The sequence below is a fragment of the Chiloscyllium punctatum genome, chromosome 13, assembly GCF_047496795.1.
Source record: "Chiloscyllium punctatum isolate Juve2018m chromosome 13, sChiPun1.3, whole genome shotgun sequence".
Lineage (NCBI taxonomy): Eukaryota > Metazoa > Chordata > Chondrichthyes > Orectolobiformes > Hemiscylliidae > Chiloscyllium > Chiloscyllium punctatum.
In genome coordinates this window covers 84053498-84197676 of record NC_092751.1, presented here as the reverse complement: position 1 = coordinate 84197676, position 144179 = coordinate 84053498, and the positions used below count along the sequence as shown (strand labels likewise).

Here is a 144179-nt window from a genome sequence, read left to right as displayed (position 1 = left end):
CAACTCACAATCTCGGGGAATGTAAGTCGGTACTGTAGATCTCCCGTTCGTCTTAGTAACAATATTTATATTATTAATCTAATTAGTCCCCGATTCTGTCATGCAGTAAACGGTGTCATGTTTAAGATGAGGTCCTCTTCTCATTAAGAATAACTTGGTCACAGCAAACAACCGCAGGCATCCCAAACCAAACATAATATCTGTGGTGAAGATTGAAATTTGATTTAGTGGTTCCATGCAACAAACTGACAGTGAACGTTGTGGTAGCCCAAGGAGCAGTGGAGTCATAGAGATATACAGCATGGAAACAGATCCTTCGGTCCAACCCGTCCATGCCGACCAGATATCCCAACTCAATCTAATCCCACCTGCCACCACCCAGCCCATATCCCTCCAAACCCTTCCTATTCATATACCCATCCAAATGCCTTTTAAATGTTGCAGCTGTACCAGCCTCCACCACTTCCTCTGGCAGTTTATTCCATACACGTACCACCCTCTGCGTGAAAACACTGCCCCTTAGTTCCCCTTTTAAATCTTTTTCTTCTCACCGTAAACCTATGCCCTCTACTTCTGGACTCTCCTACTCTGGGGAAAAGACCTTGGCTATTCACCCTATCCATGCTCCTCATGTACTGGACTCGTACAGCATTATGGTTTTAAGATCCAGAACAATAAAGCAGTTGAAGAGTTTTTTTTAGATTAGATTACTTACAGTGTGGAAACAGGCCCTTTGGCCCAACAAGTCCACACCGACCCGCCGAAGCGCAACCCACCCATTCCCCTACTTTTACCCCTTTACCTAACACTACGGGCAATTTAGCATGACCAATTCACCTAACTTGCACATCTTTGGACTGTGGGAGGAAACCGGAGCACCCGGAGGAAACCCACGCAGACACAGGGAGAATGTGCAAACTCCACACAGTTACATTATCTACAGAGAAAATGTCCCAAAGGGGAAACAGCACTTTGTGGTAAAACCTTTCATTTAAGACAGGAAAGGAAGATCAGAAGAAAGCATGAGTGAGAAGCCTGGATTTACCAGAATCTGTAGGAGCAATCCCGATAAGATGTTCATTCAGGGCGTGAATGGACATTGGAGCTCCATAAGTAAAGCTAGAAATCCTATGGAGCAAAACCCAACTTGAAATTATTGGAGTGGAGTGGATGGGAAGGCTAGAAGGAGTACTTGCAGCACACAATGAGTGTGCCATCATAGTGATTAGATTACTTACAGTGTGGAAACAGGCCCTTTGGCCCAACAAGTCCACATCCACCCTCCGAAGAGCAACCCACCCAGACCCATTCCCCTACATTTACTCCTTCACCTAACACTACAGGCAATTTAGCATGGCCAATTCACCCAACCTGCATGTTTCTGGACTGTGGGAGGAAACCCATGCAGACATAGGGAGAATGTGCAAACCCCACACAGATAGTTGCTTGAGGCAGGAATTGAACCTGGGTCTCTAGCACTGTGACGCAGCAGTGCTAACCACTGTGCCACCATGAGCGAATATCACAGTGAATGGCTAGAGTAATGACATCAAGAGCCGATGACAAAGGGACATTCAAAAACCTGAAGAAGGCAAAATATATAAAAAGAACATAATGAGAGGTCTACTGAGGCTGCAATAAGAGCAAGAGGCATCAGATGTTGTTTGGGAAAAGACATTCTTTCATGGGCCATGATTGGTGGGAAACCATTGATAGCTGTACCACAAGAAAATGGAAAACTTTGCCTGCGAAATCAGGAAACCCCTACTCAGCAGTACAGAGATGCAGCCTTGTAAAATGACACAGTCTAAATGTATTTCGGAGAAGAGAAACAAAACAGCCTTACTGTAATGAAGAAGTCAGAATCTCGTTGGGAGAAAGAATAAAACAGCATTGGAGGTACGCTGAATTGAAAAACTTTAAATAAGAAAAAAATGTGTATTACATTAGAAAGACATGACAGGAGAAATAATATGATCTGGCAGATTTAATTTCCGAGACCTCCCAAGTAGAACACACGTTTTGACACCTTGGTAAAAAACAGTTCCTAGGATACAGAATTGCTTTCAAGCAAAACACTAAATGACAAGCTGAACAAGCTAATGCATTCAGTTGAATCTGCAACTGATGGCTTTATAATTTGTCAAAATGTGAAAGAATGTACAAATACTTTTGATGAAAATCAAAAGTGGGCGGCACGGTGGCACAGTGGTTAGCACTGCTGCCTCACAGCGCCGGAGACCCGGGTTCAATTCCCGCCTCAGGCGACTTACTGTGTGGAGTTTGCACGTTCTCCCCGTGTCTGCGTGGGTTTCCTCCGGGTGCTCCGGTTTCCTCCCACAGTCCAAAGATGTGCAGGTCAGGTGAATTGGCCATGCTAAATTGCCCGTAGTGTTAGGTAAGGGGTAGATGTAGATGTAGGGGTATGGGTGGGTTACGCTTCGGCGGGGCGGTGTGGACTTGTTGGGCCGAAGGGCCTGTTTCCACACTGTAAGTAATCTAAATCTAAAATCTACACGTTTTTAAAATTCCTTTAATCTGAAACAAACTAAATTCTTGACAGATTAAGATTGCAGTATATGTGGAAATCCATTGATCTATTAAATAATGATCTCTGCAGATTAGTATCTGTAAAGACTGTGGCATTTTGGAATTCAGAATTCACAAGTGACAGAATTGTTGTTGGAATTACCGAAGAGATTTTTAAATCAGGTTTAGACAGTCTAAAGAAGGTTTGGTTTTGAAGAAAGCCATTCATTATGTGATAGAAGAGTAGACCAGGGAGGAGAACAACAATGCTATCATAAAACTGCAACAGAATCCATTCAGTTTATGAAGTATAAAAACCCTAAAAACACGTCTGATAACACAAAAAGTGGACCAGGCAACAGTTAGTGAGTGTCAGTGTGAATGCTTTGGAAGGACGATTTTGGTTGGAAAAACAGCAAAATGGACTGTTATCTAAATGGTGAAAAATTGCAGCATGCTGCTGTGCAGAGGGACCTGGGTGACCTTGTGCATGAATCACAAAGAGTTGGTTTGCAGGTGCAGCAGGTAGTTAAGAAGGCAAACAGAAAATTGTCCTTCATTGCTAGAGAGATGGAATTTAAAAGCAGGGAGGTTATGTTGCAGTTGCACAGAGTGCTGGTGAGACCACACCTGTGTATAGTTTTGGTCTCCTTACTTAAGAAAGGACATACTGGCACTAGAGGGGGTGCAGAGGAGGTTCACTGGATCGACTTTGGAATTGAGAGGGTTGGCTTATGAGGAGAGATTGAGTAGAGTGAGACTATACTCATTGGAATTTAGAAGAATGAGGGGGGGATCTTATAGATATGTATAAATTAAGAATGAAATAGATTTGTTAGAAGCAGGGAGGTTGTTTTCAAAGGCAGGTAAAACTAGAACAAACGGGCATAATCTTAAAATAAGGGGTGGGGAAGGGGGGTAGATTTTGAACTGAATGAAAGGGTTGTGAATCTGTGGGATTCCCTGCCCAGTGAAGCAGTTGAGGCTACTTCATTAAATGCTTTTTAAAGCAAGGATAGCCAGACTTTTGAACAATTAAGGGTTATAGTGAGCGGGTGGGTAAGTGAAGTTGCATGCACAAACAGACTAGTCATGAATGGTGCAGCAGACTTAATGGGCCAGGTGGCTGACTCCTGCTCCTAGTTCTTATGCCTTATCACAATGTTTCAGAAACTGCACCCAAATTATTACAAACAGGAACCTGTCACAGGATGGGGAGAAACTCAACATGGATGTAATCTCTTCACCTGAAAGTACCATTGAGAAACCAGGATTTCACCGCCCACACTATTCAGCCATCCACACCACAGGCTAGCTACTCCTACAGGCTCCATAATATCCACAATCCACTGCACTTCTCCTCTCTCAACCCAAAGTCTCTAAGCAACTATATTTACGGCCTAGTTATTTTTGAGAAGTTTATGGCACTGCAATTAATGGCTGTTAGTTTCCTCAAGGTCCTCTTCTTCTCCAATAACTCTTAAAGAGAAATCAGTCTGTATTGCCATGGTAATACCAGTCTGTAATACCGTGATAATATCAATTTGTAATACCATGGTAATACCAGTCCATAATACCGTGGTAATACCAGTTTGTAATACTGTGGTAATACTGTGGTAATACCAGTCTATAATACCATGGCTATATCAGTCTATAATATCATGGTAATGCCAGTCTGTAATACATGTGGTAATGCCAGTCTGTAATACTGTGGTAATACCCGTCTGTAATACAGTGGTAATACCAGTCTATAATACCGTGGTAATACCAGTCTGCAATACTGTGGTAATAGCAGCCTATAATGCTGTGGTAATACTTGTCTGTAATACCGTGGTAATACCAAGCTGAATACCATGGTTATACTGGTCTGTAATACCGTGGTAATACCAGTCTGGAATACTGAGCTAATACCATGGCAATATAAGTCTGTAATGCCGTGATAATAGCATGGTAATATCATGGTAATACTAGTCTGTAACACAGTGGTAATACCATGGTAATACCAATCTGTAATACTGTGGTAATAACTGTCTGTAGTACCGTGGTAATACCAGTCTGTAATACAATGGTAATACCTGTCTGTCATGCCATGGTAATACCACTCTGTAATACCGAGGTAATAGCAGTCTGTAATTCAATGGTAATACCCGTCTGTAATGCCATGGTAATACCAGTCTGTAATGCCATGGTAATACCAGTCTGTAATACCGAGGTAATAGCAGTCTGTAATACAATGATAATAGCAGTCTGTAATACTGTGGTAATAACGGGTTGGGGGGAGTTGACTAGACAACATTTAAAAATATCACAGCATACAATGAAACAGGAAGCAGGCAGGAAATCAAAAACTCATAGTATTGGTAATGGAGAAACAGTGTTAGTGATACTTCCAGTGATAGGTGAACCTTTAAAAGCAAGTTTTAGTGGACCTTATCAAGTTGAAAGGAAATTGAGTGAGGTGAACTATTTGAAAAGGTCTCCAGACAGAAAGAAATCTCACAAAGTGTGTCATGTGAATATACTCCAAAGGCATTTTGACAGGGAAGGAAAGCAAAAAGAGAATGCGCCACTAGTTACAACACAGACTGAAGAACCAAGTTCAGAGGATACTGAATTGGACATTCCTCAAATGAAATTTGACAATGAGGATGTTGTCATTGGGATAAATTATTGAGTTACCTTCGAGGGAAATTGAAATAATCTGAAAGAGTTATTGCTACTGCATGGGGAGATATGTGGAAATAAACTGGGAGGTACAAATCTAATTATGCATGATGTAGATATAGGAAATGCTGTTCCAATTAAACAACAGTCATATAGACTTAACTCTCCAAAGTTGGCACAAGTTCAAAAGGAGGTTGAACGCCATGATGACATAATTGAAATGAGTTGCAGTGACTGGAGCTCACCCATAGTATTGGTGACAAAACCGGATGGTACCCAATTGTTATATGGTGTATTCTCATAAAGTCAACACAGTTACAAAGTTTGATTCATATCCAATTCCACATTTCGAAGACTGTATTGAAAATCTGGGACAAACTGCAGATATTTCTAAGTTGGACTTACTCAGGGGATACTAGTAGGTACCTTTATCCAAAAGACCAAAGACAATTTTGGCTTTTGTTATCCTGAATGGACTGCATCAATTTAAAGTCATGCCATTTGGTATGAAACATGTGGCAGCCACACTTCAAAGAATAATCAGTAAAGTCGTTTCCGGATGACCAAGTTGTGTGGTTTACATTAAGGACCTGGTGATTTTTAGTCACACATGGAAGGAAATTTATCAGAATTATTCGATTGGCTTCGGAAGGCAGGCTTGGTGATAAACCTGGCAAAGCCCAACTCACCTTCTTGGGCCATGCTATTGGACATGGACAGATGGCCCCACGGAATGCTAAAACAAAGGTAAATGGGGAGTTTCCCATAGCATTGATGAAGTGAGAGGTATTATGATTCCTGGAATTGAATGGATTTTATTGGAAATTCATATCCAATTTTAGCATTGTGGTTGCTCCACTCACTGTTTTACTAAAGAAAAGCAGGAGGTTTCAGTGGACAGTTGACTGTCAGAAGGCATTTGACAACCTGAAAGCTGTGTTAACCACTGCCCCAGTATTAGCCACATTTAATTATGCAAAGCCATTCGAGGTGGCTATTGATGCAAATGATGTGGGTGTTGGTGCTGTGCTCTTGCATGAAGATCTTGCGAGAAGATAAAAAAAGACCTATCAGGTATTTCTCCATGAAGTTTAACATTCATCAGCAGAAATATTTGACAAATGAGAAGGAGACTTTGAAATTGGTGTTGGCATTACAACATTTCAACATTTATCTTGCCAGTAATGTGTCTGAGACAATTGGGTAGATAAAAATGCATTCTTACCATAACCCATTGAAGTTTTTGGAGAAATTTAAGGGCATAAATTCTAGACTGTTTAGATGGACCTTATTATCAGTCATTCAATTTGGAAATTGTATATGTGGCAGGGCAGGATTGCCGACGTATTGTTGAGAAACAGAGGCATTCGATGGCGGGAGTAAAACAGACTCAAATAGAATATAATAGCGCATGTTTACATGGTTATAGTTAATGTAATATATACGTATTGTAGTGTACTAACAGTGTAAGACTAAGGGGTTTTAAAATGAAGCCATCTTTGTACATTGATGGTTCATTTCCTCTTAAGAGGGAAGGCATGACGATGCTGTCTCTTTAAGAAGGTTATGTTGTCCCTGGGGTTTTTTTCAATAGAGATTGTAAAGGCAGAGGTGCCGATTTGTCTGGAAATGGTCACTTTGAACAAAGACAGGGGAGTCGCCAGTTCTCCCAGTACAGGTTTTTTTCTAGCTTGGGTTTAGTTTTAGCAGGCAGTCAGAAACTGCTGGGGATCTAGAGGGGCAGCTACAGTGAAAAGAGGCTCCATGCTTCAACAAATGTTTCTTGCCCGGTCTTTCTCTCTGAAATCTCACTTGCCTGTAAGAACCTATGTTTGAATTTACCTTTTGTCAAGGGGTGCTCTATTGGGATGTTGCAGAGATTGAAGGAGCTCGTACATTAGGTCACGATGGGTTATCTGATAAATTAAGTTATTCTAAATTCTGCTTTCTTTTGTACGTGCTTAATCCATAGTGTTTAAATAAATTCTGTTTTATTTAAAGCCAAGTGATTTGACCAACTGCATCACACCAGGATTATCCACGCTACACCTGCCTTTAAAATAAGACAAAGTTAGGGTCTGGGCCACCTTCTTAAGATGTTTTGAGGGGGTCTGGCCGGGTCCACAACAAAACACACACTCACACACCCACACATACAAACATTAATAAATTTGATTAGTAAGGTTGCAGATAACAATAAAATCATGGACTGAGGAAGGTTATCATAAATTGCAGCAGGACCTTTATTATAAAGTTGAAGGTACCTTTAAGACAGTGTGAATGTATTTTGCACTGAGAGTTTACAAGCACTATTAGGCTCAGAGTGTACTGGAAAATTGAAAATATGTAACATTTGACTGTGAAATAGATACCTGAGTTGGTTGCTGTTTTGACGATTCAAATTTAACCAATCAGTTTAAATTATGCCCCAGGATACTAAAACCCAATTGAGTTTGAATTTATTGTTTTACAAACTTCGAGCCAATGAGATGATCAGATGTTGGGGGTATAAAAAAGGCAGGCATTATGAAAATCAGATGGAGCAACTGCCATCAGGAGAACAACAGCCACCTGAAACACTCTCTATCAAAGGTACCTTTCCATATGAAACATATTCACAGTAAAAAGAAAGAAGATGACCCAGGGAGATCCTCAGCCGGAAGAAGACAGTCGCTGTATGGTTTTGTAATTTTAATAAGTGTTTATTGGAACAGCATATTGTTATAGAGTTGGAGGCAGGTAATAAGCAGTTAAGAGAAAGGGGGGGCTTAGAGTTGTGAATAGTTGTTGTTTAATGTTCATTTTATGAATTAAAGAATACATTTACATTATTTTCTTTAAATGGTGGAATTTGGCAAGTTATCTGTCACTCATATTGATTATGAGGTGAGGTGAACTTTTGATTTAATTAACAGAGTGGTTCACCACTGAGTCATAACACCTTGAGCAGCGGGGGAAGTGGGCTAAGAAATGGCAAATGGAGCTTAACATAGATAAGTGTGAGGTCTTGCATTTTGGAAAGTCAAATCAAGGTAGGAATTTCATGGTGAATGATAGGGCCTTAAGGAGGGGTAGTGGTACAGAGGGATCTTGGAGTTCAGGTGCACGCTTCTCTGAAAGTGGAGTCACAGGGCAATGAAGGCGGCTTTTGGCACAATGGCCTTCATCAGTCAGGGCATTGAGGATAGAAGTTGGGATGTTATGTTGCAGTTATGCAGGACATTGGTGAGGCTGCACTTGGAATATTATGTTCAGTTTGGTCACCTTGTTATAGGAAGGATGTTATTAAACTGGAAAGAGTGCAGAAGAAATTTACAAGGATGCTGCCTGGACTCAATGGTCTGAGTTAAAGGGAGAGGCTGGACAAGCTAGGATGTTTTTCTTTTGAGTGGAGGAGACTGAGGGGGGTATCTTACAGAAGTATATGCGATCATGAGAGGTATGGATAGGGTGAATGCACTCAGTCTTTTTCCCAGATTTGGGGAATTGAGGGCTAGAGGGTGTCAGTTTAAGGTCAGAGGGGAAAAAATAAAAGGGAACCTGAGGGGCAACTTTTCTACAGAGAGGGTGGTACGCATATGGAATGAGCTGCCAGTGGAAGTGGTTGCCGGGTACATTAACAAGATTTCAAAGGCATTTGGACAAATATATGGATAGGAAAGGTTCAGAAGGATATGGGCCAAGTGCAGCGGAATCGGGTTAGCGTGGATGGACATTTTGGTCAGTATGGGCCAGGTTGGGCCAAAGGGCCTATCTCCGTGCTATGACATACACACACACACAAACATGCACGTACACACACTGAACCATACTCAACACCCACTCACATAAATGCACATGCACATGCGAACGCACACATACACACACACACTCTCACGGATTCTCACACACACACATATACACTCACATATACACCGATACACATGCACACTCTGAGAAACACACATACACATACTGAGACACAGACATGTGCACAAACACTCACACACACACATGCTCACACACTCACAACATAGAGATACATGCACACTCACACAAAGGCACGGACATATGCCCACTCAAGCACACTCACAGAAACATGTATACACACAAACACATGCACACTCATACACACACACATTGTGTATACACACACGTGCACACACATAGATGCACACATACAGACACATACACATTCACACACAAAATACGTGCACACAGACACATGCAAACAGACACATGCACTGTCACACTTACACACACGCACACATAAACTCACACTGACATATACAGATACACCCATGCACACAACAACATGCACACAGGCAAATGCACACACACACACACATGCACACTCACATATACACAGACACACATGCACACTCTGATAAACACATACATGCACATGCTGTGACACACACATGTGCACAAACACATGCACACAGACATACACACAATATGCACACATAGACACATGCACACTTATACACATATGCACACACACACAGGCACACACATGTACACAGATGCACACACAAACACATATACACAAGCACACACACACACTCATGCAGACACATGCACACAAATGCACAGACACACAGACACACACTTACACACATATGCATGCAGACTCACACGCACGCGCACACATCTTACGACACTGTAACAGAAAGACGTACTTGAGCAGACAGCCAACCTATTCCCTCCAATGTACTGTGTGTTCCAGGTATAGCCATTGTCATCCCCGCACTCTTCATACAGTCGTGACTTTCTCAGGAAAGCAAAATCGTAACCCTGTAAAACACAGTGAGAACATGTCAGCACGGGTTTGACTTCCACTTTAGGGAGAAATATCTTTTACAATGTGAATCAAATAGACCTGTGAAATTTTCCAGCCTGCAGGCCTGAACACAAGTGGATGTCACAATATAACACATCTGTCTGCATTGCAAAGTACAATGGGAATGCACTTCTGTTCCTCCGAAACCATTCAGGGATAAAGGGCCACCTGGCATAGTGGCACAATGGCTCGGTGGTGTTACCTCACAGCACCAGGGGCCCTGCTTCAATTCCACCCTCAAGCAACTGTCTGTGTGGAACTCGTACATTCTCCCTGTGTCTGTGTGGGGGAGAGAGAGAGGGGAGAGCGGGGAGAGAGAGAGGGAGAGATGGAGCGAGAGAGAGAGGTGGAGAGAGAGAGGGAGCGAGAGAGAGAGAGGGCAGAGAGAGAGAGGGGACGAGAGAGAAAGAGGGGGCGAGAGAGAGAGAGCGGAAGAGAGAGGGAGAGAGAGAGAGAAGGGGAGAGAGAGAGATGGGGCAATAGAGAGGGGTAGACTCTCTCCAGAGTCCAAAGATATCCAGGTTAGGTGGATTGGCCATGCTAAATTACCCATAGTGCTCAAGGATGTGTACGTTAGGTGGACTGGCCATGCTAAATTACACATAGTGTCCAGGGATGTGCAAGTTAGGTGGATTGGCCAAGCTAAATTACCCATAGTGTCCAGGGATGTGTAGGTTAGGTGGATTGGCCATTCTAAATTACCCATAGTGCCCAGGGATGTGCAGGTTAGGTGGATTGGCCATGCTAAATTACCCATAGTGTCCAGGGATGTGCAGGTTAGGTGGATTGGCCATGCTAAATTACCCATAGTGTCCAGGGATGTGCAGGTTAGGCCGATTGGCCATGCTAAATAACCGATAGTGTCCAGGGATGTGCAGGTTAAGTGGATTGGCCAAGCTAAATTACCCATAGTGTCCAGGGATGTGTAGGTTAGGTGGATTGGCCATTCTAAATTACCCATAGTGCCCAGGGATGTGTAGGTTAGGTGGATTAGCCATGCTAAATTACCCATAGTGTCCAAGGATATCCAGGTTAGGTGGATTGGCCAAGCTAAATTACCCATAGTGTCCAGGGATGTGTAGATTAGGTGGATTGGCCATGCTAAATTACCCATAGTGTCCAGGGATGTGCAGGTCAGGTGGATTGGCCAAGCTAAATTACCCATAGTGTCCAGGGATGTGCAGGTTAGGCCGATTGGCCATGCTAAATAACCGATAGTGTCCAGGGATGTGCAGGTTAAGTGGATTGGCCAAGCTAAATTACCCATAGTGTCCAGGGATGTGTAGGTTAGGTGGATTGGCCATTCTAAATTACCCATAGTGCCCAGGGATGTGTAGGTTAGGTGGATTAGCCATGCTAAATTACTCATAGTGTCCAAGGATATCCAGGTTAGGTGGATTGGCCAAGCTAAATTACCCATAGTGTCCAGGGATGTGTAGATTAGGTGGATTGGCCATGCTAAATTACTCATAGTGTCCAGGGATGTGCAGGTTAGGTGGATTGGCCATGCTAAATTACCCATAGTGTCCAGGGATGTGTAGGTTTGGTGGGAAATATGTAAGTTAGTCGTGGGAAATGCAGGGATGTGGGTCTGTGTGCGTTGCTCTTTGGAGGTCTGGTGCAGACCTGAAGGGCTGAATGGCCTGCTTTCACACCGTAGGGAATCTATGAGCATCATTTTAAAATAGTCTCTCCTGGGTTGCTGTTAAGAAAGCAGTTCCAGGATTTTGACCCAATGGCACTGAGGAAAGGGCAATATATTTCCAACTCAGGATGGAGAGAGGCTTGGAGGGAAACTCACAGGGGGTGGTGTTCCCATGTATCTGATGCCATTGCCCTACTGGATGGTAGAGGTTGTCGGTCTGGAAGATGATACTGAAGGTCGTGTCTTGGTGAGCTACTGCACCTCACCTTGTAAATTGGTATACACAGCTGCTACTCAGTGACACAGCAAGTGAATATTGAAAATGATGGGTGAGGTGCCAATCGAATGGGCTGCTTTGTCCTCAGTGGTACTGAGCTTTGTGAGTGTTGTTGGAGCTGCACTTGTCCAAGAGTGTGGGGAGTGTTCCATTATGCTCTTGACTTACGTCTTGGAGATGGTGGACAGGCTTTGGGAGTTAGGAGCTAAGTTATTTGCTGCCAGATTCTTAGTCTCTGACCAACTGTAGGAGCCTCAGTGTATATATGGCTAATCTAGATCAGTTTTTGGTCCGCGGTAACTCCTAGACTGTTGAGTGGTGGAAACGTTGTTGAACGTCAAAGAGTGGTGTTTGGATTCCTTTTTGTGGAAGATGATTGTTGCCTGGCATTTGTGTGGGTGGTTATATTAATTACCATGATCCAAGCTGATAATGTGTGGACTGTCTCTGTACAGATCTGTGTCTTTATGTGTGTGTATCCCAGGCTATTGTATACAAGGTTACATTTTAAAAAAAAATTCATTCATGGGGTATGGACATTGCTGGCTGGCTATTATTGGGTAATTATTATTGTCTAATTACCCAAAGGGCAGTTGGGTAATGATTATTGACTAATTACCTAGAGGGCAGTTGGGTAATTATTCTTGACTAATTAGACAGAGGGCAGTTGGGTAATTATTATTATTAACTAATTACCCAGAGGGCAGTTGGATAATTATTATTGCTTAATTACCCAGTAGGCACTTGGGTAATTTTATTGCGTAATTACCCAGAGGGCAGTTGGGTGATTATTATTACCTAATTATCCAGAGGGCAGTTGGGTAATTATTATTTCCTAATTACCCAGAGGGCAGTTGGGTAATTATTATTTCCTAATTACCCAGAGGGCAGTTGAGTAATTTAATTGCCTAATTACCCAGAGGGCATTTGGGCAATTATTATTTTGCCTAATTACCTAGATGGCAGTTGGGTAATTATTATCGCCTAATTACCCAGGGGGCAGCTGGGTAATGATTATTGCCTAATTACCCAGAGGGCAGTTGGGTAATGATTATTGCCTATTTACCCAGAGGGCAGCTGGGTAATTATTATTTTGTCTTATTACCCAGAGGGCAGTTAAGAGTCAGCCACATTGTTGTGACTCTGGAGCCCAGACACATCAATAAACTTCCGTTTTTCAAGGACTCCAGTGAACTAGATGTATTTTTCCTGACAATTAACGATGGTTACTTGAATCACAAAAAGTTGGTTTGCAGGTGCAGCAGGTTATTAAAAAGGCAAGTGGAATATTGTCCTTCATTACTCGAGGAATGGAGATTAAAAGCAGGAGGCAATGTTGCAGCTGTATAGGGTGCTGGGGGGACCACACCTGGAGTACTGTGTACAGTTTTGGTCTCCTTACTTGAGAAAGGAAATACTGGCACTGGAGGGGGTGCAGAGGAGGTTCACAGGGTTGATTCAGAGGGTTGGCTTATGAAAAGCGATTGAGTAGACTGGGATTATATTCAGTGGAATTTAGAAGAATGAGGGGGTTTCTTATAGAAGCAAATAGATAAGATAAAAACAGGGAGGTTGTTTCCACAGGCAGGTGAAACCAGAACTAGGGGGCGTCACCTCAAAATAAGGGGGGAGCAGATTTCAGGCTGAGTTGAGGAGGAACTTCTGCAGCCAAAGGATCATGAATCTGTGGAATTCCCTGTCCAGTGAAGTAGCTGAGGCTACCCCGTTGAAGGTTTTTAAGGCAAAGATAGACAGATTTTTGAACAATTAAGGGTTGTGGTGAGTGGGAGGGTAAGTGGAGTGATTAAATTAGATTACTTACAGTGTGGAAACAGGCCCTTCGGCCCAACAAGTCCACACCGCCCCGCTGAAGCGCAACCCACCCATACCCCTACATCTACCCCTTACCTAACTCTACGGGCAATTTAACATGGCCAATTCACCTGACCTGTACATCTTTGGACTGTGGGAGGAAACCGGAGCACCCGGAGGAAACCCACGCAGACACGGGGAGAACGTGCAAACTCCACACAGTCAGTCGCCTGAGGCGGGAATTGAACCCAGGTCTCTGGCGCTGTGAGGCAACATGAAAGATTCAGCCATGATCTTATTGAAGGTTGGAGCAGGCTTGAGGGACCAGATGGTCTGCACCTGCTCCTCGTTCCTATGTGCAGGAAAATCTGATGATTCGGGCAAAAGCCCTTCATCAGGAAAAGCATTCCTGATGAAGGGCTTTTGCCCGAAATGTTGGATTTTCCTTCTCCTTGGATGCTGCTTGAACTGCTGTGCTTTTTCAGCACCACTCTACTCCAGAATCTGATCTTCAGCATCTGCAGTCATTGTTTTCACCCAGTTCCTATGTAACTATTGGGACCACAGATTTTTTTTTAAATTCCAGATTTCTATTCAAATCTGTCATAGTGGGATTCGAATCCCAGACTATTAGCCTTTTATTTTGAATTAAACGTTTAGTACAATGACCATGTCCACCAGTGCTGATACCCTGCTCTTCACTCGCTCCTGTTACCATCTTGATACTGTACATCTGTTTAACTAGCTGCATACCTTCAATGGACACCATTTAACATTCGCTCTGGGAAACTCTGCACCAGCAAATGCCAAGTGATTTGACAGCAATTGATTTAACATTCATTTTACTGTGATTGGAAGCAAGTGGACGAATCTTGATCTGACCAAACTCACTAAATGACTATTTGCTTGCTCCATAGATTGCTATATCTTTAGTGAGAGATTATCCCAGAACCATCAATGTTAATATTTGCTTCTGTGTACTGGATCAGACATGAACATTGGAGTGAGCTACCTATTGTGGTGGTTGCTACTGATACCTTTGGAAAGGTCATTGGGTCAACAAGTCCAAGGAAGATGAGGAATGAAGAAGGTTGGTAACATTTTTGAGGAGTGCGAGATTGTTGTTGCAATGCTGTGAGTTCCCACCTGGTTACACATCGGCTTGCAATAGCGGGTTTTATTATGGGTCAGACATATCAGGCCTCCATTAGCAGGGATCTGTGGAAAGCTGCAGTTCTTGGGAGGAACATTCTTGCAGGCTGTAACGGAAAGAGATGCAAGAGAACGTTACACATTCACCAGCATAGAAAGAAAGCAGCAACTCAAGTTTTTCAGCAACCATTCAGATATTAGCAATTTTCTGAAAAAACATTTGCAGTCCAGTCACCATTGTAAAGGAGCAAACACAGCCAATTTTCACATAGCAAGATCCCACAGTCAGTAAAGTGATTGTGACCATTAAATCTGTTTTAATGATATTAGTTGAGGGATACGCGTTGACTCAGACCACTGAGGAGACCTGTCCTCCTTGTTTCTGAAGTGTGAAGTGATCTTTAACATTCATGCGAAGATTACCTTTAATATGAACAGAAAACATTTCAATCTCTCTGCAGTGCAAAGACTGCTCTTCTCATTTTTCTTGAGGTAAAACTGTATTATCCTGCCTGTCTACTCTTCATCTCAACTGTATTGAATTCAAAACACTGCACCTTCGCTTGACTGACCTGCTGCGCTTTTCCAGCAACACATTTTCAGCTCTGATCTCCGGCATCTGCAGTCCTCACTTTCCCCTCATAGAATCACAGAGTCATACAACACAGAAACAGACCTTATTGTCCAACCCATCTGCACTGACTAGACATCCCAGTGTGATCTCATCCCATTTGCAAACATTTGGCCCATATCCCTGTAAACTGGCACAGTAGTTAGCACTGCTGCCTCACAGTGCCAGGGACCTGGATTTGATTCCAGCCTCAGGCGACTGTGTGGAGTTTGCACATTCTCCCTGTGTCTGCATGGGTTTCCTCTGGGTTTCCTCCCACAATCCAAAGATGTGCAGGTTATGTGGATTAGCTGTGCTAAATTTCCCATAGTGTTGCAGAACTGTGTAGATTAGGTGCATTAGTCAGGGGTAAATGTACAACAACAGGGTAGGGGAATGGGTTTGGGTGGGTTACTTTTCAAAGGGTCAGTGTGGACTTGTTGGGCCGAAAGGCCTGTTTCCACACTGTAGGAATTCCATGATTCTAAACACTTCCTATACATATTCACATCCAGGTGTCTTTTAAATGTTGTAATTGTATCAGCCTCCACCACTTCCTCTGGCAGCTCATTCCATCATGAGAAAGATGCCCCTTAAGTCCCTTTTAAAACTTTCCCATCTCACCTTAAACTTATGCCCTCTAGTTCTGAACTTCCCCAACTCAGGGAGAAGACCTTATCTATTTATCCTATCCATGTCCCACATGATTTTATCAACCTCTATAAGGTCATCTCTCAGTCTCCAACACCCCAGCCTATTCAGCCTCTCCCTATAGCTCAAACACTCCAATCTGGGCAACATCCTTGTAAATCTTTTCTAAACCCTTTCAAGTTTAATAACATCTATCCTACAGATGGGTGATCAGAATTGTACGCAGTTTTTTAAAATTGACCTAACCAATGTCCTGTATAGCTGTAATATGACATCCCAATTCTTATACTCAATGTTCTGACAAATGCTAAATGCTTTCTTCACCACCCTGTCTAACTGTGACTCCACTTTCATGGAACTATACACCTGCAACCCTAGGTCTCTCTGTACGACAACACTCCCCAGGACCTTACCATTAAGCATACAAGTCCTGCCCTGGTTTGTCTTTCCATAATGCAATAACTCCCATTTATCCAAATTAAACTCTAGCTGCCACTTCTCGGCCCATTGGCCCATCTGATCAAAGTCCTGTTGTATTCTGAAATTACCTTCTTCACTGTCCACTATGCCACCTATTTCGGTGCCATCTGCAAACTTACTAACCATGCCTCCTCTATTCATATCCAAATTATTTATATAAATGAATAAAAGCAGTGGCACTCAGCCCCAATCGTTAAGGCACACTGCTGGTCACAGTCCTCCACCTTCTGTCTCCTACCTTTAAGCATAGAAACATAGGAGCAGGAGTAGGCCATTCTGCCCCTCTAGCATGTACTATTCAATGAGATCAGGGCTGATGTGTGGCCTAACTCCATACACCTGTCTTTGGCTCGTATCCCTTAATACCTTTGCTGAACAAAAATGTGTCTCTCTCAGATTTAAAATTACCAACGGATCCAACATCCACTGCTGTTTGTGGAAGCAAGATCCAAACAGCTATCATCGTTTGTGTGTAGGAGTGCTTCAGAGCATCTCCCCATGGACAGCCTGGTTCTAATTCTTGGACTATGCTTTTGGGTTCTAGAATCCTCAACCAGTGGAAATAGTTCATCTTTATCTATCCTGTCTTTCCCTGTCAATATCTAGAAGACTTCAATCAGATCGCCCCTTAACCTTCTAAAATCTCAAGAAAATAGGTCTAATTTAAACAAATTTATTTGTATAAACTCTCCTCATGGCTCCTGAAATCTAGGATTCATTCTTGTAAACTCACATTGCCCTCCCTTCGAGGCCAGTATATCCTTCCTAAGGTGTGGTGCCCAGATCTGCTCACAGTGCTCCAAGTGAGTTGTAACCATGGGGTTTTGTGTAATTTCAGCATGACGTCTACATTCTTGTACTCCAATTCTCTAGACATAACCGGCCAGAATCCCATTTAGCTTCCTGATTATTTTCTCCACCTGTTTGTGACAATTTAAAGATCTGTGCAACCGAACCCTCAAGTCTCTTTGGACATCTACTGTATTTGACTTCATAATTTCCAGAAAGTCCCCTTATCTATGCTTTCTCAGTTTGGAATGGATAATCTCACACTTGTTTACTTTGAACTCCATTTGCCACTGTTTTGCCAATTCACTTGGTCTATCAATATCCTTTTGTACTTTCAGATACACTATATACAATGCAAAGTCTCTCCTTCAAGATTTCAATCCACAGGTTAATCAGATTTCGAATTATCTGACTGGGTTTGTCAAGGTTTCATTTCTCCTAGACTCAGACGTGAGTTTAAAAGCAGAAACAGTACGACAAAGTTCTCCATGCCGATACCCAGTGGATTTAACATCCTCCCACTCCTTATGTGCTAACAAACAAATTCATTACCTATCGCCTTCGGACCCTTTGGAGGGTCGGTGTGGACTTGTTGGGCCAAAGGGCTTGTTTCCACACTGTAGGGACTCTAATCTAATCTGATCTAAATTTCTCAACCCCATTTTCCCATATTTTCCCCATAACCCTTGATCACATTGACGAGCAAGAACCTATCTATCTCCATCTTAAATATACTCAATAATCTGGCCTTCGCAACTTCCTGTGGCAATGAATTCAATAGATTCACCATTTTCTGGCTAAAGAGGTTTCTCTTTATCTCCATTCGAAAAGGTCTTCCCTTTACTCTAAGGCTATGCCCTCGGGTCTAGTCTCTCCTACCAATGGAAATATCTTGCCAACATCTAACGTTTTAATTAGATCACCCCATCTCCTTTCAAAACTCCATCAAGTATAGACCCAGAGTCCTCAAAAATTCCTCATATGTTAAGCTTTTCATTCCTGGGACCATCCCTGTGAACCTCCTCTGAACATGCTCCAGGGCCAGTAAATTCTTCCTGAGATATGGGGCCTAACACTGTGCACAATTCTCCAAATGTGGTCTGACCAGAGCCTTATAGAGCCTTAGAAGTGCATCTCTGCTTTTATATTCAAGTCCTCTCAAAACAAATTCCATCATTGTATTTGCCTTCCTAACCACTGACTCACCCTGCAAGTTTACCATAAAAGAATCCTGGACTAGAACTCCCAAGTCTCTTTGTGCTTCAGACTTCTGATTTGTCTCCCCATTTAGAAAACAGTCCATGCCTCTATTCTTCCTGCTAAAGTGCATGACCTCACACTTTCCAAGGTTGTATTCCATCTGCCACATCTTTGCCCACTCTCCTAACCTGTCCAAACCCTTCTGCAGCCTCCCTGCCTCCTCAATGCTACCTGTTTCTCAACCCATCTTTGTATCATCTGCAAACTTAACCAGAATGCCCTTAGTTCTTTCATCGAGATTGTTAATGTATAAAGTGAAAAGTTGTGGTCCCAACACTCAGCCTTGTGGAACACCATGTGTCTTGGCTGCCATTCTGAGAAGGACCCTTTTATCCCCACTCTCTGCTTTCTGCCAGACAGCCAAGCCTCTAACTGTGCTAGCAACTTGCCTCTAACATCATGGGCCCTTATCTGGTTCAGCAGCCTCCTGTGTGGCACCTTATCAAAGGCCTTCTTGAAGTCCAGGTGGATAACTGCCATTGGCTCTCCTTCATCTAACCTGCGCGTTACTTCCTCAAAGAATTCTAGCTGATTTGTCAGGCATGACGTCTCCTTGATGAAACCATGCACTTCCAAGTATTCAGAAATCTCATCCTTCACAATGGACTCCAAAATCATACCCACGACCAAGGTTAGGCTAACCAGTCTGTAACTTTCCATGTTTTGCTTTACTCCCTTTTTAAATGGGGGTGTCACGTTAGTGATTTTCCAGTCCTCTGGGACCCTCCCTCCCTGGCCCTAGTAATTCCTGAAAGATCACCACTAAGGCCTCCACTATCTCTTCAGCTATCTCTATTAGAACCCTGGTGTGTAGTCCATTTGGTCCAGGCAATTTATCCACCTTCAGGCCATTCAGTTTTTCTAGCACCTTCTCCTTGGTGATGGCCACTCTACTCAGCTCTGCCCCCTCACTCTCTTGGACCTTTGGGATACTTCCACCATGAAGATTGATGCAAAGTAATTATTCAGTTCCTCAGCCATTTCCTTATTCCCCATTACTATCTCTCTACTTTGCCTCTCTGTTGCCCTTTATATATCTGAAGAAACTCTTGCAGTCTTCCTTTATATTACAGGTGAGCTTACCCTCATACTTAATCTTCTCCCTCCTTATTTCTCTTTTTGTTGCCCTCTGTTGGTCTCTGTAAGCTTCCCAATCCTGTGGTTTCCTCCTGCCCTTCAACATTTTATATGCTTTCTCTTGTGTTTTTATGCTATCCCTGACTTCCCTAGTCAGCCATGGTTGCCTCATCCTTCCTATATAAGCTGCTTTTCCCTCGGGATGAATCTCTGCTGTGTCTCCTGAATTACTCCCAGAAACTCCTGCCATCGCTGTTCCACTGTCTTTCCTGATAGGCTTCTCTCCCAGTCAATTCTACCAGCTCCTCCCTCATGCCTCTGTTGTTATGTGCCTTTGTTTGGTTGTAATACCGTTACCTCGGATTCTATCTTCTCCCTCTCAAATTGCAGAGCAAATTCAATCAGATTATGATCACTGCCTCCTGAGGGTTCCCTCACCTTAGGCTCCCTTTTCAAGTCTGCCTCATTGCACAACACTAAATCTCGTATTGCATGTTCCCTATTGGGCTCCACCACAAGCTGCCTCCAAAGAACCATCTCATAGCCATTCCACAAATTTCTTTTCCAGTAATCCACTACCAACCTAATTTTACAGTCCACCAGCATATTGAAATCCCTGTAATCACTGTAACTTTGCCTTTCCCACGCATCTCTTCTATCTCCAGGTATATCTTGTGACCCAGCTCCTGATTACCATTTGGAGGCCTGTACAACTTTTACCTTTGCGGTTTCTCAATTCTTCCCACACAGCTTCTACACTATCTGACCCTACTTTGTTTCTTCCTATTGATTTAATTTCATTTCTTACTAATAAGGCAACCCCACCCTCTCTGCCTATCTTTTCGATAGGATGGATATCCTTGAATATTCAGCTCCCAATCCTGATCCCCTTACAGCCACCTCTCTGTGATGCCCACTATGTCATACCTGCCTGAGGATCTAAAATTTGAATTTAGGTTATTATTAGAAGCAACAGGTATATGTAGATTTTTACGAGTCACAAAATGGCTATTCAATTTAAAAGAATACAACAAAATGGCTGAGCATATGATTAAATCCTGTGAACCTGTACTGCTGTTTTATAGAATTAAGCTTAAATCCAAAGATATGAGGACAATGGAGTTTTCATAAAATGATTCTGACACATTAATTGACCATTTGAACTAACCTTGAAACGCTACCACGGCATGATGATTAAGTAAATTGAGACCCCTTTCCCAGAGAATATCACTGGAATAGTCTGTTGTCAATCTTTTTTTTAGATTACTTACAGTGTGGAAACAGGCCCTTTGGCCCAACAAGTCCACACCGACGCAGACCCATTCCCCCACATTTACCCCTGCCCCTAACACTACAGGCAATTTAGGATGGCCAATTCACCTAACCTGCACATTTTTGGACTGTGGGAGGAAACCGGAGCACCCGGAGGAAACCCACACAGACACAGGGAGAATGTGCAAACTCCACACAGTCAGTCGCATGAGGCGGGAATTGAACCCGGGTCTCTGGCACTGTGAGGCACTGTGCCACCGTGCCGCCCATGTCACCTTATGATTTCTCTTGTAATTAAGAACCCTTTCCCAGGAAATATCTATGGATTAACTTGCTGTAAATCATGTCACCTTTGTATATGTGATTGGTCTTTTCTTGTAATTAAGGCTGTACTATCTCTTAAAAAACATATAAATAATGTGTAATTTTCGAATGTAACTGCGCAACTTCACCATGGAACACAGAAGCTTTAACCTTTGTGTTGCTGGACAGAATTGCGTCAAGGTGCCTTAATTCAATAAACTGATGACCCTTGCTTTTGTACAGACGCATTCCATTGATTCTTTTGACCGATCTTGAGGGGTCTAGATCTTCATTTCGGCTTGGACAGATTTTGAACAGCAGTGTAAGAGTTAAATGTCCTTCACTATTGAGTGTTGAGGAATTTGGCTAACCAGTCGTGAGTATTTTAAGAGCGTTTGGTTTTCCTCTCATTCAAGTGGTGTCTGACATGATCCCTCGCTGTTTATTTTCCAGTCCAGCCCGAAAGGATCAGTCTTAGTAAGGGTTGGGTCTGGGGGACTTTATATATAAGGAGGGTGGGGGGAGAGGTTAACTAAGGTTGGGGGTGCTTTTGTTCTTATGGGACAGTGGTTTCTGAAAATTGCTGAACTATGAGGGGAGTGTTGAACCCTGAATCTTTCGAACTTAGTTAATTTCCACGTTTTTAAAAAAAACTTCGATCTCCTGAGCTTCATTAATTTCCAGGTTTTAAAAAAGACTCCAATCTTTGGATCTTCGGCAGCTTTCGGAGGCTGGTGGCCTCAACAGTTTTAATGCAGGCAGTTAAATTTTAGGGAGGCAGGTGGGCCCTAATATTTGTGACTATTACGGGGGCAGTTGACCCCAATATTACATACAGTTGGTTGATGGTAATTTAAAGTTTATTGAATAAGATTTATCTGCTTATACTAGATAGAAAGGAGGCCTGGAACTTAATAATAAACTCAATAACAAAAAAAATCAACATTTAAATTGATCAATAAAAGAAAATATCATGATATTTTAAAACTAAGTCAATTTTTTTAAAAAAACGGTTTGTGAAATTAATTAGGGTTTGTGAAAGTCTGATTAGTGAGTAATATTTTTAAAAAAAATTTGTTGCTATAAAACTGAAGTAATTTTAAAATGGGTAATTACACAGACAAAACAGATGATCCATCCTCAACATTCGTGAAATTATGTGAAAAAGCTCGAGATCCAGGAATGTTTTGAATCTGATTTGCATTTTGGAAATTTAACATGATTTCTTTTAAGGTAAGGGTTCAGAGATTATGAAATAAAATATTAACTCCTGTTCTTTTTTACAGTTTATGACTGCCTTACTGTCAGTTTCTAACTAATCTATTTTATCCTTACATGAAAGCCAACCTTATTTGATTTCAAATCAGTTTAATACAGAGGAGGTCAACATTATAACCTTTTTTTGTTTCAGACTTCTTTGTTTCCACTTAATTTTAAGACTGCTGTATTTTATTGGTGATTATTGATAAGGGCAGTTGTAATCTTATTGAGGGAGTCCCCTCCCTCAATAACAGTTGAAGTTTCAGTTCAACATTAGGTTGTGATAAATAACCTAGAAAATTAATATCCTATGGTTAATATCTGTGTCTTTGGATTTGGCCATTATTTGTGCATTAGAAGTTGTTTTTTCATTTGAGTAGACAAAACCTTTTAAGGCAGCTCCAGTTATTTCATGACCTATAGCATTGTAAATGAGCAATGACTGGTCAGGACTACTTAAGAAACCTAATCTTGGATTTAAATTAAGGGACTAAAACTGAGTAATTATTGTGGATTTCAAAGTTGGGAACTGTATACATTTTACATTTTAAATATTAAATACTGAATAAATGAATTTCCAATTTATACTGATGACTGTAAGAAAGTAATATGTTGCATGTTACTCATATATGTTATAAAAATAATGACCATTGATATATTACCACAGAGGAGTTCTGCTCTCAAAACAAGACAAAGAGAACTAAGTTCTGTTGATCCACCAGTGTCCACAATAGTAAATGAAAACTTATTTTCTGGACTCTTCTTCAGCTGGATCCCCACTCAGTAATACATAAAGTATGCTTGGTATCATTCCACTCAGTGCTCTCTCCAAAATCCAAAGTGAATTCTATCCATATCATTAGGTGTCCCTAACAAATGAGAAAGGACTACTGCCTGATTTAAGCAGGCATTGCTGTCACCCAGCGTTCCACCCTTTCGACAATAGGGATGGCCAAACATATCGAGGAACAGGGTGGTAAATCAATCACTATTTCTTTTATCGTATCACTGCCCCCAATGCCATGGAGTTAGCGGGCTCCATAATGTCGCAGCCATGTGATTCAGTGACCAGGACAAGTGAACGAGACACATCACCTATTTAGTTATTCTCCTCTTGCAATTTTTGATTAGCTGAAAATTCAAATCCTAAAACGAGCTTTCGGATTATGACAATCAAGTTTCCAAAATGTATAGTTAGGAACAGGCTTTAAAGTTAGACAAACATAAATTGATAGATTGGTTCAATAAGGTTACAATGAAAATAGAGGCAAGGAGATTAACCACAGAAGGGGAGAGAATGATGCAATAAGAAAGATAAAGCAGCAGAGTACAGTTTTCAAAAATGTTTTAGTCATTTGTTGGGTTTTCACCCTGAATTACCGATAATGATTATTTTCTTTATTATCTTATATCAATATTGTATAATATTTATAATAGCTGAAAATGTGTTGCTGGAAAAGCGCAGCAGGTCAGGCAGCATCCAAGGAACAGGAGAATCGACATTTCGGGCATAAGCCTTTCTTCAGGAAGGGCTTATGCCCTAAATGTCGATTTTCCTGTTCCTTGGATGCTGCCTGACCTGCTGTGCTTTTCCAGCAACACATTTTCAGCTCTGATCTCCAGCATCTGCAGTCCTCACTTTCTCCTCTAATATTTATAATAATCAATTGTATTAGCCCAAAACAAAATTAATTGGCAGGATTGCTTGTTTTTAATTCCTTTACATGTTGTCAGTGGCCTGACTTACTACCTCATGGTTAATTTAAAACATGGCTGCATTAATTCATTGTTAATTAAAGAATGGAAAGCTACCTTACTGGCCAGTTGAAGAAATTCTGCTTATGATTGTGGGATAGGGATAGATATATATGGCAGATGGAACTCCCAAAATCTGGGGAGGTGATACAGAAGGGACATGAGAAAACAATGTAAGGCCACTAAGGTTGAGGAATATATAAATAAGATTAAAGCAACAATACTATAAAATAAAGAACTTGGATTCTATTCGGAATCCCGAGCCTATGTCTGGCATACCGACCCTTTTTGAGGATTGGGATTTTGTTCCTGTATACCTGCTGAGCCCCTAACATCTCCTGATTGTCCCAGCCTTAATTTAAACCACCCACTTGTTACAAACCTTTCCTTCTTTTGAAAATGAAGTGTCCAGTCTTCATAGCCGATATCATATGGATGAGTGACCTGCGCCATACTAAACCAGGTCGCCTCCCGGGAATTAGAATTATGTTAATGAAGCATGCCCCTAACTGCAAGACTAAACCGGCCAAATTTGCTCAATATGTCCAAGGGTGATACAAATGTAAATGCGGTAAAATTCTGGGAGTAGCCTAAATATGAATGGCTTGTGTTACAAGACTGAAAGATGTGCCTATCTGTCTGATGGAGGTGACAAACAATTGAACAATAATCAAGAAGCTCAATTACCTTTATTTAACCCCATGTTTTTGCAATGTTTCCGCCTGGAGTCACTGTCAGGATCCAGACCAACAGGACAAACCAGTCCAGGAATTTTCAGTCACAAAGGAGGTGAGCCGTGGTTTTCTATTGGGATGGCCAGAACTGGACTGAACCATGATGCAAGTTACAGGTAAAACCAATTATATCCACCGCCCTCGCGATCCCAAATGGCGTACGCCAGCCCTGATAGGGTTGTTTGGAGCCAGGATACCCACTGGGGGCGGACCCTACCTCATGTACCTACCCGATGACTACTGTTTGTCAATCTTTTCCCAAGGGGATGCTGAAAATGGGGACAGGCCGGCCCCAGCACTTCACCTTTGAGACTGGCAAAAACCCCAGGGGCAAATGCTTGGTCCTCACTTTAACTGTTGAAATTTGGCCAATGGGGAGCAATGTATCTTTAATGTGACCTCGGAGCTGGTGATTGGAAGTCGACATGCTTTCATCCTATTAGAAGGAAAATCTACTAATATACACTGTCTCTTCATTGTGCTTTTAATATGACCCACGATTTTGGAGCCTTGTGGGAACATTGAAGATTTTCAACTCCCTAAGGGCCAGCATTATAGTAATACTATTTTGTCCAATCAATCTAACAATTATCAAGATGCTTGACTCATGCTGATCAAACTGATAATGTTTCTAAAGTAGTGGGTAAGTGTATGCAGCGGCCAAGCAGGCAGCCTTATACTCCAAACTTCTGATCCCTTTGGGTCCCCAGCAAATCCCGGTTAGACACAGTATAAGGACGGGTATGGCAGACCTGGGTAATGTGCAAAACAAATCACCTTGAGACTGTTCAGTGCCAATTCACAATGTAGAAGTTGATTTCTTTATTGCTTACTGACTGTAATCATATGGGTTTAGTGTTTGGATTGTTCTCCATATTGTTTAGAAATTTGGAAGTAATTTGCAAATTTACATTTCTGAAATAATTACAGGCACTTTATATTACAATATGCCACTGACTGAATTATCAAGTGGTTTGATTTCATACATAGACGCTAAGCCTAAATTGTCTTTGCTTTGTGTATGAAGCTTATAAGAATACACACTGGTTGATTTGATTTATTTTTGGATTGGGCTGTTAGATCTAAGAAGGAGTATCTACCTGAGCTATTATCTTCATTTAGATATTTAATACTGAACAGTGATGGTTTATAATTCTAAGACTGTACCAACATCTAAATTCTATGGTTAGCTCAATATTAGAAAAATTTCAGTGTGGTTTGAAAGCTTTGCATCATGTTACCATAATCTGGGGACAGCATTGCCCTCCAGCCAATATTCATCACCAACGTTTCTGCTGAAAATCACCATCTGGTTTCTACACTCAATTCTAAATACTACAACTGTAGATCAGGCCATTTGATTGGGCACAAGGTTAATGTATGTTTAAAGAATACAATACGTTGCAGAACTAATCCAAATTTTAGATAAAATTGATGTTTTTAGTAGCAAAACTTCAAAGAGTATTACATCCTAGCAAAGCTGGATTTATAAAAATAGGTTTGCTTAATTCGCCCATACCTGGGCTTTTCCGGATAAAGTAAGAAAATAATGGGTCGGAAGGGAATCTCTAGTGCAGAGTTTAAAATGAATGAGCTTTTTTTTACCAGTATGGGCAATATATTAGCACTAATTATGGCCTCAAATCGGGTGCTCCTCTGACACTCAAACGAGAATAGATTAGTTTGTGTTACTTCTTTGCTGCTGCCTATTTTAATTGATTATGTGTATATTGTATATACTTATATACAAATAGGAAATGATTTACACTTTATCACAATGAAACGGGTATTGAAACGGGTAAAGGTGGATAAATCCCCAGGACCTGATCAGGTGTACCCGAGAACTCTGTGGGAAGCTAGAAAAGTGATTGCTGGGCCTCTTGCTGAGGTATTTGTATCATCGATAGTCACTGGTGAGGTGCCGGAAGACTGGAGGTTGGCTAATGTGGTGCCACTGTTTCAGAAGGGTGGTAAGGACAAGCCAGGGAACTATAGACCAGTGAGCCTGACCTCAGTGGTGGGCAAGTTGTTGGAGGGAATCCTGAGGGACAGGATGTACCTGTATTTGGAAAGGTAAGAACTGATTAGGGATAGTCAACATGGCTTTGTGTGTGGGAAATCATGTCTCACAAACTTGATTGAGGTTTTTGACAAAGTAACAAAGGATTGATGAGGGCAGAGCGGTAGATGTGATCTATATGGACTTCAGTAAGGCGTTCGACAAGGTTCCCCATGGGAAACTGGTTAGCAAGGTTAGATCTCATGGAATACAGGGAGAACTAGCCATTTGGATACAGAACTGGCTCAAAGGTAGAAAACAGAGGGTGGTGTTGAAGGGTTGTTTTTCAGACTGGAGGCCTATGAACAGTAGAGTGCCACAAGGAACGGTGCTGGGCCCTCTCCTTTTTGTCATTTACATAAATGATTTGGATGCGAGGGTAAGAGATACAGTTAGTAAGTTTGCAGATGACACCAAAATTGGAGGTGTAGTGGACAGCGAAGAGGGTTACCTCAGATTACAACAGGATCTGGACCAGATGGACCAATAGGCTGAGAAGTGGCAGGAGGAATTTAATTCAGATAAATACGAGGTGCTGCATTTTGGGAAAGCAAATCTTAGCAGGACTTATACACTTAATGGTAAGGTCCTAGGGAGTGTTGCTAAACAAAGAGACCTTGGAGTGCAGGTTCATAGCTCCTTGAAAGTGGAGTTGCAAGTAGATAGGATAGTGAAGAAGACATTTGGTATGCTTTCCTTTATTGGTCAGAGTATTGAGTACGGGAGCTGGGAGGTCATGTTGCGGCTGCACAGGACCTTGGTTAGGCCACTGTTGGAATATTGCATGCAATTCTGGTCTCCTTCCTATCGGAAAGATGTTGTGAAACTTGAATGGGTTCAGAAAAGATTTACAAGGATGTTGCGAGAGTTGGAGGATTTGAGCTATTGGGAGAGACTGAATAGGCTGGGGCTGTTTTCCCTGGAGCATTGGAGGCTGAGGGGTGACCTTATTTAGATTTACAAAATTATGAGGGGCACGGATAGGGTAAATAGGCAAAGTCTTTTCCCTGGGTTTGGGGAGTCCAGAACTAGAGGGGCATCGGTTTAGGGTGAGAGGGGAAAGATATAAAAGACACTTAAGAGGCAACTTTCTCACGGAGAGGGTGGTACGTGTATGAAATGAGCTGCCAGAAGATGTGGTGGAGGCTGGTACACTTGCAATATTTAAGAGGCATTTGGATGGGTATATGAATAGGAAGGGTTTGGAGGGATATGGGCCGGGTGCTGGCAGGTGGGACTAGATTGGGTGAGATATCTGGTCTGCATGGACGGGTTGGACCGAAGGGTCTGTTTCCATGCTGTACATCTTTATGACACTATGTCTCTATGACAATGGACACTCCGTGGCCTCTAATCTTGCAAGGGGGAAGATGACAAAGATCGAAGTTGCCCTGCTGTGTGGACTTGCCATTGCCAGCATTGGTGCACAAGAAGAAACAGTTTACCTGTGTGATCCTGAGCAAACAGAGGCTGTGTACCAACTATGCCAGGAAGATGTCTTTGTGTGCCAAAAGATTGAATGCCACCAAGAATGACTATTGCAGTGGTCAACTGCATCAAAAAGATCCAACAGTTCATTTACAGAACAAGTCGAAATGTTCCTTACCCTGCAAAGGTGTTGTGTGCCAGTTTGATTACATACGTACCCCTGGTAAGGCTTGTCCTCATTCAGATAGAACACGTAATAAAAGAGACAAAGGGGAGATGTTTTCTTTAACTAACAATTTGTTTTTAGAAACCCATAATAAAATATTTGGAGAGGATGAGGTAGTTTGCTACAATCCTACTTTGACGAGAGACTCTTTCAACCCCTTTTTTCCTTCCAAAACCTAACATGGGGCTATGGAATAGTGCTAAAGTATTTACAGGGTGTAATATCTCTTTTAGTTATTACCTATCTCCACCTGCTTTTGGACTTCCTCCAATAAATCCGCAATATCCTATCCAAATTGCTACAATGGCAAAGGATGGGGGTGCGCTTATGTAAGAGTATCTAGAATTAACCCCTGTGCTATGATTAAGCGTCTTAGTCATCACTGTTTCTCTGAAGGACCTCGCATCTCATGTGTATGCCTTAACGAGAAATATATCTCTATTACCACTGGAATTCAACCCCTATGTGGAGAGGGTAGCAACACCCACCTTCATTATGATACCCCGAACGGGGCTAATATTTTCCCAATTATTGGATAGGTAGAACCATGTTGGGATGTCGACATGTTTCTTATCAAGAAACCCACCTCATTAGATGAGATGATTTTCACCCTCAGGACCAAATTAGGTAGTTGTGGGCTATCTACATACTCCAGGAAGTCACAAATATAGGCCTGCTTCTTACTGGGAAGGTCCCTCCATTATCTATACTAAACCTGGATATTATTTTTTCAGTTATGATAAGGCATCTAACTAGCTTGTCCTAAATTGAGCAAATACTCTTCATGCCGTGACTGTAGGAACACTTTTCAATTACTGTTCCCTGTCCAATTACCTGGCAACGAGATCATAATTCCCCTTTCAGTTTCTTCTGACTACTGTGCAGAATGGAAGAATCCAAAGGCCATATCAAGACGTAAAGCACACTCATTGGCACATGCAGCTCTTAGCATTCTTTCACTAGGCGGGTCTTCAGGAATTATTAGTCATCAAAACAGTAATTATCTCATTTGCGGACTCATGATTTTGGGAAATGAGACAACTGCTGCCTTAATAGAAATTAGAGACATGCTTTCAGAATTGCACCTATTTGCCCAACAAAGTCGCTATGCCTTTGATTATATACTTGCGAAGGAAGGTGGAGTTCGTGCTATAATGAAAGGAAAATGCATTATGGGGGTCACTGATCTTATCGAAAACATTACTAGACATATTGATAATATACGTACTCTTGTCAACCAAACAAATGAAGGTACGGGGTGGGGAGATTGGGGTTTTGGCTCATGGTACAACTGGCTAATTAATATGGTTAAGTATGGTGCTATTGTTTTAATGTTGGTGTTGCTATAGTTAAGTGTATTATTGCTAAAATATTAACTTTTATTGACAATATTGGTTCCACCAAGAAAAAGCTTCTTCTCCACTTAGATGAAGTTGAGGAAACACCATTGCCTGCCCTTGGTTCCTCTTCGGAGGAAGAGGAAGAATGGCAGTCTTTGGCTGCCACTGAATTGGAATAATTTGATCAATGCCTTTATGGTATGGTCATGGGAGGTGATGAGGATCTAAAATTTGAATTTGAATTTAGGTTATTATTAGAAACAACAGGTATATGTAGATTTTTACTAACCACAAAATGGCTTTTCAATTTAAAAGAATACAAGAAAATAGCTGAGAATAGTGATTGAACCCTGTGAACTTGTACTGCTGTTTTGCTGAATTAAGCTGAAATCCAAAGATATGAGGACAATGGAGCCTTCATAAAATGATACTGACACATTAATTGACCATTCAAACTAACCTTGAACCACGACCAGGGCATTATGATTTATGTAAATTAAGACCCCTTTCCCAGGAAATATCATTGGATTAGCCTGTTGTCAATCATGTCACCTTATTACAGTTGATTGGACTTATCTTGTAATTAAGAACCCTTTCCCAGGAAATATCATTAGATTACCTTGCTGTAAATCACTCTTACAGATGTTAACCTGCTGCTTTGTGTTTCACTGGGGGAAGTTTTATGCCTCCCTCCCCCACCTCCCCCCAACCCCCCCCCACCCCACACTCTAATTTAAAGTCTGACGAACTCCTATATTGCTCCAGTTCAAACCTGGAATACTCCTCCTCTTGAATGCTGTGCCAATGGGGAATACATATCTCATGATGTCACTGTCCTCCAGTAAATCTTGTGACTACAATATCATGTGAGAGTTTTGCTTGGATTGACAAATACCACAGGGTCCTTCTGAACACTCATCTTCGACCTTAATCCCAAAAAAGTTGCTGTTGTTCAAAGATGTCGGATATTCTGATTTGGAATGTTTCATTGAGGGAACAGCTAAATGGATGCTCTACTATGAGTCTGTCTAAATCCAACAGGACAATGGTATACATGCAAACAGCGGCACGTTCCTTGGGCTCTGAGAGCCTGGTTACCAGGTTACCAAGGATGAGGACCAAGACTAAGAAGGGGGTTCCTTAGATTGAGAACATTATACCTTTTAAACGCAGAGATCTCAACTCATTGGCCGCAGTTTGCAACAGTCCAAAAAATTCACTCTGTTTTTCAACTGCCAAATGCTTGGTGAAATTGCCGGGACATTTGGCCAGTACCTGAAGACAAAAGTGGAAAAGATATTTGAAGAAGTGGTTGATGAACTACTACAGTATAGAAACTAACTTAGGTCTTTCTCTCTGACTAATTCTCTAAATATCAAGACATTTTTGTAGACAATTGTACAACAGATGTTTGAATGAGTTCAAGTTGGTAAGGGTGAACGATTGAAAGGTACTCACCCCCTCGACCCACCATTGTATACTGTTCAGTTCATTACACATCTAGTTGGTGGCATCTCTACATGTCACTGGACAATGGTGCAATAGTGCACAGTGAATAAGCTGACACAACGCCTCCACCTTTGATTTTGGGGATTGGGGATTGGTACTGATTATAAAGAGTTGATCCCCATGAGCTGGGTTTTCCCCTTTCAGCCAGGCTGTTCCGTGTTAATATGGAAACTTAACAAAAGGAGAAGGTTCATTAACCCCTTTCCTGCCTGCTTTGCCAGTCAATGAGATCATGGTCTAGATTAGAGTGGTGCTGGAAAAGCACAGCAGGTCAGGCAGCATCCGAGGAACAGATTTTCTAATCTTGACTCTGATCTCTAGCATCTGCAGTCCTCACTTTGGCCTAATGAGATTATGGTGATCACATTTCGAGTCCAGTTCTTCAAAGAGTTATCCTGAGACCAGCTGGGTTTCTTTAATTTTTTTTTCTTTTCTTTGATGACAGTCACGACTAGCTCGTAATTCCAGATTTATTGATTTGATTTAAGCTCCACTGGGTGCCATGATCGGATTTGTCCCCACATTCCATGGTATTAGCCTGTGCCACGGGGATTATTGGGCCAGAGATGTTATCACTATGCCAGCATCTCCTTTGACAATCAAAGATCTGTCCTCGGCCTGCTGCAGAGTCCCAGTGAATCCCAGAGCAGACTGGAGAAACAACATCTCACTTTAAACAAGACACTTTACAACCTTCTTGATTTAATATTGAGCTTAATACCTTCAAACCATTTCTTCCTTTTCTTTTCATAGTTCTATAGTTTTGTAGTAATAGAAACAGGAGTAGGCCATTTGGCCCATCGAGCCTGTTCCACCCTTCATTAAGCTCATGGCTGATCTATCCATCACCTCAGCTCCTCCTATCTTTATTATTCCCATAATCTTTAATTCACCCACCATGCAAAAACCCATCCAACTGGGTCTTGAGTGTATTTAATGAATCTACTGTTTCCTTGAGCAGAGAGTTCCATAGATTCACTACGCTCAGGGAATAGCAGTCCCTCCTCATCGCGATCCTAAATCTACTTCCCCACCTAATCTCCAGGCCATGTCCCCGAGTTCGAGTCTCACTTGTTACATTCTGTTATCATGTCCTTCACAGCAAGGCCGCCCCCCCCCCCCACCTCCCTCCCCCCCCCCCCCCCCCCCCCCCCCCAACAGCACCACCACCAATCCCTATTGGATTGTCTGTCCTTTCCGGTCTGGCAGGAGACACCCCATTGTTCTGCCTTTCTCACATTCTGAGCTTTCAATAGCATTTCTCCACTGGCGGTCTACACCCATTGCCCCTCCCCAAACTATCGCATAAATGCTGATACCTCCACACTTCAGCTCAGCTCTGATGAAGAGTCATCTAGACTCGAACGTTAGCTTGCTCTCTCTCCATGGATGCTGCCTGACTAGCTGTGATCTCCAGCATTTGTTGTTTTCTGTAAAGACCTGTCTAACTCAGCCTTGAATATATTTAATGACACAGTTTCCACTGCTGTCCGTGGGAAAGAATTGCTAACACGAGTGACCTCCCGGAGAAAACGTTTCTCTGCATCTCCATCTTAAATGGGCAATGTCTTACTTTGAAACTGAGGTTCTTTAGTTTTAGACGCCCCCACAGAACAGACATCTTTTCAGCATCTACTCTCTGAAGTCCTTCAGAGTTTGGCGTGTTTCTGTAAGATCACCTCACATTCTTCTCCACTCCATCACAAACAGACTCAACATGTTCTGTCTTTCCTCCTAAGGCACTTCTTTAGTCTCAGTAACCAGCCCAGTGAACTGTCTGAACTACCTTCAATGTAAGGATGTCCCTCCTTAAGTAAAGCTGGTGAAATTTGCCCACAGCTCTCCCATTGCAGATAAGAATATGGTACAACTTTGTGTTAAGGGAATGGGAAATAAAGCCTGAATTGTGAAAGGCCAGTATTGCTCATGTGTTTGCACTCATCACAGTCTGTTAACTGGGGAGCTCTGATGCTGTAGAAGTCTGGTTGACACACAAAGTCTAAAACACAGTTCCTGGTCTGAACAATATTCCCTCTCGGTGAGTTTTGAGAAGATTTGTAGCTCAGGTTGAGGTTCTGGATGTAGGTTTGCTCGCTGAGCTGTAATGTCCATTTCCAGACATTTTATCACCCTACTAGGTATTATCTTCAGTAGGCCTCTGGGTGAAGCACTGTTGATAATTCCTGCTTTCTATTTATATGTTTGGGTTTCTTTGGGTTGGTGATGTCATTTCCTGTGGTGATGTCATTTGCTGTAGTCATGTCATTTCCTGTTATTTTCCACAGGGAGGTGGTAGATGGGGTCTAACTCAAGTGTTTGTTGATAGAGTTCCAGTTGGAATGCCATGCTCTAGGAATTCTTGTGCATGTCTCTGTTTGACTTCTCCTCGGATAGATGTGTTGTCCCAGTTGAAGAAGAACAGGAAATTACACCACCACAGGAAATGATGTCACCACAGGAAATGACATCACCAACCCAAAGAAACCCAAACATATAAATAGAAAGCAAGAATTAGAAAGCTTTGCCCAGAGAATCACTGATGATGTTACCTAGTAGGGTGACAAAACGTCTGGAAATGAACCTTCCAGCTCAGCGAGCAAACCTACATCCAGAATATTCCCTCTATATGAGATTGAGTTGACAATCCTGATACTCACAGTGGAATTATAATACTCAGAGTTATGAAACTGTTACCTTTAACTTGTTGCTAAATTCCTGGTAGTTGGCATCATCAAACGTGGTCTGACAGGTTTCGGTCTCCTCAGTCAGGTATACCCCTAATGGGAAAGAGATAATTTAACTCAAAAACTACAAGCATATGCTCAAAAGTGCAACTAATCTGGTTTTTCTGATGTCTCTGCATTTTAGATTAGATTCCCTACAGTGTGGAAACAGTGCAGGAAGGCTTTTGGTGTTTAGAATTACAGAAGGAAAGATGTTAGTGCTTTGGAAACAGTCCAGCCTCACACCTGCAATGAGCAGATTGCCTTTCGAGGAAAGGCTAGAAGGACTAACCCCTGAATCTATGGGAGTTTAGAAGAGTCAGAGGTTTCATTCGAATCGTGAGTCAGGCAGGGGACTCTTCCAATGTCCTTTCGTTGCCCACCTTGTGCTGGGCTGTTTGACCTCCTTCACTGCTGTCAGATTCCTGAATTTTAGGGGCACCCTACCACCAAGGTGGGAGTCTCGGCTGGGATGAGGGTAGGGTGGTGGTGGTTGGGTTGATCTAAAAACGCTGACGCCAACCGGTTGGGACAACAGTCAACCAATGGCTGAGGTGTTTTGGAGGAGCGTTTGCACATATAAACGGGAGCTGGGTACCCAGTGCCAGGGCAATGTGTCCACCTCTTGTTCTGCCCCAACAAGCTCCTTCTGCCTACTGTGAGTGGAGGTGCAGCCAAAGGCCACTGTGGAAGGGGCACGCCCTTCCATTTTCTCCCACTGCGATGTCTTTACTGTTTGCGATGTTGCTTTTTGGTGCAAGTTTTTAAAAAGTGGGTGCGAGAACGACTTTCCCTTTTGAACCAAACTCTCAGTTACTTCCCAGTAACTGTAGTTGGGTGCTCCTCTGAAGTGGTAAGGCCCCAGATGGACCTCCATCTTCAAGTGGATGGTGGCCATGTTTAATTGGACAGGGATCCCATCTCCAGGCCCCCTGGAAGTATTTCTTATTACCCCACCAACTGAGGTCGATTCCTGACCCGAAAATAAACCCATTTCCTGATTCCCAATTCTGCAGGTCGATTTCAGGATTTGATCAAGTTTGGATTTTTCTTTCTGTCTAGGTCCCACTCAGACAAACACACAGAGTGGTCAGCACTTCCAACATGTAATGGTTAGATTCACTATCCCCAATCCTTATTCTTGGTATTAATCCTGTTAAAAATTGGGAAGGACATCCACACTATATATTTAACAGAAGAGTGGTTAAGTCTTGATTAAAGTTGTAAAAACGTATTACATTGTATTTATTAGTTTGTCACCTTACAGTTAAAGATACATGATTGTCTCTTATGAGATATTAGGCTCAACTTAAGAGAAAGCTGCTGTGACCAGTGGTAGTGTCCCTCCCTAAGAGCCAGAAGGGCCTGGGTTCAAATCTAATTTCTTCCAGAGATGTGTCGTAACATCTCTAAAACAGGGTGATTAAAACTACAACAGAGTATCTTAGCTCCATGCTGTTAATCACTGAGGCACTCGTTAGGACATACACAAATCCTCGCTCCTTCCAGGTTCGGGGGAAAATGAGGACTGCAGATGCTGGAGAGTCAGAGTCAGAAAGGGCTACGTTAGAAAAGCACAGCAGGTCAGGTAGCGTTGGAGGAGCAGGAGAGTCGACGTTTCGGGCATAAGCCTGCATTCCTGATGAAGGGCTTACACCTGAAACGTTGACGCTCCTGCTCCTCGGACGCTGCCTGACCGGCTGTGCTTTTCCAGCACCACACTCCTTCCAGGTTCAGTGCTCCATCTTCTTACCTTTTATTGTGAGTTAACCCTGTCAAGTACCACATTGTCCTTACTTAGCACTTTGTATAATGGCTCTCAGAGGAGAGAGTTGCGTCAAAGGCTGAAGAGGCTTGGGGAGCTGAGGCATTTCCCCAAATGCAGAGAAGATAGGAGCAGGAGGAAGCCATTCGGTCCGTCCAGCCTGTACTGCCATTCATATGTTTGTAATTATTACATCTTAGATACTATGATTGTCTCTGGTGAGATAAGACATAGAAAGGAAGACAGGCTTGGACTTTTCTTGTTTTTCAGCCTTGGGACATTCAGATTCACTACCCTGAGTCCTTTCAAGTCGCAAACTGACTGTTGTAGTGTAGGAAATGGTGAGCGGGAGTACACAGCACAATCGCAGCAGGCTAATTGGCAAAGTCAAACACAAATAGAACTTTGACTCACTGCATTCTTCCACCTGGGTCAATCTCACCTTTCTGATCACTCCCTTGAAATGATTCTGTGGACAATTATCAAATTATCTTCACTTAAGAAGATTACCTCAAGACATAACAGCCTTACATCTGTGGTAAGTTGGTCGTTATTTTACTCCTAAATACTTTGTTCTTTTCACCCCATTTTGACCCCTCTTTTCATGGGTCTTTTGTGCATGCTGCTGTTTGGAAAGATTCATCTGGAATGCACCTACCTGGGACCAGAATGCACATTACAGCGCTCAGTACAAGAAGTGTCTGCCGTCTGTGACCCATGTCTGCTTGTTTCAACTCTGCTCGGCAATGGCCAGTTTAACATGCCCTTGGAGTGTGGGTTTATATTGCAAACAGTGAGGGGGGAGAGAACGAGCAGGAATTACACTTGGTGAATCATTAAATAAACTGGAATGCCTCCTGATCTATCTGAATGCTTCCTGCAGGGAAATGCGGTTAGAAGTGCCAGCAAAAGCCCCTCAGCTGACCTGCTTTGACAAAGCTGACGTTTCCAGTCCTGAATGACCACACAGTCACACACAACGGCTTGTTCTGAAATGTATCCATGGAAACCAGTTTTTCTTATTAATTGGGTATGGGAAGGGAGGACAAGGGAGGATGACAACAGGGACGAGTACATGAAAAGGACTTTGTATTTTTGAAATGCAACATTGAATTCTACAAGAAAGAAAGGTTCAGGCAGAAAGGAACGTTTTAGATTTATAGAGGACCTTCTGTAAAATCAAGAAGCCTCAAAGGAGGATTTAGGACTTTTTGGATCAGCCCTCAGGCCTTCAGACATCCTGATGTAAATAATGCATGGAATAACTCCACAGAGGCTGGCATCCTGTCACCAAGTCACCCTTTATTTACACGTGCATGGTACCAAGACCCAAACCAGCCAACTCAGAGCCGGTCCCTAGAGTGAGGACGCTGTCTGAGTCTGCTGTTTATATCTGTCAACCAGGGCTCCCTGATTGGCCCAGGTTAACATCCCCCATTTGGGGATCTCATACTCAATGAGATCCACCTAGCCAACCTCACTCCGATCACTACAATGCAACATTGAATATTGTGTACAAGTGGCCATGTAACGAATTGGAAAATATCTGTTTGATCTTCCTCTCACCAGTCCGTGTATCATGGATGACAATGGTGATAGATAGACCATCACACCGTCCTTGTGATGTTGAAGTCCCGTCTTCACACTGAGGATAGCTTCTACCACTTTACCCTTATAACAACCGCGGTGCTGACTGGGGTAGATTAAGGGCATATCTAGCAGAGTGAAACTAGGCTTCCAGCCTGAGCTCAATATCAGCAGCAGAATTGTATTCAAGCACAAGGTGTGACCTCAGGGACCAATATTCTCCCATTTGCGTCAAGGTGGGAGATCTACCCGAGTTGAATGAAGAGTGTAGGAGGGCAGGAGCAGTACCAGTAATACCTGAAAATGAGCTGTCAGCTTGGTAAGGCTACAACTCAAGGTGAAAGTGAGCACTGCAGATGCTGGAGATTAGAGTCAAGATTGGATTGCATTTTCCAGATGCTGCCTGACCTGCTGTGCCTTTCCAGCACCACTCTAATCAAGGCTACAACACAGGCCTATCCTAATGTCAAGAAATAGTGTGCAATTGACAGAGCGAAATGATTCCACAGACAACAGATGAGATCTAAACTCTGCAGTCCTGCCACCAGTTGTGGATGGTGGTGGACAATGAAACAACTCGCTGGAGGAGGAGGCTCCACAAATATCCCCATCTTTAATGATGGGGGAGTCCAGCACATCAGTGCAAAACATAAGGCTGAAGCTTCCGCAGCAATCTTCAGCCAGAAGTGTTGTGGGTTGACGGTCTATCTCAGCCTTGCCCTGAGGTCTCTACAGATGCCAGTCTTCAGACATTTCAATTCACTCGGTGTGATATAAAGAAATGGCTGAAGGCATGAACGTTGCAAGGGCTAAGGTCCTGACAAAATCCCTGCTGTAGAACTGAAGACTTCTGTTCTAAGACTTGCCACATCCCTAGCCAAGTTATTCCAGCATAGATGCAGACACCAGCTGACAATGTGGAAAACCGCCCAAGTATGTCCTAAGTGCAAAACGCAGAACCCGATGTAACCTGGCTGATTACTGCCCCATCTGTCTACTCTTGACCATCAGCAAAGTGATGGAAAGGGTTAACAACATTCGTATCAAATGACACTTGCAAAGGATTAACCTGCTCACTAACACTCTGTGTGAGCTCCACATGGCCACCCAGTTTCTGGCCTCCTTTTGGTCTACCCCTTATTCTTAAACTGTTTCCTCTGGTTTGGGACTCACCGATCAGCAGAAACATGTTTCCTGCCTCCAGAGTGTCCAATTCTTTAATAATCTTATACGTCTCAATCATATCCCCTCTCAGCCTTCTAAACTCAAGGGTATACAAGCCCAGTCACTCCAATCTTTCAGCGTATGATAGTCCCGCCATTCCTGGAATTGACCTCGTGAACCTACGCTGCACTCCCTCAATAGCCAGAATGTCTTTCCTCAAATTTGGAGACCAAAACTGTGCACAATATTCCAGGTGCAGTCTCATCAGGGCTCTATACAGCTGCAGAAGGACCTCTTTGCTTCTATACTCAATTCCTCTTGTTACGAAGGCCAGCATGCTATTAGATTTCTCACTGCCTTCTGTACCTGAATGCTTGCTTTCATTGACTGGTATACAAGAACACCTAGATCTCTTTGTACTGCCCCTTTACCTAACTTGACTCCATTCAGGTAGTAATCTGCCTTCCTGTTCTTGCCACCAAAGTGGATAACCACACATTTATCCACATTAAACTGCATCTGCCAAACATCCGTCCACTCACCTAGCATGTCCAGGTCGCCCTGTATTCTCCTAACATCCTCCTCACATTTCACCCTGCCACCCAGCTTTGTGTCATCAGCAAATTTGCTAATAATACTTTTAATACCTTCATCTATATCATTAATGTACATTGTAAAAAGCTGCGGTCCCAGCACTGATCCCTGCGGCACACCACTGGTCACATTCCGAAAGGGAGCCGTTTATCACTACTCTTTGTTTCCTGTCAGCCAACCAATTTTCAAACCATGTCAGCATTTTGCCCATAATACCATGTGCCCTAATTTTGCTCACTAACCTCCTATGTGGGACTTTATCAAAGGCTTTCTGAAAGTCCAGGTATACTACATCTACTGGATCTCCCTTGTCCATCTTCAGAGTTACATCCTCAAAAAATTCCAGAAGATTATTCAAGCATGATTTCCCCTTCATAAATCCATGCTGACTCTGACCTATTCTGTTACTACTATCCAGCCGTGTTGTAATTTCGTCCTTTATAATTGACTCCAACAGTTTTCCCACCACTGAGGTCAGATTAACTGGTCTATAATTCTCTGTTTTCTCTCTCCCTCCTTTCTTAAAAAGTGGGACAACATTAGCCACCCTCCAATCCGCAGGAACTGATCCTGAATCTATAGAACATTGGAAAATGATCACCAACGCATCCACGATTTCTCGAACCACCTCCTTCAGTACCCTGGGATGTAGACCATCAGGTCTGGGGACTTATCAGCCTTCAAACCTAACAGTCTCTCCAACTCCATTTCCTGCCTAATATAAATTCCCTTCAGTTCAGGTCCTTTAACCACTATTACATCTGGGAGATTGCTCGTGTCTTCCCCAGTGAAGACAGATCTAAAGTACCAATTCAATTCTTCTGCCATTTCTTTGTTCCCCATAATAAATTCATCCGTTTCTTTCTTCAAGGGCCCAATTTTAGTCTTCACCATTTTTTTTCTTTTCACATACCTAAAAAAGCCTTTATTATCCTCCTTTATACTTTTGGCCAGTTTACCTTTGTACCTTATTTTTTCTTTGCATATTTCCTTTTTAGTTATCCTCTGTTGTTCTTTAAAAGCTTCCCAGTCCTCCGATTTCCCACTCATCTTTGCTATGTTATATTTTTCCCTTTTGACTTTATATGGTCCTTAACTTCCCTCGTCAGCCACGGCCACCCATGCCTCCCCTTAGGATCTTTTTTCCTTTTTGGAATGAACTGATCCTGCACCTTCTGCATTATACCCAGAAATATCTGCCATTGTTGTTCCACTACCATCCCCACTTGGGTATTGCACCATTAAACGTTGGCCAGCTCCTCCCTCATAGCTCCATAGTTCCCCTTATTCAACTGAAATATTGTCACTTCTGATTCTACCCTCTCCCTTTCAAACTGCAGATTAAAGCTGATTGTATTGTGGTCACTGCCTCCTCATGGCTCCTTTACTTCGAGGTCCCTGATCAAATCCAGTTCGTTGCACAACACCAGATCCAGAATTGCTTTCTCCCTGGTAGGCTCCAGCACAAGCTGTTCTAAGAATCCATCTTGGAGGCACTCCACAAAGTCTCTTTCTTGGGGTCCAGTACCATCCTGATTCTCCCAGTCTATCAGCATGTTGAAATCCCCCGTAACAACTGTAATAATATCTTTGCGACAGGCCAATTTCAGCTCCTTATTCAACTTACACACTACATCCAGGCTATTGTTTGGAGGCCTGTGGATAACTCCCATTAGGGTCCTTCTACCCTTAGAATTTCTCAGCTCTATCCATACTGATTCTACGTCCCCAGATTCTAGGTCCCCCCCGCGCAAGGGACCGAATATCATTCCTTACCAACAGGGCTACCCCACCCCCTCTGCCAGTCAGTCTGTCCTTACGATAGGATGTATAGGGATAGGAAGCTCATGTGGAGCATAAATATCAACAAAGCGGAGTTGGGCTGAGTGGCCCTGTCTGTGTGCAGACGCACAGTCACATATCGGGGTCAGTATGCAACTTGGAGATTGTTTGCCCATGAAAGTTCGTGGCACCTCAGGAGCAGTGCCTCATGATGCTGACACCATTTTCTTGAAGTGTTGGAAGCCCCAGAGACGTGCTTGGTCTAGTGAGGTAGAGATAATCCACTTCCTGTCTAAATAGAAGAGCCTTTTGTAGTCTACACGATATAATTTACAATGCCATATTAACAACTAGTTAAAAAAATGGTACTGGATCCACTTTTGTTTGTCTTTTATATAAATGATCTGGTTGAGAACAAGGGAGGCATGGTTAGTAAGTTTGTGGATAACACCTAAATTGATGGCATTGTGGACAGCGAAGAAGCTAATTTAAGACTACAAAGAGATCTTGACCAATGGGCCAATGGGTTGAGGAGTAGCAGATAGAGTTTAATTTGGATAAATGCGAGGTATTGCATTTTGGTAAACCAAACAAGGGCAGGACATCTACAATTTATGGTAGGGCCCGTTTAAAATGTCGTAGAACAGAGTGATCTTGAGGTTCAGGTACACAATTCCTTGAACTTTGTGTCACTCGTAGACAATGGTTAAGAAGACATTTGGTACGCTTACTTTCATTGCTCAGACCTTTGAGTAGAGGAGTTGGGATGTCATGTTAAGTTGCATAGGATGCTGATCAGGCCACTTTTGGAGTACTGGTCACCCTGTTTTGAAAGGATATTATTAAATTGGAGAGGGTCCAGAAAAGGTTTACAAGGATGTTGCCAGAAATGGAAAGTTTGAGATATAAAGATAGACTGGATAGGCTGGGATTTCTTCATTGGAGTGGTGGAGGTTGAGGGGTGACCTTACAGAATCTTGAGGGACATAGTTAAGATGAATAGCAATGGTCTTTTCTCTAGGGTGGAGGAGTTTCAAAACCAAGGGGCATATTCTTGAGGTGAATGGAGAAAGATTTATAAAGGATATGAGGGGCAACATTTTTACACACATGGTCGGAATGAACTGCTAGAAGAAGTGGTGGATCCAGGTACAATTACAACATTTAGAAGATATTTGGGTAGGTTCATGAATAAAAAAGGTTTGGAGGGATATGGGCCAAGCGCAGGCAAGTGGGACTAGTTTAGTTTGAGAGTATGGTCAGGGTGGGCTAGTTGGACTGAAGGGTCTGTTTCCGTGCTGTATGACTCTATGACTAATCACACCGATACTGAAACTCCTTCCTGATTCTAAACCATTCTGTCTGCAGATCTGTACCACATCATCACAGTGGGCAGTTCTGCTGGAGCTCCTTGTATTGACCCTCTCCGGCTCACATACAATTAAATGATGATAAAACAGCTTGAATGCCAATTAAAGAAACACAAGAGTTGAAGGTATTCAGTCACCTTGAAGTGACGGTATTGGCCTTTACTACGGTGAATCTTTTATCTGCATTGTCATCATTTTGAAGTCACTGACCAACAATTCCTAACGTGTATCAATGATTAGACAGATAATATGGTAATGGTCACAGAGAGCAACTTATGGAACCTTCCCTGTTGCTAAATATTTGTGTATTTTAGAGGCATATGAATCGAAGGACACAGTGTACACAGGAATCAGCACTGGTTCAGTGATAACACTACCAACTTGGGTTGGGTGGGGTGTGGTGGGAGGTTAGGAGGCCCTGTGTTCAATCTTTACTTTAGCACAGCACAGAGGGAGTGCCGATGAGGACACTGTTACTCCAAGGTCCTGTCTGCCTTCACAGGACAGTCTAAAAGATCCCATACCTCGATTGACAATTATAATCGGACTAACTGGTTAATTGTCTCGGGACTTTCTTGTGTGTAGGTTAACCTGCTGTGTCAGACGACACACCAACTATGCTGGGGTTAACATACAGAATGATGATTATAAAAGCAAATGCTATCAGGGTTGCATGATTAAGTGGAGTGAGCTGGAGGGAGCAGAAGCTCTTACCCCATGTAGTGATGATGTGTATGCAGCAGCATGACGGGGACGGATTAAAACTCTAAAGCACTTATGGAGATACCAAACGTTTAATTCCAATATGTTTTTTTTTAAAAGACATGACAAGAGCTGACTGTGGATGTACCTTCAGTGACCTTGAGGTTTATAAAATCATAAGGTGACTAGATAAGGTCTTTTCCCCAGGGTAGGGGAATTCAAAGCTAGGGGGCATTTTGTAAGGTGTGAGGAGAAACATTTAAAAAGGGTATGAGGGGCAACATTTGCACACAGAGAGTGTATTTGTGTGTGGACTGAACTGCCAGAGGAAATGGTGGATGTGAGTACAGGTACAACATTTAAAAGACATTTGGGTAAGTACGTGAATAGGAGAGGTTAGAGGCATATGGGTCAAATGTGGGTTCTGGCGGTGTTCTGTGTAGATAGATGAAAGGTCCCTGTTAACAGAGTCAAACAGAAAGAGTAATAAGGAGGAGATAGTGAGAGGCTGACTGCCCATATCCCCTTCTCAGGAGGAAGTCATCTCCTGAAGTTATGTTTGTTTTCTACTCTCCCACTGACATCCAGAAACGGACGGTTAAAATTGACCACAGCTGTTGGTCTCTGTGTTGTTAGTGATGTGGTGTAGTAGTGATTGGATTAGAATGCTGCAAAGGAGACAGATTAGGAATGGCCATTAAACACTCCTGCACTGCAAGTAAAGGAGATAACTATCTCTCGCTCTAAGTGTTGTCAGCCAGCTACCATCGAAAGGAACAATGACAAATTAATTTCAATTAACCGGCATCTCAAAATTGACTGCTCAACCGCCAACATCACACACCACTAACAACATCCAGTGTAATGGCTGCAATATGTTAATATCGACTTTTCACAAGTGTGTCAGTGACTGATATCCATTTTAAACATGGTTTTGACGCATGTCTTATTCCTAATCTGTGTGTATGTGCTACATTATTATTTCTTCTTTTGGTTAGTAACCAATAAGCTCTCTCTTTTGATAACTCAAGGAAGTCTGGTTAAATTGGCCCCTTTTAAAACATAAATTCATGCATAAGGTATCCACAAGGGAAAGGATCTTTGCAAAATTAATCTGGTTGTGATTAACTGAGGGGCCTGGTGATCACAGAAGATGAATCAGTTCATCCTTCCTCACCCAGGAACTTAACAATTTGGGGCATCCTCTTGGAATTGAAACATATGAGAGGAGACTTGCTTGGGGACTGATCATCAATAGATCAAGCTGCAAATAAAACATTTGATAGATAATTCCATAGACTCCAGCAGCATTACTTCGCGAGACTAAATATAGTTAAACATCACAGAAACACAGAGAATGATGGAGAAACTCAGCAGATCTGACAGCATCTGCAGAGAGAGAAAGTAGAGTTAACGTTCCAAATCCAGTGTGACTCTGCTTCAGAATGGAACAAGTTTTGAACTGAATTTGAAATGTTAACTCTGTTCCTCTCTCCACCGGTACTGCCAGACTTGCTGAGCTTCTCCAGCATTCTCTTTGTTTATTTTAGATCTCCAGCATCTGCATTGTTTTCATTGAAGAGCACAACAAAATGCACAACAAAACATGAATCATGTGGAAAATCCTGAGGATGTGAAAGGTAAAATCCATAAATTGTTACAGTTGGATCCCCAGATATCTTCTGTTTAAATAGATACACCAAATGTCCTTCATTTTCCTCAACGTGACTCATTCAATTCCTGAACAAAAGGTTTACTAATCAGTTCTGCAAACAGTTTTTAGATTAGATTAGATTAGATTAGATTACTTACAGTGTGGAAAACAGGCCCTTCTGCCCAACAAGTCCACACCGCCCCGCCGAAGCGCAACCCACCCATACCCCTACATCTGCCCCTTACCTAACACTACGGACAATTTAGCATAGCCAATTCACCTGACCTGCACATCTTTGGAATGTGGGAGGAAACCGGAGCACCCGGAGGAAACCCACGCAGACATAGGGAGAATGTGCAAACTCCACACAGTCAGTCGCCTGAGGCGGGAATTGAACCCGGGTCTCTGTTCTGGCAGCTAATTTACTTATTTAACATTTGTAAATCTTTTTCTCACAGGAATTCACAGTTGATATGGCTCCGACCCACTCAGCAAACTGTCGTAAACGCAAAACCTAGTTTATGCTCAGTGTCACAGAGATGAGTTTGAAAGTATTTAATTCTGCGTTGTATATTGTAGGAAGAATGTTGCAGCCAGAGAAAGAGTGTGCAACTTGGAGTCACTGGGATCATTGGAAGATAGGAACAGAAGGAGTCTTTTTCCCAGGATGACGTACAAGGGGGCATAGCCACAAATTGAGGTGTGATAGATTTAAGGCAGATGTCAGAGGCAGGTTCTTTACTCAGAGAGTGGTAAGGGCGTGGAATGCCCTGCCTGCCAACGTAGTTAACTCAACCATATTAGGGGCATTTAAACAATCCTTGGATAAGCACATGGATGATGATGGGATAATGTAGGGGGATGGGCTTATATTAGTTCACAGGTTGGCGCAACATCGAGGGGTGAAGGGCCTGTTCTGCGCAGTATGTCCTATATCTAACGAACACGCAAACCCACGAGTCTGCTGTACTCTGAGTCAAAAGGTCACAGGTTCAAATCCCACCTCAGAGACATTATTTCAATGAAAAACCAAGGTGTTTCCCTGATGCCCTCAACAATAACTATCTCCTGCCAACACCAAAGCCTGGAATTCTGATCAATATTTCATTGCTTTTTTTTGGATCTTGCTGTACATTTGGCTGCCAAGTTTGCAATGTCATAACAGTGAACCACTAATAAAGCACTTAATTGGCTGAAGAGTGCTTCTTGAGGTCACAAAGACAGTACATGAATCTTCCTTGTGGTTCCCAACTTACTTCTCCCTCACCCCACAGATGGTGACAGATTTGGGCGTTACTACTGTGCAGAGACGCTTGGGATATTAGAGTTATTTCCATTACAAGCAGAGAAGACGAAAGAGATTTAACAAAGGGATAGTAACTCATGGAGTGCTTTGTTTTATTGATTGAGGAAAGATGAGTTGCTGAATTGGAGAAAGGTCATTGGAAGAGTGAGGACACAGATCAGGGAAACGTTGTTATACAGAAGGTCCTTGAAAGTTTCAATGTTTTGTGTCAAAGAACGTGAGGTAGAGACAATCACATCTTATAATTTCCTCAGTGGGTGCTGCGGAGTAAATGGTTAACTATACTGTTACCATAATCGAATTGAATTGGCTTTATTGTCACATGTTGTTTCTTTATTCATTTACAAGATGATGGCGCTGCCGGTTAGACCAGCATGTATTGCCCATCCCTAATTGCTCAGAGGGCAGTTAAGAGTCAGCCATATTGCTGTGGTCTGGAGTGACATGTAGGCCAGACCAACTAAGGATGGCAGATTGTCCTCCCAACAGAACGTGTGTGAAGCAAATGGTTTTTTTTTTTCCTGACAATTGACAGAGGTTTCACAATCATCATTGGACTCTTAATTCCAGATTTAAAAAAAAATCAAATTCCACCACCTGTCATGGTGGGTCCCCAGAACCTTACCTGGGGTCTCTGGATGAATAGTCCTGTGATAATACCACAAGGATAGTGCCTCCCCCTCTCACATGAGTGCAGTGAAAAGTTTACAAGTCACCACTTACAGCACCACTTTCGGTACAAGTTACCTAGGTGCAGATTCTTCAGGACAATTTCTTAGGAAAGAACAATTAGAAAAATAAGGAAATAAATAAGTCCAGCATTGTAGACTGTAGGAATAAATTAGAAAATAGAGAATTAAAAAGTTCAGAGCAACAGTCCTTCCAACCCAGCCCATGCCGGCACATTGCCTCCAGGCTGCACCAGGCCTTGACTCCAGGCTGCATTGGGCCTTGTATTCAGGCTGCACTGGGCCTTGACTGCAGTCTGGGCTGGGCCTTAACTCTAGGCTGCACTGGGCCTTGACTCCAGGATGCACTGACCTTTGACTCCAGGACACACTGAGCCTTGATTCTAGGACGTGCCAGGCCTTGACTCCAGGCTGCACTGGACCTTGACTCTAGGCTGCACTGGGCCGTGACTCCAGGATGCACTGAGCCTTGACTAGAGGACGCACTGAGCCTTGACTCCAGGATGTGCCAGGCCTTGACTCCAGGCTGCACTGGGCCTTGACACCATGACGCACTGAGCCTTGACTCCGGGATGCGCTGGGCCTTGAATCCAGGACGCACTAGGCCTTGACTCCAGGATGTACAGGGCCTTGATTCCAGGATGCGGCTAGGCCTTGACTCCAAGACGCGCCGAGCCTCGACTCCAGTACACACTGGGCCTTGACCCCAGGACACCCGCGCTGGGCCTTGATTCTAGGATGCGCTGGGCCTTGACTCCAGGATGTGCTGGGCCTTGACGCCAGACTGCGCTGGGCCTTGACTCCAGGATGCACAGGCCTTGACTCCAGGATGTGCTGGGCCTTGACTCCAGGATGCGCTAAGCCTTGCCTCCAGGTTGCGCTAAGCCTTGCCTCCAGGTTGCGCTTTGCCTTGACTCCAGGATGCACTGTGCATTGACTCCAGGATGTGCTGGGCCTTGCCTCCAGGTTGCGCTAAGCCTTGCCTCCAGGTTGCGCTTTGCCTTGACTCCAGGATGCACTGTGCATTGACTCCAGGATGTGCTGGGCCTTGCCTCCAGACTGCGCTGGGCCTTGACTCTAAGATGTACTGGGCCTTGACTCAAGGAAGTGGTAGGCCTTGACTCAAGGACATGCTAGGCCTTGATTCCAGGATGTGCTCAGCTTCACCTCGAGGATGATGTGAGACTGGTCTGGAATCCCCTTGAGCCCAGAGGTCCAATACGTACTGAGCATATGCATTAGGAACTATTTTGTAGTGATGCCAAATCACACAGAACTAGAAACCAACTTTTTATGTGTCCAGAAAGGTCTTCTATTCCCATAAAAACCAAAAGAACTGTAAATTAGAAACAAAAACAGAAGTTGCTAGAAAAGCTCAGCAGGTCTGGCAGCATCTGAGGAGAGAAAGGGTCACTGCACCCAAAATGTTAACTCTGATTTCTCTGCACAGATGCTGCCAGATCTGCTGAGCTTTTCCAGCAATCTCTGTTCTTTTATTACCACATCTATTAGATAGTTAAACTTCTTCAAGCCTATTAATGTTTACTGAGCAGAGTGCAGAGCTGACCTCGCGACAGGGTGACAGTGATAACTCGAGCTGCAGGACCAGAGGCAGCTGACAAGCGAACATCTGAGGAAAAACCCAACTCCAATGTGGTGGCAATAGCCCTGGTCGAATCATTGCTCAACTATCGATGCAGAAAACCAAGGAATGTTTTGATTAGATTAGATTCCCTACAGTGTGGAAACAGGCCCTTTGGCCCAACAAGTTCACACCAACCCACCCACCCAGACCCATTGCCCTACATTTCCCCTTGACTAATGCACCTAACACTACAGGCAACTTAGCATGGCTAATTCGCCTAACCTTTGGACTGTGGGAGGAAACCCATGCAGACACGGGGAGAATGTGCAAACTCCACACAGACAGTTGCCTGAGGTGGGAATTGAACCCGGGTCCCTGGTGCTGTGAGGCAGCAGTGCTAACCACTGAGCCACTGAGTCGTGTTCTGGGGGTTCTGAGGGTTCTGGGTTTGAATTCAACCACGGCCGATTAATGTTGAATTCAATTAAATCCAGAATTAAACATCTAATGATGACCACGAAATTAAGGCCAATTGATAGGAAAACCCCATCTAGTTCACTAATGACCTTTAGAAAAGGAAATCTGTCATCCTTACCTGGTCTGGCCTACATGTGACTTCAGACACACAGCAACTTGACACTCAATTGCACTTCCTCTGTGGGCAATCAGTGATGGGCAATAAATGCTGGTCCCGCCAGCCATTCCCAATCCCGGGGATGAATTGAATGAATCCAGTAGGTGAGTGATAGGGCCAATCTAGCTATATGACTATTAGTGAGAATAATCTTAAAACAGCGTACCATGGAGTGCGAAACCCTGTGTAATGCTGGCAAAGTGTGGGACAAGCCTGCAGCAGGGACACACTGAGTAATAGATTAACACAGAATCCCCAAAGTGTGGAAACAGGCCATTTAGCCCATTGATGGCACACTGACCCTCCAAAGAGCATCCCACCCAGACCTACCTCCCTACTCTATTCCTGTGACTGCATTTCCCATGGTTAACCCACCTAACCTGAATGCTCCCAGACACTATGTACAATTTAGCACGGCCAATCCACCTAACCTGCATGTCTTTGGATTGTGGGAGGAAACCCACGCAGATACGGGGAGAACTCCGCACAGTCGCCCAAGGGTGGAACCGAGCCCAGGTCCCTGGTGCTGTGAGGCAGCAGTGCTTACCACTGAGCCACTGTGCGGTCCCACAGATTGGAGGACAATGGGAAAAAAAAAGGGGGGACTCAGAAAATGCAGCAGCAAAGAGAGTGGGAACCATCTTTAATGGTTGATGCCATTAAAGATCCCTGCTGGTGGTGGTTCTGCCCAATTTGGGTCATGAGCGATGGGAGACAGAGATCATTTCAGACCAGACTCAGCAACACAGAACATTTTGATGAGACCAGAACATTCTCTCAGTGTCCAAGCATCACAGGATGCTGAGGAACTGGCTCAGCTGGCAGGATTCCAACTCCTCTGATGACACACAGCGACAAGATGAATTCTGGTAAGAAAAGGCAAGAAAGTTATCTTTTAAACTGGGCAGACATTTCTATTTTGTGATGGCTGCCACATTGTTGTTGAGGGCTCCGATTCTCCAATAGTCTTCCATTCAATGTTTAGATACAGGAGACGTGAAGGTTCAGAGTGAGGTAGTGTGTGTGGGCTATACTTTGTTATAATGAGAGAGAGAGAGATCATTGATACTTTGTGTGGGTCATCCCTAGATATTACCCTTCTTCATTAACAGAGAAGCTTGAATGACCTTGAATTTCAGTTATCAGGTTACAGGAGACATTGAAATCGGCTCAGTGCACAATGAATCAGTTTCTCCTGATGAAGGGCTTTTGCCCGAAACATTGATTTCGCTGCTCGTTGGATGCTGCCTGAACTGCTGTGCTCTTCCAGCACCACTAATCCAGTATTCTTCTGTCGAGTCTCAATCCTGAGGGCCATTGCAAGATAACAAAGATCTTTCACTTTCTTCAGAGGGGCGGCAGCAAACAGCAACTGAAGACACATCAAGAACTGTCGAGATTAGCCACAAGAGGCCATTCCAGACCTTTCAGGAACATTGACAGAGAATGGATCTGTTACTTGTATCAACTTTCATGGAAGCAGAGGTCTGGGATTGTACTATATCCTTGGACTCCAACAACAATATCTGTGAAGACTCTGTTGTGTCTTTTGAGAAGATTTTGAGGATCGGGGTGGTACAGTGGCTCCGTGGTTTAGCACCGCTGCCTTACAGTGCCAGCGACTCAGGTTTGATTCCAGCCTTGGGTGACTCTGTGTGCTGTTTGCACATTTTCCCCATGTCTGTGTGGGCTTTCCTCTGGGTGCTCTGGTTTCCTTCCATAGTCCAAAGATGTGCAGGTTAGGGTGGATTGGCTGAGCTAAATTGCCCATACTGTCCAGGGATGTGCAGGCTAGGTGTATTGGCCATGGAAGTACAGGGATATGGGGATGGGATGAGGTGGGATGCTCTTTGGAAGGTCAGTGTGGACTTGATGGGCTGAATGGTTTGATTCCACACTGTCGGGATCCTATGCAGAAGGCAACAAACAGGTAAATTTGTCTTCCCATTCTGCCAATGAAGTGCAGCAGCAATTGTGATATCAACAGTTACATACAGATATGCCTGGATAAGTCCAGCTCCACCACTCACAAAGTTTGACACCATCCAGGACAAAGAAGCTCGCTTCATTGGCATCACATCCACAAACATCCATTCCCTCCACCTCCCGACGCTCAGTAGTAGCAGTGTGTACTATTACTGCAAAACTCCTGAGACAGCACCTTCTGAACTCACAACATCTACCATCTAGAAGGACAGGAACAGCAGATACATGGGAGCACCACCAACTCCAAGTTCCCCTCCAAGCCACTCACCATCCTGACTTAGAAACATATCGCTGCTCCATCAGTGCTATTGGGTCAAAATCCTGCTACTCCCTTCCTAACAGTATTGGAGGTGTCCCTACACTAAGTGGACTGCAGCGGTTCAAGAAGGTGAATTCGCCATGGGGTATAGGCAATAAACGCTGGTCCAGCCAGTTCCCTGAAAGAATAAAAAAAAAACATCCTTCCCTGTGCTCGAGTCTGAAGTGAAGGTAAGGAGGAGATTATCTGACCTTCTGAAGTCCCAACGGTATTTCAACAGTCTCAGAAAACTCAGGTCAAAGCAAAGGAGCTGCCAATATTACAGGTTACATACACCAAACAACCTCACACCATCGAAGCTGAAGAGATGCTTACAGTAGTTTAAGATGAAGACTGTTAATAATTTGTGACTTACCAGTTTGTAGGAAGAGTGAATTCGGGGAGAAATGTGGACGAAAGGGTTAACTGTAATTTTATTCTAAGAATAGCATCAAAGCATGTGTGATTGATCACATAGACTAAGAACCATGTCTACACAGTTCCCTTCTGTATAGCTATACCTTATAAATCTTTTCTGGGGTGGCACGGTGGCTCAGTGTTTAGCACTGCTGCCTCACAGCACCAAAGTTCCAGGTTCGGGTGACTGTCTGTGTGGAGTTTGCACATTCTCCCCATGTCTGTGTGGGTTTCCTCCGGATGCTCCGGTTTCCTCCCACAGTCCAAAGATGTGCAGGTCAAGTGGATTGGTCATGCTAAATTGCCTGTAGTGTTAGGTGCGTTAGTCAGAGGGAAATGGGTCTGGGTGGGTTACTTTTCAGAGGGTCGGTGTGGGTTGGTTGGGCCGAAGGGCCTGTTTCCACACAGTAGGAAATTTAATCTAATAAAGCAAATTAATTTTCATGTATCAGAGTCCAAACCTGACCTTACAACAGAAGATACAGGACAATGAGGGGAACGAGGCAATGCAATTAATTCTGAATTTATTCTATAAAAAGTCAGCACCGATGTTGTAAGGAAAGGGTTAATCAAACTGACTGTAGATGTGCTAAATGCAATGCTGCTATTGATTAAGCTTCATAATGTGGTAATGTTAGCTTTGAGTGTTGGTTTGTTCGAATGAGACTATCATTCCATTCCGAGGGGCTAACCACTGAAACTTTGAACAGGGAATGACCTTTACAATCCTGGCAGGAACTGGGTTTGTCGTAACCACATGCTCAATAAGAGGAATTAGTTGATATTTGCAGATTGGCTCCTGAGTTCCAGATAGCCGCAAATACTGCTAATGGGGTAAAGGGTTAATAATTTGTCCTGTGAAAGAATACTACAGAGGGAAATATCCTCCCTTTCATGGGGGGTTTAAGGGGGTGCTAATTGGAACCAAGGCAGATTCATAATTAGTACTTTCATGAGATATAACAATTCCCCAGTGGCAGGCTGGTACAAAAGGTGAAGTTACTTGGCATCAGGGTTCAGTTCCCGCCTCAGGTGACTGACTGTGTGGAGTTTGCACATTCTCCCCGTGTCTGCGTGGGTTTCCTCCGGGTGCTCCGGTTTCCTCCCACAGTCCAAAGATGTGCAGGTCAGGTGAATTGGCTACGCTAAATTGCCCGTAGTGTTAGGTAAGGGGTAAATGTAGGGGTATGGGTGGGTTGCACTTTGGCGGGGCGGTGTGGACTTGTTGGGCCGAAGGGCCTGTTTCCACGTTGTAAGTAATCTAATCTAATGGATACAGAATTGGCTTAGTCATAGGAGTCAGCGGGAAGCAGTGGAAGGATGCTGTTTGGAATGGAGGGTTGTGACTACTGGTGTTCCACAAGGATCAGAGCTGGGACCACTGTTGTTTGTGGTCTATGTAAATGATTTGGAGGAAAACATAGCTGGTCTAATTAGTAAGTGTGCAGATAATACAAAAATTGGTGGAGGTGCAGATCATGAGGAGGATTGTCAGAAGACACAGTAGGATACAGATCAGTTGGAGGCATGGGCAGAAAAATGGCAGATAGAGTTTAATCTGGACAAATGTGAGGTGATGAAGGTCAAGTACAGGTGGAAATTATACAGTGAATCACAGAACCCTTCGGAGTAGTTGATATGCAGAGGGATCTGGGTGTGCATATCCACTGATCACTGAAGGTGGCAGTGCAGCTAGATAAAGTAATAAACCAAGCCTATGGCATGCTTGCCTTCATTGGAAGGGGCATTGAGTGTAAGGACAGACAAGTTATGCTGCAGCTTTATAGAACTTTAGTTAGGTCACACTTGGAATATTGCATACAGTTCTGCTCACTACACTGTATACAATGGCGAGCAGAATGCTTTGGAGAGGGTACAGAAAAGATTTACCAGGATGTTGCCTGGTATAGGGTTCTTATCTATGAAGACAGGTTGGATAGACTGGGTTTGTTTTCACTGGAATGCAGGAGGTTCAGGGGTGACCTGATAGACGTTTATAAGATTGTGAATGGTATGGATAGAATGGGGTGTATGAGGTTTGTCTTCAAGTTGGAAGGGTCAATTACTGGGTGCACAGGTTCAAGGGAGGTGGGGGTGGAGGCGAGTTTAAAAGAGCTGTCTGAGGCAAGTTTTTCACACAAAGGGTGGTGAGTGCATGGAACACACTGCCAGAGGAGGGGGTGGAAACAGACAGAATAGCAGCATTCAAAAAGCACCTGGATGAATACATGAATATGAAGGGAATAGAAGGATCCTGTAAGTGAAGACAGTTTTAGTATGGAAGGGCAAAGTGTGTCAGCACAGGCTTGATGGGCCGAAGGGCCTGTTCCTGTGCTGCATTGTTCTTTGTTCTAATTCCAAATGGAGCGAATGGTGTAAGGTGACAGTGAGTGAGCTAAAGCCACCACGTTAGTTTGACTGATTGATGACATTCTTATGAAGTAATTCAGCTTAGGAACTGCAGTCATTGATAAGACACAGATCCAAGTCAATTCGACCAATGACTGGGTTATATACTGGATGACAAGAGGCTCTGGAATCAGTTCCCCACCATCGTACTCTCAGACATCAGACATCAATATCGTCAGCCTGCCTGCATCCCCACATAATTCAGTACAAAGTTAAAAAATCACACAACACCAGGTTATAGTCCAACAGGTTTACTTGGAAGCCCTAGCTTTTGGAGCGCTGCTCCTTCATCAGGTGGTTGTCAGAAACAGCACTCCAAAAGCTAATGCTTCCAAATAAACCTGTTGGGCTATAACCTGGAGTTGTAAGATTTTCAACTTCATACACCCCAGTCCAACATCAGCTCCTCCAAATCATAACTCATTACAGATCTTGTCAATAACATTAAGATAATGCCCATGTCAAGTCAGCATGTGATGTGATGCAGCCCATTGTCTTTAAAAAAATGCTTCGAACAGGTTGGAAGGAACTGGGGCTTCCCACCTCTGGGCTGTCGGTGGCGCAGCCTCCAAAGGTAATGTCCCAAATTCTTTCCCACCCGCCTGCTCCATGATACCAAATCCTCATGCTCTTCCTCGATTTTCCCTAAGGTAGTCAAGCCTTCGTCTTCTCTCAGTTACCTCACTCTGGCACCCCCTGGCTGTCTTTGGAGAAATGGTTGCTATAGTAGACAGGACCAACAAAGGCACTTTAAGGAAGGCCATAAGGGCAGAAAGAGATCATTCAGCCTGTTGAGTCTATCCTGCCATTCAATGAGATCATGGCTGACCTGGCAATCCACAACTCCACTTTCCTGTCTGTTTCCCATAACCCTTGATGCCCTAAATTAAAGTCAGTCTGACTCAACCTTGAATTTAAGTTATGACCAGTCTTGACAGTCCTCTGTGGTAAAAAAATTCCCCTGATTCATAACTGTCTGAACAACAAATTCATCCTCATCCTCATTAAAGCCTTCTCCCATAATGGGAAACAACTGCTCCACATCTATCCTGTAAAGTTTTCTAAGAATCTTGTGTGTTTCAGCCAAGCTGCCTTTCATTCTCCGACACTTCAATGAGCACAGGTCCAATTTACAAAACCTCTGCCCGTAAGACAGTCCCTCCATACCCAGATCAGTCGAGTGAACCTTTTCTGGACTGAAACCGTGCATGTTACACGGAATGTTCAGGGAATCACAGAATCCCTACAGTGTGGAAGCAGGCCATTCAGCCCAATAAGCCCACATCGACCTTCCAAAGAGCATCTTCCACCCAGACCTACACCTTACACAGCATGGTTGGCTTGATTAGATTAGATTCCCTACAGTGTGGAAATAGGCCCTTCAGCCCAACAAGTTCATACTAACCCTCCAAAGAGTAACCCACCCAAACTCATTCCCCTACCACATATTTACCCCCGACTAAAACACCTAACATGAGGGGCAATTTCGCATGTCCAATTCACATGACGTGCACACCTTTGGACTCTGGGAGAAAACCGTTGCACCCAAAGGAAACCACGCAGACACGGGGAGAATGTGTAAACTCCACACAGACAGTCGCACTAGGCAGGAATCAAACCCGGGTTCCTGGAGCTCTGAGGCTGCAGTGCAGTCCACTGAGCCACCATGTTGTGGTGTACAGGAAGGTTAGTGTTGTGGTGTACATGATGGTTGGTGTTGTGGTGTACTGGGGGTTTGGTGTTGTGGTGTGCATGATGGTTGGTGTTGTGGTATACAGAATGGTTGGTGTTGTGGTGTACTGGGGGTTTGGTGTTGTGGTGTGCATGATGGTTGGTGTTGTGGTGTACAGGATGGTTGGTGTTGTGGTGTACATAATGGTTGGTGTTGTGGTGGACAGGATGGTTGGTGTTGTGGTGTACATGATGGTTGGTGTTGTGGTGTACTGGAGGTTTGGTGTTGTGGTGTACAGGATGGTTGGTGTTGTGGTGTACAGGATGGTTGGTGTTGTGGTGTACAGGATAGTTGGTGTTGTGATGGACAGGATGGTTGGTGTTGTGGTGTACAGGATGGTTGGTGTTGTGGCATACAGGAAGGTTAGTGTTGTGGCATACAGCATTGTTGGATTTGTGGTGTACATGATGGTTGGTGTTGTGATGTACAGGATGGTTGGTGTTGTGGTGTACTGGGTGTTTGGTGTTGTGGCATACGGGATGGTTGGTGTTGTGGTATACAGGATGATTGGTGTTGTGGTACAGAGGATGGTTGGTATTGTGGTATGCAGGATCATTAGTGTTGTGATGTACTGGATGGTTGGTGTTGTGGTATACAGGATGGTTGGTGTTGTGGTGTACAGGATGGTTGGTGTTGTGATGTACAGGATGGTTGGTGTTCTGGTGTACAGGATGATTGGTGTTGTGGTGTACAGGATGATTGGTGTTGTGATGTACTGGGTGTTTGGTGTTGTGGCATACGGGATGGTTGGTGTTGTGATGTACAGCATGTTTGGTGTTCTGATGTACAGGATGGTTGGTGTTGTGGTATACAGGATGGTTGGTGTTGTGATGTACAGCATGTTTGGTGTTCTGATGTACAGGATGGTTGGTGTTGTGATGTACAGGATGATTGGTGTTGTGATGTACTGGGTGTTTGGTGTTGTGGCATACGGAATGGTTGGTGTTGCGGTATACAGGATGATTGGTGTTGTGGTGTAAAGGATATTTGGTGTTGTGGTACAGAGGATGGTTGATATTGTGGTATGCAGGATCGTTAGTGTTGTGATATACTGGATGGTTGGTGTTGTGGTATACAGGATGGTTGGTGTTGTGGTGTACAGGATGGTTGGTGTTGTGGTGTACAGGATGGTTGGTGTTGCGATGTACAGGATGGTTGGTGTTGTGATGTACAGGATGGTTGGTGTTGTGATGTACTGGGTGTTTTGTGTGTGTGGCGTATGGGATGGTTGGTGTTGTGGCGTATGGGATGGTTGGTGTTGTGATGTACAGGATAGTTGGTGTTGTGATGTACAGGATGGTTGATGTTGTGGTATACAGGATGGTTGGTGTTGTGATGTACAGGATGGTTGCTGTTGTGGTGTACAGGATGGTTGGTGTTGTGGTGTACTTGGTTTTTGGTGTTGTGGCGTACAGGATGGGTGGTGTTGTGATGTACAGGATGGTTGATGTTGTGGTGTACAGGATGGTTGGTGTTGTGATGTACAGGATGGTTGGTATTGTGATGTACAGGATGGTTGGTGTTGTGGTGTACTGGGTGTTTTGTGTGTGTGGCGTATGGGATGGTTGGTGTTGTGGTGTACAGGATGGTTGGTGTTGTGATGTACAGGATGGTTGGTGTTGTGATGTACAGGACGGTTGGTGTTGTGGTATACAGGATGGTTGCTGTTGTGGTGTACAGGATGGTTGCTGTTGTGGTGTACTTGGTTTTTGATGTTGTGGCGTACAGGATGGGTGGTGTTGTGATGTACAGGATGGTTGATGTTGTGGTGTACAGGGTATTTGGTGTTGTGGCATACAGGATGGTTGGTGTTGTGGTATACAGTATTGTTGCTGTTGTGGTGTACTTGGTTTTTGATGTTGTGGCTTACAGGATGGGTGGTGTTGTGATGTACAGGATGGTTGATGTTGTGGTGTACAGGGTATTTGGTGTTGTGGCATACAGGATGGTTGGTGTTGTGGTATACAGTATTGTTGGTGTTGTGATGTACAGGATGGTTTGTGTTGTGGTGTTCAGGTTGGTTGGTGTTGTGGTGTACAGGATGGTTGGTGTTGTGGTGTACAGGTTGGTTGGTGTTGTGATGTACAGGATGGTTGGTGTTGTGATGTACAGGATGGTTGGTGTTGTGGTGTACAGGATGGTTGGTGTTGTGGTGTTCAGGTTGGTTGGTGTTGCGGTGTTCAGGAGGGTTGGTGTTGTGATGTACAGGATGGTTGGTGTTGTGATGTACAGGATGGTTGATGTTGTGGTGTACAGGATGGTTGGTGTTGTGGTACACAGGATGTTTGGTGTTGCGGTGTTCAGGAGGGTTGGTGTTGTGATGTACAGGATGGTTGCTGTTGTGGTGTATAGGATGGTTGGTGTTGTGGTATACAGGATGGTTGGTGTTGTGGTGTTCAGGTTGGTTGGTGTTGTGGTGTACAGGATGGTTGGTGTTGTGGTGTACAGGTTGGTTGGTGTTGTGATGTACAGGATGGTTGCTGTTGTGGTATACAGGATGGTTGGTGTTGTGGTATACAGGATGGTTGGTGTTGTGGTGTATGGGATGGTTGGTGTTGCGGTGTTCAGGAGGGTTGGTGTTGTGGTATACAGATGGCTTTGATCTTTACTGCTAGATGGATCTCCCACAATCACACATTCTGATTCTTCGAACTGCTGTTGAAACAGGGCAATGGCAAAAAGCAGGAAAAGAGCTCGACTCATTATCGACCACTGTCTCAGCACTTGAATGACTAATGTCACACTACCAATATACAATATGTTTTTTAAAAATACTGTTTAATCATTCACCTATCACTTCCCCTTATTTGTAATACCTCCTTCACAGTTCATTGAACTTATTCCCTATCTCTAACAGCCTCTCGCACTTTCTCTTCCCTTTTTATTGCAGAAACCTACCTTTTGGCCCACCATGACTATGTGATCAACAAAGACTAAACTACACTAATCCCATTCAGTGCAAAGCCTACTGTCCCTTGACATTTTAAATGCTTTCCTTTTTTCTCTCTTGCTCTGTCTCCTGACTCTGGGCTCTGTGACAAGTATTCTCCCTGCGCAGAGAGATTGCCATCAAGGATATTGCAAAGTGTTATTCTGTCGGGGCTGCTCTATCCTTGCTTTGATCCTGCCAAATGTAGCATTTTGCATTATTTTTAAGTGACTGCATGATTGAGGAAAATAAATCTAAATGTAAGCATAACATGACCTGGGCTAAAGGGGATTTTTAAAATATATATTATAGAACTCTTGCACAAACTACTTAATACAATAGAAATTCAACTGAGGAGAGCAGCAAGTGTTAAATTCTTAACTTTGTTTTCTTTATTTTTCTGCTTTGTACCAAGATTCTGGACCTCAATACCCTTGCACCTAAGATGATTCCGTTAAGTGGCAATTTGTAAATGTTTCACTGTATGTGACAATAAAGCCGATTTAAATATAAGATATTACTCTTGGCAAAAAATTCCAGGCTAGAAATTCCTTCCTCAAAATCTCACTCCACTGCACAAATAAACTCACCTGTTAGATAGACTGCATCATAAACCAGTGACCTCTGAGGAAAGAGGAATTATTTTTCCTCTTCATCCACAGGAAGTGGAACCAAACAATAGATTGGGGTAAGACACAATCTCTTGATTTGCAGCACAAGTTCCAGTCTAAGAACACCCCACACTCTGCACGTAATTTTCGATTTTGTATCTCTTCTAATTTTTCTAAACCAGTTGCCAGACATTTAAACATAAATTGCACCAGAACAATAACAGTAGAGGTTTCTAAAGGCAGAGCTAGAGAGAGGAAGCTTCCTGCATTGTTAACCTGGTTAATACAACTGTGTTATTGCCCATAGAGTTCAGGAATGTGCAGGTTAATCTGGGGTATATGTAGAGTAATAGAGTAAGGGAATGGGTCTGGGTGGGTTACTCTTCAGAGGGTCAGTGTGGACTTGTTGGGCCTAACGGCCTGATCCTACACTGTAGAGATTCTATGTTAAAAACCATACAACACCAGGTTAGAGTCCAACAGGTTTATTTAGAAGTATTAGCTTTCGGAGCACTGCTCCTTCATCGGGTGGTTGTGATTCTATGATATTCAACTGTTTACTGATCCTCCTTGTTGAAGTAAATTGTGAAGAAAGCACACTTGTAATCACTCTTGTAGAAAGGGTTCTTTAGCTTTAGAGCAATGAACAAGTTATAATCTCTTCTATATTTAGCATATCTTTGACCTTCCTTTCTATCGTAATTAATGAAGCTATTGTAAATAGTTCAATTGTTAAAGGCATTTGGAAAAGATTGGAATACCAGCTGACCTGTAAGGGATGATTTAATTCCTGCCCATTGTTCGCACACTGAATCGCCCAAGCCCTAAACTTGTTCCAAGCACTAGTTAAAATACACTAGGACAACCTCTCAGGTCTGTTTGCCTTTTCTTTGATCCTCATTTCCAAAAGTTGCCCTGTGAAGTTCCATTGAATTGGTCCATGCTCATAGATAAAGTACCATAGTGCTTTGCTATTGCTTTCTGTAACGTGGCTGATAAGGCAACTCTCCCACTCTGACCATCTGCTTATTAAAAGGATACGTAGGCTGACAATCAGCACGCCTGGCCAGGCTACAATTGCACTACCCAAACAAGTCCATGTGCAGGGCTTCAACCTGGAGGTAAAGACATCCTCTGCATCACAAGACTTCCACGGTGTGTGCTCTCAAATGTACAAAGGTATGTTATGGCCAGGCAATTCTGAGGGTTAATGTCCAATCGTAAGAATCAAGTAAAGCCTTCAATTTAGACACAGCAGCATGAAGTTAAAACAGTGGAAGTGGAGCCCAAATAAGAAGGGATAAGCAGCAATGGTCAAAAGCTTGGCTATGGACATGGATTGTGAGGTGTTATGAAGCTGAAGGTGTGGACTACACCTTTAAGAGAGATTGAATGCACCACCTGTCATGTGACTGACTAGCAGTCTCAGAGTGTACTGGAAAATTGAACATATGTAGCACTTGACTGTGAAACAAATATCTGACTTTTGGCTGGTATGTTGTCACAACAGTTCAAATTTAACCAATCAGTTTAAATTATGCCCCAAGATATTAAAACCCAACTGAATTTTAATTTAATGTTTTAACAACATTGAACCAATGAAATGATCCAATGTTTTGGGTATAAAGTAGCTGGCATTTTGAGAGTTAGCCAGTGAGAGTGACCAACTGCCATCAAGAGATACTGCCATTCAAAACATTCTCTTTCGAAAGTACCTTTATCATCTGAAACATCTTTGTAGCAAAAGATGGAAGATGACCCGGGGGATCTTTAGCCAGATGAAGACTGATAACGATTACAACAGCTGATGTGTGGTTTTGAAATTAAGTTGATGTAATTTTAACATGGGTTTTTTATAGGAACACTCTATATTGTTATAGAGTGGGAGGTAGATAGCCAGCATTTAACGGGAAGGAGGTTTAGAGTTGTGAAAAGTTGTTTGATGTTCACTTTTAGAATGAGAGAATAAATTGTTATTTTCTTTATATAGCGAATTTGGGAGTTCTCTGTCACTCATACTTTAACAAATTACAAGGTGAGGTGAACTTTTCTGGGTGTTTGGTTTAATTAACAGAAGGGTTAACCACTGTGTTGTTAAAAAAAAGACCGAGCAGTTTAAGGGAGGAATTCCAAAGATTGGGGCATTTGTGTCTGAAGGCATGGTGAGCGCCAAACGGAAAGAGTTTGCAAGAAAAGCAAGTTAGCTGTAAAGCTTTTAAACAGGTTACAGTGAGGGAAATGAAAGACTGTAGTGGAAAGAAGCAAACACACGATTCAAGCTTGCTTGAAGTAGTGAAGCCAGGAGTATGGACAGGTGGGACCTAGCGTAGGATAGACAAATGAGATCAGATGAGCTGATGGTTTTGGAGGGTGAAGGATGGAAGATTGTTTAGTGGTTGGTTATCAAACATATAAGTGATAATAGTATGGACAAGCAATAGATTGGCTGATGCAGGCACAAAGGTAATGACATGGAGTTGGAAAATATTGGCATTGGATTAAAAAAAGACCAGAAGGTCATAAAATGGACACTAACATTGAGCCTGAGGCAGGGACTGAGAGTGAGCTTGAGACAGGGCCCATTAAACAAATGAAGTTGTGTGTGACGAGTTAGAAGAACTTTGGCAAAAGTGTGAGGAGAGAATATGTTTTAAACAAAGGCTGGCAGGACTGTCCAACAAAGAGAGATTGGGCAAACTGGAGCTGTACTCTCTGGAGTATTTAGCAATGATCTTGTTGAAACCTCCAGAATACTGAATGACAGAGACAGGGTAAATGTAGGCAAGGTTTCCCCCTGGCTGCAGAGTCTAGAAACAATTTCAAAATTAGTGGAATGCCATTTAGGACTGAGATGAGGAAAGATGATTTTAACTCGGAGATAGAAGTGAATCTTTGGAATTGGGGTGCTGTGGAAGCTCAGTCTTTGTGTATAGTTATAGTAGAGGTTGATAAATTTTTTTATTATCAATTCTGTGAAGGATTACAGGGCTCATGTCAGTAAAGGACATTGAAGTGTTCAATCAGCCATGATTGTATGGACAAATGGGCTGAATGGCCTACTCCTGTTCCTATGTCCCAAAGTAAATCAAAAAATGTTCAAGTGGAGAAAAGAGAGAAAATATGGAGGAACTGTTAAAAAAAAAATGGAGATTATAAAAGATAGAGATGTGAAAGGAGTTAGAGAAGGAAAGCAAAGACAATTACCTCAATACCCTGAAGATTCCACGTGAAATTTAACAGTGTCCATGATGGCCATGATATTTTGCCAGCAGGTGAGGACTGCCGATGCTGGAGATCAGAGTCGAGAGTGTGCTGCTGGAAAAGCCCAGCAGGTCAGGCAGCATCCGAGGAGCAGGAGAATCAATGTTTTGGGCATAAGCCCTTCATCAGGAATCAGATATTTTGCCAGAAGACTTAGTGCCTTTTTGAGCAATTGGATTAGTATGAACACGTGAAGGAAAATGTGTCCCAAGAGAGCATCAATCAAAGAGTTGTTGAGCTTTTTGTCTATGTTTTTTATGCAGTAGCCCATGCTGGTGAAGACTGGAAGAGACAGAAACATTAACCCTGACTTGTTTATTGGCTGTGGAAAATGTGTCAATTTTCCACACAAAATGAAGACTTCAACCTATTCAATAATAAGTATATTATTTATGAGCATCAGTAATTTGTTTTTTGAAAGAGGTGTATTGACATTCTTGTGAGACATCCCTGACTGCGCCATCTGCATCCCTCATATGATGCCATGTTTCCTGCTCAAGCAGGCTGGTACAAAGGCTGCCTTCTTCCGAGCTGTGTCGATGCCGTTCTTGGACAACTGCCAGGTGCTCACTGCTTTGTGACACCTTCCAGATGTTCACAGCTAAAGTCCATCATGTTGGATCTGATGCCTGATAAGTTCTTTTGACCCCTAGGTTCATGAGGAGTGTGCAAAATATTGAATATTCACGGTAACTAAGGCAAATTATGTTGCGTGATTGGAAGATTTGGTCTCCATATATACAGCTTCCTATCATTTTACTTTGATACCGTATCTTAGTTCCCATATCAGCAGCTTTTTCAGTAGAAACGTGGAATCCTTTGGCCTTGCTTTGTTCATCCGAGAACTTTAAAGTAAATGGTCAAATTGGTGATAAAATTTGGGGTGGTAGAGTGGCTCAGTGGTTATCACTGCTGCCTCACAACGCCAGGGACCTGGGTTTGATTCCAGCCTCAGGCAACTGTCTGTGTGGAGTTTACACAATCTCCCTCTATCTGCGTGGGTTTCCTCCGGGTGCTCCAGTTTCCTCCCACATTCCAAAGGTGTGCAGGTCAGGTGAATTGGCCATGCTAAATTGCCCGTAGTGTTCAGGGATGTGTAGGTTAGGTGCATTGTCAGGGGAAAATGTAAGGGAATGGGTCTGGGTGGGATACTCTTCAGAGGGTCGGTGTGGACTTGTTGGGCCAAAGAGCCCTTCCCCACACTGTAGGGATTCCAATTCTAGTGCAAATTAGACTCTGACGCGAAGGCAGCTTTGTATTTTGTAGCCAAGTTCACGTCCACCAGAATTCATTTTACTCAATAATTGACAAAATGACGTGTATCTCCTAAAGCAAGAACATGCTGCTGAAGGACAAAGCAACAAATGGGTGCGCATATTTTGTATTTTGCACACTCAATGGTTTTCCCAAAATACTCGTCTCTTTTAATAAAAGATACATCCCCATCAATTTTCAATCGCCTCAGGGTGTGGGTAGAGGAACTTTGGATGAATAATGATCTCTCTTTGGCAATTCTGGAGCCATCTAAGGGGTTAGCAGGGGTAGTGCTTGGATTCTTTTTGCTTCTTATGAGAAGCCTTGACACTGGAACAAGGTGGGGGGCATATTAGAAACTCCAGTGACTCTCGAGCATGTTTGAAAGAGATCATTCCGAACTTTCTTTGAATCCTGGAATCCTTTAATGGCTCACTCCACTTCCATATTCTGCCGCAAAGAACCTCTTTTTCCAATGTTTCTTCAAGCAGTCGAAGCAAGCATCGAAGTGAGCTATTCATCGCCATGTGACTCAGGCATTTCCCATTGGGTGAGAGGAGGCAACTATAGCACGGAAGGGAGGTGGAGTTTACTCTGGTTTTCTGGGATTGTCTCCTCATTGTTAAAAGTGGAAACTGAACGAAATGTAACTTGGCACCACCTGGAGGTGTTGATGGGATCTTAGACTGTCATAAATAGGAAACGCTATTTCAATTTCACTTAGTTGTACAGATCTTGACTATTAGAGACATAGAGATGCACAGCATGGAAACAGACCCTTCGGTCCAACCCATCCATGCCGACCAGCTATCCCAACCCAATCTAGTCCCACCTGCCAGCAACCGGCCCATATCCCTCCAAACCCTTCCTTTCATATACCCATCCAAATTCCTCTTAAATGTTGCAATTGTACCAGCCTCCACCACTTCCCCTGGCAGCTCATTCCATACCCGTACCACCCTCTGCGTGAAAAAGTTGCCCCTTAGGTCTCTTTTATATCTTTATCTTTACCCTCTCACCCTAAACCAATGCCCTCTAGTTCTGGACTCCCCGACCCCAGGGAAAAGACCTTGCCTATTTATCCTATTCATGCCCCTCATAATTTTGTAAACCTCTATAAGATCACCCCTCAGCCTCCGACGCTCCAGGGAAAACAGCCCCAGCCTGTTCAGCCTCTCCCTATAGCTCAAGCCCTCAAATTGCTGAGGAAAGGGACGTGCTACTGAAACTTGCCGCGGGACAAATGCAAGAATGCTAACTTTCAAATGATCACAGCAACTTATGCTTTAGGAGAAAAGAGTACTGATTGGTCGGCAAAAGGAATACATTTAGTGCTTGTCTTTTATTGATTTTTAAAAAATCTCTCAGGTTCCCCTGAAAGATTGAGGAACCTATCCCTCATTTTCTCCATGGCAATTGGAATTGATTAGTCAAACAATCAGCACCTTATTTTGCTGTGATGTTTTGCTATACAAAGTAAAGCTTTATTTGATGTGGATTTTTGTAAAGGAATGACCCTGCCACAGAACTTTGAGCAGTGGGAATGTGGACATGGAGATCCAAGGACCCAGCTCAGTTTTCCATCCATTTATTAGGAAGATTCCGCGGGGTGCACAGCTCCCCATAGTCAAATCCCCCAAGCATTTCACAGCACCACACATCTCGATACCAGGCACATTGATCCAACACTTAATTTCCAAATGCTTTGAAATGACTTTGAAGATTTGAGTTAAATCACAGACTGATTTATCCACTGCTGCAATATAACAGAGACAACCTTTTCCCCTTTGCACTGCAATTATCAGTTCAGAAATAAATCAAAATCCAACATTTTTGTTAAAAAAGGCAAGTGGAAAGAGGTAGAAGGAAAATAGTAGGAGATTAGAGGCATCGGAAGACTCATTAGATTCAGCCAGAATATAAGTTAACATTAAATAATGAACAAAATAAGAAGAATGGGAGAGTCATAAAGCAACAGGAAGACTGGAATTGTAGCAATTGATTGCATTTTTTTTTGTAGATTAAGATAATAAGAAAGATTGTTTTTCTGTTCTGCTATTTATATTCATAGGATGTCCCAACACATTTTAATTTTAAAGGACTTGTGTAAGAAATGCAGCAATCAATTACAAATAGCAATGAGATAATGATGAAATTACTGTGTTGGTTGAGGGAAAAATATTGGCTCGAACATCAAAGCACACTCCATTCCTCTATGAGTTCTGCCACAGGATCTTTTGCATCCACCTGAGTGAGCAGACAGGACCTGGTGTCAAAGGTGAAAGGATATGGCTTCTCCCTCAGTATTGAACGGAGGTGACAATGTGGATGCAATGCTCAAGTCTTTGGAGTGAGCCCTAGCCCTGCAGCCCTGTGATTCAGCAGTGAGAGTGTTAGAAATGATCCAAGATTGACACTGCAAAGGAACAACCACCAAAACTGGAGTGGACCCGTGCACTTGAGCTGAATATTCTCAAAACGGCCCGGCTCAGAGACAGACTATGTGACCAGATACAAGTTAAACTTGAGAAGGAAACACAATATAGAACTAAAGAAGCCAGAGTAACTCATGATGAGTTTAGGAAACGTGAATTCCATCCAGTCACACAGCTTGTCTCAGTCTATCTGCTTTGACAGAGGCTTGGACTGGTTCACTTGAAATAATGTCCTGCAAATCATGAGGAATGTTGTCAGAAGCTGTGTAGGTAAACAGGAGTTAGAGGAATGAGAGCTGGTCTCATTGAAGCAGAGTGGAATCTGAGGGGAATGCTCTGGAAGATACTGAAAGCATGTTTCCCCTTGTGGGAGAGGCTAGAACTTGGTGGGGGTGGTGGGGGGGGGGAGAGGTGGGTGGTGCAGAGCGTCGAAATCTGGGGCCTCCAGTTTTAAACGTAAAATGAAGAAGAGTTTTTTTTTCTCCCAGAGATCCATGAGGTCCTTGGAATTTTCTTTCCTAGAGAACAGTGGAGGTAAGATCACTGAATGTTCTTTAAGGTAGAGCTGGCCAGATTCAGGGTATTAGGGACAACCAGAAAAGCTGAGCTCACAATTATTCAGCCACAATCCTGTCGAATGGCTGTGGGGGCAAATGTCATACCCTTGCTCCAAATTCATAGTGTCGCCATGAATTGTAAGTCACTGATTTCTACTTTAAGGCAGGTTATGGTTTCTTTAGGAACAGGGAGGCCAGATTTGATCCCAACGTTATTTTAGCACTAACTGCATGCTGCACAGGATGTCCAGGGAACTTGAATGACAAATTTCAGGGCGCACCGATTTCAACCCCCAAACACAGAGGAGAGAGGAATGTTCCCTTGTTTTGTGAGATGGGGTCATCAAGGAGAACAGAATTGAAATGCCATTGACAGTAGGATTCAGCTTTGCACCTCAACACTCCACCCTCAGGGAATGTAAGTATTAGCATCTGTCATTTTGGTCACTTTGTGGTTCAGTATTGGGTTCTGTCTCACGTCACCAGGCTTGGAGGTACTGGGCTGAAGCTACCATTCAGATTTGTGGAATTTTGGTGGTGCCTATCCCTATGACAGGAAGATGAGTTGTTACGGTTCTGTAAATGATAGCAATGCAAAGAATAACAGAACTCTCCATGGAAACTCCCAGGAAACTCTTCTCCAACATGGCATTGTTACTGATGATTAAATTCTTCCCACTGATTGTGATTTGGTCCCTCCTGGAGGCAAGGATCTGACGTGGACCGGCAGAAGCCAGTCTATCATGGAATTTCAGGACAAATTACCCCTCTGTAGTTCACCGCAATGGACAGCAGCAGCAGTGGCTTCAGGACCAGGCTGGGATACATCAGTAATTCAGCTTCTTGACCTCTTCCCAAGGGAATTCACTCCTGCCAAAATGGCCGTAGCAAGCTGTTTTTTGGTAAATTGGTTTCTTCAAGTTGAGGTCCCTGGAAAAGGAAACTTTTTTTTTTGTCTGATACAAGATCACAAAAACAGATCTAAATGACAGCCCAGTTATGGCACAGGAAGGGGCCATGCAGCCCAGCCTGTCTGTACCAGCTCTCCGAATGAACAATTCACTTCATGCCCCCCCAGCCCCCATTCTCCTGCCGAAATATCGTCTTAGTTCATGCATACGGAATTATCTTTTTACTCTCTGAAGAAATGGGCATTCAATTATTTCTAAAAAGTTCAAGATTTTTCTGATGTGCAAGTGAATTTTGTTTTTACCCCATTTGACCCCTTGGTCTCTTTTTCTTACTGTTTAATGGAGTTTTCCAAATGTACCTGTTCTAAGCTGGTGACTTCTAAAGGGCTTGATTTATAATAACTGATAAGGGTGTCAAAACTGAATGGGGTAGGAGGGAAGATGGAGATGACACTATAACCAATCAGTCATTCTTGTGTTGAATGGTGGAGCAAGCTAACAGTGTTAATTACAATAACAATTACAGTGCTTGCAATTATAATAGCTCCTGAATCTATGCAGCCTTAAGTTAGAAATTCCACATTCAATTGCAGAGAATTCATTACCTCGGTGATTGAAAGATTTCTCTGATCTCAGTGAACTGAGTATTCCTCTGAAGACAAATTTGTATTGCATCCCCTGTCCTCCCTTGCAACATCCCCAGTTCTCTTTCATCCACATTCTTCCCTATCCCTGGATCTAGTTCCTGGAACTCCTAGATCTGGCAAAAGGCTCCTGATCCCGGTCTTGATTAAAGTAATTCCCCCATTCCAGGCCCGGGGATGAAGGAAGGGAAACGTTTAATTGAATGAGGCATTGGGAGGTTGAAGACCGAGAAATGGATCCTCTGTAAATTTGCCAGCTGTTATGGATGGCAGTAGTGCCATCTACAAGGGTAGCCTCAAACTGGAGGCTGATTCCTTTTTGAAATCCAAGACCAATTTGATAAGTCCAGGCTGAAGAGTAGGCTGTACACATCAGGGAGTGGACAGGAGAGGGCAGGTTTTTCAGTGAAATTATATCTAGTGCCTCACAACAATAATGCTTCCTCCCAAATCCAAAGATGTACAGGTCAGGTGAGTTGGTCGTGCTAAATTGCCCATAATGTTAAGTGCATTAGTCAGGGATAAAATACAGGGTTGGGGAATGGGTCTGGGTGGGTTAATCCTCGGAGGGTCAGTGTGGGCTTGTTGGGCCAAATGGCCTGTTTCCATACTGTAGGGAATCTGATCTAATCTACTCATCACTCGAACACTGCATTGAACAAGTCAGGAAACGGTCATCAATCCTCACCTTTCACACCCAGAACTGAAGGTAGCAGCTTATTTTTACCTGACAATCATTCCAGGTCGGAGGTCAAAGTTCTTTTTCACAATTTCCATCAATGCTTTGTCGCCCAGTTGTGAGGTTCCGTACGAGAAAACAGAGATAGAGAGTGGCTCAGCGACCCCGATGGCATAGGCGACCTGGAGATTTACAGTGAGAGAACTGCTTCATTGGAGCTGTCACACGGCACAACTAAAAAACCACCTCAAAATGGGAGAGCAAAAATGACAACTGCAAATGTCAGTTCAGGCAATCACAGACAAGCACATGCACCAGCCACACACCCCACCCAGCTTCACACGCACCACCCACACACCCACCCAGCTTCACACGTACACACACACACACCACCCAGCTTCACACACACCACCCACACACCCCACCCAGCTTCACACGCACCACCCACACACCCACCCAGCTTCACACGTACACACACACACCACCCAGCTTCACACACACCACCCACACACCCCACCCAGCTTCACACGCACCACCCACACACCCACCCAGCTTCACACATACACACACACCACCCAACTTCACACATACACACACACCGCCCACCACCCACACACCCACCCAACTTCACACATACACACACACACCGCCCACCACCCACACACCCACCCAGCTTCACACATACACACACACACCACCCAACTTCACACATACACACACACACCGCCCACCACCCACACACCCACCCAGCTTCACACATACACACACACACCACCCAACTTCACACATACACACACACACCGCCCACCACCCGCACACCCACCCAGCTTCACACGCACCACCCACATACTCACCCCCAGCTTCACACATACACCACCCAGCTTCACACACACACACACCACCCACACACCCCACCCAGCTTCACACGCACCACCCACACACCCACCCAGCTTCACACGTACACACACACACCCACCCAGCTTCACACACACCACCCACACACCCACCCAGCTTCACACGTACACACACACACCCACCCAGCTTCACACGTACACACACACACCCACCCAGCTTCACACACACCACCCACACACCCACCCAGCTTCACACATACACACACACACCACCCAACTTCACACATACACACACACACCGCCCACCACCCACACACCCCACCCAGCTTCACACGCACCACCCACACACCCACCCAGCTTCACACGTACACACACACACCCACCCAGCTTCACACACACCACCCACACACCCACCCAGCTTCACACGTACACACACACACCCACCCAGCTTCACACGTACACACACACACCCACCCAGCTTCACACACACCACCCACACACCCACCCAGCTTCACACATACACACACACACCACCCAGCTTCACACACACCACCCACACACCCAACCAGCTTCACACACACAAACCACCCACACACCCAACCAGCTTCACACACACAAACCACCCACACACCCAACCAGCTTCACACACACAAACCACCCACACACCCATCCAGCTTCACAAACACACGCACACCACCCACACACCCACCCAGCTTCACACGCACCACCCACACACCCATCCAGCTTCACAAACACACACACACCACCCACACACCCAACCAGCTTCACACACACAAACCACCCACACACCCATCCAGCTTCACAAACACACACACACCACCCACACACCCAACCAGCTTCACAAACACAAACCACCCACACACCCAACCAGCTTCACACACACAAACCACCCACACACCCAACCAGCTTCACACACACAAACCACCCACACACCCATCCAGCTTCACAAACACACACAAACCACCCACACACCCAACCAGCTTCACACACACAAACCACCCACACACCCATCCAGCTTCACAAACACACACACACCACCCACACACCCATCCAGCTTCACAAACACACACACACCACCCACACACCCAACCAGCTTCACACACACAAACCACCCACACACCCACCCAGCTTCACACACACCACCCACACACCCACCCAGCTTCACACGCACCACCCACACACCCCACCCAGCTTCACACACACACCACCCACACACCCCACCCAGCTTCACACACACACACCACCCACACACCCACCCAGCTTCACACACACACACACCACCCACACACCCACCCAGCTTCACACACACACACTACCCACACACCCACCCAGCTTCACACACACACTACCCACACACCCCACCCAGCTTCACACACACACTACCCACACACCCACCCAGCTTCACACACACACCACCCACACACCCACCCAGCTTCACACACACACACTCCACCCACACACCCACCCAGCTTCACACACACACACACCACCCACACACCCACCCAGCTTCACACACACACACTACCCACACACCCACCCAGCTTCACACACACACCACCCACACACCCACCCAGCTTCACACACGCACCACCCACACACCCACCCAGCTTCACAAACACACACACACCACCCACACACCCCATCCAGCTTCACAAACACACGCACACCACCCACACACCCATCCAGCTTCACAAACACACGCACACCACCCACACACCCATCCAGCTTCACACACACAAACCACCCACACACCCATCCAGCTTCACACACACAGGCTACCCACACACCTCACCCAGCTTCACACACACACAACCCACACATCCACCCAGCTTCACACACACACACCACCCACACACCCACCCAGCTTCACACACACACACACAACCCACACATCCACCCAGCTTCACACACACACACCACCCACACACCCACCCAGCTTCACACACACACACAACCCACACATCCACCCAGCTTCACACACACACACAACCCACACATCCACCCAGCTTCACACACACACACCACCCACACACCCATCCAGCTTCACAAACACACGCACACCACCCACACACCCATCCAGCTTCACACACGCACACCACCCACACACCCATCCAGCTTCACAAACACACGCACACCACCCACACACCCACCCAGCTTCACACACACACCACCCAAACACCCACCCAGCTTCACATACACAGACCACCCACACACCCCACCCAGCTTCACAAACACACACACACCACCCACACACCCCACCCAGCTTCACACACGCACCACCCACACACCCCACCCAGCTTCACACACGCACCACCCACACACCCCACCCAGCTTCACAAACACACACACACCACCCACACACCCCACCCAGCTTCACACACACACACTACCCACACACCCCACCCAGCTTCACACACACCACCCACACACGCACCCAGCTTCACACACACACTACCCACACACCCCACCCAGCTTCACACACACACAACCCACACACCCCACCCAGCTTCACACACACACACCACCCAAACACCCACCCAGCTTCACATACACAGACCACCCACACACCCCACCCAGCTTCACAAACACACACACACCACCCACACACCCCACCCAGCTTCACACACACACTACCCACACACCCCACCCAGCTTCACACACACACAACCCACACACCCCACCCAGCTTCACACACACACACCACCCAAACACCCACCCAGCTTCACATACACAGACCACCCACACACCCCACCCAGCTTCACAAACACACACACACCACCCACACACCCCACCCAGCTTCACACACACACTACCCACACACCCCACCCAGCTTCACACACACCACCCACACACCCACCCAGCTTCACACACACCACCCACACACCCACCCAGCTTCACACACACACACACCACCCACACACCCACCCAGCTTCACACACACACACCACCCACACACCCACCCAGCTTCACACACACACACCACCCACACACCCACCCAGCTTCACACACACACACCACCCACACACCCACCCAGCTTCACACACACCACCCACACACCCACCCTCACACACACCACCCACACACCCACCCAGCTTCACACACACACACACCACCCACACACCCACCCAGCTTCACACACACACACCACCCACACACCCACCCAGCTTCACACACACCACCCACACACCCACCCACCCTCACACACACCACCCACACACCCACCCAGCTTCACACGCACCACCCACACACCCCACCCAGCTTCACAAACACACACACCACCCACACACCCCACCCAGCTTCACACACACACACTACCCACACACCCCACCCAGCTTCACACACACACACACCACCCACACACGCACCCAGCTTCACACACACACTACCCACACACCCCACCCAGCTTCACACACACACAACCCACACACCCCACCCAGCTTCACACACACACACCACCCAAACACCCACCCAGCTTCACATACACAGACCACCCACACACCCCACCCAGCTTCACAAACACACACACACCACCCACACACCCCACCCAGCTTCACACACACACTACCCACACACCCCACCCAGCTTCACACACACACTACCCACACACCCCACCCAGCTTCACACACACACACAGACCACCCAAACACCCACCCAGCTTCACACACACCACCCAAACACCCACCCAGCTTCACATACACAGACCACCCACACACACCACCCAGCTTCACACACACACTACCCATACACCCCACCCAGCTTCACACACACACACACACACTACACACACACCCCACCCAGCTTCACACACACACACACCACCCACACACACACACACACCCTGCTACACACACACTCAGAACCACATGAATGCACTCATGGTTGGGTATATGAATAGGACAGATTTGGAGGGATATGGGCCAAATGCCGGTAAGTGGGACTAGATTAATTGAGGATACCTGCTTGGCATGGACGAGTAGGATTGAAGGGTCTGTTTCCATGCTGTACAATTCTACGACTATGACTTGCACAAATACACCTTTGCAAACATTTCCTCAAACTCAGATCCATTCTGAATTTGATGTGTATCTCCATCTTTCTCACTGTCACTGTTACAAAATTCTGGAATGTCTGACTCGATGACACTACGCAAACGCCTACAGGATAAGGAGAGCATCAATTCAGAAGGAGATGCATGTTTAACCTCTCATGGTTACCATTTTCTGCTAATCAGCTCCCTGTGAGGGGTCTCTAGGGCACTACTGTCGGCTCATGTCACTGGAAGCACAATCCAGAGGCCTGAGTTAAAACTCTGAGACATATGTCAATATGACAGCTGGTGGAATTTCACCGCTTAAAATCTGGAATGGAAACCTTGTTTCAATGACATCATCAATTGTGATACAAAAATCTATCTGGTCAAGGGTGAATCTTTAAAGAATAAAATCTGCTCCCCAGATATCCTAACTAATCTAAACCCATTTGCCAGCACTTGGCCCATATCCCTCTAAACCCTTCCTATTCATAAACCCTTACAAATGCCTTTTAAATGTTGTAATTGTACCAGCCTCCACTTCTTCCTCTGGCAGCTCATTCCATACACGTGTGTAAAAGTTGCCCCTTCGATCCCTTTTAAATCTTTCCCCTCTCATCTTAAACCGTGCCCTCTAGTTTTGGACTCCCCCACCCTAGGGGATAGATGCTGTCTACTTATCCTATCCATGCCCCTCATGATTTTATAAACCTCTATAAGGTCACCCCTCAGCCTCTGACACTCCAGAGAAAACAGCCCCAGCCTATTCAGCCTTTCCCTGTAGATCAAACCCTCCAACCCTGGCAGCATCCTTGTAAACCTTTTCTGAACCCTTTTAAGTTTCACAACATCCTTCCGATAGGAAGGAGACCAGAATTGCACACAATATTCCAAAAGGAAAGTGGTTGCCTCTTAAATGGCCCTCTCACTCCAAGGGCAATTAAAGGTAGAGAACAAATACTGACCTCACCAGCAAAGTCCACATCCCACAAAAAGAAACATTCTGATATACAGACTCGAAATAATTAAAAAATCACAGACTTAAGCATTTTAAAAAGGGAGATTTTGCGAGTACCAACATTATTTATTCTTCAATGCTCAATGCAGCCCAGATTATGGACTAAACTCCCTTCATTAGCCAAAACCACATGGTCTCAAACTAACAGTACTCTGTTAAAGCTCAGTTGTTCTCCATGGTATGACTCCATTAATTTAGTGGAAGCTTGAATCTGTTCAAAGTAAGACTAATAAATCCCTTAGTTAGATGGGGAAACAGAATAATATCATGGAGAGGTACTTATCATCCCAAAGTCTCACATCATGCATTCCGAGACCGGAGTGTCCACACCACTCAGTCCCTACCTGCACCAAGACACGTTTGCAGAGTCCAGACTTTACGAGGGATTTGGCCACCCAGCGAGCAGCGTAGGCAGCCGATCGGTCAACCTTCGTGTAGTCCTTGCCTGAAAAGGCACCGCCACCATGAGCTCCCCATCCCCCATACGTGTCCACAATGATTTTCCGCCCGGTGACTCCAGCATCACCCTAAAACAATCCAAACACAAGACACAGGGTGATATCTGCCATCATTGCAAAGACAGTCGATGCGGCTTACTGAGGGCTAACTGGTCAGAGCTCTTTTAGATTATGAAATTCTTTGATAAGCTTGATATTAAAACACCGACTCCATTGTCAGGCTAACCCAAGGCATTGGACCCTAAATATAAGATGGTTACTAATAAACCTAAATTCAGCAGAAACATCTTTACATGGACAATGGTTTGAAATATAGGCGCATTGATAGTGGGAGCAGGTGTAAACCATTCAGCCCCTCACAAGAAATGGTTGAGATGAATAACATTGACACATTTACGAGAAAGCTCAACACGCATGTGAGGGAGAAAAGGATACATTGATTGTGGGAAATAACATAAGATGGGGATTATGTGGAGCACAAATTGCTAGTTACTATGCTGTACTTTTTAACATTAAAAAAATCGAGATGTTTAATGGTTCACATTTTGATACACATAATGTCTACTTTAGGTTTGGGTCACAGTTGCACTTGAAGGAAGTTCTTGCTAGTTGGAGCTAGACCTGCCACACCTCAGTTCTGACTCTCTCAGGCCCTGTCCAATGAGTAGCACTGGGCTCAGCAATCAGTTCCTTCCCACACAATACTCTAGTGCTGACACTTAGATGGGTCATCACAGCTGCAAGTGTGATTTCAACTGACAAAGTCTGTGGCTGGTGGCTGAACAGATCGGATTGGAATCTGTATTTACCACATTTGGACCATTGAGTATTCTCCAATTAGTCCAACGTGCTTACGTTTCCCCCACTGTTTTGTAAACATTTTCTTTTCAAGTATTTATCCAAACCTCGTTTTCAACTTGACAATCAAATCTTTTTCTAGGAAAAACAAGGACTGCAGATGCTGGAAACCAGGGTCTAGATTAGAGTGGTGCTGGAAAAGCACAGCAGGTCAGGCAGCATCCGAGGAGCAGGAAAATTGGCGTTTTGGGCAAACATCTTTTTCCACCACCACTGCAGACCGCATGGATTAAATAACCCACTGCATAAAATATTTATTTTAAACTACCCCATGATCATTTGCCAATTATTGTCCTTGGGTTATTGACACCCCTGTCACTAGAAACAGGTTTCCATCTATCAATTCAGTCAAAAACTCTTACGAGTCTGAATACGTTTGTTACATTTTGTTGTGGTTTAATGGTAATGTCATTGGACTAGCAACCCAGACGTTCAGGCCAAGCTTTGGTGAGATAGGTTCAAATCCCACCATGGCCGACAGTGAAATTAAATTTCAATTTTAAAAAATCTGGAACAAATTGACCACTGTCAATTATTATAAAAAAAACTCTTCAGGCTTAGTAATCCCCTTGAGGGAAGGAAATCTGCCATCCTTACCTGTTCTGGCCTACATGTGACTCCAGGCTAACAGCTATTTACCATATATACTCAAGTAATAGTCGGATCTCATGTAAAGGTTGACCCCCTAATATTGGTCAAATAACCTGGACGTTTTCATACATCTCATGTGAAAATTGACCTTAGTTCTTCACAGATAACAGATCAACGTTTATGAGTCTGTGCTGGCCATCATGTTCCGCTCCAGCTTTCCAGTCTGCTAGTTGTTCCGCTGAACCCCTAGTCTTCCAGCTGGCTGTTGCTTTCCCCTCCGGATTTTCAGATTTATCATAATTTGTTTATTTTTCTTTATTAGTTCAGGGATCAGTTGGGCTTCTGCTAATGATATGGTATGAAATTTGATGGGCACGAATTTCAGTCCCTCAAAAGTAGTATCCATGTAATAGTCGACCCCATAAATTTAACCTTAACAAGTAGAAAAACAAATTGGACTATTACTCGAGTGTATATGGTAGTTGTTTCATCATTGTGCTCTGAGCAATTGTGAATGGGTCATAAATGCTGGTCCAGCCAGTGAAACCCACCTCCCATGAATGAACTGTTAAACTGCCCACATTATGTTCTTTAGACCAACCTGGGGTCCTCCAATGACGAACCTCCCGCTGGGCTGGAGGTGATACACAGTGTTATCGTCCAGGTACTTATTGGGCACCACAGCATTAATCACCTGCTCCTTCAAAGCACACCGCATTTCGTCCACCGTCACATCTTCATCGTGCTGCACGGAGATAACAATAGTGTGCACACGGGTCGGGACGACTACCCCATTCTCCTGGCTGTACTGGACTGTCACCTGCAGAGAGAGAGAGAGGGAGAGGGCAGCAGCTGGTCAGCCCCAGGGCTTAGTGCAGGGAAGGGTGCAGTCTAGTGCGATGAAGATTGGGGCCTTGTGTTTTGGATGAGAATTTAGAAGGTATGGTTAGTAAGCTTGCGGATGATTAGTGGTGTAAAGAACACGATTAGTGGTGTAGAGAACAGTGAAAAAAGGTTATCTAGAAATACAGCAAAATCTTGATCAGCCGGGCCAGTGGCCTGAGGAAAGCCAGATGGAATGTAATTTAGATAAATGCAAGGTGTTGCATGTTGGTACGCCAAGCCAGGGCAAGACTTACACAGTGGTAGGGCCTTATAGTGCATTATAGAGTAAAGTGATCTAGGGGTACATGTTCATAGCTGCTTGGAAGTGGAGTCACAGGTAGACTGGGTGGTGAAGAATGGTTACTGCATTGGGTACAGGTATTGGGACATGTTGTTACAGGAGTGCAGAGGGGGCGGGGCTTCGTGTAGGGGGTGGGGCTTCGGGTAGGGGGGACTGAGGGCAGTAAGGGGTGGGGCCTCAGACATGGAGAGGATGGGCTTAGGGCCGGGGGCGGAGCCTCAGGCCGGGTTGGGCGGGGCCTCAGACGGAGAGGGGAGGGGCTTCGGGCAGGTAGAAGCGAGTACTCTGGGAGGGAGGGGAGGGACTAGCTGGGCCTAATGCAAGGATGGGAGGGGCCGAGAGCTGGAGGGGAGGGGCCGAGAGCAGGGAGGGGAGGGGCCGAGAGCAGGGAGGGGAGGGGCCGAGAGCAGGGATGGGCGGGGCCGATAGCAGGGAGGGGAGGGGCGAGAGCAGGGAGGGGTGAGGGAGGGGTGGGGGTGAGGGAGGGGTGGGGGTGGGGGAGGGGTGGGGGCGGGGCCTCGTGTCAGTGTGGAGGGGCAGGGCGTGGTGGTGGACCGGGCGGAGGGCGGCGCCTAGTGCGCGAGGGGGGTGTGGCCAGCGCTGGAGGACTGCACACCCGGCCCATGAGCCTCTGTGAAGCCTTCCCGCCCACCGTCGAGTCTCCGGGAGGTCGGTGATGAGAGGACCTCGTGCGTGTCGCTAGGGAGCCGGGGAAGCGCCATGTACCTGGGTCTTGGAGTCAGGCCTGAGCCATGGGAGAGTGCTGTCACGCCGGAGCTCGGCTATCTTGGCGTTGAGCCGGTGAGCGAGCACAATAGTCAGCGGCATACACTCCTCGGTCTCGTCGGTGGCGTATCCGAACATCAGTCCCTGGAGAGAGGGAGCACAAACGCATTTATAAAAGGATTTACCTTTTCCCAGCTGGAGTGGGTCAAAGATCTTCACGGCCCTGGACCCCCTTCCCCAGTAACTTAGATCAATAAGGTTTGGGATATTAAAATACAAATGATGGACTGAATGGCCTCCATAATTATTATGCCATTGTATGAGGAGGCTTATCAGTCCTGGTACAATTGAATAGTTACACAGGGTTGAAAAAAATCTTATTTCTAGATGTGTACCAGTGGAGTGCTACAAAGATCGGTCTTTTTGTCTACTTCTTTTTGTCATTTACATAAATGATTTGGATGTGAGCATAAGAGGTACAGTTAGTAAGTTTGCAGATGACACCAAACTTGGAGGTGCATTGGACAGCGAAGAGGGTTACCTTCCGATTACAACAGGATCTTGACCAGATGGGCCATTGGGCTGAGAAGTGGCAGATGGAGTTTAATTCAGATAAATGCGAGGTGCTGCATTTTGGGAAAGCAAATCTTAGCAGGATTTATACACTTTATGGGGGTCTTGCTGAACAAAGATACCTTGGAGTGCAGGTTAGTTAGCTCCTTGAAAGTAGAGTCGCAGGTAGATTGGATAGTGAGGGTGGCAATTGGTATGCTTTCCTTAATTGGTCAGCGTTTTCAGTACAGGAGTTGGGAGGTCATGTTGCGGCTGTACAGGACATGGTTAGGCCGCTGTTGGAATATTGCATGCAGTTCTGGTCTCCTTCCTATTGGAAAGATGTTGTGAAACTTGAAAGGGTTCAGAAAAGATTTACAAGGATGTTGCGAGAGTTGGGGGATTTGAGCTATAGGGAGAGAATGAATAGGTTAGGGCTGTTTTCCCTGGAGAGTGGGAAGCTGAGAGGTGACCTTAGAGGTTTATATAATCATGAGGGGCATGGATAGGGTAAGTAGGCAAGGTCTTTTCCCTGGGGTGGGGGAGACCAGAACTAGAGGGCATAGTTTTAGGGTGAGAGGGGAAAGATATAAAAGAGACCTAAGGGGCAATGTTTTCACGCAGAGGGTAGTGCATGTATGGAATGGGCTGCCAGAAATGGTGGAGGCTTGTAAAATTGCAATATTTAAGGGGCACCTGGAATGGTGCATGAATAGGAAGGATTTGGAGGGATATGGGCTGGGTGCTGGCAAGTGGGACTAGATTGGGTTGGGATGTCTGGTCGGCATAGATGAGTTGGACCGAAGGGTTTGTTTCCATGCTGTACATCTCAATGACTCTAGGCTAGATTCCTGCATCATCAGGGATAATACTGAATTTATACTCAACCCAGATGGTCTCGAGCAGTATTTCAGCTCCACATAGTTTCATCCTGTCCACTCATTTCTCCATTCCTTTCTTCCTTATCTGTTTGTTTAGCTTACATTTTATATACTCTTGATTAATCTAGTTCACATCAGCACAAGGAGGGAGCCAAGTGTTGGGTATTCTAAAAGGCATTAAGGTGGACAGGTCCGGATGGGTATATCCCAGGTTACTGAGGGAAGTGAGAAAGGAAATGGGGTCTAAACAGACACCTTTGCAGCATCCTTGAACACTGGTGAGGTCCTGGAGGATTGCTAATGTTGTCCCCTTGCTTAAGAAGGATAGCAGGGGTAATTTCAATTAATTATAGACCAGTGTGCCTGACATCAGTGGTAGGGAGGCTGCTGGAGAAGTTACTGAGGGATAGGATATATTCCTATTTGGAAGAAAGTAGGCTTATTGGTGATAGGCAACATGATTTTGTGCAAGGAAGGTCATTTCTTACCAACTTAATAGAATTCTTTGAGGAAGTGACAAAGCTCATTTATGAGGGAAGGGCTGTAGATGCCATATGCATAGACTTCAGTACAGAGAGAGATCTGGTTGTTCAGGTCCATTGTTCTCTGAAGGTGGCAACACTGGTCAATAGGGTGGTCAAGAAGGCATATGGCATGCTTTCCTTCATCGGACCAGGTAATGACTACAGGAGTTGGCAGGTCATGTTACAGTCGTATAAGCCTTTGGTTCGGCCACATTTGGAATACTGTGTACAGTTCTGGTCGCCACATTACCAAAATGATGTGGATGCCTTGGAGAAGGTGCAGAGAAGGTTCACCAGGATGTTGCCTGGTATGGAGGGTGCTAGCTTTGCAGAGAGGTTGAGTAGATTATTTTCATTAGACAGATGGAGTTTGAGAGGGACCTGATTGAGGTCTACAAAATCATGAGACATATAGACAGGATTAATAGAAAGAAGCTTTTCCCAGAGTGGGGGACTCAATTACTAGGGGTCATGAGTTCAAAGTGAGAGGGGAAACGTTTAGGGGAGATATGCATGGAAGGTTCTTTATGTAGAGGGTGGTGGGTGCCTGGAAAGCGTTGCCAGCGGATATGGCAGAGTTGGACATGATAGCGTCATTTAAAATGTACCTAGACAGATAGGTGAATGGGCAGGGAACAGAGGGATACAGACCCTTAAAAAATAGGTGACAGATTTAGATAGAGGGATTGGTGCAGGCTTGGAGGGCTGAAGGGCCTGTTCCTGTGCTGTAATTTTCTTTGTTCTTGTATCTATGCAGTCACTCCCTGTGCTTCTAGATTTTCAGTGCTCTGTAAGTATGACCCATTCTCCTGAATTCCCCATTTGATTTACTCGTGGTTCTCTTAAATTGATTGTCCTTAGTTGTAGTTTCTTCTGGTCATCCCTCTGCAAATGGAAATAATGTCTGCTATCAAGTCTATTGAACCTTTTGACAATCTTCATTAATGGAAGTTCAGTGCCATCTCTCTTTTCCCCTTATGAACTCCACAGTCTTCTGGTCTCAATATCAAGTTCATCGTGGAGTCAGAGCTGTACAGCATGAAAACAGACCCTTCGCTCCAACTCGTTCATGCCAACCAGATATCTTAAATTAATCTAGTGCCATTTTCCAGCATTTGGCCCATAACTGTCTAAACTCTTCCAATCGTATACCCATTCAGATGTTTTTTAAATGTTGTAATTGTACCAGCCTCTGTCACTTCCTGTGGCAGCTAATTCCGTACATGCACCACCCTCTGTGTGAAAAAGTTGCCCCTTAGGTCTCGTTTAAATCTTACCTCTCTCACCTTAAAACCTATGCCCTCTAGTTCTGCACTGCCCCACCCTGGGAAAAAGACTTTGGTTATTCACCCGATCCATGCCCTTCATGATTTTATAAACCTCTGTAAGGTCACCCCACAGCCTCTGATGCTCCGAGGAAAATAGTCTCAGCCTCTCCCTATAGCTCAAACCCTCCAATCCCAGTAACATCATTGTAAATCTTTTCTGAACCCTTCCAAGTTTCAGAACATCCTTCCTGTAGCATAGAGACCAGAATTGAATGCAGTATTCCAAAAGTGGCAACGTGACCTCCCAACCCCTCTACTCAATGCACTGACCAATAAAGGCAAGCATACCAAATGCCGCCTTCACTATCCTATCTACCTGCGACTCCACATTCAAGGAGCTATGAACGTGCACTCCAAGGTGTCTTTGTTTAGCAGCACACCTCAGGACCTTACTATTAAATGTATAAGTCCTGCCCTGATTTGCCTTTCCAAACTGCTGCACCTCACATTTACCTAAATTAAATTCCAACTGCCACTTCTCAGCCCATTGGCCCATCTGAACTCTGAGGTAACCTTGTTTGCTGTCACTGCATCACCAATTTTGGTGTCATCTGCACTATCCATACCAACCAATGTTTTCACGAATATAGGGCTTGAGGATCCTTCGCCTATTTCCTGAACCCAAACTCCACACACCAGGCCTTGTTATCATGTGATTTGCTATTACACACTACCCATTATTCACCACTAATAGGTCCCAGTAGCAGCCAGTCATTCTCCTAGTCTGACTGTTGTTTTCCACACCTTTCTCTGTGCACCTGTTGTTTTCTCTCTTTGGACTCTATCTCCACCCATCATTTACTCATTATCCCCTCCCCACCATATCATCTGCATGAAAATCAACTTTTCCTAGCTACCGTCAGTTCTGAAGAAGCATCACTGGATCCAGAACATTAACTCTGATTTCTCTGCACAGATGCTGCCAGACCTGAGGTTTTCCAGCAATTTCTCTTTTGTTTCAGCATCATCTATCATTTCTTCCTCCCCGACGCTGTCTGTCCTGTTCAGTATTCCCTGGAATTAATGGGACTGTTTGTGTGTGTGACTTGAGTGTTCCATATTCTGTCCTTCAGAGACCTGATGCTGCCCAATTTAGTCACTGCTCTCCTTTGACATTGTGACATTCTCACAGTTGTGCTCTGCTGTGATATCACTTTAAGAGAATATGCAAATTATATCAGGGACCAGACTAAAAGCAGCATGTGACAAGCAGTTAGTTGGTAGTGAGAGTATCGCTTTAGCAATAATAGTTATTTATGCTGTCAAGAATGATAGTTGCTGATTCCTTATCATACATCTGTTTGTTGAGCTATCCTGCAATGTTGGAGTCTTTCAGATACAGTGTTGCCCCCATGTTGGGTTTCTGAGGTTCTGATCACGCACACAGGACTGTTTAACCAAAGGTAGGTTCAATTTAATTGAAAACTCTAACTGATACCCAAAACTTTCTGTCAGTATCTGCCACACTTTGGCCGTGAGCTGAATGGATTCCTTGAGTCAAGGAAGCAGGCTAACAGTAGTACCTCTGGCCTACTTAAATGAGCTGTGAATGGGTAGGTTTGGCTCATACCAAATAGAGAGGTGGGAGCTGGCGTTATTGGTGGTACTGGTTGGGGTTAGGTGGTACCAGATTGTCTGGGGTTACACTCAAATGGCGTGGTGGCCACTGAGGGAGAGGACACAGTCATGTATCTCCCTTTAGGACACAGCAACAATCTGTATAGGGGTCCTGGGGGCAAGGCATTGGGATTGTCCAGTTTTGTGTCTGGTGTCTTTAAAGGATTGTGTCTGGCTCTGATAGTTGGCAATTTGTTTGCATTTGTTGCTTTTGAATTTTTAGTGTCATCACAATCCTAAAATTAGATTGATCCGAAAGCCCTTAGCCAACAAGAGAAAGTGTGACCAAATAATCCTGAGCAGCAATCAAAAACATTCCCTTCAAACAGCCTTCCAGCCCACTTTTACAGCAACATGATCCGACAGCGCTGCTGCTGCTATTACTTAGAATCACAACCTTGACTGATGCAATAGTTAATCCAGCTTAAGCATTGCTAATAACTCAGGGGTCAGCTGCTGCTCTGAGACAGGGGAATGCAGAAAGCATGGAAGATGACACATTATCAGCTGTTAGCATTTTGTATCTCCTGAAATCAGGGACTTCCGAGCCATCTCAGCAGAAAAACCATTGGGAGATCTTGGTTTGGCCACCAATCTGTTTAGAAGACACTGTATTAATGATCTGCCCAATTGATAGCAAGAGGAGTCTTTGTATCTGACTGATTCAAGTGAATGAGGTAAAAACAATGACTGTAGATGCTGGAAACCAGATTCTGGATTAGTGGTGCTGGAAGAGCACAGCAGTTCAGGCAGCATCCAAGTAGCTTCGAAATCGACGTTTCGGGCAAAAGCCCTTCATCAGGATTTCCTGATGAAGGGCTTTTGCCCGAAATGTCGATTTCAAAGCTACTTGGATGCTGCCTGAACTGCTGTGCTCTTCCAGCACCACTAATCCTGATTCAAGTGAATGTGTTTTGGGCAGTTTTACATCACCCTGTGTGATTGTACACAGACAGTCAGCCATCATGTGTGAAATTCACCATCACAATTAAAATGTGACAGATTGCACTTCCTCAATTTGGAGAGTTGTGCACAAACTCTGGAATGAGAAAGAAAAGGAATGTAATTATATGACACCGTTCACGACCACAATATACCCCAAAGCACTCTGCAGCTGACGTGGCACACTCTGAATGAAGTCGCTGTTGCAAAGCAATAGCCAATTTGTGCACAACAAGCTTCTGAAAAACAAATGCAGTATAGTGACCCAGATAACTTCAGTGATTCCTTATGAGCCAGGACACTGGGGGGAACACACAGCCACACACCCCCCCCCCCCCCCCCACCCCTCAAATAATGCCATTGAATTTGTTTTACGTTCACTTCCTGACTAGATGAAAGGAGCTTTGATTTATTGACCCCTCAGAATGACTTTCCACAAAGTAGCATTTCCTTTGAGCTGTAGTTGGAGTGTCAGCTTATGCTGTCATCTTTGGGTAGGAGCTTGAATCTATGATTATCTGACCTGTTGAATAGCAAACCTGGCACCATCTGTATTAAATGGCACATAGTTTTCTATTTTAAGCAGAGACAGCATCACTTGCGTTATGCTATTGCACTCAACACCACCAGCAATGATGGGATTCAAGTAAACCATCAGCTTCATAGCCTGTCTCTCTAATCTGGAGCATCAAGGGTCTTAAACAATGACAGTGGCCTTTTGCTCATGGATCTAAAGTGGACAAGTCTTGGTCTCTTACACACAACTCTATCCAAGCTACCAGCTTTATAATCCCAAGGTAGTCTGGGCCGTGTACCCTTGGGCAGAATCAGTGCAGCCTGTAGCACAATTAAAAAGTAGTGTTCACCAGCTTCTCTGTAAACCCCAGGAGTTTCAGCTCTCCCATTGGTCACTTTGGCTCTCCCGACTCACCCAGTGAGGACCATTGAAACTGAAATGTTTAATCAAGGTTGAAGCCAGAAACTCAGGCCCTGCAATTAGATCTCAGTTCTCGATATTTCCAATTGGAGGGGTGGAAGATTTGGATTTGAATCCTGAAACAATGGAAGTCCCAGGAGTTTTGTCTGTGATACAATGCTTTGCTGGTTGCCTCAGAGTCCACATTGGATAGTGACGGTGAGAGGCCTCAATGTGGTGGTTACACACAGAGTGGTGATGGCCATTAACACACCTGGTCTCCGGCGCCAATGTCATCTTCGTGTCTGTCTAGGTGGACTCCCTGTGCAATGTCAGGCGACTGCTGCTCCAAGGCAACCAGCACATTGCAGGTCTTGTAGTCAAAGCCTGCACACAGCAAACAGCAGTGAGAGCCCAGCAACAGATACATGTCCCACATACTGAAGAACATAGAGCACAGAGTTTAGAATCTTAAAGAAGGGGCTTTCCACTTCCCTTTGCCTTCCCACTCACTGGATCAGTGACCAGTCTTGGAACTCAGCAGCACTTGGACCCTCACCATTGATTACAAAAAGCATAGTACTGTGGATTCTGAAACAAACAGTAGCTCTGAAGTAGCAAGTCATACCAAACTCAAAACCTTATTTCTCTCCATAGGTGCTGCCAGACTGGAGTTTCTCCAGCTCTTTGTGTTTATTACATCGCTCCTGCCATGTTGAGAATTATTTTATTGGTGCAAATTGCAGAAGGTTATAAGCTGGAAGTGAAAGGGAGCAAAATTTTATTAAGTTGGTGTGAAATTCCAAGCCATAGGACGTGAGAAAGCCCATAATATTTTCATGAATAATGAACACGTTCTCCATGTGTAGTAGAGTTTAACTTTTCCAGTAGGGATTATTTGGAAGATGTTTGAACTATCGGATTAGGGTTTATGTTAGGGAGTGAGGACCGTTACTGTTAATTGTGCAGGTTGTTGTCAGTATACAGAGGAACCTCGATTATCTGAACGAGATGGGCAGGCACATTTCCGTTCAGATAATTGATTATTCAGTTCATTGATTTCCACTGGGGCTCGGAGTTTTCTGTGAAGTCTGCTCCTGTTTCAGGAGACGAGACAGCAGCACACTGCGCACGAGACCCCACCCCCTGCCCGCCATCCCGTCCGCTCCCACCCCCACCCCCCAAACCCCGTCTATTCCGAACACAGTCCGTTCCCAATACCGTCCGTCCCCACCCCACCACCCAAACCCTGTCCCACCCCCAACCCCAACCTCATCCACTTCCACCCCGCCTGACCCCAACCTCACATCTACCCCCATCTTGCCCCCAAAGCCCCATCTGTTGCCAGCCTGCCCGCCCCACCTCCCCAAACCCCATCCACTCCCACTCCGCCTCCAAAACCCATTTGCCCCCAAATGCTGTCCGCTCCAACCCCGTCCACCCCCAGCTACTGCCCAACCCACCTCCGCGCGCCCCACCCCAGGGGTTAGTCGGACTGGACACCAACAGTGAGGCTGCTGCTGCCTTTGTGGGGTAAGTCTCCAAACAGCGCACATACACAACTTTTTACAGGTTCCACCTCTACCCTCTACAGGAGAATGTTGGGGAGATTATCTGGGAAAGGGGGTTCAGAATACACCCTTGTGTAGAACCCCAGGGAAAGTGTGGGGGGAGAGAGAGAGAGAGAGAGGGTGGGAGGTCAGTCATTTAGAGACGGGGCCTGGACTGTTCAGGACTGTCCTCTGTAGCATTTCAAAGAGCCAAATTTGTTTTTAATTATTGTACCTGTAAACAAAAGACGTGATCAGGGTTGAAACAGCTCTTTGATGTAATGTTTCTATCGGGACCTCGAGATCTCCTTTGGATAATCTGGTGTTTGGATAAATTAAATTCAGATAATCGAGGTTCCTCTGTATATTTAATGCAGGGAAGGATGAGACAGGAGTGAGGATTTCTGCTGGTTGTCAGCGTGCAGTCTTAGTGCTGCTTTGGGAGTGAGGCTCTTCTGTTGTTGGACGGCGAATTGAACTGCTGCAGAGTTTGGATGATTAACACCATGTAACTGAGCTACGCCACAAACCTTGTGCTAAGTTACTGCATCTCAACAGATTTTTGGTCAAAACACCATCAGGAGTTTATTCAAAGTGAGCACCACCAACAAGCTGTGTGGGAAGCACTACCTGGACAATACTGACACAGGGACAGGATTGGGGTTGCTGTGAGACCCTGCAATGGTCTAGGCTTATTCGTGAAAAATGATAAATTGCACTACATTTCCCACTGCCTGGTGACCTCTCTGGCTCAGCTCTGTATAGTTAGCAGAGAAACCCAGCCAACTGATGATGCCTTGAGCTAGTTCCCATGTGGTTAATCACTGGATAGATGAAGTGTAGAATTATTTTGTGAAATACTTTGAAGTGTATCATGTGAACTGAAATGGAGAGGCTTTTAAATGGTGGTTCCTTCTCAATGCAATGCAAGGTGTTGATCTTTTAGTTTAAATAAAGTTGACATCACGGGACTTTTCACTGACCTTTAGTGGAATTGTCATATCCAATGTACTGTATTGTGTCTCTCACCACCTTCTGGTAATCAACAAAGGCACGAGAGGTGATCTCCCCACATAACAGCACCATCCCAGTCTTGCAGACAGTCTCTGTGGAACATTGGAGGGAAATGGCAATGAGTGCAAAAGTTGCTCTCTTAAATTATGTTACTCATAGGGAGGTGGGGATTTAAGCACTGGCCATTACCAGCATCTGAAGCCAACATTAATCACAGCCATGTCGAGTAGAACATGGTTTCGATACAGAATAGAATTAATAATATGCTACAAAACCTCTCACTGCAGCTTCTGAGAAAGCTCCCTGTTCTGGTCCGTAAGTGTGAGACCACCAAATTCATGTGGAATTATGGATTGTTTATCTGAATTCTGGAGAATGTTTGCTTAGTTGCTTTCTATTGTAAGTTCAGTAAAGTGGTTATTTGCTAATCACAGAGCACAAATGGTAATCAATTGCATTCCACAATCCCTTTGATTTCATTACAATTCACAAGTATCATCCAGTAATCAGACCTCACTTTCGCTATACCCTCAGCTTCAAAGTTGAGAAGGTACTAAAGGATGCTGTTAAGAGTGGCCCATTAAGGAGCCCGAGCAAAACAACTCGATGGGAATTAGGGGGAAAATCTCACCACTGGCTTGAGTCATATCTGGCATTAATGAAAATAGTTGTAGTTGTTGAATGTCAGTCATCTCAGCTTCAGGACATCTCTGCAGACCAGAATTAACAGCTCAAAAGCAGGCCATTCGGCCCCAAAGGCTCATGTTGGTGTTAATGCTCAAAACAAACTTCCCATATCGTCACCACTCCTATAGACGTAATCTGTTCCATCTCATAGCCTCATGTAGTTTCTTCCGTAAATTCCTCTATGCTTTTCACCTCAACCATTCCCTGTGATAGTGATCTGTACATTCTCATCACTTTCTGACAGAAGAACCTCTAATGTAATCTCTATTGAGTTTATTGGTAACTATCGTATTTATGGGACTGAACTTTGGGTTTGCCTGCAGTTGAGAAATGTCTATGTTTACCCTGTCAATCCCCTCAATAATTGAAAGACTTGGAAGTTCAACTTCTTTGTAGTTTATTCCCATTGTTGTAAGATAATTCATTGCAAATCCTTCCTGGGTTCAGTATTCAAACGGCTGAAGACAGCACATTGCTCTAGGTTCACAATGACACAGTTCACTCACCACATGCAACTTTAGCATCAGGGTCCTGTTTAAGATGGGCATCAAGCACAGCGTCACTGATCTGGTCACAGATTTTATCTGAGGAAGAGAAAATTTGTTTTAACAGCAGCAACAACATAAATTTGTGTAGGTGGCTTGGGCCACTGAGTAAGGAAGAGGGACATTAGGAAAGGCTGGCAAATAATGATGGATTTAATGATTATTAAGAGTTGAAGTTGAGGATTCTGTGACTGCAGGATGGATCAATACACACCAAGATTTGTGTGGCCTCTGTACCCACCCAGTCTGATGCCTCATGTACCCACCATTCATTCATATGTTATGGCAAGGCTAGCATTTGTCAGCCATCTTCATTGCCCTTCAACTAAGTGGCTCATGGATTCATTTTAGAACATGTTTAAGAATGAACTATTTTGTTGTTGATGTGGAGTCACATGTAGGCCAGATTGGTAAGGATGGCAGATTTTCTTCTCCAAAATAAATTATTGAATCCCTACAATGCACATAGGACCTTGGATCTCTGCAATTACTAGTATGGTGACAATATCAAGAGGCTAATTACCTCTCCTGTAAGCTTTACAGAAGCATCAAAACTAGGAGCAGGCATAGGCCATTTGGTCTTTAATCCTGCTCTGCCATTCAATATATCCGTAGCTGATTCTCTGTTTCAACGCTTTCTCTCCATACCTGTTGGTGCCTTCAAGATCGAAAAAATTATCAATCTCTTTGTTCAATATATTCAGTGACCTGGCCAGCACAGCCGTCTGTGGTAGAGTATGCCATGGATCAACCACCCTTTGAATGAAGAGATGTATCCTCACCACAGATCTAAATGATCCACCTTGTCTCCTGAGACTACGATCCCTTGTTCTAGACTCCCCAACCAGTGGAAACATCCTTCCTGAATCCAGTCTGTCTACCATATTAAAGAGTTTTATACATTTCAATCAGATCACCTCTTATCCTTCTGAACTCCAGTGAATACAAGGCTGGTCAAACCGATCTCCCTCCATAGAACTGTCCTGTCATCCCCAATATCATCCGAGTGAACCTTTGCTATAAATGGCCAGTCACTTATTGAACAGTTTTCAATCCCTTTGGTAATTGAATTTCAATTTCACCAGTTGCTGAATTGGGAATTGAACCCACATTCTCTGGACATCCATATTTCTAGTCTAAGTGGTCGTAATACCATACCATGTTCCACCCTGTCATTGGTCAAAGAAGAGTGAGGAGGGGGGGGGGGGGGGGGGGTACTTTCTCCAGTAATCTGATCAATATCAAGCCCTTATCAAACATCACTAGAAACAGGCTCTGCCACCATACCCCCATTTCTCTTTGTGATGCCTTGTGAATTAGCCACTGAGTTGACATTTACAACAACTTCGAAATCTACTTGCTTGGTCATAAAGTGTCTTGGGATGGCTGATATCATGCAAGATGCTATATAAATGAACATTTTTATTTGGAGACATTGCAGTGCTTCTGGAATGCATAGGCTAACAATATCAGCCAGAGTTCCAGCTTCCAATCACAAGCCAGCCACAGGGAAGGTGTTGGCTGGAGTGGATTTGATTAGTGGGATCTGGTTGCAGTACAGGAGGTTGACTTATGTACATGGGACTGTCCTCTAGCTTAATATTGGTGCCTTCGGTCAGATGGGGAATATGAATGCAGGTTACATTGGGATTATATTGTCAGTAAAGAGCGCATCTCACCTTCAGTGTGAGACCCTGTGTGTCTTTGAAACATAGGCAATGCAATCAATTGTCATGGTGATGGGCAGATAGTTGCATAACAGTTTTAGAAAACTGCAAGAAAATTTGCTGATTCTCATTGGAGTTCCTAGAACAGCTGAGTATTAGAGAGCAGCATTCCCAGTACTTTCCATTAACAAATCTGCTTTCAGATTCTCAAATAGCAGAAGGCAAGACACTTTTATCACAAGATTGCAGCAACAACAAAGGTTGACAGCTCAAGTTGAGCGTTGATGAGGAGGTGTGGACTAAGATTTCACATCTGGATCGCATCCACATTCTCAGATCACATGGTACTGCTTCGCCACTGTCTGTCCCACACACCTACTGTGTGTGACACTCCAGGACTGAATGAGTTGCACTCCCATGTACTGGAGACCATGCTGGTGTTGAATCTTGCTGTGTGGCTGGAACACTGACTGGCAACTGTACCAGATTGCAGGTAAAGACTATTCAAAATTAACCCCCCTTTAGTGCCCCCTAACTCTTGTGGTAAACCTTGAAAATGGAGCCAGATTCCCCACCTTCAGAAACATGTGTCATGTTTTCACTGACACTTGTGGGGGTACAACCAGATGATCAATGTTAGGACCACCCTTTCACATCTCCACCTCACCCTCTGCACCCATCCTCGTTATTTCCCACTCGGGATTCTGTGTTTTAAAGTTCCAGGGTGGGATGATGGTGATGGGGAGATGACTAGGTTACAGTAAGAGGTCACATTTTTAAGACAGAAAGGAGGAGGATGTTTTTTCTCTCTGTGGGTTGTGAATCTGTGGAATTCTTTATTGCAATTTGGGTCGTTAAGTATATTCAAAGAAGAGATGGACAGATTTTTACTCAGGGAGGGAATCACAGGTTATGGGGGGAATGACAGGGAAGTGGTGTTGAGGATTGTCAGATCAGCCATGATCTCGTTGAATGGCAGAGTGGACTGAATGGCTGACTTCTGCTACAGCTCATGGTTTGCCTGGGGGTGGGTACAGCTGGCTGTTCCTGGGATCTTTGTGTTATATCCGTCACAGGAGAAAACATACCTAGGACCATCCCAGGAACAGAGAATCTGCAGCAACTGGGGTGTTCAGGGAATAGGGGTCTTCCAATCCCTCTAGAGTCCACCACCTTTGTGTTTGCCTCACATGCATATCATTCCCCAATCTGTGTTCTTCAGGGAGTGCACATCAAGTTCCTCCTTCAGACAGTGTACATTCCAGGTAGAGGAAAGATTAGCCTTGGAGAGAGTGCAGTATAAGTTCCTCTGAACGATAACGGGTTGCATAGGCTAATGTAAAGAGTGAACACTAACTTGATGGCTTCATTATGTCCTGTACTACTCTTAAAGAAAAGAAACTTAATTCTTAATCAATCCATTTGTGCATATTATGACACACCTCCAGGTGAGAATCTGGATTTTCTGGCTGGAAGTAAGGAGACCAGCCATTGCCCCTTATTGCCATATGTACTGTTTGATCATTTAAACCACTAGTCGGGCTAGGAAATAAATGCTAAACTGGTCAACAACTTTACAACCAGTGATGCATTCCACCTGCACTTAAAATGCTACGGAGCTAAATGCCTTCATCTCTTTTATGTGTACTGAACAGAGACTGGGTAAGGGGGTGATGGGTGAATACCTTAAAATCATAGATACAAAGTTGTACTTCGCTAGTGTATAACAGAGATACATTGCACATATGGAAGAGCTGGCCAGTTGGTTCTTTGTTTCAAAAAATCATTCCATACAGAAAGATCCAAATCTATTGCCAAACCACCCCCTTCCCCCACCACCACCCAGGTCGCTAGTGATGGGACTCCCTTCTTGAATGCATCTTTGCCATGCTCATACATTCCAGACTTGTCACTTAATTGTGAACTACTGAAGAATAAACCCAAACAACACTTCCTTGTTGAGAAAGTGGAATCAAGAGGTCAGGTTACCTTTTGTTTCTTGCTAAAGGATGTCGGAATTACAAAGGACCTGGGGTTAATCTTCACGGCTGGTCTCTTTAAGGGGTTATTAAAATAAAAATGACCCTTCTTGTGGTTAATGGCTGAGATCTTCTAACTAATTAAAAAGCCTGTTCCACAAATAATGTTTGCAGACATTGCCACTGCAAAGGTGAAATCCAGAAAATGAGCGTGAAAAGTTCAATCCTATCAAGCTGGTATGTGAACGGGTGATACTAAAACTTTGTTGGTCCAACTATCAGGAGCTACATATGAGAACAAATGGAAAGAAATGCTCTGGTTATGCGAAATTAATTATGTTCCTCATAAGGAGATTTTGTAGGGCATATTCTAAGCAGAGAAGGAAAATGACTCTGCCTAAGAAACAGGAATGGGATGTGTAGAGAAATAGGTTGGTTTAGAAGTTTCACCTTGCGTAACCATACCAACATTTCGTTGTTAGGGATTCACTTTTGTACCTTGATTGAGTGAAACAAGAGAAATCTGCTACTGTGAACATATAAATTAAGTAAATCCATCTTCCTAAATCTCCGGACTCTTCTTCAAGAGATAAAAGGATTAGAGGGCTGCATCATTTCAGGTCTACACTTCTAAGAAATGTGGTTGGAATAGAGAACACCTGAATTCCTAAGATGTAAGCACATTGTACTTCTGTAACCATAAGTGGAAACATCTTCCAAATCTGCAACCTCTAACATTTCGAAGGGCAAGGGCAGCAGATACATGGGAACAACCTCCTGCAGGGTCCCCTCCAAAACACTCAGCACCCTGACTTGGAAATATATCACTGTTCCTTCACTGTTACTGGTTAAAATCCTGGAATTCCATCACAACATAGAGGGTGTGGCTACATCACATGGACTGCAGAGGTTTAAGAAGGCAGCTCACCACCACCTTGAGGGGAGTTGGAGGATGTGCAGTAAATGTAAGCCCAGCCAATGATGCCTATAGCCAAAGTATTTTTTTAAAATTGGTCATTCGTATAAAGAAGACATTATGTACCAAATACTTACTTTGTCCCTCTTAGAAAGCTTGTTGACTTTATTCTTTGTTCACTGTCTGCCATCTTCTAACACTGAAGGTTCTATGGGTAAGGTTCCGTTCGCTGTGTGTTAGTGGTATTGGAAGTCCATAGCTCCTGTTACACTCCAATTCTAGAAGCTGAACCCTGGAGAGTTCTACTCAGTGGGTAGATGTCATCTAGGATGAACCAAGCCATGGCAAATGCAGGAACCCTTCCCCAGGCTAAACCCACCAAGAGACAATGCAAATGGAATGATTGTAGAAGAGCCCCCCAAAACTGTTCGATATTGCAAGGAGGGGCAACTGGGAAACACCAAATTGTTCAGGTTTGGAGTCTGAGAGAAATAAAACAAGGAATGGGAATGGCCTGGTTTACACTATTTTTCTGAAATTTCTCTTTTATTATGTGGTTTGCTGCTATACCAAGAGTTTGTGTTCAAGACATACTGGTTAAGGAGAAGGCAAAGTCAAGGACTTCAAAGTAACTTTATTATAAATTAATTCTAAATACTGCAATACATGATAACAAATATACCAGGCTCTGATTTTATAGATATATTAGGCAAGGACTAATGCACTTTCTTCATGTTCTTCCAAAGTATTCTGACCCTGTTCACACTTCTGCTATGCAGCTATGTATCATCAGTGGGAGGTTGCTTCATGGTCCTGAAACCATTACACAACACTTTCTGATGATCTGCTGTTGAGGTTATGATACTGTATGCAGGAGAGCACTCTGGACATTTCTAGGCATTATTATTTGTGAATCACCTCCCCGGTGGCAGAGAACAAGTCATCAGTCCAAAGCCCCCAAGCCAGAAAAACAGAGGCTGGTTCATTGTCACATGCTCAGATATTTGTGTAATTAACCCTAGGGAGTGCAGGTTGACAAACTGAGTTCACTGGGAGTGCTCAGTGCTGGAATCGCTGACTGCTATCTGTTCATGTAGGTGGATACAAACAGACAGCACATCACGAGGAAGACTTCGCTCAGCGTCTGGACCAACATTCACCCCTCAGTCCACACCACCAAAGTGAATTAATGACTTAAAATCATCAATCTGCAGTTTGCAGATCTCTATGTCATACAATACATTTGCTCTCAGAACAACACTTGCTAGTGTCAAGATGTTTTGTCATCATGAAGTCGTTTGGGAATAAGATAATGAAGAAGATGCTATACAAATGCAAATTCTTACCGTTGGCACCCCACTGCTGAGATTGTGCCCACGTTTCCATGACTACATAGTCACCCGAATGCACTCATTTCTCATTCTCCACTTTATTGCCTTAACCACTGTCACTCAGACACCCTCTTCCTACCAAGGGAAGTTTTGATTCCCTTCACTAATCAAACCCCAGCTGACCAAGGCTCATAATGTACCTTCCCATTTGTCTCTCCCCTCCCTCACCTGCTCCATGTTTAGAGCACAGCCTGTCCAGTCAACACATTGTAACGATTACCAGAAGACAGTGGGTCAAGTCCCACTCATCACTGCAATCTAGGCTAACATTCCCAGAGCAGCACAAGGGGAACATGGCACTGTCTTTTAAAAGGGACATTAAACCGAGCTCCTGCCTGCCTCTGCAGGTGGACATTGACGATCCTCTGGTATTATTTCGAAGGAGAGCAAGGGAGGTGTCCAGAGATCCCTTGCCATCACTCCAGCAAAAAAAAACCAAGGTTATCCAGTTGTGATCACTTCGGTGCCTGTGGAATCTTGCCGAGCACCGACTGGCTGCTACATTTCCCACCTTGCTGTCGCATTTCACTTCCGAGGGGCGCTACAGAAATGCAAGTCCTCCCTGTGCCCTGACTTACCAGGGTGCCCCTCTCCCACAGATTCTGAAGTGAACATGAAGATCCCTTCATCGTGTACGGCGTTGCCATGGCGACCGTTCACCGGGCGACTCATTCTTGGAAGATCTGGAAAGACTGGTGGATGTTCCAGATTTCTGTCCAGTTCTCTGTTTCTCTTCAGCCAGGAGGTGGGGACAAGGGAACCCCTGATCTCCTGACTCCACAGCTCTGGCTTGGAGAGGGCTCCCGCACCTCCTTTATAAGGCCAGGAGAAATGTTCCTAACATCATGTGAGGTTCAATGTGAGCAGGGAGGAGGGGGCAGAGACTGACCCACTGAAACTGAGGACATTGTTTCCCTGAAGCCTACACACGCAGTCCATGTCACTCAGCACCCAGTCAGTTACACCCTAGCCAACTCTGCTTGATCAGCAGTGTCTATTTCTTAATTGCTGCTAATCGTTTGTGCTATTTTAGGGTAGGATTCCCCCCCTGAGTATTTTGCTTTTGGACAGACCTGTTGGAGAGTTGGATCTGATTGATGGACACAGAGGGGAGGGTGCTAGGGGGACGGTCCAGCCGGAGGGATTTGTGTTTTTTTGGAAGCAGACGAGGCGAGATGATGCAATGGGTAAATAGTGATTGTGCAAAAAAAAACGTGTTTGGTTTGCGTTGCCTCTTTCCACTCGGTGGCTCTTTAGAAGCTGTTATCACAGACCAGGAGAGACAGGCGGGGAAAGTTGTTCCAGTTTCCTTTCTAGAATCCGTTCTGATGCCAAGATAGAAAGAGAAACAGCGGCAGCCCACGGTTCACAATCCCCTCCAAAGGTTGGATTTCAAAAATCTTTAACCAGCCTCAGAAACCTACACCTGTTGCTACAGCAGTTTTGTGGATTTGCTGAAAGGGTCGACGGATTTTCTGACGTTTCTCTCAGTTAATCCGAACGATCTCAGCGTCGAGAATTGTAATTTTGCTTTTTAAGAAGTTAGAATTTTCAGGGAGCATTTCCCAAAATGATAGGGGGTGTGGGTGGGGGAGAGAGATATATAAAAAAAATTGCGATCAAAGGAAGACATGGATGAGCATCAACAAAGTTTCTTTTCATTTATTGCTGTGGTCAAATGGCATAGGAAAATTAAACACAGCCAGTGTATCAGCAGAGGGGTGTATCAGTGGTGAGACTGAGTTCAAGTCTAACTGTGTTAGTGTTGAGGCTTGTTGAGTGTGGAGGAGTGGCTGATTGTCACTTCCTGTTCAGGTGTCCTGTACCCAGTGGTACATAACTCACCCTGTGTCATCTACCACCCTGACCCTGGGTGACGACCCCATCCACAGGACAGATCCTGGGCTGACCTTATTATCTAGCTCCTGGGTTCCTTGGTATGGGGACAGCCTGCAACCTGAGCTGTGGCCACCGGGAGTGCCGTTGGTAAAATACCAGTGTCGGCGGGTAGAGGCATCTAAGTGGTCATTCGTTATGTCAGTTAGGGGCATCAGTTGGCTCAAGGGTGAGTAGGCTGCCTAACACGTGCTCTGCTGCTGGTGAAAAACCACTAGAGGTGGGTACGTGATTGGTGCGGTGCTGTCAACCTGGCACCCAATTTTACACCTCACTCGCAACTGTCTCAGAGCGGGTGTCCGGATAGGAGGTTGAATAGAGGCATAAAATTCCAGCATGGTGCCTGATGCCTCATGACTAGATCTTTCTGAACTCGTCCCTCCTTCATCATATGACTGAACCCCCCCTCCCCCCACCCCCAACAAACACACACACACACACTCTTGCCATCCTATCCGTCTTCCACAGCTATGTGGACAGGACACCAGATCAGGGCAAAAAACCAGGGCTGAAATGAAAACAAAATTTCTTGAAGATGGCTCTCTAACTACTTTTGCAATCAAAACCAGTCACCCCGGAGGGAATAAAAACAGTCAAAACACAATAATATTTAGAGATGATCACATTGGCCATACTGAAGCTCCATTTTGAAGCATACATGACCAGTACATCTCATTCATCAGTTTTACTGGGATTTCCTTCTTGGATTAGAGGGTTTCAGCCATCTGACTGGCCAGCAGCCCTCGGAAATGGGACTTCCTCCCACATGGAGATAGAAGACTCAATTAACAGCCAATTTAGTCAATCGAACTGATGTAAGACTCCAGCCCATGAATGTGGGGCAGGCTCAATTCAATACATTATCATAATAATCACTTGATGGGTTTGAGGGAGGGGTTGAGAGAGAGGATGACAATGCAATCAAAATTTTGACACAGAAAATATGTGAGAATGCCCAGTTGATACAACACCAACACCGTGTTCAGAATCAATCCAGATCCATTCTTCCAAACACCAGCACAAAACTGTCCTTCAATCCTGCACTCAGCTGCTCACTTCCAGTTGAATAATATGATCCACATTATTGACTGAAATTTATAGAATCTATAACATATTCATACATTAATAAAGCATGATAAACATACACATATGGATATTTACAATTGGGGTGTGAACAATACTGATATGGCTGCGTTTATTGTCAGTCTCTGTGGTGCCGTTTGAATTAAGAGTTGGAGGCTTGTGTAAACCAGACTAGGGGAGGAAAGGATCACACTTTGGGAGGCCAGTTGGGATTTTACATCAATCCTGCACATTCCATTGTTATTTGCTGGTGCCAGCCCTAAAATACTGGATTACAATGAGTCTTTTTGCACAATGATAGTATAATGTAATTGCTTAATAAATCTATAATTGTATAGTGGATGTTTGAAGATTTGGTCCAAAATAAGTCCTTTTTGCATTATTGGTGAAACTACAGTTTTACTGAAGACGGTTCCGATGTAAGTGACAAAGGTGATTGCGGACTTCAGGGATAGTAGTGTGGCTCAGATGGTTGTATTGAGAAGCTGCTGATGAATCAATTGCCCTGTGAAGCTGTGCAGTTTTCCTCTCCCTGGTTATCTGATTTAAATGACCCAAATAAATTTCTATCCCCTCAACCCTAACACTGTCAACCGAAATTCCCAAGTTGCTCTTCATTATAGGCAATAAAGGTCAGCAGTCACACAATATATGCGCTTTCATCAGATATGGCTACTGATAGCTGGGTCAGCATTCAGTGATCTCTAATTTCCCCAGGGAAGGTGCACTCTGTCCTGAGGAGGGTGCAGTGGTTGTGGTAAGAGTGCCCACTGTATGGTTGTAGAGGGAGTTCCAGGATTTTGACCCAGCACTCCTGCAGAAACAGTAACGTAGTTTCAAGTCAGCTTGGTGAGTGAAGTGGAGGGGATCTTGAAGGATCTGGTGCTCCCTAGGTGATGGAGATCATGTCGAATGACAAGGTCCTGTGGAGGTTTAATTAAAACTGGGTTATGAGAATGACGTCAAGTTCATATAGATGATTCAATCAGAAAATAGTTTGTCATGTGTTAATTTTCCTGTCCTCAACAGTATTCAATTTGGCAAAACTAGACTCCTGGAAACTGTGTTGTGCTCAAAACAGAAGAATTTGTAAATTGAACCATTATAGATCAGTTATGGCAACAGTTTTTAACAGATTTTTTTAATAGAATCCCTACAGTGTGGAAACAGGCCCTTCGGTCCAACAAGTCTACACTGACCCTCCAAAGAGTATCCTACCCAGACCTATTCCCCGACCATATTACTCTACATTTCCCAGACTAATGCACCTAACCTACACATCCCTGAACACTATGGGCAGTTTAGCTTGGCCAGTTCACCTAACCTGCACATCTTTGGACTATGGGAGGAAATCGGAGCACCTGGAGGAAACCCACGCAGACATGGGAAGAATATGCAAATTCCACACAGACAGCCGCCCAAGGCTGGAATCAGTAAACTATGAGAGATAATTCCTATCCTCACTCTCTCTCTTCCCTACTTGTACATAAGGCATATTCAAGCATGTTATATTGTTTGCCTCCATGACTGTTTATTTCCTGGAACACCTCACTAGCCTGTTACCAGAAACTATAGCTTGATGAGTGCCATTCCATAATTAGATTAGATTACTTACAGTGTATAAACAGGCCCTTCGGCCCAACAAGTCCACACTGACCCTCCAAAGAGCAACCCACCCAGATCCATTCCCCTACATTTACCCCTTCACCTAACACTACAGGCAACTTAGCATGGCCAGTTCACCTAATCTGCACATCTTTGGACTGTGGGAGGAAACTGGAGCACCCAGAGGAAACCCACGCAGACACGGGGAGATTGTGCAAACTCCACACAGACAGTGGCCTGAGACGAGAAATGAACCCAGGTCCCTGGCGCTGTGAGGCAGCGATGCTAACCACTGTGCCATTGTGCCGCCCACAATTGAATCTTTTTAAAACAGATTTCGAAACTCAGACTGAACTCATGGTTCAAGATGGCTAAACCAGACTTACATAATTACACATTCCACATTCCAACTCCAATGAGGATCATAACAGCAAGTCTGCAAAACTCTCCAGAGACAATGATCTCTGGGAACTCTCACCATCTTCTATTTTGTTAATAAGGCACCAACTCTCTCCCCACCCCCACCCTCCTCTAGCTTATCTCTCCACACTTGAGGCTCACTGCCTTTATTCCTGATGAAGGGCTTTTGCCCGAAACGTCGATTTCGCTGCTCGTTGGATGCTGCCTGAACTTCTGTGCTCTTCCAGCACCACCAATCCAGAATTTGGTTTCCAGCATCTGCAGTTATTGTTTTTACCAACGGGAACCACCTTATTCAAATATTGGAAGTGGACTGTTTAGGATTAATTGCTGGGACAATGGGATATGGGTTCAAGGTAGCTCACCAGTCAGGAGCTAATCGAGCTAGGGTTGGAATATACGACCATGCTTGAATTACTAGCAACTGGGGAGATCAGTATCATGACAAGCCAACAATTCTGTGTGCTTTAAGCACATGTTCCCTCTATAGAAATCAGATTAAGCAGTTGAGCAGCTGATTCTGTCACCATGTGCAGTGAACAGGTATTTTAAACAGAGAACTCAGATCTATAGTTGTGTCCTCAGTAGAACCGATAGGTCATTGATCTCTGGTTTTAAACCCACCTCTAAGTTGACAGGATAAAACCACTGGATTCAGCCTGGCGATAGATGAGTCCCCAATCTATGGACCCTACACTGTTTTGCCTTTTTCATAGTAATCTAATCTAATCTAATCCAATAATGTTACCATCCCAGCTGATGTTATTGGTGCAGACATCACATCCCAGACTGAAACTTGACTTGATAGATCATTTTTGTTCTGTTTTGGTTTTAATGAGCTGTTCTCCCACTACAGAATGCTATAGATTTTATTTTAACAGCAAAGCAGACATTATTAGCCAATAAAATGAAGATACAAGTAAATCAAGCTCTTTAGTTACAGCAGAAATAAAATTGTAATCCCATTAATCCAAGGACACTCATTTACGAGTTCCCAAACAAAATAACATTCCTTGCACCCCTGTAGAGTATGCACACCTGAGAAAAATATACTTTTCTAATACCTCGAAGCCTTAAGGTGACAGCAACATCAACACTGGAAACTCTGCTAATATCTTTCTGGAGTTATCACACACTCTTGAGTTTAAATGTACTGAACTTCAACTAATCTCTTCAGGGTTTCTTATCCCCAAATTTCTGATGCGGGAGCATCACTGCCTCATTATTCTGAGGTAATCTAACCATCCCCATCTAAAGGACTTCACAGAACTGCCAAAGCAAAGTAAAGCTGAGAGAAGTCACTCCCTTTACTGAAGGCATTTCTCTGATATTTAAAGAAACCTCAAGTCTGTACATTCCAAACTAATCTCAGTAAAGTCTATTTTGCTCAGCTGTGAGGCATCCTAAGGCATCAGCACTGCCAAAGGAACTCTCACAGATTCTTATAAAATAGCTCACCCCAGCTACTGCAATACTTAATAGTTAATTTCAGACACACAGATAGCCCCTATGTCACTATTCAAAATTTAAAACTCAAAATAAATGATGTTGAAAATCATGCAGTTTATATCATAACGTGGACAACAATGTATACAATTTTCTTTCCGCACTCTATAATCTGTATGTTTATATGTGGACTTGGGATGTGTCTGTGACAGTTGTTATGTATTATTTTAAGTGTAATAAATCAACTCTTTGTCCTCTGTTCTGAGGAAGGGGCACCGGACTCGGACTGTGAACTCTGGTTTTTTGCCACAGATGCTGCCAGACCTGCTGAGCTTTTCCAGCACCTTCTGTTTTTGACCCTGACTTACAGCATCCGCAGTCCTTTCCTTTATTCTTTCTTTGTCAAAATCGGAAGATGTGTTTGATTAGTTCCTTTATGATCACAGAGTGTAAACAGCCAACAACCCTTTGAAATACCAAGTATAAGCTTTTCAAAGAAAGAAAACAGCTGCAGTCAAACCAGGAGAGAGCAAAGTGAGGAACCATTCAGCTCCCCCCGCCCCACCCCCCTGACCTGTATGTAACCACTTCACCTGAAATCATCTTGTCCACTATTTTAACATTAATGGATCAGTGGCTATAAATCATAAATGGAGGGTCAGAGTGTGTGTGTGTGTGTGTGTGTTGGGGGGGGGGGGTGGGGATGGGGGAGGTGGGGGGGATTGGTGGGGGAGGGGAATGTTAACCACTTGTTATTTGATGCAATTTTGCTGCTTTTAGCAGCTCAGTCTTCCAGGGGCACTGACGTTTTCTGAATGGAGTGAAGAGTTCTTAGCAGTAAGAGTCCTTAAAGCAGCTGGGTTGATGCCAAGCCTCATGTTTGCCATTCTGCAATCATAATGGCATCATCTCAGTTCTGAAGTTCTGCAGACTGTTACCTATTAGAGCTATCTTAATGGTGTCAGCAAATTAAGCAACTGCGGCACAGTTGAACTGTAGAGTTAGCAGTGAGGTATTCAGATTATAATAAAACTTGTCAGCCTGGCTAGTTAGGTTGCTGTCTTGTTTCACAGTCAGAGTTGAGAGTTCATTATTTAATCACTGAGAGAGCGCTGCATTGTTAGATGTTTATTTGGGATGTTTAAGCCTCCCTGTTTAGTTGGCTATGTGTGTGTTCAGCACTTTGAGAAAATGGTGGTATAGCGGGATCTCATAGAAACCTGTCTGTGTCTAACAGGGTAAATGGAGGACCAATGTTCCCATTGACCAGGGAGTCTGGAACCAGGGGTCACAGTCTAAGGATATGGGACAGGACTGAGGTAAGGAGAAATGTCTTCACCCAGAGAGTGGTGAGCCTGTGGAATTCTCTGCCACAGAAGGTGGTAGATAAGCAGGAGGCTGGGGGAGCACAGTGAGCCAGGCAGTCCCGAAGAAGGGTTACATCCGAAATGTCGACTTCTGCACCTCCTGATGCTGCCTGGCTTGCTGTGTTCTTCCAGCCTCCTGCCTGTCTACCTTAAATTCCAGCATCTGCAGTTTTGTTTTTGTCTCTAACCACTGAAAGTGGTTTTGGCCAAATCATTGAACATTTTCATGAAGGAGTTAGATAGAGTTCTTAGGAATAAGGGGATCAGATTGAATGATAGAGCATGCTTGAAGGGCCGAATGGCCTATTCCATGTGTGGGCAGTACAGTGGCTCAGTGCTTAGCACTGTTGCCTCACAGCACTAGGGTCCTGGGTTCGATACCTGGCTGTCTGTGTGAAGTTTGCACATTCTTCCCGTGTCTGCGTGGGTTTCCTCTGGGTGCTCCGGTTTCCTCCCATAATCCAGAGGTGTGCAGGTCAGGTGAATTGGCCATACTAAATTGCCCATTGCGTTAGTCAGGGGTAAATATAGGGTAGGGGAATAGACAGTAGGTGCAGGAGTAGGCCATTCTGCCTTTCGAGCCTGCACCACCATTCATTATGATCATGGCTGATCATCCTCAATCAGTATCCTGTTCCTGCCTTATCTCCATAACCCTTGATTCCACTATCCTTGAGAGCTCTATCCAACTCTTTCTTAAACAAATCCAGAGACTGGGCCTCCATTGCCTTCTGGGGCAGAGCATTCCACACACCCACCACTCTCTGGGTGAAGAGGTTTCTCCTCATCTCTGTTCTAAATGGCCTACCCCTTATTTTTAAGCTGTGTCCTCTGGTTCGGGACTCACCCATCAGCGGAAACACGTTTCCTGCCTCCAGAGTGTCCAATCCTTTAATAATCTTATACATCTCAATCAGATCCCCTCTCAGACTTCTAAACTCAAGGGTATACAAGCCCAGTTGCTCCAATCTTTCAACATAAGATCGTCCCGCCATTCCAGGAATTGACCTTGTGAACCTACACTGCACTCCCTCAATAGCCAAAATGTCTTTCCTCAAATTTGGAGACCAGAACTGCACACAGTACTCCAGGTGCGGTCTCACCAGGGCCCTGTACAACTGCAGAAGAACCTCTTTGCTTCTATACTCAATCCCTCTTGTTATGAAGCCCAGCATGCTATTAGCTTTCTTCACTACCTGCTGTACCTGCATGCTTGCCTTCATTGACTGGTGTACAAGAACACCCAGATCTCTTTGTACTGCCCCTTTACCTAACTTGACTCCACTTAGGTGGTAATCTGCTTCCTGTTCTTGCCACCAAAGTGGATAACCATACATTTATGGGTTTGGGTGGGTTTCTCTTCGGAGGGGCAGTGTGGACTTGTTGGGCCGAAGGGCCTGTTTCCACACTGTAGAGAATCTAATCTAATTTCTAAGTCTCTGATTTAAAGAAGTAGCAGAAAATGTTCCCAGTATCTGGATTGAAATAGTGCTTTTATGCAACAAAAACATAATTCACCACGAAAAATATCTTAAGCAACTTCACAAGGCCTTTATCGAACAAAAGTCAATGCTGAGACAAAGCATGTGATATTAGAAAGCTGTGATAAATAGTCAGATTTCAAAGAACACCTGAAATTGGAGAGGGAGGTAGAGGGTGTATTCCAAAATTGATAGAAATGAGATTCACTGTCTGCTAATAGTTTACATGTACCTTCACAAACATACTTCAAAGTGATTCGTTGTAATAACACTACTTTGGGCCCATTCAGAGGGACATGCTAAGGTACTATTTATTCATAGCTTGCTCTTATTTTCATGGTTTCACTGTGTGCTTTTCAGTGTGCTGTGTCGATTTTTCTTATCTGAAACTGTGCCTGCATGGTCTCAGTGACCTTGAACATTTGGTTAAGGAACACGGGTCACAAGCGGTCGACGGATGACAGGACATTGCTGCCTCTTTGTATCAACGTGTATTGAATGCAGGTCACTGCAGTTAATATGGGCAGGATTTACAAGCTTCACCTGTAAACAGTTAGCAACTACTTTCAACTTTATTGCTTTTCCCAATTGGTGAAACTAATTGGGGACTCCGGAACGATGGCATTCGGCCCGTCGAGTACACACTGATCCTCCAAAGAGTATCCCACCCAGACCCAGGCCACCCACAATATCCCCTTAACCCCACATCTATCCACCTCGTCCATTCATCCCTGACCACTACCGACAATTTCAGTACATCCAATCCACCCGACCTGCACATGTTTCTGACTGTGGGAGGAAACCGGAGCAAACCTATGCAGACACGGAGAGGATGTGCAAACTCCACACAAGACAGTCGCCTGAAGGTGGAATCAGGTCGCTGGGGCTGTGAGGCAGCAGTGTTAACCACTGAGCCACCCTCTCACATTTCAGTTTGTCTCACATCCTGAAGTGATATCTTGAGACATTTTAACACCATGAGCCCATCCGACAGGATTCGTTCCTTCTTTGTCGAAAATGTTGCAAGGCAGCAGGCTAACTGCTTAGCTTCAAAGGCATAGCTTTTAATGGACTGAGCCCCCTTGTTTGTACTGGACACCTGCGAAATGTGTTCCCCATTGTGAGTGAATAACTGTGCACTCACTCCAAGCACACCAGGTTCGGTCATTATCCTGGACTCCCAATGCTCTAAGCCCCCTCCAGCTGGCATGCACCGTGTCCATGCTGCTGTCCATGAGCGATGGAACCATTGCAGAGCCCACAGGACGGTTTCCCCAAGCTCAGCAACTGGATATGACAGAATATGGGCCAAGGCCTCTTTTACCCAGGGAGGTACTGAGGAACGATTTCAATCTGAGACTGGTACAGTTGAGAACAAAAGCGGGTCAAACAGTCAGCGCAGGCAGGGACAAAGCAGAGAACAAGGTTGGACTGATAAATTAAACTGCATTTATTTCAATGCAAGAGGCCGACAGGGAAGACAGATGAACTCAGGGCAGTGTTAGGAACATGGGACTGGGATATCATAGCAATTACAGAAACGTGGCTCAGGGATGGACAGGACTGGCAGCTTAATGTTCCAGAATACAAATGCAACAGGAAGGACAGAAAGGGAGGCAAGAGAGGAGGGGGAGTGACATTTTTGATAAGGGATAGCATTACAGCTGTGCTGAGGAAGGATATTCCTGGAAATACATCCAGGGAAGTTATTTGGATGGAACTGAGAAATGAGAAAGGGATGATCACCTTATTGGGAGTGTTTTATAGGCTCCCTAATAGAGGGAAATTGAGAAACAAATTTGTAAGGAGATTTCGATTATCTCTAAGAATAATATGATAGTTATTGTCGGGGATTTTAACTTTCTAAACATAGACTGGGACTGCCATAGTGTTAAGGGTTTAGATGGAGAGGAATTTATTAAGTCTGTACAAGGAAAGTTTCTGATTCAGTATGTGGGTGTATCTACTAGAGAAGGTGCAAAACTTGACCTACTCTTGGGAAATAAGGCAGGGCAGGTGACTGAGGTGTCAATGAGGGAGCACTTTGGGGCCAGCGACCATAATTCTATTAGTTTTAAAATAGTGATGGAAAAGGATAGACCAGATTTAAAAGTTGAAATTCTAAATTGGAGGAAGGCCAATTTTGACAGTATTAGGCAAGAACTTTCAAAAGCTGTTTGGGGGCAGATGTTCGCAGGTAAAGGTACGGCTGGAAAATAGGAAGCCTTCAGAAATGAGATAACGAGAGTCCAGGGAAAGTATATTCCTGTCAGGGTGAAAGGACACGCTGGTAGGTATAGGGAATGCTGGATGACTAAAGAAATTGAGGGTTTGGTTAAGAAAAAGAAGGAAGCATATACAGACAGGATAGATCGAGTGAATCCTTAGAAGAGTATAAAGGCAGTAGGAGTATACTTAAGAGGGAAATCAGGAGGGCAAAAAGGTGACATGAGATAGCTTTGGCAAATAGAGTTAAGAAGAATCCAAAAGGTTTTTACAAATACATTAAGGACAAAAGGGTAACTAGGGAGAGAATAAGGCTGCTCAAAGATTAGCAATGCGGCCTTTGTGTGGAGCCGCAGGAGTTGGGGCAGATACTAAAAGTGTATTTTGCATAAGTGTTTACTGTGGAAAAGGACATGGAAGATATAGAATGTAGAGAAATAGATGGTGACATCTTGAAAAATCTCCATATTACTGAGAGTGAAGTGCTGGATGTCTTGAAAAGCATAAAAGTGGATAAATCCCCAAGACCTGATCAGGTATACCCTAGAACTCTGTGGGAAGCTAGGGAAATGATTGCTGGGCCTCTTACTGAGATATTTGTATCATCGATAGTCACAGGCGAGGTGCCGGAAGACTGGAAGTTGGCTAACATGGTGCCAATGTTTAAGAAAGGTGGTAAAGACAAGCCAGTGAATGATAGACCAGTGAGCCTGACCTCAGTGGTGGGCAAGCTGTTGGAGGGAATCCTGAGGGACAGGATATACATGTATTTGGAAAGGCAAGGACTGATTGGGATAGTCAACATGGCTTTGTGCGTGGGAAATCATGTCTCACAAACTTGATTGAGTTTTTTGAAGAAGTAACAAAGAGGATTGATGTGGGCAGAGCAGTAGATGCGATCTATATGGACTTCAGTAAGGTGTTCGACAAGGTTCCCCATGGGAGACTGATTAGCAAAGTTAGATCTCATGGAATACAGGGAGAACTCACCACTTGGATACAGAACTGGCTCAAAGGTAGAAGACAGAAGATGGAAGTGGAGGGTTGTTTTTCAGACTGGAGGCCTGTGACCAGTGGAGTGTCACAAAGATCGGTGCTGGGTCCACTACTTTTCATCATTTATATAAATGATTTGGATGTGAGCATAAGAGGTAGAGTTAGTAAGTTTGCAGGTGACACCAAAATTGGAGGTGTAGTGGACTGCAAAGAAGGTTACTTCAGATTACAACGTGATCTTGAGCAGATGGGCCAATGGGCTGAGAAGTGGCAGATGGAGTTTAATTTAGATAAATATGAAGTGCTGCATTTTGGGAAAGCAAATCTTAGCAGGACTTATACACTTAATGGTAAGATCCTGAGGAGTGTTGCTGAACAAAGAGACCTTGGAGTGCAGGTTCATAGCTCCTTGAAAGTGGAGTCGCAGATAGATAGGATAGTGAAGAAGGCGTTTGGTATGCTTTCCTTTATCGGTCAGAATGTTGAGTACAGGAGGTGGGAGGTCGTGTTGCAGCTGTACAGGACATTGGTTAGGCCACTGTTGGAATATTGCGTGCAATTCTGGTCTCCTTCCTATTGGAAAGATGTTGTGAAACATAAAGGGTTCAGAAAAGACTTACAAGGATGTTGCTAGAGTTGGAGGATTTGATATAGGGAGAGGTTGAATAGGCTGTGGCTGTTTTCCCTGGAGCGTCAGAGGCTGAAGGGTGACCTTATAAGGGTTTATAAAATCATTAGGGGCATGGATAGGATAAAGTCTTTTCCCTGGGGTGGGGAATCTAGAACTAGAGGGCATAGCTTTAGTGTGAGAGGGGAAAGATATAAAAGATACCTAAGAGGCAATTTTTTCACGCAGAGGGTGGTACGTGTATGGAATGAGCTGCCAGAGGAAGTGGTGGAGGCTGATACAATTGCAACATTTAAAAGGCATCTGGATGGGTTTATGAATGGGAAGGATTTGGAGGGATATGGGCCGGGTGCTGGCAGATTGAGTTGGGATAACTGGTCGGCATGGACGAGTTGGACCGAAGGGTCTCTTTCTGTATTGTACATCTTTGTGACTCTATGACCTCTTGGAGAAAAAAAAAACAGCAAGGTTGCTCAAGCTCGACTTTCCCCCTTGAAACCTATACTGACTGCACAATTATTATAATATTTTGTTTCTGGATGTTCTTCTGAACCTCTCCTTTTGCTGGGATTCCCTCATCCTTCCTGACATTGAAAGTTAATTATATTCACCATCTGTTCCCTCGGTTTGCATTTCTAAAGTAGCTTTTACAACCTCAGCACGCCTCACAGCACCGTACAACTAATTAAGTACTTTGAAACTATCATAATGCAGCATCTAATTTGCGCACAGCAAGCTCCCATAAAAAGCAATATGATAATGACCATATTGTCTGTTTCAGTGGCTGAAGGGTCTGTTCCCATGCTGTACATTTCTATGACTCTATGGTTGGGAGACATTTAAATTTTTTTTAACATGATAATTCCTTTGCCATAATAGCGGATTCAAAGGCACAGAAAAAAAAACAGATGTTGAATGAATAGATCCAATCATGGCGTTGAGACAGCACTCTTCCCCCAGGCAAAAGTGAGGACTGCAGATGCTGGGAACCAGAGTTTAGATCAGAGTGGTGCTGGAAAAGCACAGCAGGTCAGGTAGCATCCAAGGAGCAGGAAAATCGATGTTTCGGGAAAAGCCCTTCATCAGGAATAGAAGCAGGAAGCCCCCCCTCAACAAACCATCCTCCCGTTGTGGCACCCTCCCCTGCCACCGCAGCAATTGCAAAACCTGCACCCACACCTCCTCCCTCACCTCCATCCAAGGCCCTAAAGGAGCCTTCCACATCCATCAAAGTTTTACCTGCACATCCACCAATGTCATTTATTGTATCCGTTGCTCCCGATGCAGTCTCCTCTACATTGGGGAGACTGGATGCCTCCTAGCAGAGTGTTTTAGGGAACATCTCCGGGACACCCGCACCAATCAACCACACCGCCCTGTGGCCCAACATTTCAACTCCCCCTCCCACTCTGCTCACTCACCATCCAACGCCTGGAGGAAGAACGCCTCACCTTCCGCCTCGGAACACTTCAACCCCAGGGCATCAATGTGGACTTCACCAGTTTCCTCATTTCCCCTTCCCCCACCTTACCCCAGTTCCAAACTTCCAGTTCAGCATCATCCTCATGACCTGTCCTACCTGCCAATCTCCCTTCCCACCTATCCACTCCACCCTCCTCTCTGACCTATCACCTCCATCCCCACCCCCATTCACCCATTGTACTCTTTGCTACCTTCTCCCCAGCCACCCTGCCCGCCCCCCCCACCCCTCCCAACCACCAATTTATCTCTCCACCCTGAAGGATCCCTGCCTGTATTCCTGATGAAGGGATTTTTTCCTGCTCCTCAGATGCTACCTGAACTGCTGTGCTTTTCCAGCACTACTCTGATCTCAGCACTCTTTGCATAATCCTGAACAAACAGGATTGAGAGGTACTTACCTTGGATATTTCAGGGCATGGCTAGCTTTGGTGAAAGGGACTCATTTGGAATGGAGAGTTTTTAATGTTTGATTTGATTTGATTTATTATTGTCACATATATCTAGAGACAGTGAAAAGTATTTCTGTGCTATCTGGGCAAATCATACCTTACAAAAGAATATCAGAGAAATAGAACAGAATATAGAATATAGTGTTACAGCTACAGAGAAGGTGCAGAGAAAGATCAACTCTAATATATGAAAGGTCAATTCATAAGTCTGATAACAGCGGGGAAGACATGATTTGGAGATGCTGGTGTTAGACTGGGGTGTACAAAGTTAAAAATCACACAACACCAGGTTTTAGTCCAACCTTCATCAGGTGGTTGTGTGAAGGAGCAGTGCTCCGAAAGCTAGTTCTTCCAAACAAACCTGTTGGACTGTAACCTGGTGTTGTGTGATTTTTAACTTTAAACAGCGGGGAAGAAGCTGTTCTTAAATTTGTGGTATGTGCTTTCAAAGTTTTGTATCTTCTGCCAGATTGAGGAGGTGGGAGGGGTCTTTGATTATGTTTGCTGCTTTCCCAAGGCAGTGGGAAGTGTCGATAAAATCAAGGGATAGAAGGCTGCTTTGTGATGGACTGGGCCGTGTTCACAACTTTTTGTAATTTATGGTGGTCCTAGTCAGAGCAGTTGCCAAACCAAGCTGTGACGTATCCAGATAGGATGCTTTCTATGGTGCATCTATAAAAAGTAGTGAGAGTCAATATTGGACATGTCAAGTTTTCTTAGCCTCCTAAGTAGAGGCATTGGTGTGCTTTCTTGACTGTAATGTCAATGTGGATAGACCAGGACAGATTGTTGTTGATATTTTCTCCTGGGAACTTGAAACTTTTGATCTTGTCCACCTCAGCCCCATTGAGGCAGACAGGGGTGTGTCCTCCACTCTGCTTCCTGAAGTCGATGACCAACTCCCTCATCTTGCTGACATTGAGGGAGGGTTTGTTGTCTTGACACCATGCTACTTAGCTGTCTATCTCTTTCCTGGACTCTGCCTTGTCGTTTTTTGAAATCTATCTGTTATAGTGGTGTCATCATGAAAGATTATTATGATAATTATGATCATAAAACGTTGAGGAGACCTGCTCTATCATCATAACATGGGTATCCAATATCCGATACCATTTTGAGCTCTGCGGTGAGTGTGCTTCCAGAATCTGGCTATCTCTGGACATACGGGTATTGAACCTTGGAGCCAATGTGCCTGAGTTTCCTTGATACTGACTCTGAAATTCCTCAGAAATGCTCCCGCCATGAATTTGTGCCGAAGGTGGGGGGGGGTATTTTCCAGCTTCCGCATGGAGCCACCGACTGACGACTGGGTGCTCCGACTAAATCCACTGCTTGTTTCCGAAATACCCAAACAGCCATCGATCACAAGGTGACAGTCTTGAAGTGGTGTCAAGGTTCCAGCTCGACTTTGGTTTGGCTGAAGAGCAACAGAAAGGAGGCTGTTTGTTTTGGATTGGAAGTCAGACGTCTGTACGAGAAAGCAACTGTTAGTGACATCGGCTGTGGAGCCTTCAAACAGGAAAAGGTTCCTTTGTTTGTCTCCACTCTCTCCTGCCAGTCATCGCTGATGAGGGTCCAAGTGCTCTGTGTTAGTGTTCACTGAATATTCGCAGATGTGGGAGAAACAAGGGGAGCTGCCAGAGGTAACAAGGTAATGTTATTAAGTCTGGACACCATGAGTTGGTGTTGTTGTCTCGCACTTTTGATGAGGAGTGGGGCATGTTGGGTGGTTAGCCCACCTCCACTTTTCACTCTTCACCTGGAATACAGGGGGTGATCCCTCATTTTTGGTCCAATTTGGTGCCAATTAAGGCAGTCAATGCACCTCCATTGTTGGCGATGGGCAAGGGGATCGAAGTCGGGGCACATTGATTCAGAGCTGGCACTTCTCCCCATTCAAGCTCCCACCCCACACATTTGTTCCTCTTCAGCTGAACCCACCCCCTCCCACCCCCCAACACTTCTGTCCCAACAGTGTCTGATAAGTAGCATCAGGGACATAGCTCACTCCAGTCACTTTTCATGGACACGCAAACATACAAATTGGATCAGGAGTACATTTTGACCAACTTCAGCCATTCAGTAAGATCACGGCCAATCATGATTGTAACCTCAAATCAATAACCTCTCACCCCACAAATATCTGTCCACCGCCACCTTAAAATATTCAAGGAATCTGCTTCCAACATCTTTACAGGAAGATTATTTCATGATCATCTGAGTGAAATGATCTCTGCTTTATATATACATTATTCCATATTTTCCCATTAAATCATGGAATCCCTGCAGAGTGGAAGCAGGCCATTCAGCCCATCAAGTCCACACTGCCCCGCTGAAGAGCATCCCACTCAGACCTACCCCATGACCCAGCAATCCCATGGCTGATTCCACCCGGTCTGCACACCATGGGGCAATTTAGCATGGCCAATTCACCTGATCTGCATGTCTTTGGACTGTGGGAGGAAACCAGAGCACTCAGAGGAAACCCATACAGACCCAGGGAGAATGTGCAAACCCCACACTGACAGTCGCCCGAGGATGGATCAAACGTGGTCCCTGGTGCTGTGAGGCAGCAGTGCTAACCACTGAGCCACCGTGCCGCCCTTAAGAACAAGCATTCTCTCATTATCTACCTTGTCAAGACCTCACAGGATCTTACATGAATGAAGTTGCCGCTTACTCTTCTAAGCTCCAGAAGATTTAAATCTGGTCTGTCCAACCTTTCCCTGCAATAAAACACATCATTCCAGGTACAAAACAAAAGCAGCGAGTGCTGGAGAAACTCCAAAGGTCTGGCAGCAACTGTAGAGAGGCAAGAATTTCAGTATATGTACAGGGAGTTAAGACCAGTAAATATAGTTGATCAGTCACGTTCCTTTCTCCCTAAGGTAGAGCTAAAGTCCAGCAGAGGGTAACTGAGAGGGAGAGGCATCACTTCGGCACATACATTACAGCCTGGAAGCAGTCACCTACATTGAAGAGTGGATCGTCGTGGTACTGGTGTCCAGGAGTGTTTAAGGCCCAAACACTTGATCACAGCAGAGTTTCCCTCCTTCCCTCCTTCTCTAATCAAAACAAAAAGGGTGTGTGGCTGCATCAAACTGTGCGTGGATCTCCGGTACGCAAACACCAAGTGTCACTACATACTGAGGTTCTACCTTTTCCCGGTGTTGCGAAGAATGGGCCTGGCCTCGCTGCCGCGGAATGCTCCAAGTAGTTGGACCGTTCCGTATCACCTGTCCTTCGTGAAGAAGTTTATGAAAAAAAACACCTTTGACCACAAGTCCATCAGGAAGTGGTCAGCACGTAGCGTCCTTGAGACCCTTCGGGAAAAGGAGAGGGCGGATCCTGTCGAGCGGTTCCCTGAGCAGACTGTCAAAGCCATTTGGCAGAATGCCTCATCACCAGAACTTTCCAACAAGCACCAAGACGTGGCTTGGTTGGTGGTGAGAAGGGCTCTGCCTGTGAGATCCTTTATGCATGCCCGGTCTCTCAGCCGCACTGCACGCTGCCCTCGAAGCGGCTGCGGGGGGGACGAGACTGTCACACACCTCCTTTTGGAATGTGCCTACGCAGAAGAAGTCTGGAGAGGAATGCTGTGGTGTTTGTCGAAGTTTATCCCGAGCAGCACCATGATGCGGGACTCCGTGCTCTACGGCCTGTTCCCCGGGACTCACACCGAGACGAACATTAACTGCGCCTGGAGGATCATCAACTCGGTGAAGGACGCTCTCTGGGCGGTCTGAAACCTGTTGATCTTCCAGCTGAAGGAGTTGACCCCAACTGAGTGTTGCAGACTGGCACATTCCAAGGTCCAGGACTACGTGTTGAGGGACGCGCTGAAGCTTGGGGCAGCTGCTGCCAAGGCGTGGTGGGGAAAGACCACTGTGTAACATCTGCCTGCCTAAGAAGAACAGGGGGCCCACCCAGTCATTTGGGCTCTGCTGACGCCTCAGCTACATATGTAATCATACAGACCTGTATATATGAATGATTACTCTGTCTCTGTCCAAGAAATGGAATGTTTACGGATGTATGGCATGACCAATTGTACAGATCATCAAAATATTTTATGAATAAAGTATATTTTTGAAATTAAAAAAATCAAAACAGAAAGGGAGGGGGGCTGTAGAGAGGTATGCTATTGCAAAATTGTTCGTAGCAGAGTAAGTAGTTTGGGGCCAGAGTTGAGTGAGAGTGAACAAAGAGCAGCCTGGGAGGGTAAGAGATTATAAAATATTACCTCACGGGTTTGGGGTTGGTGCTGAGTGAGAGCGAGCAGAGAGCAGCATGGAAAGGTAAGAGACTCTGATTCGAAAAAGTTTTAGTTTCGGAGAAACTGAAAAGTGATGTCAAAGGAGGGCTGTGCTTTGATTGGCTAATAAGGAGTCTGCTAAATTTAAATGTGTTAAATTGAATCTTGTTAATTTATTGGTTACAACTTGCATAAGTAGATAAACAAAGACTGTTTCAAATTTAAAAAAAATTCAAAACAAATCAAATCAAATAAGGATGGAGGGTCTGATGATGTGTTGTTTCTGCATGATGTGGGAGCTGGTGGACCCCATTGTGGTTCCCAGTGACCACGACTGTAGTAAACGCTGGAAGAATTCTGGCACAGAGTCAATGAGCTGAAGTCTGAGCTTCAAATAATGTGACACTTAAGGGAGGGGGCAGAGTTACCTGGATGCTGTGTTTCAGGAGACAGTCACACCTTTAGTCTAACTAACTTGAATTCACCCAATCATTAGGGACAGAATGTCTACGAGATGACCTTTTGGAGCAGTTTGTGGTGGAGCCCACTAGGGAACAGGCAATACTGGATTTAGTGTTGTTCAATGAGGCAGACTCGTTAAGGGAGCTTAAGGTGAAAGGACCCTTAGGAGGCAGTGATCATAATATAATTGAATTTGCTCTGCAATTTGAGAAGAAGATGATAGAATCCGAGGTAACGGTATTACAACTGAATAAAGGCAACCACAGAGGCAAGAGGGAGGAGCTGGGTAGAATTGACTGGGAGAGGAGCCTAGCAGGAAAGACAGTGGAACAACGATGGCAGGGGTTTCTGGGAATAATTCAGGAGACAAAACAAAAATTTATCCCTAGGGAAAAGCAGCATGGTACAGGGAGGATGAGGGAAGTCAGGGATAGCATAAAACCAAAAGACAAAGCATATAATGTGGTGAAGGGCAGTGGAAAAGCAGAGAATTGGAAAGCTTATAAAGGCCAACAGAGGGCAACAAAAAAAAGAAATAAGGAGGGAGAAGATTAACTATGAGGGTAAGCTAGCCAGTAATATAAAGAAGAATGTAAGAGTTTCTTTAGATCTATAAAGGGCAAAAGAGAGGCAAAGTGGACATTGGGCCACTGGAGAATGATCCAAGAGAGATTGTAGTGGGGAACAAGGAAGTGGCTGAGGAACTGAATAATTACTTTGCGTCAATCTTCACGGTGGAAGTTACGAGTAATATCCCAAAGGTCCAAGAGAGTGAGGGGGCAGAGCTGAGTACGGTGGCCATCACCAAGGAGAAGGTGCTAGAAAAGCTGAATGGCCTGAAGGTGGATAAACTGCCTGGACCAGATGGACTAAACCCCAGAATTCTAACGGAGATAGTTAAAGAGATAGTGTTAGTGGTGATCTTTCAGGAATCGCTAGAATCCAGGGAGGACTGGAAAATTGCTAATGTGACACCTCTGTTTAAAAAGGGAGTAAGGCAAAAGATGGAAAATTATAGGCCGATTAGCCTAACCTCGGCTGTGGGTAAGATCCTGGAATCCATTGCGAAGGATGAGATTTCTGAATACTTGGAAGTGTATGGTAAAATAGGGTAAAGTCAACGTGGTTTCATCCAGGAGAGGTCATGCCTGACAAATCTGCTAGAATTCTTTGAGGAAGTAATGAGCAGGTTAGGCCAAGGAGAGCCAATCGATGTTATCTATCTGGACTTCAAGAAGGCCTTTGACAAAGTGCCACACAGGAGGCTGCTGAGTAAGATAAGGGCCCATGGTGTTAGAGGCAAAGTGCTAGCATGGATAGAAGCTTGGCTGTCTGGCAGAAAGCAGAGAGTGGGGATAAAAGGGTCCTTCTCAGAATGGCAGCCAGTGATAAGTGGTGTTCTGCAAGGCTCAGTGTTGGGACCACAACTTCTCACTTTATATATTAGTGATCAAGATGAAGGAACTGAAGGTATTCTGGCTAAGTTTGCAGATGATACAAAGATAGGTAGAGGAACATGTAGCATTGAGAAAGCAGGGAGGCTACAGAAGGTTTGGACAAGTTAGGAGAGTGGGGAAAGAAGTGGCAGATGGAGTACAACGTGGGCAAGTGTGAGGTCATGCACTTTGGTAGGAAGAATAGAGGCATGGACTGTTTTCTAAATGGGGACAAAATTCAGGAGTCTGAAGTACAAAGAGACTTGGGAGTTTTAGTTCAGAATTCTCTCAAGGTAAACTTGCAGGGTGAGTCAATAGTTAGGAAGGCAAATGCAATGATGAAATTTATTTTGAGAGGACTTGAATATAAAAGCAGGGATGTACTTCTGAGGCTCTATAAGGCTCTGGTCAGACCACATTTGGAGAATTGTGCGCAGTGTTGGGCTCCATACCTCAGGAAGGATGTACTGGCCCTGGAGCCATGTTCAGAGGAGGTTCACGAGAATGGTCCCAGCAATGAAAATTAACATATGAGGAGTGTTTGAGGACCCTGGGTTTATACTCGATGGAGTTTCAAAGGAGATGGGGTGATGAAATTGAAACATACAGAATTCTGAATGGCCTGGACAGAGTAGATGTTGGGAAGCTGTTTCCATTGGTAGGAGAGACTAGGACCCAAGTGCATTGCCCTGGAACAAAGAGAAGACTTTTTAGAATGGAAATAAGGAGAAATTTCTTCAGCCAGAGAGGGGTGAGTCTATGGAATTATTTGCCACAGAAGACTGTGGAGGTCAGGTCATTGAGTATATCTAAGACTGAGATAGACAGGTTCTTGAGTATCAAGGGGATCAAGTGTCACGGGGAGAAAGCAGGAGAATGGAGTTGAGTAACTTATCAGCCATAATTGAATGGCAGCACAGAATCAATGGGCTGAATGGCCTGATTTCTGCTCCTATCTCTTATGGTCTTATGGTCTAAAACTGAAAAGGTATTGCATGGCCTTCAAAACCAGTTGAAAGTACGACTGCACATTCAGAGAATTAGAATTCTGATGTCCAGTTTAAATTAGATTAGATTAGATTGCATTACAGTGTGGAAACAGGCTCTTCGGCCCAACAAGTCCACACCGACCCGCCGAAGCGCAACCCACCCAGACCCCTACATTTACCCCTTACCTAACACTACGGGCAATTTAGCATGGCCAATTTACCTGACCTGCACATCTTTGGACTGTGGGAGGAAACCAGAGCACCCAGAGGAATCCCACACAGACACGGGGAGAACGTGCAAACTGCACACAGTCAGTCACCTGAGGCGGGAATTGAACCCGGGTCTCTGGTGCTGGGAGGCAGCAGTGCTAACCACTGTGCCACCGTGCTGTCCAAATTAGAAGAAATATTTGACCAAAACACAGTAATACCATTCTGATTCTTGGAAGGAGTAAATTGAGTGGACTCTTTCTACAATTACTAAACTATATAATTTGTCAAACTTATGTAAGCACTTAATCCTGAATAAATTGGATTAGTGATCTTATCCTGTGTAAAGTTTATCTCATACCCATAGTCAGGATCAACAAAAAGCATGCTGCTTGATTTGCAGTCAGTGGTATAACGACAAATCAATACAAATACTACTCATGGCCAACACAGCTTGAGACATTTGCTCTACCTCATAGGAATCTAATGACTGCTCTTGGATAACAACTGAAAGGCTGGTGACTTGTTGGTGGTGTATTTTTTTCTTAAGCAAGTACGCGATTTGCAGCACATTTGTTACCCAATGCTGCAGATAGACAAACAGAACACTGGCATAAAGTCAAAGTCCAAGCTCAAGGCTAAAACCATCATTAGATAACTTATACCCTGTTTACAATTTGCTTTTACATTCAAAGGTAAAGAAACATAACTATTTCATGAGCCTTCCATCTTCAAGCTGTTATGGACACATTGAGGCACTGTCTAATGCAACATCATACAGAAGCTGGAGACCAAGTAGGATCACGGACAGGGACAGAAGAGAAAGTGATTGTTCACAAAACGGAGAAAGATGTTTAATTCCCACTTGGTCACCCATCTACAAAGTCCAACATTGCCTCTTTTGCAATCTCTCCCACCTGAAAGTTCGCTGTGGGGAATGTATAAAACATCATGGTCAGAAAGATGGCAGATGGAGTTTAAACCAGACAAATGTGAGGTGATGCATTTTGGAAAGTCAAGTAGAGGTGGAAATTAAACAGTGAATGGCAGAACCCTTAGGAATACAGGGAGAACTAGCCATTCGGATACAGAACTGGCTCAAAGGTAGAAGACAGAGGGTGGTGGTGGAGGGTTGCTTTTCAGACTGCAGGCCTGTGACCAGTGGAGTGCCACAAGGATCGGTGCTGGGTCCTCTACCTTTCATCATTTATATAAATGATTTGGATGTAAGCATAAGAGGTATAGTTAATAAGTTTGCAGATGACACTAAAACTGGAGGTGTAGTGGACAGTGAAGAAGGTTACCTCAGATTACAACAGGATCTTGATCAGATGAGCCAGTGGGCTGAGAAGTGGCAGGAGGAGTTTAATTCAGATAAATACGAGGTGCTGCATTTTGGGAAAGCAAATCTTAGCAGGACTTATATACTTAATGGTAAGATCCTAGGGAGTGCTGCTGAACAAAGAGACCTTGGAGTGCAGGTTCATAGCTCCTTGAAAGTGGAAATCACAGACAACAGGATAGTGAAGATGGCATTTGGTATGCTTTCCTTTATTGGTCAGGGTAGTGGTCTCCTTCCTATCAGAAAGATGTTGTGAAACTTGAAAGGGTTCAGAAAAGATTTACAAGGATGTTGCCAGGGTTGGAGGATTTGAGCTATAGGGAGAGGTTGAACAGGCGGGGGCTGTTTTCCCTGGAGCTTCGGAGGCTGAGGGGTGACCTTATAGAGGTTTATAAAATCATGAGGGGCATGGATAGGATAATTAGACAAAGTCTTTTCCCTGGGTTGGGGGAGTCCAGAACTCAAATGGCATAGGCTTAGGGTGAGAGGGGAAAGTTATAAAAGAGACCTAAGAGGCAACGTTTTCATGCAGAGGGTGGTACGCGTATGGAATGAGCTATCAGAGGAAGTGGTGGAGGTTGGTACAATTGCAACATTTAAGAGGCATTTGGATGGGTATATGAATAGGAAGGGTTTGGAGGGATATGGGCCGGGTGCTGGCAGGTGGGATTAGATTGGGTTGGGATATCTGGTTGGAATGGATAAATTGGACTAAGGGTCTGTTTCCGTGCTGTACATCTCTATGACTCCATGACTCGATGTCCTTTTTTGGTTTAGTGTCAATTTTTGTCTGAAGATGACCCTGTGAAACACGTTAACATCTTTTGTTAAATTTAAGCTGGGATATGAATGCATCACCTTGTCGTTGTCCATTTTCAGGCCTAAGTAGCCAATTTCTTTCAATCTTCTCAACAGACCAAGCGGTATTGGTAGTCTATTCATTCAGAGACCAGGTAATGTCTGGGTTCAAATCCTGCCATTGCAAGATGAAATTTGAATTGAATAAAAATCTGGAATTAAGAGTCTGGTGATGACCATGTCAATTGCTGCACAAACCCATCTGGTTCACTAATACACTTTAGAGAACAAAATCTGCAGTCCTTATCCAGTCTGGCCGACATTTGACAGCAATATAGTTGACTCTTAATTGCCCTCTGGGCAATGAATGTGGCCCAGATTTTGAACAGAGCTTAAAGTTTCACTCAAGAAGGCATGATTAGATGGTAAGGTGTCTGATTTTTTTAGGACAAATTCAAAAAGTAGAACATGATATTAGAGAGAGTCAAGCCGTGGCTGCTGATGGTCCTATATAGTATAGGAAATTAGAGCAGGAAAAGGCCATTCAGTCCATTTAGCTTGCTAGTCAATAGTCATGGCTGATCTCGCGTGGCCTTAATTTGGCTCCTATAAAATATGATAATCAAAAATGACCTTGAATATACTCAAAGACCCGAGCTCCACTGCTCTCTGGGTACAGAATGACCTGGATGTAGGTTTGCTCACTGAGCTGGAAGGTTCATTTTCTGACGTTTCGTCACCATACTAGGTAACATTATTAGTAAGCTTCCGGATGAAGCACTGGTGGCATGGCCTGCTTTCTATTTATATGTTTAGGTTTCCTTGTGTTGGTGATGTCATTTCCTATGGTGACATCATTTTATGTGGTGACGTTTTTATTTTTGCTGTTTTCTTGAACTTGGATCCCATTTACTACCCCTGAGAAAAAGAACAGGAAATGATTTCACTACAGGAAATGACATAATCACAGGAAATGACATCACCAACCCAAGGAGACCCAAACACATAAGTAGAAAGTGGGCCATGCCACTTGTGCTTCATCTGGAAGCTCACTGATGATGTTTCCTCGTATGGTGACGAAACGTCTGACAACGAACCTTCCAGCTCAGCAAGCAAACCTACATTAGAAGCTCAACCTTAGCTAAAAATCTTCTCAAAACTCGCTAACAGAATGACCCTTTGAGAGTTGATAGTCCTGTTCATCTCCCTCATAAATGGGAGATTCCTTATTTAGAAGCAATGCTCCCAGATTCTAGATTCCTCTGGATCTTCACATTAAGAATCCTGCATCTTTCAATGTTTCTGGTTGCATCAGATTGGTTTGAGTATAATTTGGTCTGGATAGTATGAATTGGTCTAAAGACAGGCTATTTGAATAATCTTACAATCCCTACACTTGATCAATAAGTACCATTATTGATTTCCTAACAGGATTGGACTTAAAAGTCTCTAATTCTTCAAAACATGTACAGAATCAATAGACTTACATATTTTAAAGATATTGGGCATGATTTAACTATCTCACAAAGATTAAGGAGACCCTGAGATATTTGGAGGCTGGAGCATGGAATAATGTTGGTTACAGATTGGATGACATCAAATTAATAGCACGGAAGAAAAGGAGTTTTGGACTAATTAGTTTAAGTTCCATATCAACACTCCTGATGTCACGGATTGACATTATAAGTGCAAATTTATTTCTTTTAAGTGGATAATGTAATAATATCTTCAGGCCAAGAGCTCAGTTTCTCAGATATGAATTATTTATAGAAAATAGTATTTTTTCGTCATGTACATTGCATGGGTAGTCCAGACAAAGGAGTAACTAAACTGGAGTAAATGTATTCACTGGCCTGAAACTGGAGTCAATCTGATCTGGTGACTGTGTTGGAAGTGACTGTGAAATGGATGCGACACATTATCAGATAAGGGTTACAGTCAGCGATGTGTGTCGACCACCACAACAACTTGTATTTGCCCAGCACCCTTTATGTCGAAGAACATCACATTAAAGGCTAGTCATGTGGGCTTTGCCAGGAATCAATGATTTCAATGTCAGTTTACCCAGTAGAGCATTGGACTGAAGGCCACCGGGACTGGTGATTCCTGACAAGGGGAGGAAGCCAAACACAGGATTACCAACCTGTGAAGTAGACTTGATGCCAACAAGCATGCACTGGTCACTCAAAAGGCAGTGTCATCCCAGCTGGTCAGAGCCAGTTAACAGAAAAATGAAGGCCAGCAAAACATGCGTCCGCACTTTTCAGACAGCGGTGGACAATCCAAACCCTTTGGTTGTTTATGGCAAAAATAGGTGGTGTGATTGTCCGTCTAGGATTGCCATCAGCTGACAGTCCCCAGGTGAAAATGACATTGGGGAAGGGTCACCGGACCTGAAACATTAACTCTGATTTCTCTTCACAGATGCTGCCAGACCTGCTGAGCTTTTCCAACGATTTCTGTTTTTGTTTCTGGTGACAACTGTTGTGTGTGAGAATAAACTGTCCCCGTCTCTGGCATATTGCCATGGAAATTTTCAGTAGTGTTTATGAATATAGTTGTGGTTACCCTGTTAGAGGAAGGATGTTATAAAACTGGAAAGGGTGCAAAGAAGATTTACAGGATGTTAACAAAGACTGGAAGGTTTGAGTTACAATGAGAGGCTGGATAGGCTAGGACTATTTTCCTTGGAGCGTAGGAGGTAACCCTATAGAGGTTTATAAAATCATGACAGCCATAGATAAGGTGGCCATGACTTGGAGGTACACAACACCGGGTTATCGTCCAACAGGTTTATTTGGCTGCTCCTTCATCAGGTAGTTTTGGAGGTTCAGATTATGCTCACAGAATTTATAGCCAAAGGAGTCTAGTGTCATGGAGATGTGATACAGTAAACAATCTTAGATTAAAATTTTCATCTTTCAGAATGGGATATACTGGTTTCTGATTTTTGATATGTCAATCCCAGAACTTCTTATAAATTACATTCTCAAGGTCGCTCAGTTTTTTAAACATTAGGTGTGAAGTCTGTGTCCCAATGCTCTGTCAGACTGACAAACTCTCTCTATAGTTTTACAGAGTTTGACATGGATTCATGCAGGTTTTGAGCAAAACAAAATGTAATTTCGCAACAAGAAATTCACTCCATAAGCTTATATGAGTGCGCATGTAGGAGTGGCAGATTGGGTGTGCATGCGAGTGTGCGCGTGTAGGTGTGAGTGCACATGATAGAGTGTGTACGTAAACTTGGTTAAGTGTGTGTGAGTGTGATGGGCTGTGTGTGAGAGGGAGCAGCGTGTGTCGGTGTGAGTGCAGGGGTTGTATGTGTGTGAGCATATGAGAGAGAGCTTGTGTATGAGGGAGGTTTTGGGGTGTGTGTGCGTGAGTAGGAGTCTGTGTGTGTGAGTATGTGTATGTAGGAGTGTGTGGTGTGTGTGTGTGAGTATGTGTATGTAGGAGTGTGTGGTGTGTGTGTGAGAGTATGTATGTAGGAGTGTGTGTGTGTGTAGGAGTATGTGTGAGTATATGTATGTAGGAGTGTGTGTGTGTGTAGGAGTGTGGTGTGTGTGTGAGAGTATGTGTATGTAGGAGTGTGTGATGTGTGTGTGAGAGTATGTATGTAGGAGTGTGTGTGTGTGTAGGAGTATGTGTGAGTATATGTATGTAAGAGTGTGTGTGTGTGTGTAGGAGTGTGTGGTGTGTGTGTGTGAGTATGTGTATGTAGGAGTGTGTGGCATGTGTGTGAGAGTATGTGTATGTAGGAGTGTGTGTGTGAGTATGTGTATGTAGGAGTGTGTGTGTGAGTGTGTGTGAGTATGTGTATGTAGGAATGTGTGTGTGTGTGTGTGTTTAATGCAGTGGGGTCACCTGTAGTGTGATATGAATCCAAGGTCCTGGTTGAGGCCATCCACATGGATACCGAACTTGGCTAACAGCCTCTGCTCGGCCACTTTTCGTTGTTGCCTGTCCCGAAGTCTGCCTTGAAGGATGGTCACCCGAAGGTCCAAGTTCGAATTTCCTGGACCGCTGAAGTGTTCTCCAACTGGGAGGGAACCCTCCTGTCTGTTGATTGTTGTGCGGTGCCTGTTCATCTGTTGCTGTAGCCTCTGCTCGGTCTCGCCAATGTCCCATGCCTCAGGGCATCCTTGCCCACAGCGTATGAGATAGACAACATTGGCCGAGTCACATGAGTACCTGCCGCATACATGGTGGGTGGTGTCCCCACGTGTAATGGTGCCATCCGTATCAACACTCTGGCATGTCTTGCATCAGCTGCTGTGGCAGGGTTGTACTGTGATGTTGTCCTGAAGGCTGGGCCATTTGCTACAAGTCATATCCCATTATAAAAGATGAAAGTTTTAATCTAAGATTGTTTACTGTATCACATCTCCATGGCACTAGACTCCTTTGGCTATAAATTCTGTGAGCATGATCTTAACCTCCACAACCACCTGATGAAGGAGCAGCGCTCCGAAAGCTAGTGCTTCCAAATAAACCTGTTGGACTATAACCCGGTGTTGTGTGATTTTTAACATAGATAAGGTGAATAGCCAAGGTTTTTTTTCCAGGATAAGGGAGGCTAAAACTGGAGGTTTAAGGTTAGAGTGGAAAGATTTACAAGGGACCTAAGGGGTAAATATTTCAGGCAGAGGGTGGTGCATGAATGGAATGAGCTGCCAGAGGATGTGGTGGAGGTTGGTACAATTACAATATTTAAAAGGCATCTGGATGGGTTTATGAATAGGAAGGGTTTGGAGGGATGTGGGCCAAATACTGGCAAATTGGTCTGGTTCATCAGCATGGATGAGTTGGACTGAAAGGTCTGTTTCCATGCTGTATGACTGTATGCATCAATGACTCGATAAATCTTTTCAGAAAGTATATGCTTGTATAGTTGCTTTCCCGGATTCCAGCAACCCTAACCCTGACCCTAATCCTAACCCTAACCTGAACCACAGTCCAATTCCCTCCCCCTCACTGCAGACCTGAAAAGGGAGGACAGTTTCAGGATGAATTTACACTGTTCTGAACTGGTCTCATAGAAGCCCTGCAGTGTGGAAAAAGGCTCTTTGGCCCAACAAGTCTACACTGACCCTCTGAAGAGTAACCCACCCAGATCCATTCCCCTACTCTACATTTACCCCTGACTAATGCATCTAACCTACACATCCCTGAACACTATGAGCAATCCACCCTAACCTGCACATCTTTGGATTGTGGGAGGTAACCCATGCTGACATGGGGAGAAGATGCAAACTCCACCCAGACAGTCCCTTGAGGCTGGAATCTCACCAAGGTGAGGCAGCAGTGCTAACCACTGAGCCACCGTGCCACCAGTCTGAGCCTGGGGGATATCAGCCAGGAGGCTGCAGCTCTGCTATGAAGTACCACAACAATGTGCTGTCTCAAGTTGCCAGGGTAGCCCACCTTGTTCACTTGGTCTGTACATGATAAAGAGAGAACAGGCCTTAGTGTTTGATGGCTATAGGATATTCGCAGATCAGCTGTTTTCTTCAGCTGGTTGAATTCAGCCTGACCAGGTGTTACTTGCCTTCAGGTCATTGATCTGACCTGAGCACGTTGATGTGCCTGTTGAAAATATTTGTCTCAGCTGTAGCTGTTTGATTTAAAAGCTGGCCAAATGAGAGTGACGTCCCATCTTCCAGCCATTGAACGCAACCTTGGCTGAGCACAATACTGCGTCAACACTGAACCAGAACCAACTGGTCCCTGAGCTCTGCACTGGACTCCGTTACAGCTAATGCCTGAAACCCAGTCCGTGACAAAGGGAAAATGTGGTTTCCAGTCCCTCCATAGTTTTTCCCCTCTTCATTCTCTCTCTTCACCCCCCCCCCCCCCCCAGTCCTGTCACCTTTGAAGAATTCTGAACCCTTCGAACCTTGCCTGTTGTGCAGAGCTGAATTCTGATTCTCCATCACTGGAGATGTAGCCATCTGCCCCGTGCCCACCTGAAGTCTCGCTGCCTTTCCACTCCTCTTTTCTATGGAGACACCCATTAGAACCTACCTCTGTCACCATGCTTTTGGTCACCTGTCTGAATAACTCCTTATGTGGCTGGGTGTCAATTTGATGACACTCCTGTGGCGACAGGTGGCACAGTGGTTAGCGCTGCTGCCTCACAGCACCAGCACCCGGGTTCAATTCCCGACTCAGGTGACTGACTGTGTGGAGTTTGCACATTCTCCCCGTGTCTGCGTGGGTTTCCTCCGGGTGCTCCGGTTTCCTCCCACAGTCCAAAGATGTGCAGGTCAGGTGAATTGGCCATGCTAAATTGCCTGTAGTGTTAGGTAAGGGGTAAATGTAGGGGTATGGGTGGGTTGCGCTTCGGCGGGTCGGTGTGGACTTGTTGGGCCGAAGGGCCTGTTTCCACACTGTAAGTAATCTAATCTAATCTAAATCCCTTGAGACATCTTGCCACATGGCAAGTGCTTTATAAATGCAACTTGTTCCAGTTCTAAAATGAGGAGGTGCTGAGGTTGGAGCTGACGAAAGGAGCAGCGCTCTGAAAGCGGGTTGGACTATAACCTGGTGTTGTGTGATTTTATAACCCAGCTCTAAAATGTGTGAGTTTTCACCCAGGATGTAAATTGTTAAATATTTTTTTTTTGAAATTCATTGATTTGATGTGGACATCACTGGCTGTACCAGCCTTTATCGCCCATCTCTAACTTGCCCAGAGGGCAGTTAAGAGTCAAACACAGTGCTGTGGGTCTGGAGTCACATGTAGGCCAGACAGGATCAGGATGGCAGATTTCCTTCCCTGAAGGATATTAGTGAACCAGATGGGGTTTTTCCCCAACAATTGACAATGGTTGCGTGGTCATCATTAGACTCTTATTTTCAGATTCTTATTGAATTCAAATTTCACTATCTGCTGTGGTGGGAATTAAATCCAGGTCTCCAGAACATTACCTGGGTCTCTGGGTTAACACTAAGCTATTGCCTACCTATTGCTTACTCTGATTACTCAACCTTATGCATAAATTACAGACAAAAGTCATCCAGGTCTGTCTAAGTTGCTTCTCTTTCACAGGTGCCTCAGCACGATGACATCCCCCCTCACTGACAATGTGCTGGAAACAAGCTGGGAACCCTAATGCCCCTTGGCTTGGGATGGACGTGGCAGGTCCACGGCACCTGAAGTCCCTTGTGCCAATGGCAGAAGGATGGGAGAGAAGTCCAACCCCTTTCTGGAGCAGAGAATGCCTCAGGCCTTCCACCCTCTGGGTGAAGACAGTTCTCTTCATCTCAGTCCAAGATGGCCGGCCTCATTAGACAGTATCATGAGACTGTAACCCCTGGTTCTGGACTCCCTAGTCATCAGGAACATCCTTCCTGCGTTTAACCTGTCTTGGCCTGTTTGAATGTTTTGGTTTAGTGGAGATTAGAGACAAGGTGAAGGGATGCAGGTCAGAATGCTTGGGTGAGCTGCCAAGTTCCGGTCTCCAACCAGTCTCCCAAGATGAAAGCATATATTCTGAAGAGTGTATGATCATGGTGATCTCTGACCCCTCTAATGTCCAGGCTAGTGTGCATAACCCTTCAGTACACTTCACACATCTCACGCTGTGCACCTTACATCTACCCCTTGTCAGATCACCCCAGAAGTTTATCACTGGATTATGGCTCACCATGTTACCTCTAACATTCCCGTAAGACTTCTTTATTTCTTAATGGGACATGGACATTTATGGTAAGGCTGGCATTTTGTGCTAATACCAAATATTTCTTCATTCACTCATGGGATATGGGTATCGCTGGTTGGGCCCAGCATTTATTGCCCGTCCCTAGTTGCCCCTTGAGAAGGTGATGGTGAGTTGCTTTCTTCAACCACTGCAGTCTACCTGCTGTGGGTTGACCCCCAATGCCATGGGGGAGACTTTAAGGATTTTGACCCAGTGACAGTGAAGGAGCGACAATATATTTCCAAATTAGGATGTGAATGGCTTGGAGGGGAACTTGTAGGTTCTGATGGTGTTCCCATGCATCTGCTGCCCTGTCCTTCCAGATGGTAGAGGTCCTGGGTTTGGAAGATACTGTCGAAGGACCCTTGGTAAATTTGTGCAGTGCGCCATGTAGATGGTACCCACTGCTGCTACTGAGCATTAGGGGTGGAGGGAGTGGATGTTTGTGGATGTGGTGCCAATCAAGTGGACTGCTTTGTCCTGGATGGTGTTGGGCTTCTTGAGTGTTGTTGGAACTGCACTCATCCAGACAAGTGAGGAATATTCCATCACACCTCTGATTTGTGCCTTGTAGATAATGGAAAGGCTTTTGGGAGATGGAAATGAGTTATTAGTTGAGATATTTGTATTATTGATAGCCACAGGTGAGCTGTCGGAAGACTGGAGGTTGGCTAACGTGGTGCCACTGTTTCAGAAGGGTGGTAAGGACAAGCCAGGGAACTATAAACCAGTGAGCCTTATATCAGTGATGGGCAAGTTGTTGGAGGGAATCCTGAGGGACAGGATGTACATGTATTTGGAAAGGCAAGGACTGATTCGGGATAGTCAACATGGCTTAACATGTGGGAAATTGTGTTCTTTTTCATCACTATTTTAAAACTGATAGAATTATGGTCACTGGCCCCAAAGTGCTCCCCCACTGATACCTCAGTTACTTGCTCTGCCTTCTCTCATGATTTTATAAATCTCTATAAGGTCACCTCTCAGCCTATGGTGCTCCAGAGAAAGTAGCCCCAGCCTAGCATCTGACCTGCTGTTGTGGCCATAGTATTTATAGAGCTAGTCTAGTTCAGTTTCCGGTCAATGGTAACTCCCAGGATGCTGTATGTGGAGGAGTCAGTGGTGACAATGCCATGGTTAGATTCTCTCCTGTTGGAAATGGCCATCCCCTCGAGAAGATTGTCATGAATCCCTTACAAGTGAATAGTTTCCTTCAGAGGACACTTGAGTCAGCCATATTGTTTTGGCTTTGGAGTGCCATATAAACAGACCAGGGAAGCATGGCAGAATTCTTCCATGATGATTACCTAGTGATCAAGCTGGGTTTGTATATCAGTCGACATTAGTTTCATGGTCTTACTGAGATTCACTTTCGGTTTTAGATTTATTTGAATTTAAATCTTACCAGCTGCCACCATGGGATTTGAACCCCTATCTCGAGGACATTTTCTGGGGCTGAAGACAACAGTCTAGCATGTCTTGCAGCTATGAAGTGCCACACCAGCGTTTGGATGTGCACATACCCACTGGGGGTGGGGGATGGGGCGGCATGTGTATTTGCGCTGGTGCTGAGTGAGGGAATGAGGACACTTTGCTGTAACCTTTGAGGGTCTACCCTCCTCCTCAGAGGTTAATGAGTCTTCCTAAGGGCTGATGGACACCGCACCTGGGTTTGTCCTGTGAAGGAAATAAAATGAGGGAGAATGAGGGGCATCTTTATCAGATAGATTCAGTGGGGCACAGTTCCCTAAAAGATACTCTGGCTCCATCGGGAGATGGTTACGTTGAAACTGACAATGAAAGACAGCATCCTCTCTGGAATCTGCAATACCCCACTGCAAAACCCCATTGCTTCCTGACAGCACCCCCCTAGCTTCCAAGACAATTAACCCCCCCCCCCCTCCAGCCTTCAGTCCTCGGAATCTCACCAACCCATGTCCTTCCTCAAAACTTGTCTCAACCAATGGCTTGGTTCCAGAGATTGACGCTGAAAATGTGTTGCTAGAAAAGCGCAGCAGGTCAGGCAGTATCCAAGGAACAGGAGAATCGACAAATCGGGCATCAGCCCTTCTTCCTAGATTCCTGAAGAAGGGCAGATGCCCGAAACGTCGATTCTCCTGTTTCTTGGATGCTGCCTGACCTGCTGCGCTTTTCCAGCAACACATTTTCAGCTCTGATCTCCAGCATCTGCAGTCCTCACTTCCTTCCACAGATTGACTCCAAGTTCCAAGACTTCCCCCTCCATTGGAGTGAGGGTGGTCAGGTTAGGTTGACCACCTCCAGCCCAGGCCCCTTCCTGGGCATCATGTGTTCTGCATTTGAAAAGGAACATTGCAGTGCTTATACTGTGTTGCAACCTGATCTCCCAATGCGTGCTCCAAATAGATTTATTCAAAATTGACCAATGTCCTTTGCTGCTGTGGTTCTATTCTCTCCCCAACTCAGAAACCCCCTGCTGCCAGGCATCTTGATATATTGGCATCAGACCACCTTCTAGACTTGTGTAACTCATGGGCAACGCCATATTTGATTCACTTCATAGCCTTCCATTGAGGTCCATCTTGGAAATGGTACTAAACTCCCCCAAGTAGCTCTGAACTTGTCCTTCAGCTTTTTCCAGCTTCAAAGCTGGTTCTTTGGATGATTTTCCTCAACCCTCCACATCCCTTCCCCACCCCACCCAACCCCTCATGGCCGCTGACCTCTACTGTGACCTCTGCCCAGGCCATTTCAGGTCTAGCCTTTTGTTGTCTTGGGGCACCTGTCAATCAGACAGGACCTGGAGGAAGATTCTAAGGGGGGCCATCGATAAAGCACAGGAACACTGTGGGCCTGGACCCTCACCTACTGGTGGATCCAACCCTCTATCCCCATCCTGTGGAAATGGACAGAGGACTACAGCGCTGAATGTGAGTCTTTTCCTCAGTACTTGCTGCTGAACTGTGTGTAAATATCCTCCCCCCCACTCCCACCTTCATGAATGAATCACTACAGGCACAAGAGGCTGCAAGGATTTAAAGACAAGTTTCTTTCTGCAATTCTTCATTAGGTTTAACAGTCTTCACACTCCACACGATGGCTTCTCACGTAGCTGCCACAATCCTGTACCAGGGACACCTTCAAATGGGTGTGATCTCACAGCCTTCCACTTCTGCCCTGCCCTACCCACCTTCCCATGCTCCATTGGGCATCCTGCCCAGTATTCCAAGCTGCTGCAGGCCAGCTGCCCCACGGAGCAGATTCCAATTGGCCATCATACCCCCAATGTAATGGAGTTCATATATTCCCAACAGTGTGAAACAGGCCCTTCAGCTCAACAAGTCCACACTGACCCTCCAGAGAGTAACCCACTCCCTGAACCCATCGCTCTACATTTACTCCTAACCCAACCTACAGGTCCCTGAACACTACAGGCAATTTAGTAAGGCCAACTCACCTAACCTGCACATCTTTTGTTTACACAGGGAGAATGTGTAAACTCCACACAGACAGTCACCTGAGGCTAGAATCTAACCTGAATCCCTGTGCGCTGTGAGGCTGCAGTGCTAGCCACTGTACCACCCCAGGTTTTGCTTGCTGCTGAGTGGTGTCAATCTCAGCCCTTGGAGTGCGATTGGCACCGAAATCAAGGTGCCAATCAAGGATCAAGAGGATCAAGTGCTGACCACTGAGCCACAGCAAGTGACACTGAAGCATTTGTTGCAAAACCAGCCCAGATCCATGTACAGAAAGTTTCCTCCCTCTACCTTCTCTCAGGGTGCCAGTTGAATCCCGTCAATCTAATTCCCACTGGATGTGGACACGGCCCTCAGTTGGCAAATACACACGTTGGACGTTATTAGAGAAGTAGCAACGTTATAATGTTTGTTCTTATTGCTGGTGTTCATTTGTTTGATTCTAGAGTGCTTAATGATAACACTGCAATGCATGTCAGGAATAAGGACCCTACTGTGTGTGCTGTGCTCGGTCAAATCCTGTGCTGGATCTGAGTGTGGGTAAAATTAACTCACGGGTGCGAGGTTGTGCGATATGTCCAGTAGTTGGCAAACGTCCTGTTCCTTGAAGGTAAGGTGTGGATACCAAGGCGTGCACAGGATTGGCTCTACCACAACACACCCCCTCGATTTAATGACTGAAAAGCCAGATATGAATTTCACAGGAAGAACTTCCATATGTTGAGATTACAGGAATGTAAACAGTTCAAACCAATTACCTACTTTTTAACACTTTATGCTATTGAGTTTCTTGTGGAATCCAGGAGATATTGAAAGACATGTTGAATTTCAACTGAAGTTGATGGTAAAGGTGCAAGTTGAGTTGTCCTGTGGCCCCTGACTATTTCAGTTTGGTGCCCCAGCAGTTTGTGTTTCACAGTTAAGCCCCAGGAAGTGAATCAAAACCTCAGTGGAAGCCCAGGAATGTTGCATGTGCTTCGGTCCTTGCTCCCTCGAATGGAGGTTATTGATAGCTCGGCCTCATGGAGCTTTTAAGACTGATGGTTCACTCACGGTGAACGTTTTGGAAAAGTCTGGAGTGGATATGAGGATTCTTCTTACACCAAACCTTTCAGTAATCCGGAGCCAACCAGCTGAGCAGCTCTGAGCGGATTGCTGGTTCAGCTGTGCAGTCTGCCCGGGTCTGAAATGTTAGGTTCAATTTGCTTCTTATACCTTGGCTGTGAAGCTGCAGTGGTAGGAGGAGTAACTGTTGTGCCCCTATTTCCAGCCCTATTGGACAGCACAGTGGCTCAGTGGTTAGCACTGCTACCTCACAGTGCCAGGGATCTGGGTTTGATTCCACCCTCAGGTGATTGTCTATCTGTGTGGGTTTTTGCACATTCTCCCTGTGTCTGCCTGGGTTTCCTCCAACAATCTAAAGATGTGTAGATTACGGTGTAATGGCCATGCTAAATTGCCCATAGTGCCCAGGGATGTGCAGGCAAGGTGGGTTAGCCATGGGAAATGCAGGGTTACAGGGATGGGGTGGTTGGTCTGGGTGGGATGCTCTTCAGAGGGTCAGTGTGGACTTGAAGGGCTGAATAGGGCTGAAAATGTGTTGCTGGAAAAGCGCAGCAGGTCAGGCAGCATCCGAGACGCAGGAGAATCGACGTTTTGGGTATGAGCCCTTCTTCCTGAAGAAGGGCTCATGCCCGAAACGCCGATTCTCCTGCTCTTTGGATGCTGCCTGACCTGCTGCGCTTTTCCAGCAACACATTTTCAGCTCTGATCTCCAGCATCTGCAGTCCTCACTTTCACCTTGAAGGCCTGAATAGCCTGCTTCCACACTGTAGGGATTGTACGTATAACTTCCTGCCACTCCTGAAACACCACAAATGCCTCCTACAAGTCAGGGCTTCCTCCATCTGAACGTAGAGGCAAATAACAAATGTAGGCCATTCAGCCCTTTGAACCTACTGTCTGTTCACAAGAATCATGTCTGATCTGAGTTTAACCTCGTTTCTCCATTCCTGCATCTCCCTGATGACCTTTTGTCTCCTTGGTAACAAAAAATCAATCTACCCCTGCCTTAAAAATATTTGAAGGTTCTGTATCCACTACCTTTTGAGGAAAGGAATTCCACAATATTTCCTCATCCCTGTCCCCTAACTTTTAAACCATGACCCCAGCTTCTGAATTTTGCCACAAAAGGAAACATCCAAAGCTATGCTGGGTAATGGGATTACAATAGTTAGATGGTTGTTTTGAGACGTGATGGGCCAAAGGGCCTTTCTCTGGGCAGTAGGCCTCTACGATTCAATGATCATCGGAGGAGCAGAAAAATCGACGTTTCGGGCAAAAGCCCTTCATCAGGAATCCTTTTGCCCGAAACGTCGATTTTCCTGCTCCTCGGGTGCTACCTGGCCTGCTGGGCTTTTCCAGCACCACTCTCTCGACTCTGATCTCAGGCATCTGCAGTCCTCACTTTCACCTAACCAGGAGGTAGGGCAGGTGAATAAGGTGCAGGGAGAACAGGACTCAGGCTTAGCTAGGATAGGGGTGGCAGAGCTCTGGGGTGAATGTATCGTTGCAAAAGTAGAATGTGGAGGTCGGCCAAGAGTTAGTTTGAAAATAATCAAGTCTAGACATCAAGCCTTGGATTCGAGTTTCAACAGTAGACGAGCTGAGGCAGGGGCAGGACTGGGTGATGTTACAGAGCTAGAATTGTTGACAAACAGATGAGCAAACAGGAGCCCTCTGTGGTCAAAGTAATTGTTTAGCGAGGACACCATGTTGCAGCACAGTGGCTCAGTGGTTAGCACTTCTGCCTCACAGTGCCAGGGAACCTAGGTTCAATCCCAGCCTTGGGTCACTGTTTGTGTGGAGGTAACACATTCTCCCCGTGTCTGCATGGGTCCCCTCTGGGTGCTCCGGTTTCTTCCTGCAGTCCAAAGATGTGAAGTTTAGGTAAATTGGCCATAGTGTTCAGGGATGTTGTAGGTAGGTGCATAAGTCAGGGGTAAATGTAGAGCAGTAGGGGAAATGGGTCTGGGTGGGTTACTCTTTGGAGGGTTAGTATGGACTTGTTGGGCCACAAGGGCTTGTTTCCACACTGTAGGGATTCTATGAATATGGCTGGCAGGATAAATGTGTGTTGTGTTTCAGTCGGGAATACTTTTACATCAACACCAGAAAAGCACGTAATAAAGAACAGAACTAGAAAGTAACTAATCTAGTGTTATCTCAGCTGGGCACTCTGTCTCTCTCTCTTGCTTTTCATGAGTCCCTGAATCCTGAATTTCTAATTATAGTCACTTCACCATTGCTGACTGCACTGATACATGCTCAGTTCTGAAATTCTCTTTAAACTTCTCTGCTTCTCTCTTCCCTCCTTTCAGATGTTCCTGAAAAGCCTACCTCTTTGACCATTTGGTCACTTGACCTCTGAACTCCTTGTGTGGCTCTATGTTATAATTGGAGAGCTGGTGTCAAGCTGATGGGATGAATGACCTCTACAATTTCTGCAATGTAAGAGTTTTTTTTAATGCAAAAACATACCTTATCCATAAAGAACCTTTATGTACGTGCACAATTACTGAAGCAGTTTTGTACAGTCTTTGCACATGAATAACAAACAAACATTGCGATTTGACATTCTCTGCAGTTGCAAAATACCCAAGGCATTTCTTACTTATACATTTGAGGCCCTGGGAGGGTCTGATAACTGAACAGACCCTCATTATACTTTGGCAAAAAGGCCTTAACGGTGGTCTTTCCCCACTGCGCCATGGCAGCAGCTGCCCCAATGCTTTAGTGCGTCCCTCAGCACGGAGTCCTGGACCTCGGAATGTGCCAGTCTGCAACACCAGGTCAAGGATCAACCCTTTACACTGGAAGACCAGCATATCTCAGGCTGACCAAAGAGCATCTTTCACTGAGTTGATGGGTGCAGTCAAGATTTGTCTTGAGGTGTGACTTGGGGAACAGGTCGGCTGTGCATTTGCTGCTGCTTCTGGAGCTGAGAGCCATGCTGTGGTTTCTGTTCTTGCCTCTCAGACAATGTTGACTGTTGAACTGAATGAACTACTGAAGGTGACTGAAGTGCCAGGCAGGTGGAGTTGGCAAGAGCCTCCAAGACATGAGAGCTCTCTCTGAGTCATAGAGATGTATAGTACAGAAACAGACCCTTCAGTCCCACTCACCCCTGCCAACCTGATATTCTAAATTAAATTAGTTCCATTTGCCACCGTTTGGCCCATATCCCTCTAAACCCTTCCCATTCATATACCCATCCAGGTGCCTTTTAAATGTCGTAATTGTACCAGCCTCCACCACTTCCTCTGGCAGCTCATTCCATATACGCACCACCCACTGTGTGAAAATGTTGCCCCTTACGTTCCTTTTAAATATTTACCCTCTCACTTTAAACCTATGCTATCTAGTTTTGGGCTCTCCAACCCTGGGGAAAAGACCTTGGCTATTCACCCTATCCATGTCCCTCATGATTTTATAAATCTCTATTAGGTCACCCCTCAGTCTCCAGTACTCCAGGAAAACAGCCCCAGACTACACAGCCTCTCCCTATACCTCAAACCCTCCAACCCCGGCAACATTTTTGTAAAATCTTTTCTGAATCCATTCAAGTTTCACAACATCCCCCCGATAGCAGGGAGACCAGAATTGAATGCAATATTCCGAAAGTGGCCTAACTGATGTTCTGTACAGCCGCAACACAACCTCCCAACTCCTATACTCAATGCACTGACCAACAAAGTAAACCGTACCAAACACCTTCTTCACTATCCTATCTCCCTGCAACTCCACTTTCAAGGAGCTATGAACCTGCACTCCAAGGTCTCTTTGTTCAACAATACTCCCTTGGACCTTACCATTAAGTGTATCAGTCTTACTCTGATTTGCCTTTCCAAAATGCAGCACCTCACTTTGATCTAAACTAACTCCATCTTTACCTTCTTGGCCCTTTGGCCCATCTGATCAAAGTCCCGTTGTACTCTGAGGTAACCTTCAAGAGTAGATTTTTTTAAAAAATGGCTCAGTGTCTCCTCCACAAAGACAGATTAGAAAACCCTTTTTCAAAATCACACAGCCAAATAATGCTTTCAACTTTTTTCCCAAAGCCATCAATTTACAGAATCCAGAGAATTATCCTTCTATATCAAATCTCTAACTTCTATTTCATTGATTCTCTCCAATTTCTTTCCTGTGAACACTTAAAATGCCAGGGCATAGTACAGGTAAATGGGACTAGTATTGTTTGGTGTTCATTGGTCAGCATAAGTATGGAGGGCTGAAGAGCCTCTTTCTATGCTATATGACTCAATGATTCGATGAGCTATGGAGTCATCTTACATGGACAGTCAAAAGACTGACAGCTTAAACTTTCTCAGCTTCTAAAAATCTGCAAATTGCTCACCTTGGTTTGGAAGCTGCATAAACTAAACCGTTTCTATTGAGGAGAATGTGTTTTCCCTGAACAATTTCTGATTCCTGTCGAGAGACATGCTAAGCTAGCTCCTGATCCCAATCACGTCTCCTCTAAAGTGCCATGAAAACTTTCAATCATTAGGGTTTCCAAAGTAAACCAATCCTCGATTACTCTGAATTGAAAACAAGCTTCAGAGCTGAAAACAATGTTAAAAAGCCTTTAATGTTGACCCAGCTGCCATAAACCACCACAATATAAACAATATTCCACTAATGCACCATTTGGGGTCTACAGCTGCTTCCTGAGTAATGTTGGAATAAGGTCAATGTTTCACAACCTTGATCAATGACCTTGATTTTATTTTTAAAAAATAAGCCACGTTTTTCTGTCTCTGTGGGGAAATTTATATTCGGAAAATGACACTATTCTATATAAAGGAGACACCTTTCATCAGACAAACAGAAAGAACTGTGGGTGCTGTAAATCAGAAATCGTTGGAGAAGCTCAGCAGGTCCGGCAGCAGAAATCCGAGTGACCCTTCCTCAGAACTGGAAAGGTCTTTCATTTCACCGCCCAGGTTCCCGATCCTGTTGCAGGATCTCTGGCCTGAATGACCATTTTCCTATTGAAGATGTCTTCAGCTGCTTGCATCCATACCCGTCCTGTTTGCAAAGTGGTCTTTTCCCTGCTGTCCTTGAGGGTGCTCACGTGACTAGAGATCTTCAGTGGAAGACCATGGCGCAGCTTTCACAGTGTCTGTAGGGCCTGTATCTCAGAGAAGCTGAGCAGTTCCCCATGTGTTGTTGGAGCATGCTAACCGATTCTTGAGTTGCCATTCTCAGTGTTAATGGGCAGTAGCTGAAGTGGTAAGTGTACTTACTCTTATATTAAGCCTGATGTCATACAGGGAGACAATTGCATTCCTTAAATGGAAGTGATAATGGGAGAACCTTACTGACTGTTCAAGAAGAGAAAGGATATCTCCTACTCAGAACTTTGTGTGGGCATCCTCCCACTCAGGGTATTGGTAGCCTAGACTAGATGGGCATCCACCCCCACATGGTATCAAAAACCTGCTAGAAGGGCATCCTCACTATGTGGTACTGGTAGCCTAAACTAGGTGGGCATCCTCCCACACAGGTTATTGGTAGCCTAGACTAGATGGGCATCCACCCCCACATGGTATCAGTAGCCTAGACTAAAAGGGCATCCTCACTATGTGGTACTAGTAGCCTAAACTAGGTGGGCATTCTCCCCCACAGGGTATTGGTGGCCTAGACTCGGTGGGCATTCTCCCCCACAGGCTATCTGTAGCCTACACTAGATGGGCAAACTCCCCCACAGGGTATCAGTAGCCTAGACTTATCCCAGGAAGAATTAGTGGTTGGTGAATCTAGCCAAAAAGGGGTACTGCAGATGCTGGAAATTAGAATCAAGATTAGAGTGGTGCTAGAAATGCACAGCAGGTCAGGCAGCATCCGAGGAGCAGGAAAATTGACATTTCAGGCAAAAGCCCTTCATCAGGAATGAGGCAGGAACCCTCAGGGGTGGAGAAATATATGGGAGGAAGTGGGGCTGGGGAGAAGGTAGCTGGGAGTGCAATAGATGGATAGAGGAAGGGGTAAAGGTGATAGGTCGGAGAGGAAGGTGGAGCGGATAGGTGGGAAGGAAGCTGGACAGGTAGGACTGGTCATGAGGATGGTGCTGAGCTGGAAGGTTGGAACTGGGATAAGGCGGGAGGAGGGGAAATGAGGAATCTGGTGAAGTCCACATCGATGCCCTGGGGTTGAAGTATTCCGAGGGAAAGATGAGGCGTTCTTCCTCCAGGTGTCAGGTAGTGAGAGAGTGGTGGTGAAGGAGTCCCAGGACCTGCATGGCCTCGGCAGAGTGGGAGGGGGAGTTGAAGTGTTGGGCCACAGGGCGGTGGGGTTGATTGGTGCGGGTGTCCCGGAGGTGTTCCCTGAAGCGCTCTGCGAGAAGGTGTCCAGTCTTCTCAATGTAGAGGAGACCGCATCGGGAGCAATGGATACAATAAATGACATTGATAGATGTGCAGGTGAAACTTTAATGGATGTGGAAGGTTCCTTAGGGGCCCTGGATGGAGGTGAGGGGGGAGGTGTGGGCGCAGGTTTTGCAATTCCTGCGGTGGCAGGGGAAGGTGCCACGACGGGAGGATGGGTTGTAAAGGGGTGTGGACCTGACCAGGTAGTCAGGGAGGGAGTGGTCTTTGCGGAAAGCGGATGGGATGGGGAGGGAAATATATCCCTGGTGGTGGGGTCCGTTTGTAGGTGGTGGAAATGTTGGCGGATGATGCGGTTTATGTGGAGATTGGTGGGATGGAAGGTGAGGACTGGACGGGTTCTGTCCTGCTTGCGGTTGGAGGGGTGGGGTTCGAGGGCGGAGGTGCGGGATGTGGATGAGATGCATTGGAGGGCATCTTCAACTACATAGGAAGGGAAATTACAGTCTTTAAAGAAGGAGGCCATCTGGTGTGTTCTGTGGTGGAACTGGTCCTCCTGGGAAGCAGAGGAATTGGGAATACGGGATGACATTTTTGTAAGAGGTAGGGTGGGAAGAGGTGTAATCCAGGTAGCTGTGGGAGTCGGTGGGTTTGTAAAAAATGTTGGTGTTGAGTCGGTCATCGTTGGTGGAGATGGAGAGGTCCAGGAAGGGGAGGGAGGTGTCAGAGATGGTCCAGGTGAATTTAAGGTCAGGGTGGAACATGTTGGTAAAGTCAATGAACTGTTCAACCTCCTCGCGGGAGCACAAGGTGGCGCTGATGCAGTCATCAATGTAGCGGAGGAAGAGGTGGGGAGTGGTGCCGGTGTAACTACGGGACTGTTCTACGTAGCCAACAAAGAGACAGGCATAGCTGGGGCCCATATGGGTGCCCCTGGCTAATCATTTCCTCTGGAGGAAGTGAGAGGATTTGAAAGAGAAATTGTTAAGGATAAGGACCAGTTTGGCCAAACAAATGAGAGTTTCAGTAGAAGGGTACTGTTGGGAACGTCAGGAGAGGAAGAAATGGAGGGCTTGGAGGCCCTGGTCATGGTGGATGGAGGTGTAGAGGGATTGGAGATCCATGGAGAAGTTGAGGCGTTTGGGGCCAGGGAAACGGAAGGAGGAGGAGGAGGAGGTGGAGGGCATGGGTGGTGTCCCGAACGTATGTGGGGGGTCCCTGGACTAGGAGGGATAGGACAATGTTGAGGTAGGTGGAGATGAGTTCAGTGGGGCAGGAGCAGGCTGAGACAATGGGTCGGCCAGGGTGGTCAGGCTTGTGTATCTTGGGAAGGAGGTAGAACCGGGCAGTGCGGGGTTCCCGGACTATGAGGTTGGAAGCTGTGGGTGGGAGATCTCCTGAGGTGATGAGGTTCTGTATGGTCTGGGACATGATGGTTTGGTGATGGGATTGGGGTCATGGTCGAGGGGGCGGTAAGAGGAGGTGTCTGTAAGTTGGCGTCTGACTTCAACGGTGTAGAGGTCCGTGTGCCAGACTACCACTGCGCCCTCTTTATCTGCTGGCTTGATGGTGAGGTTGGGATTGGAGCAGAGGGATTGGAGGGCTGCACGTTGTGAGGGTGAGAGGTTGGAGTGGGGGGGGTGGGTAAGACACGTTGAGGTGATTAATGTCTTGGTGGCAGTTGGAAATGGAGAGATCGAGGGCGGGTAATAGGCCAGCGCGGGGTGTCCAGGTGGATGGAGTATATTGGATGCGTGTAAAGGGGTCCTCGGAGGGTGGGCGGCAGTCTTGATTGAAATAGTAAGCTCGGAGGCGAGACAGCGGAAAAAGTGTTCGATGTCACGATGCGTATTGAATTCATTGATGCATGGGCAGAGGGGGATAAAGGTAAGGCCTTTGCTGAGGACTGATCATTTGTCCTCAGTGAGGGGGCAGTCTGGGGGGCTGGTGAAAACTCGGCAGGGCTGAGAGCTAGGACCTGGTGTAGGTGTGGAGCTGGGAGTGGGGGCGGAGCCTGTGACTAGAGTGGGCATGGTGTTAGGGGGAATGGGGGTCGAGTCATGAGCAGGGGTGGTGTTCCCCTCAGGGTTCTGGGGGGGCGGGGTGGTGACAGTGGGATCTGTGGGGGGCGTGCCGGCAGTATGCAGGTGAGTGGCATTGGTGGAGGCGGAAGTGGTGTCGATGACGGCAGTGGGGGGGGGGAAGTCACGGGACGCATGACGTCAGCATAGACAGAGGGCGGAAGTGATGAAACACGTGGGTGTGGGTGAAGTTGGGAGGGGTGGAAGTCTGCAGCCACAATTTGAGCGGAAGTCGCAAAGCATGCGGTGTCGGGGGTGACGTGGAGGTGGAAGTGATGTCAGAGGGGGTGGAAGTGGCTGCAGCGGTTGGGCCTTGCATTGGTCTCGGCAGTGGCGGATCTCGTGGTGATTGTGGCAGTGGTTGGTAGTCTGGTGGTTTGGGTGGCTGTGATCTGGCTGGCAGTCGCCAAGGTGGCATGGGCGGCCATGGCTGCAGGCTGCCGGTCAGTGGGGGAGGAAGTGATGTCATTGTTCGCAGCAGTGATGGTGTCTGTCCTGGCCTCGTGGCTGATGGCGGCCGAGCAGTTCCAGAGGCCGGGGGATGTTTCTGGAATGTTCAAGGAGCGCTGGTTATTGAGGTGGGTGTATAAAAAGTTTGTTGTACTTACAGTTTTTGATGTTTGAAATGGTGTAGAAATACCGTTTGTTGAGAGTATGAATCCTTCTTAGGATATAGTACAGAAGGGGTCCTTTGCAGTTTTGAGAGAATGTGGCCCTTAGTTGAGGCAGAGCTGACTGTAGAGAGGTTAGGTGCTGGCGCATGGCTGCGAGCGTGGAGCGGAGGATCGGGAGGAGAACCATTGCTGGAGGTTTTGAATCTGTACTCTGTACTGGTTGTCCTGTTCGGGCCAAACTGTGCTGGTCTGAATGTAGTCCAGGGTCCATGTGGGATCAGATGGTTGCAGAGGCAGGCATTGAGGAAGCAGATGTGGCTGTGGTAGCGAGTCTGTTTCAGTACATGGCTGAAGAGCTTCAGGGTAAAGGAGATGACCTAGGGGTTGCAGTGAGAGAGAGAGGGACTCACTGAGATCATTGTAGAGAGATGAGGAGAACTTCTTCAAGGAAGGCATCCTTGCAAGAGGATTCGCAGTAAGGTTAAAATCAACTAGGCAAATGTGAGGACTGCAGATGCTGGACATTAGGGTCAAGATTAGAGTGGTGCTGGAAAAGCTCAGCAGGTCAGGCAGCAAACTCGATGTTTTGTGGTGAATCTATCCAAGGTATCCTCAATTGTTCCAGTAGGACAATAGGGATAAGTGTAATAAAGAGGATTAAATCCTCATGGCCAAATAGCTAATAGCAAAAAAGATGGGTACCATCTTGGGAGGAGATGTAGAATACTTAGACTTGAAGTTCCCCTGCTGAGCATGTGCAAAAGGAGCAATGTCATTGGCATGTCTGATCACATGTCTGATCACACGCATCAGTCAGGCTCCAGATAAGATGTCCTGTCTTAACATTTCCTGAATATAGTAATGTGGTGTAACGCCTGTTAATGGTACTCAGAGGAGTGAGAATCTCATCTTACTCCAGATGTGGTGTTCAGTGACCTTGAATTGGTCTTGATATTTCAACAGGAACTGAGTTGTTCAGAGTCTGTCCTAGCTGTCTGAAATGGAACCCTTTCATTTCTTTGCGACACTAACATCCTTCAGCGCACAGATAGGTAAATTCACATACGAGAAAAGTGATTTACACCACCTGCTGGTTAACATAACCTTGGCAGAGCACGGGAACCTGAACTGATTGCAGCTTTGTCACTCAACTCTTGAATTCCTATTTCTTTTTCTGGGCAGTTCAGGATTTCAATGTCTGAGACTCTACAATATCCTCCAGAGAGGGATATCTGTCACTGGGGGACTCTGACCCTCAGGAAATCAAAACCTAAATGGTACATATAACAGATTTGTGAGCCGAGCAGTATTGTGGCCAGTAATATCTTTTCGGATAAAATCTGCTGAGACTGGTGTGAAATGATGAAGTTTACAACTCTGAAAGATTGCTGAATTGTCTTGTCAGTCAAGGATGGTAATGACAATAGATCCAAGGGTGAGAAATAGATTGAAGATACATATGAACCACCTGCCAATGGTTTGGATGCCAGGATCAGAAGTAATATTTCCAAATTTGTAAATGATACAAAACTAATAGGAATGTGTGTTGTGAGGAAGATAGAAAATGGTTTCAGGAGGTTCTGGTTCAGGCTTAGTGATTGGACAATGTCGTGACTGTAATGAAGTCAGCCAGGTGGATCTCAGAGAATATGAGTTTCCTGAATGGGGCTATTAATCTAGTCCAATCAGGGAACCCTGGTGGACAGAGATGAACAGGAGAGTAAGAGCAGTGCTTGTCACTGGCCACCTAGGTGTTTTTCATATCTTCCTGGTGGTGGAAATTGAATAAAGATTCGTGCACTTTGTGTCTTTCACTGTGTCTCACACCTGCACACACACACACACACCATGGGTGTTGGGGAAAAAATAAGCACTACTGCAGTTAGGCGGTAGTGTGGGGGGGGTAAAAGGAAAAAAAAAGAAAAAAAAACAGGGGATTGATGGGCACCAAAAAAAAATGAACAGGAGAGTAGGCTGGGTGCCCCTGAGACTGGCATGGGAGAGTACCTGTTTGACATGCTCACCCTGGGGGAGAGTGACTGAACTGACTGCAGGGAGTGAGCTTAATATTTTCTCGAAGTTAAAACATGTAGAGTTGGGAGACCTGGGCTCCAAGTGGACTGATCACTAACTCAATAAAACTTTCAAAATTTGGAAAAAAAAATTGAACAGGAGAGTCTCTGAAGACCTCCTTGTGCGTCTGCTTCTGGGCCTGGCCAAACTGGCCATCAACAGGTCCAGGCAGCGGGCTGTGGAGGGGGTCGTTAGGGCCGACTGCCTGCCCCTCTTCCGGGGTTACGTTAGAGCCGGGGTATCCTTGGAGAAGGAGCACGCGGTGTCCACCAACACCCTGGAGTTGTTCAGGGAGAGGTGGGCGCCGCAGGGAGTGGAGTGCATTATTTCCTCCTCCGACTCTATTTTGATTTAGTCCCTCCCCTCTCCTTCACTGTTTGATCACACAGCATTGCCCTTTGATGTGAAGGGCAGTGCTTGTCACTGGCCACTCGGGTGTTTCTTTTCTTCCTGGTGGTGGAAATAGAATAAAGATTCGTGCACCTTGTGTTTCTCACTGTGTCTCACACCTGCACACACACAACATGGGTGTGGGGGTAATAAATAAGCACTACTACAGTTAGGTGGTAGTGTGGGGGTAATTTTAAAAAAAAACCAGGAGTGTCATAGGTTGTATTAAACAAACAGGAGAGTCCCTTCATTGTGGTTAGATTCAAGCCCAGATGTTATTGGAAAGGGAACACATGGTGTCCATTTGTGCTCTTGGTG

The 144179-nt window shown here is 44.8% G+C and overlaps 2 protein-coding genes and 1 long non-coding RNA gene across 3 annotated transcripts in view; 1 reads left to right on the top strand and 2 right to left on the bottom strand.

Annotated features, from left to right (window-relative positions):
- Positions 1 to 36972, bottom strand: part of LOC140484579 (uncharacterized) — a 38183-nt gene extending 1211 nt beyond the window's left edge. The window contains exons 1-5 of the mRNA XM_072583033.1: positions 36801 to 36972; positions 34349 to 34431; positions 31306 to 31420; positions 14896 to 15008; positions 9855 to 9969 (exon numbers count right to left, since the gene is read on the bottom strand). Of these exons, the coding sequence (XP_072439134.1) occupies positions 9855 to 9969; positions 14896 to 15008; positions 31306 to 31420; positions 34349 to 34431; positions 36801 to 36861 (487 nt within the window). The 5' untranslated portion in view covers positions 36862 to 36972. The remainder of the gene's footprint in view (positions 1 to 9854; positions 9970 to 14895; positions 15009 to 31305; positions 31421 to 34348; positions 34432 to 36800) is intronic.
- Positions 36973 to 60060: 23088 nt separating this feature from the next.
- LOC140484576 (S-adenosylmethionine synthase-like) lies at positions 60061 to 96395 on the bottom strand. The gene is made up of 9 exons (XM_072583032.1): positions 96162 to 96395; positions 89592 to 89669; positions 88368 to 88490; positions 86109 to 86221; positions 79075 to 79218; positions 77764 to 77982; positions 75600 to 75782; positions 69381 to 69514; positions 60061 to 68028 (listed from the first exon to the last, which is right to left on the bottom strand). Exons 1-9 carry the CDS (start codon positions 96253 to 96255, stop codon positions 67926 to 67928), a joined length of 1191 nt encoding a protein of 396 aa, XP_072439133.1. The 5' UTR covers positions 96256 to 96395; the 3' UTR covers positions 60061 to 67925.
- On the top strand, positions 79007 to 134876 carry LOC140484577 (uncharacterized). The gene is made up of 3 exons (XR_011962294.1): positions 79007 to 79149; positions 103271 to 103352; positions 134696 to 134876. It is a non-coding gene; the product is annotated as an uncharacterized lncRNA (long non-coding RNA).
- Positions 134877 to 144179: the final 9303 nt, after the last annotated feature.

Excerpts from the sequence above, each read along its gene's own strand:
- LOC140484576 (XM_072583032.1), bottom strand. The coding sequence starts at position 96,255 with ATGAGTCGCCCGGTGAACGGTCGCCATGGCAACGCCGTACACGATGAA. Across the intron at positions 77,983-79,074 it reads GGCCTGACTCCAAGACCCAG|GTGACAGTCCAGTACAGCCA; the intron begins GTACATGGCGCT and ends CTCTCTCTGCAG. Across the intron at positions 68,029-69,380 it reads CGACCTGGAATGATTGTCAG|GGACCTCAACTTGAAGAAAC; the intron begins GTAAAAATAAGC and ends TTCCTTTTCCAG.